Source organism: Salvelinus alpinus, chromosome 25 (assembly GCF_045679555.1).
Source record: "Salvelinus alpinus chromosome 25, SLU_Salpinus.1, whole genome shotgun sequence".
In the NCBI taxonomy this organism is placed as follows: domain Eukaryota; kingdom Metazoa; phylum Chordata; class Actinopteri; order Salmoniformes; family Salmonidae; genus Salvelinus; species Salvelinus alpinus.
Genome location: NC_092110.1, coordinates 31,435,815 through 31,545,335, shown reverse-complemented (window position 1 = coordinate 31,545,335; position 109,521 = coordinate 31,435,815). Strand labels below are relative to the sequence as shown.

The following is a 109,521-nucleotide window of genomic DNA, read 5'->3' as shown; positions in this document are numbered from 1 at the left end:
AAAGGTCACTCACAAATCTCCTCAGCTGCAGAAAGATGCACAGAAAGGCATTATTGTAAAAATACAATTGGTTATTCACTGTGCATTTATTTATTCCTTGTGTCACTATTTCTATTATTATATATATATATTTTTTTTGATCTAATCTTTAACTCCGAATTGTTGGAAAAGGACCTGTAAGTAAACATTTCACTGTTAGTCTACACCTGTTGTCTATGAAGCGTGACAAATAAAATTTGATATCAACACATCCCAATGTCTGGATTCTTGGAATAAGAGTCATTTGCATTATACAATCTACTGAATAATGATAGCTAATGCCGGAGAGAGGACTTGGTGGAAATATTCCAAATATGATCCAGAACTGATATAGCATTCAGAGCCATGTTTACTGACACTGATACGTAAGTATTATTAGCAGTCGTGTGGTCCTGTCCACTGATGGTGGCAGACGGTGGGATCAGACAAATGTGTTGAGTCTTACATGCATTTCCAATACTCCGCATTTTACCATAGACATGACTGTTCAAAACAAATGCTTCCAAGTTTAATAAAAGGGACAAATGTGACAAATACACACACAAATAAAGCAGAGGATTCTTCTTTGTTTTAGGTTGGGAAATGAGAGGGATCTCTTAGAACCAGATTTCAAGCTTTTTAATTTCCACTGTGCTTCTGATTAGGTGCAGGCCAGTGACTTTGTGCTCCTGAACCCGTCTCATTTTCCAAGCGCTCTTTCCAGAGACCTAGAGGGTCAGAGTCAGACACTTTTTATGGTGTATCACAAATAGTCCAAAGTGGCGTAATCTTCTTTCCTCCATCTATACCAATTTAAAATAACTGGATTTGTGAAAGCTTGGCTGGTATCAATGGTCGAGATCTACCATAGTGCTTTCACCGGGCCTATACTTTCAGACTAGTGAGGATGAAGGGAAGGAGACAAGGAATGGAAGCCATGTAGGACTATTGGGATGCACCCTAACACATCCCTATCAAATTATCCCATGAGGATAAAATATTTCTATCCACGCTGTGAATCCCCATCCCTTTTTTTTGCCTTCTTCCCCTTGCATTTCCCTGTCAACTTCCCTGTGTAGCACTCCACACTCACATTCCTATCAAAAGTGCAAAAGAAGGAGAGCGAGAAGACTCTCTGGTTTTAAATCTCTGCATTAGTGTTAAAAAAAGTTTTTTTATTTTATTTGACGACATAAAATCAGTTGTTTTTTTTCATAGGACTTATACAAATCTTTCATTAAGTTCTCTTTCTAGACACAAAAATAACAATATTTTCACATAGGTATATGGGCCGTTTATGACTTGGCACTTTGGACATATGGAGCAGTTTGGATTTATCTGCTGGTTTGGGGTAGCCTGGATAAACCACACAATGTTGCACAAACAATTGTGAGCATAGTGTTCAGTCTAGTTTAACCAGGCTAGATTTGGGTGGCCATGCAGTGCAATTTTCAACTAGTTGGTAAAGGTAGCATCCCTTTCCTTTCATCAGGCATTACGCCTTGGCTACAAATACACTCAGACCACATGAACATCTAAAAATCACATAAATACACAATTTATGGAAGGAGTATGCACATGTTAGAAAAACAAGATGAAGAAAGATTACATTGGAAAACCCAAATCTGCTGCATTGTTACTCATGATCACAAAAGAAAGCCCCCAAAACTGGTTCACTGGCTGCCATTTTGGTTGTACTACAGTACTAATCCAAGTATTACCATCTAATAAATGTTGTATGGTCAAAAAGATGTTAAATGGCTGCCTGCACTGTATGAAATGGAATGTTCCATACCCAGGGGCGGACTGCCAGATGGGCTGGTCCATTTTAAGCCCAGTGGGCCTGTGTAACTTTTTTTTGTTGCACAAAATGGCAATTATCTGGCTAACAATGGGGACTTCAAGGAAAGAAATGGGCCGGTGTGGGGGCCTCGAGGAGTGTTAGAAATGCCATGGACGATTTCTCATCCCAGTACGCCCTTGTCCATACCTCTGCAGAAACAGGGCACTGTGGAACCTTAGCCTACACACGTTCTGGTTATGCTCATGGACTGTCCTCTGCACCACAATTAACACCCCCCCCTCGTAGAAGAGTTGGTTGACCCACCAGATGTATCTCTTACCCCAGTGGTTCCCACATTACAGTAATGATGGAACCTCTTGGGTTGTGGCTTATGTCTGGGGTATGGCTTGGAATATAATTTTGTTTACTAAGAGGGTCACAAAACAGCATACGAGTTATGCTTCATAATTGGAGCATAAGAATTAAGTAAGCAAGTAAGCATTTCATTGGATGGTGTATACCATGTGTATCCTGTACATATGATTAATAAAAACTTGAAACATAATAATAATGTTAATTTTTCCATTATTTCCAAATAATATTACATACAGTAGGTTTCCCAAACGTCAAACACATATTGCCCAAACTTTAGTGTTACTGAAAGGTAATTCAGACACATCCAAGTCAGCTTCATTTGGACTACAGTGTAGCTCTGTAGCTTTAGAAACATACATTTACTTTACAGTTAAGCTTCAGTTAGTGTGATATTAATCATCACATCCTATATCTGATTACTCATACAGTATGGTCACAATACAGTTTGTTGCATTTCATTTAGAGGCTATGGGTTCAAAAACAAAGAGAGATTTTTATTTAAGTAACTTTTCAGAAAGTAAATCTAACAGTCGTAGATTTCAAACCACTTTAACAGTACTGAACTTGTAACGGATGCTACAGAGCAAGACATCTGAACCTAGAGGAAACCTACAGTTTGTAATCAATTACAGTAGGAAATTAAACCCATGTCAAAAAAGCCCTTAAAAACAATTAATCTAAATCAACAGTCACCGTGAATACACTTATTTTGTAATGCACATTTCTATAGAAAGAGTATCATTCCAAAAAAGCAGCAGATATGAAAAAAATAAAAGTGACAGTAATCAAACAATGCTTAGAAGATCCTAAGGCGGCCTGCTTGGAGTTGGCATCAGACAAAAGTTATATTTCTTTCATATATTTCTCTCACTTTTCTACAACGCCTCTTTTTCTAGTAGAGGTTACATCCTTTTCGGACACTGACAAAAACCCTCTAGATACATGTCTGACTAGCCTGTATAGCGCCCTCTACATGGCGGAGGTCCTACTACAACTGCTTCATTTCCCAACGTCACAAGATCTCCCCTCAACACAACCATTCTCACCCTGCAGAATATGCACCTAGCCTGGCCGCTAACCTGCTAGCAGTACATAGAGGGTTTAAGGCAACTTCAGAGTCTTCGGCATTCTGTCGATTAGCATTGCACCGTTAGCATCATCGCTAATGTCATTATTTTCGCTCATTAGATCCTAGCCATTTGGTGGCCCTCAGATACCACTCTCTCTATCCAGTCCTCACATTTCTTCTCATTTCTCCAAAGCATGATTTGCGGTCTTTCCTCGCTACTGGAAGGTTTGACGGGTTGTTGTTGTTGGTTGTTGTTATTTGTGTTTGTTATTGTCGGTTATGCCGGTGTTCTTGTCAATTTTTTTGGTTCTTTGTGGTCTCAAAGAATTGCCGCACTTTGTCTCAGTGTTCGAGCAGAGTTCTGTTCTCTGTGCCGGTTGTTTGAGCACTGAGGTGTGGGGGGGAGGGGCTTCCTCCTAGGTCTCATGTGGCTTTGTGTTTCTGGTTGCAGTTGTTGTCTGTGATGGAGTGGCTGTTGTGGTCTTCGGTCAACCCCCCCTGTAGGCTGTTCTGCTGCTGTTGCTCCTCCTTGATGCGGAGGTGCCGGGGCTTCACTGGAAGGGCTAACACAAGCACCAGGCAGGCTATGTGTATGCAGTAGTACCATGACCTGGAAAGAGAGGATCAATCAATCAGTGAATCAATGAAGATATCATCCGCTCCGTATAGCACTGTTCACAAATGCATGTGTCACATTACCGCCATCCAGGCCTAAGCCCCTGAAAGAACATGCCAAGGAGAGTTTTCTATGTAGCGTAAAGATTCCAGAAGAGTTCACAAAAAGTCACTGTGAATACAAATTACTTGTAATCATTATGGGTGAACTAGTCCTGACAAGTTATTCTAGCTAATCCTATTGGGAAAGAAAATCCTGCCCGCTATGTACCAACAGTCAGTGTATTTGTGACTGTGGGATTATTAAAGTCCACACCGGTCAGCAGCACAGTGAACCATTAAACCCTAAAACAGAAGACCATGTCCTCAAGGCACCTCATGGCTTCGGACTAGGTCTCACTCCCTCCCTCTATTCAAGCTGCCAGCCAGCCACTAAAACTCTGTTTAATGACTGGGGTTTATATGCCTCTCAGCCTGGCAGATTTAACAACCTTCCGCAAAATGACACCGTAGATTTGCTTCTATTTCACTGGAGTGCCCTGATCACATATAGCGCCTGTTTATTTCTCCCCGTCAATCGTCCCGGTCTTCTAGTCGTTAAGCTGTCTCGTTAACAGTTTGACGCTGAGGGAGGCCACAAAGAAAGTGGAACGGAGGTTATTCTCTGTGCCGTGTCCCTGTCTGTGCCTTACTCATTTGCATATCATTGGCCTGCATTGTTAAACTGGCATTTGGAGAGAAAAAAAAATCACTAAGAATGACAGGGGTTTTGAACTTAGTGGTGCTTCCCACATTTCCTAGGACCTAGCCATGAACATTTGTAGTCTACACAAGTATCAATAAAGTTACTGTTTTGAATATACATTGTTACATATAACATAACTTCTTACATATGTATTACATTTCAAAAGAGCTGGTAGAGCATGTGGAATATCAGTAATGCCACTCACCTGTAGAACTTGAGTGACGGCCCAACGGCCAATAGAACGAATGACACCACCGTGTAGCAGATGGCGATCTGAGTCCCCGCCCAGGTGATGACATCGTAGATGCTCCTGTGTGTCGTTGATCCCAGGAAGTAGGGTCTGATGTTGTGTCTTAGCTGGAAGTGAGCCACAGGAAGAAATTGTGAATAAATCACAAAGTCAATGCAACATAATGTTTTAAGATACAGAAAGTAACAATAATTATTGCATAAATCAAAGACGCAATGGAGGTTAGAGAAGATGGGCCCATTAGTGAAGGCACAGTTACATCTCCAGGAACAAGTCAACACAAATCAGCTTTCAGACTTAAATGGCCTCTTGTAGCCATTATAAACTAACTCCTAACAAGAAGTTGACTGACCCAGTTCTGTATACTACATGAACAGAAGCAATCAACTTGGACGGCCATCATTACTGCATAGCTCACCCATGACCAGTGTTTAGAATGCATTTTTAGTATCAATATGAATCTATAGCTTTGTCTTTCTGAAATTCCTTTTCAGGATATCGTGGCTGCGTTGCGATTCGCTACCGTTCTCACCAAGGTTTGCACTCACTTCACTACCGACTTGTGGTTTGTAAAAAAAAATGCACTGGTTTAACACACACGAAAACTCCCATAGGAGCCTGTGCTGACACCAATCCAATGCTTTCGTTAAACCATGAGGGAAAGTGAGCAAGTGCAAAGTGTATACTTCCGGATAGGGAATCGTAACATCTAGTTCCCTATCTAGTTGTTTATCATGACAGCTTATGACTGTGTTATTCCTAGATGTGATGGAGAGTGCAGCTGAGTGTCGAGGAGATGGAGGTTATCTAGGGACACCATCTGTCTACCACGGGCCTCTCTGTCCTCTATGACTCTCCTACGGTCACAATGATGATCCCCTGTCCATCGCCCTGTCTCTATCATACTGCTACACACACCCTGTCCATCACCCTGTCTCTATCATACTGCTTACACACACCCTTGCTCACTATTGCCCATGTGTAACCAGACCCCACACACACACACACACACACAAACCCAGCCACCCACACGCACTCATCCACCCGTGCTAAGGGGTATGTGCTTTAAATCCTAGCGGCCAGTGCCCAAGCCTCCTTTTTAAAAAATTAGAACAGGGTCACATCTAAGTTTCCCTGTGGTCTTCACATAAATATCCTCCCAGTCCACCACTTCACTTCTACTATATCAGAGGTCTACTCCAGGTCTAGTGGTGACTGACACATGCATTGACAAATGAGATGGGGCAACACCAGCTAAAGACATCAACGATGTGCTTTTGTAACCTTGCCTGAAACTTGAGGACTTGTGTTAGCTGCCAGAGTTAACACCTAGGCTTTAGCTCAGAGGGCTTATGCAGATTTTGAGTTGGTTTGATTCCTGGCTGGTAACACCAGCTGTGTTGACTGTGTACTCACTGCCCGTGCTGCCATGGTCATACTGATGCCGGTGAGGAAGGTGAGGTAGTACCCGGGGTACACTCCGTGCCACATGGCCGACAGTAGGAAGGTTGCCGCCGTGGGGTTGATGGGACAGCGCTCATAGCACACCCTGTAGAGAACAGACATGGTACAGGTAAAGTATTAGCATACCAGCTAATGCTAATCACAATACTAGCATCTCAGCCTGAGTGCACATGACACAGATTCGGTATTAGCACACTAGCTTATGCTAACTATAGCATTAGCATCCCAGTTTGTGTAGAGATGTGTTCTGTGCAGAGCTAATGGCAGCGCTAGCAGACCAGTGCACATTTGTTGTATACTATCAGCATGACTACTGATATATAGGCCTACTATCTGTGATAGTATATTGTAGATAAACTGTAGATAGTACAATCCACATGATAGTATATCTACATGACTACTGTAGTAAGAAAGTACAGAGTAATCTGGTTTATGATGCATTTTACCTTTTGAGCCATAGTGCTGTCTGGATATTCCAGTTGTCGAGGAACATCTTGAAACTGGTGGCAAACTGAAAAGAGAGATGGTGCTGTTCTAGTAGTGAATGTAGCCAAACGAGGGAATACTAGCCTACACTACTACTACAGTACTAGTGAAAATGTGAATCATTTAAAAAAAGGCAGAGCCTAACCTCAATGTCCAGTATTCTCAAGTTGGATATCAAGTCCCATCTTGGGGTGCCATCTTTGTTGTAGCCATTGAAGCCAAAGCCTGCAGCGTTGTTGATGGCATCAGCTGTTCAATTGGAAAACACAAAAGGTTACCAGGCAGAATGTCAGTGGCCAAGACAGAATAACAACATCCCTTACCGTCAAGAAGACCATTCTGTTAGATGATAGTAGCCGTACTACTGAATGCACAGAGGCTCTGGAATATAGTGAGTTCTCCACCTTGACACTAGAGGGCAGTGTAACACCACAAGTAGCCCAACTTTTATGTGAGTTTAGAAGGGCCACTGTCAGAGCCAATATCACCCTGATTTGTTATAAGGTGTGGCTAGCACCCACATTATTCTCCCCCAGCAGCCTTCAAATCACAAATTCTTTACATATGCATTTTATTTAACTTCAGATTTAGTCACATGAATAATACTAAAGTGCACTCACACAGGGTCCAAATGAAGTAGTACTTGGGCCGGGTGGCCAACATGGAGAAGTACAGGTAGAGGATCTGGAGGATGAAGGGGGTAGAGGCGATGAACTTGTCGTCGATGGAGCGCTCCACCGGACAGAGCTTAGATACGGACAGGAAGATGGCCAGGGAGATGGCACAGGTACAAAGTTTGGAGATAATGTCATTCTGTTGGGGGAAAACAGATATGAGATGATTATAAGACATTATAAGGAGGTTATACATGTTTATGAGTCTTACGAAGCATTATAACCAGATAACGCATTACACCTGCAGGCTAGGGTTACCAAAAGGTAATTGCCTAATTCCGTTTGTAGTTTAGCAAATTTGTTCAATATGTGAAGATGTGAACTCGAAGTCGATAGAACAAAAAAAGTAAAGCGGTCTAAGGCACTGCATCACAGTGCTAGAGGCGTCACTACAGACCCTGGTTCGATTCCAGGCTTTATCACAACCGGCAGTGATTGGGAGTCCCATATGGCGGCGCACAAGTCGCCCAGCGTCATCCGGGTTAGGCCGTCATTGTAAATAAGAATTTGTTCTTAACTGACTTGTCTAGTTAAATAAAGGTTAACTAACGTCTGAAATATTAGCTTTGTGTTTTGCAAGAAACTTCAGAAACAGGTATAGGCCTATGCCATTGTGTACAACAGCAGGAGCTATTTGACAGCAGTAAATATTAGATGTGTTGTGTTGCAGCTTTTGAAGAGACAAAGAAGAAGCATGGATGCAGCTCTGTTCAGTAGCCTACAAGTTCCTTAAAACACTCTTTAGGCTGACAGACACTCCATATTTGACACGGCTTCACTGAATACCTTCGCCATAACAGTAGCTCACAGGATCAACTCAACACTCAAACTCCGGAATGGGATATCAATTATACAGTACACAAACATATACAGTGCCTTCGGAAAGTATTCAGACCGATTCACTTTTTCCATATTTTGTTACGTTACAGCCTTATTCTAAAAAAAAGATTATTTTTTATTATAATAATCCTCAGCAATCTACACACACACAATACCCCATAATGACAAAGGAAAAACATTTTTTAGAATTTTTTGCAAATGTAGATTATTTTTACAGAAATACCTTATTTACATAAGTATTCTGACCCTTTGCTATGAGACTTGAAATTGAGCTCAGGTGCATCCTGTTTCCATTGATCATTCTTGAGATGTTTCTACAACTTTGAGTCCACCGGTGGTAAATTCAATTATTTGGACATGATTTGGAAAGGCACACACCTGTCTATATAAGGCCCCACATTTGACAGTGCATGTCAGAACAAAAACCAAGCCATGAGGTCAAAGGAATTGTCCAGAGAGTTCAGAAACAGGATTGTATCGAGGCACAGAACTGGGGAAGGGTACCAAAAAATGTCTGCAGGTCTCCAAGAAGACACTGGCCTCATTCTTAAACGGAAGAAGTTTGGAACCACCAAGACTCTTCCTAGAGTTGGCCGCCCGGCCAAACTGAGTAATTGGCGGAGAAGGGCCTTGGTCAGGGAGGTGACCAAGAACCCAATGGTCACTCTGACAGAGCTCCATAGTTCCTCTGTGGAGATGGTTGTCCTTCTGGAAGGTTCTCCCATCTCTGCAGCAGTCCACCAATCAGGCCTTTATGGTAGAATGGCCAGACAGAAGCCACCCCTCGGTAAAAGGCACATGACAGCTTCCTTGGAGTTTGCCAAAAGGTACCCAAATGACTCTAAGACCATGATAAACAAGAATCTCTGGTGAAAACCAAGATTGAACTCAATGGCCTGAATGCCAAGTGTCACGGATCGAGGGAAAGTTGAACAGCGCAAAGTACAGAGAGATCCTTGATGAAAACCTGCTCCAGAGCGCTCAGGACCTCAGACTGGGGCGAAGGTTCATCTTCCAACAGGACAACGACCCTAAGCACACAGCCAAGACAACGCAGGAGTGGCTTCGAGACAAGTCTCAGAATGTAGTTAAGCCCAGACATGAGCCTAATCGAACATCTCTGGAGAGACCTGAAAACAGCTGTGCAGCAACACTCCCCATCCAACCTGACAGAGCTTGAGAGGATCTGCAGAGAAGAATGGGAGAAACTCCCCAAATACAGGTATGCCAAGCTTGTATAGGCACACCCAAGAAGGACACGAGGCTGTAATCGTTTCAAGTTAACAGGTCTGAAAACTTGTGTAAATGTGATATTTCATTTATTTTTCGCAAACAAGTCTAAAAAAACGTTATTGTTTTGTCATTATGCGGCATTGTGTGTAGATTGATAGGTGAAAACAACAATTGAATCCATTTTATAATAAGGCTGTACAATACAATACAATACATACACACACGGTCATGACCCCGCCACGCCCACCCCTAAGTACCATTTTCATCCAGAAAAAAAACCGTGGAATACTAAAATAAAAATTGCTGACACCATTCACACCAGTGAACTTTAAAGCCAATTATCTCCAAATCATCTTTTTGAAGGTAGAACCCTGTAGTTCCAAGCTCTCCACTCATGTTCACAGTCACTCTGTTGGTAAGGCTTATAAATTCTATCATAACACTAAAAGTAGCAGATACCCAAAATCATGGTCTTCTTTGTTCTAGTTTTGTGAGGAATCAGCCAATAATTCTATTCTACCAAGTTACTCCTGACCAGTCTAACAATGAGAGACAGGCAGTGTGGTACCTTGGGCGAGGGCTCTGTGTGCTTGTACTTCCCGTTCTCTTTTCCATTGGTCTCCAGGTGGCGAGGCTGGTAGGCCGTGCCCTCGATGAAGGCCATGTAGTCATTGTAGGAGCAGGTGGGCCCGGCCAGGATGCCCATGAAGTTACAGTTGTAGCTCAGGTACTCCAGCAGATTGGGCATCCTCCTGGGGGAAGAGGACAAGAACAGAAAGAGATGTGAGACAGAGATGCTGCTGTTAGCAACTAGAGGGTCAAGCCGAGGATCGTCTCTATTGAGTCACGCTAAAAAACATGGACGCACTGCATCCCGTTCTCTGAGCACAAAGGAGATTTAACTAAAAACGAACATACCTTACATATAACTTGACCCTTGTCTCATTCCTGTCCATGAGCCTGTTAGCACAGTAAGTAGGGCTACATTACCCCTACACTGCCTTGACTAGGAACACGTAGCCCATGAGTCAGCACTTTTGTTGTAGCATTCTAGCATGGCCACACTAATTTTACTAGTAATTTTGGGCTTCCCGAGTGGCGCAGCAGTCTGAGGCAGTGCATCGCAGCGCTAGAGGCATCACTACAGACCAGGGTCGATCCTGGGCTGTATCACAACCGGCCGTGATCGGGAGTCCCATAGAGCGGCGCACGATTGGCCCAGTGTCGTCCGGGTTAGGGGAGGGTTTGGCCGGGGGGGGGGCGCTTTACAATAATTTGTTCTTAACTGACTTGCCTAGTTAAATAAAAGGTTAAATAAAAATACTGAATGGCCACCCAAGTAGAGCAACAAGAGTAGAGACCTGTGTTCCAAAACGCATACTAACTGTACTATTTGTGACGTAATTTGAGTATGTAGTATGCTTATTGGTCATAGTATGGATATATTTAGTATGCCAAAAATTCCTGGATGTCATACTACTAGTAATTTGTATTGATGACAAGCTAGCAAGAAGTTGCATAGCAACAGCATCAACTTCCAGTAGACAAGCGAAGCGCTAGCACACTCAACTGATAGGATACCATTCGTTTACAGTATACCAAAATGAACTAATAGTATATACTCATTTTGTAGTATACAGGATGGGTATTCGAACTTAACTCTTCCCTCGGAGGACAAATTGTTGTGAATTCAGGCAGATTCAAAAAAAGTTAAGGAAAATGTCTGGAATGGGGGCTTGTGAGGAGCCGATTTGTAAAGAGGCTTTGTTACACTGGCAGCATTTACATCTGTGTTGCACTTTGGAGGGAGTGGGTGCAGCCTTTCCCTGCCAAGTGCAATCTGTTGAGTATGGTGGTGGAGGTACTGCAAGGTCAGGAGAACACACTGATTGCTAATTTCTCGCTTCCCTGGAGTTTCTCTCAAAGTGAGCAGCTAAGTCACAATGAGCAGCTAATGTCACATTTCTGTACTTTGGCCAACGGGTTGGCTAGGTTAAATTGTAGTTGAGCTGTTATGGGTATATCAGCAGATTACAATATAACATATTTGTAACTGTGGCAATTTAACAACAAACAAAAAAAATCTCAAAGTAAAATGTAATTCCTTTCACAAGGTAGGTTGGCGCGCCACTCGGTCACTGCCAGCTTCTTCCTGACTACCCTGGTCACATGACACGGGATATACGTGCGGTTGCCATGCAACCGCTGGGAACCCTTTGGAGAAGGATACAAACTCCTTCACAGCCTCTTTCACAGACTGTGAGAGGAACACTGGGGTGGTTAAGTCATAATAAATCTCTCTAACTGTTGTTGATACCAGGAACATTCTGTTCTCAGTAATTTAATGGGAAGAAAATGGAATAATATAAGATTCCTCCAGAGGCAATCATTTCCATCCTCTCGTCCTCTTTAGAAGCAATTGTCCAGTTGGGGCCTACATTTTACAGGGTACCTACATGATCTTTCTTTGTGTTCATATCGTTATCAAATCGCAGTAGAAGTAGAAAAAAAGATATACATGTTTGACACAATGGGAAAGAAAGACAGGGAAGGAGATTGAGAGAGAACCAAAAAAAGAGGGGAACAGAAGAAATGTCACTGAACAACAGAAACTATACACGTGACATGAGTACTAGCTAGCGGCTACCATGGAGGCTTTCCCAGTGACCACGTCACACAGTAATACCTTTAGTATGGCAGTAGAACTGTCTCTAGTCCAGCTGGGAGAATAAAAACATACCTGGGTCACATACCTTACAGCTAGGCATCTCTGACTGGGGGTCAGCTGCTCCTCCTTCCTCGCCAAACCTATGGGAACACAGAGTCTGGTCACATGACTATATACAACCCATCCCCACCCCCTCCCCTAAATACATTCAACTCCTAATACATTATGCAACGACCTGGGACTGGCATGAATGCATGCAGATATCCAGAGTAAGTAAGAAGTGTGTGCATTTAAATTCTAAGAAAAATGTGCCGGGAAAAAACACCTTCCTAATATTGAGTTGACGCCATCTACCTCAGTCAGAGCTGCTTGCGGTAGTGAGAGGCAAAGGCAGGGGAAGAGATGGGAGTAATACTCTGTTTACCAGACTGTCATTCAGCTGATAACCAGATTCAACTCCTTATCAACCTCCAATGCACCGAACACACAGCCACAGTAAATCATGCCGACCACACAGCTGCACACACCAAAAACACACACGCAACCATTAAGGCCTGTACGAGCACACACTAAGACACTGTCACACAGGCCTACACCGCAGTTGACAACTAGGTCTAGTCTCAGCAGCTATCCTCTTCCATGTCAGTCGGCTCTAGAAGTGAGAGCCTACAGTTTAGTCAACATGTCATAGCATAATGAGGTTACACCATAATAGGCTATGCTTCCAGTACTTGTCCACTTCATAAGATACAGAAAAGCAGCCATAAACTCTTCCTTTTCATATGAATGCTGCAGACCGGAACAAACATACTATTCAACAGCAATAACTGACACTTTCCCAGTGGCCCCAAGGGCTGTGTGGCCTAATGGCCAGTCAAAACAGAGGTCAAAGGCCATCCCTGTGGTGATAGGCAGGGTCAGGGGTCGTGGGTGACCGACCCAGTGATAATGAAGCCCGGAGTCAGCGGAGGACAGGGGGAAGGAGGGGCTTATTACATAACCTCATTACCATGCTAATTAAACACTGTTTACCATCTGTGGGGCAGCATGGGAATTCCAGCAAACATTAAAGGGATATATTTCTCTCCAAAATATAGCAGACGTTTCAAGACCTCAAAAGAGGTCAAATTGGAGATGACTTCACACGACATATGTTGTGTAAGATCTGGCCAATCCCAAATGAATGGGAAAATGGGCACTGTCTAATTTCATCATTTTAAATGTTACTTATATCCTTCCATTTTACTTGGGTGTACACTTTGGTCACATAATACATGACATATTTCCCTCTACAGAAGAACATGTAGCTCTTAATGTGACATCCCAACTAATCCCTTAATTAGTTACTGTGGCCTTTTGACTGCTTCTGGACATCTAACACTGGCGTTCTACTTTACAAGACTTCAAAGGGACAACAGCTATGTAATCCCAATTCACCGCGCACACCCAAACACACACACGTTGTACTGCACTGCTGAGGGAGCTTACAAGTAAGCATTTCGCTGCACCGTTTATACCTGCTATAAACTGTGTATGTGACGAATAAACAGGGATTTGATTTGACACACACAGTATCTGACATTATGGATGATTTGGTGTAGGGGAAAGGAAAAGGCTTAGAGGAACTTGGGCGAGGGAGGGACAGAACATTTCTCGTTACATACACGTGTTTACAATGCCACCCCTGCCCCCTCAACTGACTCCACTGTCAAAATACCTCACCATACAAGCACTGAAGCATCAATTACTGTATTATGCAATCTGTCGACAGAGGTATTTATTGAGACCACTAGTTGAAATGGTATACGTTGCTTGTTTTTCAATTCAAAAGGAATAAAACCAGATGAACCGGATATAAAGGGGGACTATATGTTGTCTGCAAGGTGCCAAACGCATTAATCAAAAGTATGTATAAAGCCCTTTACATCAGCAGATGTCACAAAGTACTTATACAGAAACTCCGCCTAAAACACGTACGGAAACTTGCCTACAAAAAAGGCCTAGCAGCTGAAACCAATAATACAATTTGATGTTCATATCCCCTCTGATGTCGTGTTTCTGTTTTTGCTAAAAAGGGGACCGCAGATCTCTCACTATGCATAGAACATGGCAGAGTTCCTGACTTCCCATGCTAGTTGGAGCTTTAGCTGGCTGGAAAAGAGGAAATTGAGAGCAGTTCATAAAACCACTGTTATTGTCTCCCTCTCTGTTGCTGTTTTCAGGCAACTGTCATGACAGCCTTATTAATGATGTGTTCCATCACCATGATGACTGAGTCCCTTAGCTATAGAGACACACACAGGTGTCTCACCGTCATGTATCTCAAACGCAAGGCTGGTGATCTTCTGAGTGATGACCATCATTGGCCTATAGGAGAGAACACAGGAGAAGAGAGGAGAGTAACCAATCACATCAACTTATATCATCCCTGACTGCTTCTGCTCACCCACACTGTAGCTAACTTCTTCTCATTACATAATATATTAACATCCCATCAGGGATATATTATTCATTACTGGGTGGTTCGAGCCCTGAAAGCTGATTGGCCGACAGCCGTGTTATATCAGTATACCACAGGTATGACAAAACATTTATTTTTACTGCTCTAATTACATTGGTAACCAGTTTATAATAGCAATAAGGTACCACTGGGGTTTGGGGTATATGGCCAATATACCACAGCTAAGGGATGTGTCCAGCCACTCCATGTTGCGTTGTGTATAAGAACAGCCCTTAGCCGTGGTATTGGCCATAAACCACACCCCCTCGGGCCTTGCACTGGGAGCACTACCGTAGCGGACATACATAACCATATCCTGGTAATGGAAGACGTTCTTCCTGCTGCTATCAGCAACATCTGTTAAGTCGGTGTATGCTTTTCTATACGCACTGAAGACAACATGACAGTGTCAGGTACGTAATACCATATGACAGGAGAACTGTGGGTTGAAATCTTAAAGACTATCCTTATTAAATGGGAGTATTCATTAGCTGTAGGTTGAACAGAAATTCAGTTGTTCAAAATGATACAACACCCCAGGTTAAAGCTGGTAGCAGGTTAAAGTAGGTAGCAGGTTAAAGCTGGTAGCAGGTTAAAGTAGGTAGCAGGTTAAAGCTGGTAGCAGGTTAAAGCTGGTAGCAGGTTAAAGCTGGTAGCAGGTTAAAGCTGGTAGCAGGTTAAAGTAGGTAGCAGGTTAAAGCTGGTAGCAGGTTAAAGCAGGTAGCAGGTTAAAGCAGGTAGCAGGTTAAAGCAGGTAGCAGGTTAAAGCAGGTAGCAGGTTAAAGCAGGTAGCCGGTTAAAGCAGGTAGCCGGTTAAAGCTGGTAGCCGGTTAAAGCTGGTAGCCGGTTAAAGCTGGTAGCCGGTTAAAGCTGGTAGCAGGTTAAAGCTGGTAGCAGGTTAAAGCAGGTAGCAGGTTAAAGCAGGTAACAGGTTAAAGCAGGTAACAGGTTAAAGCTGGTAGCAGGTTAAAGTAGGTAGGAGATTACTATATTGCATGGAATAGATTGTGCCCTGACCGTCTAACCAAGGGAGAAAGCACAAAAGAGCCTATTAGGTATGACTTGATGATAATCAAAGAGGCAAAGAGGGAGGTCTGCACTTATGATGCTGTGGCTCTCCTAGTGGGGTTGCTTAGCAACTGGCCACCCCCTGCCCTAGCACACGTGTTTGGTTGTCTGGTTCACCAGCAACCCTGGAGGAGGTGGAACTGAAGTCTTGATCAATGCACCCCAATGTACATTACAGTTAAGTGCATTGTAGTTGCTGGACTTATGTATTTACTCCACAGCTGGTTAATGTGGTACTAACAATATTTGGATAGTCATAGTGCAGGGGCATTTGACTCCAATTCTTGAGGACTGCCATGTCTGCTGGAATTCTCCGCTCCCTTCTCCCCGATTGATTCATACATGCAAATGAATGTCATTGATAGTCAACACAACACCCAGAAGTTACCCGGTGAAGTCTGCAGAGTACATGCCGTAGTCGAACACGTAAACCCGGGTGATCTGGCAGAAACTGAGGTAGCCCAGAGCCACTATGAAGCACAACCTGTAGAGAGAGAGAGAGAGAGAGAGAGAGAGAGAGAGAGAGGAGAGAGACAAGGTCAGTCACTTTCCAATGTCTATACTAGCATATATTCCCAATATATTATTTCATACTAGGTAGTGTGACGACCCTCCCACTCGGTCTGCCAAAGTCTTTCTCTTTGCTCTCGTTTTCCTTAATAGGATGTCGGTGGGCGGAGCCGGGAGGGTCGTCAGCGAAATGGGACACACCTGGGCTCGGTTGTGTCCCAGGATAAATGCACCTCTTCCCCATTCATTGAGGAGACTCTCCATGCAGACACAGATTTTGGTTGTGGAATTTTTGTGGCTGTTTTTAGTTGTTTGCATAGGCACCTTTCAACACCCCTCATTATCACATTTATGCGCAACCACTCACTTACACTACTGATTACCGACTACACACACCATTGTTAGTTATATTTAGTTTACTTTAGTTAAATATATTTTGTTATTCCTCATTCAACGTTGTCTCATTTTTTGTTACGCACTTTGAGCCGGTTTGTGACAGTAGTATGTTAGTGCAGATTTACATCAGAACAGAGTCCGGTAGTCACTGGTCATTTTTTTAATTATCCACACTAGCCATCTATCACGTTGAACGCATCCAAGACATTGGGACACACAAAAAAGTATGCGAACCCTTTGGAATTACCTGGATTTCTGCATAGATGACGATTTGATGACCAGTTTAAGTCACAACAATAGACAGTGTGCTTAAACTAATAACACACAAATTATTGTATTTTTGTCTATCATTTAAACATTCACAGTAAAGGTTGGAAAACGTATGTGAACCCCTAGGCTAAATTACTTTTCCAAAAGCTCATTTGAGTCAGCTAACCTGGAGTCCAATCAATGAGATGAGACTGAAGATGTTGGTTAGAGCTGCCTTGCCCTATTAAAAAAAAACTCACAAAGTCTGAGTTTGCTATTCACAAGAAGCATTGCCTGATGTGAACCATGCCTCGAACAAAAGAGATCTCGGAAGACCTAAGATTAATTGCTGACTTGCATAAAGCTGGAAAGGGTTACAAAAGTATCTCTAAAAGCCTTGATGTTCATCAGTCCACGGTAAGACAAATTGTCTGTAAATGGAGAAAGTTCAGCACTGTTGCTACTCTCCCTAAGAGTGGCCGCCCTGCAAAGATGACTGCAAGAGCACCAGTGCAGAATGCTCAATGAGGTTAAGAAGAATCCTCGTGTCTCAGCTAAAGACTTACAGAAATCTCTGGAACATGCTAACATCTCTGACGAGTCTACAATACATAAAACACTCAACAAGAATGGTGTTCATGGGAGGACACCACGGAAGATGCCACTGCGGTCCAAGAAAAACATTGCTGCACATCTGAAGTTTGCAAAAGTGAACCTGGATGTTCCAAAAAATTCTGTGGACAGATGAAACTACAGTTGAGTTGTTTGGAAGGAACACACAACACTATGTGTGGAGAACAAAAAGGCACAGCACACCAATATCAAAACCTCATCCCAACTGTAAAGTATGGAGCATCATGGTTTGGGGCTGCTTTGCTGCCTCAGGGCCTGGACAGCTTGCTATCATCGACAGAAAAATGAATTCCCAAGTTTATCAAGACATTTTGCAGGATAATGCTTGGCTATCTGTCTGCCAATTGAAGCTCAGAAGTTGGGTGATGCAACAGGACAACGACCAAAGACAGAAGTAAAATCAACAACAGAATGGCTTCAACAGAAGAAAATACGCCGTCTGGAGTGGCCCAGTCAGAGTCCTGACCTCAACCTGATTGAGATGCTGTGGCATGACCTCGAGAGCGGTTCACACCAGACATCCTAAGAATATTGCTGAACTGAAACAGTTTTGTAAAGATGAATGTTCCAATATTCCTCCTAACCGCTGTGCAGGTCTGATCTGCAACTACAGAAAACGTTTGGTTGAGGTTATTGCTGCCAAAGGAGGGTCAACCAGTTATTAAATCCAAGGGTTCCCATTAATTTCCACCCTGCACTGTGAATGTTTACACAGTGTGTTCAATAGACATGAAAATGTATAACTGTGTGTGTGTTAGTTTAAGAAAACTGTGTCTATTGTTGTGACCTAGATGAAAATCAGATCAAATGTTATGCCCAATTGATGCAGAAATCAAGGTATTTCCAAAGGGTTCACATACTCCACATAGTGGCAAGAAAAAGTGAGTGAGTACTGAGAGCTGCTGGTACAAAGCAGACGCTGATTCAGCTAGCTGTAGCATCCATCTTGTTCTCCTCAACGGAAGGGATCATGGACATCAGAAAGGCAGTCAGGCAAATCAACTAGTCTTTGTTGGAGATGAGGAAGAACGCTGGTGGTTTGTTTGCATCTTAGATTCAGTAAGATGGTCATCCATGGTTACATGGCCATGGTGCTATGGAATAGGATCAAGCCTAAGTGTCTATATGAATTGAATGCATTTCATGATGAAGGGCAGTGGTGGCCGAAACGTCAAGCTTTTTTAACTTTGCTTAAATATTACAATGAGTTTTTAAATGTTGAGCGAGCATTACGCCTTTTGCTTCTCCCTTATGAAAACCAGACTGCCATTGTGCTTGAGATAAGCACTAAATCAGGACTAGTTTAAAATCAACCAGCTACGCCAAGTCAAATGCAGTGCTTCCATGCCAAGTATGTAATGTAGATAAGAAATCAGAATATGTGATCTATTAGAGGAACTTTTTATTTATTTATCGCAATGTTTCAGATCGACCAAATGGAAACAATGAGCTGAAAGGGGTTACAAACATTTGCTGAGAAATAGAAACAAATGCCAGTGTTAATCCCACAGGACAGCAAACAGCTGAGTACACGTGTGTGTGTGTGTGTGTGTGTGTGTGTGTGTGTGTGTGTGTGTGTGTGTGTGTGTGTGTGTGTGTGTGTGTGTGTGTGTGCGCCTACAGTCTACCCCAAAGGTTAGCAATATATTGAGATTCCAAACAAGGCTCATGGTTATTGGTATTAGAAGAGGGGGAGGGGCAAGAACAGGCAGTGGGCACAATGGGCATCTCAGTGCTGTGTGCCCACACTTGGCATGGCAGCCTGGTGAGAGGGTGGCAGGCAGCCTGGTCTGAACAGTGGACACTTATGCATTTCCTTGCATGGGAGAGTGAGAAGTTGAGGATACTACCATTGTCCTCACAGAAGTCTGAATCCTCCGAGCTCCCTTAATATCAAAGGCAGTCAGTCGGAAACACCCCCAGATGACGTTAAAGGCATTCTACCGTCACTCCCTAAATAAGCCCTCAGACAGGCAGACATGACTAACACCTGAAACTGATATCACCATTAAGCATCCTTTACGGTCCTATCCAACCATTTCCTGTTCTGACAAAACTATAAATCATATGTCAATTTCTATTTTCAGTAGCCCTACTTTTATAATTCATGGGATGTTATATTATTGACACAGTAGCAGCAGTATTACACTAACAGGAAATGAGCAACATGTAGCAGGGGCGGCAGGTAGCCTAGTTATTAGAGGTGGGCCAGTAACCGAAAGGTTGGTGGATCAAATCCCCGAGCTGACAAGCTAAAAATCAGTCGCTCTGTCCCTGAACAAGGCAGTTAACACATTGTTATTTACAATGACGGTCTAGGAACAGTGGGTTAACGGACTTGCCTAGTTAAATAAAAGGTATAAAAATATGGAGCAGTGTATTTACAGTAGGCCCATACGGGACACTCTCTTCCTGATGTAATTTGCAGTAACTGAAGCGTGGGTCTAAAGTAGACTGCCTCCCCACTGAGGGACGGCCTCAGATGGGGCAACTTGACGACTTAACCCCCTGGGAGGCCCAGATAAGCGGCAAAAGACAAGCAGCAAGATAATGAAATGCACTAGAGGTGAATAAATACAGGAATTCTGACTACACTCACATAAGCACATAGTGGCATTAATGAGTTTGAGTGAGAATCACAAGCTCTCATCTGTCAGACTGCCAACATCTGCCCACATATGTGACTACATGCTACTCTATGCCATATCTGTGACCACTATGCCATATCTGTGACCACATGCTACTCTATGCATTCAACTCTCTCTGCATGAGAGCGTAAACAATATTTGATGCTTGACACTCCTCACACACACACACATAAAACTATACCAACTAAAATGACCCTGAATGACATGAACAAACACGCAGACCAGAGCACACGCGCAGTCACACACATGTAAATTCGTACACGCATCCTGGATAAAAAAAAACAAATCTGCTCAAAAAAGTGGTTCATTAAACAAAACTCTGGTCTGAATCGTCCTACACGGTGACACATAGGACTGGGTACCGGAGACGGTGACTGATTGAATGTGTCAGCTGAGGACGGTGTGACCCCTCCTCCTCACGTCACAACTCAATCATACTGACAGCTAGCCTGGGTGGGACCTTTTAACCATCGACAGTGGAGTTAGAGTTTGTGTTGAGGTATATTGTTTGTTACATATTTGGTGTAAGATTGTATGGCCAGGCGGGGTATTAAGGATGGGTGTTTTGTGGTCAGATTTGGGATAGTGTTAAGGTTATGTCATGGGAACTGTCACTGCATTATCAGTGCTGTGCTCAGGTTTAGTCCGTTTATGGTTAGGCTAATGGAGGATACCATTGCGTGTTTAGGTTTGGTGTATTAAGGGTCAGCGTTATCATATTAGCATTCAGGTTTATTGTTAAGTTTCAGGTCCAAGGGGGAATGCAGGGCTCCTTGCCAGCCCAGCGCAGCATTAAACATCACCGGGTCAGATGGAAGTGGCCCATGGCCCAGAGAGAGCGAGAGGAACAAATCAATGCTGCATCAATGGGCTTACTTCATTTCAGCAGCTCCAAGATGGGGGTTTCTAAAGACTATTGGGCTTATTTAGCATTTACTGTATTAGCCTACGTCTAGGCCCATGTACTTCAAACGATCATCACTGAATACAAAAACTCCACCCTATCTGCGATGACCATTCCACTCCCATTACCCCTGTTTGTGTTGCTCTCCTGAGGAACATTTGCAAGACCAGAGTCATAGTGAAGTTTCCATTCGACGCATCCAACTACAGAACCAGCCAACTGTCCACTCAGTCACGGGGCAGACACGTCTCAGTCACGGGGCAGACACGTCTCAGTCACGGGGCAGACACGTCTCAGTCACGGGGCAGACACGTCTCAGTCACGGGGCAGACACGTCTCAGTCACGGGGCAGACACGTCTCAGTCACGGGGCAGACACGTCTCAGTCACGGGGCAGACACGTCTCAGTCACGGGGCAGACACGTCTCAGTCACGGGGCAGACACGTCTCGGAGGTGACGGTTTTATTAGTGCCATTTCAACCGGCGGGGAACAAAAAGCCAACCCGTTGCTCGTGTTTCCAGCCAATGAGCTGGCAGCGAACCTCGGCACAAAGCACTTAGCATTCCCGAGCAGTGTGGTACCTTGCCTGGACCTCCGCCGCCTCCCGATGCCCCAACCCACGATTAATCACGCCTCATAACCCCTCCAATTATCCTAATATAATAGGACAGAAATCAGGGCAATTTGCTGCAGAGTGCATAATATACCCATGTGTGGGAAAATGTGCCTTTTTCTGTTGCCTGCCAGGCAGCAGGTAGGTTGGTTATGTAATTTCTTTCACAGGCCTTGCCACACAAAGGGATGGTGGTTCAGGCTTCAATAGCAACATGGTATGAATAACACAGCCTTTCATGTGAGCACTCTTTATCACCGTGACCTTCACTCGCTTTGTCACCTCTCCCTCTCGATCACTTATACTCCCTCTATCGTCAGGTTCTCCATTTCAAAGTCTCTGTTATCTGAATGGAGGTTTGAATCAGTAGCTCTCCAGACTTTCTGCATTCTACAATGTTTCGAGTTATAGACTTAAAGCATTATCAGCAAAACAGTTTTTGGGATTCATTAAATACATGTCAATCCTCAGCTAAAAATAAATCCAAAGTACATTCATACAAACGGTATGCCACCTCCCCTTCCACAAGTCAGTGTGTTATAACTGACTGCCTGCTAACTGCGCTAGTACAGTATTTCTCAAGTGTGTTGTGGATAGAAATGATGTCGTCTCATCCATCAAGCAGGTGGCGCTATTTGCACTGCAGGCAGAGAGAGCGGAGGACAACATCTCTAGAACATTCCCCGACCTTTCTCCAGGCACATTCAACAGGTGAATGAACAGACAAGTTGAACATTACCCAAGAGAAAATAGCGCTGCTGTCGCAACAGTAACAGTAACGCAACAGTAACTGAATGACAAGTCTATGTGTGTAGCCTAGCACTAAACAGAGTGTGTGTGAATAACAATACCCACATGCAGTCGACTTCTTCCTTCACCAAAACAGTCAATGAAACCATGGCATTTCTATCAAATTTCATTGGTCACATACTTAGCAGATGTTATTGCGGGTGTAGTGAAATGCTTGTTAAACAATGGCCATAACAATATGTATATGGCAATAGTGTTGCACATTGAGGAGCTAGGCTACTCCACTAACACGGTGGTTTTCAGATGAAGTGCAGTCTGGGGATTGGGGACGGTTGTATATGCATGTTTGTTCTGCTCCATTTGAAGTCTATAGGAGATGGATTTGCTCTCGTGGGGCTTGCTAGTGTTTCTAGCACCAGCCTCCACTGGGTTTAATGCTTCCCAGGAAATTCCATTATAATCTGCCTGGTGAGGTGTCTGGACATAGGCAGCAGGATGGACATGGAGAGGGAGAACAATATGAAGTAGGAAGGGATGAGTAAGCAGAGAGAGATGGAGGGAGGGATGACTGAGGAGAGCGATTGAGAAGGAGTTAGAGGAGAGATTTGATATTGTAAATAATGCAGTCTATTCTCTCTACATACTTTATTAGAAAAACTGTAACCTTGTCTATCCTCCTTGTCTTCTTTCCTCTCACCCCATCTTTAGCTACTTCCAATTTTGCCCACCTCTTTTAGTCAACCAGACTTTGCGTTACCACTCCTTTCAGCCCTGAAGCAAACACTTAAGATGTTGATGAGAAAGATGGAGAGAAATGCCAGCCCTAGGAAGGGTGCATCACTTCTTGCCAGGCTTCGTTCCCTAGACTCGACTTGAGTGGGTTGAGTCACTGACGTTCTCTATTTATGTCTTTTTTATTTATTTAACTAGGCAAGTCAGTTAAGAACAAATTCTTATTTACAATGACGGCCTACAGGGGAACAGTGGGTTAACTACCTTGCCAGCGCGGGGATTCGATCTCGCAACCTTTCGGTTACTGGCCCAACGCTCTAACCACTAGGCTACCTGCCGCCCCTTCATTCATCTTCCTGCCCGGTCTAGCTCCCCCTCAGACTTGTGTGGTTGGGGAGATCTTCATAGGCTATACTCAGGGTAGGGGTACTCAGGGTATACTCAGCCTTGTCTCAGGGTAGTAAGTTGGCCATGTACTCTTGATATCCCTCTGGTGGTGTGGGAGCTGTGCTTTTGCAAAGTGGGTGGGGTTATATCCTGCCTGGTTGGTTGGCCCTATCCCAGGGTATTGTCGGACGGGGCCAATGACCCCCCCCCCCCCTCTCAGCTAAAAATGTTCTCCGGCACGGTGTTCATTTTTGAGAAAAATAATTCACAGAGTGAAAGTGGTTATGGGGAGTAACTGGCTCAGTGGAGACCACCTAAGTAGGGCAGACTTCAAGCTGAAAATGTAGAGCTTGTCTCCGATTTCTGTGTATGACCTCAGCCATAGTAATCAAGCAGTAGTGATAGATGAAACTGTACACATACGGAAAGCTGTTCACGGACCTCTAAAATACCTATTATGGTAATGACGTGCTAAGTCAATTCAAAAGGTTTGTGGGTTCTAATAGACAAAAGCATCTGCAAGCTCAGCACCCACGTGACCAAGTTAAAGCTCAACCCACTCCACAAAAGGTTGAGTAAGGCAAATGCTGAGGCTGAACTTCACAACCAGGCCCTGCTTTGAGGTGTGGTCCAATCAATCTCAGCTCAGCTTGGATGACCGCCACATTCCTCAGCTTCCTAGTACCTCACAGCAACACTGACCTGGAACACCAGGAATTAAAAAGGAAGCAAATGTTTCCATGAAAAACACCTCAGTTGCTGTTAAATTGAGGGCTTTGTTTGTTTTGAAATGTCACCTCTGAATACGATTAAAGTGGACAGTTACCGAGTGCGCAATTACGGAGTGGACACTTACTGAGCATATTACGATTAGGGCCCTCCTCTATTATACTGTTGCGGTCATCGTGATGGATATTGAAGCTGGGGTATTTTTAAAACCTTCCCTTAGGAAAGAGCTTTCACTTCTTTCCACACCTGACCTCACAGCCTTGTCCCTCAGTAAAAATAACCACAGAAGCTGGCTGAATGGCTCAGACTGTTTGGAGGGAGGGGTGGGGGCATGGACACAGATGGGCGCCTGAGGGGTAGTGCCATCACCATCAGGAGTCTAGGCTCTTCAGCGCCAACAGAAGAACGCTCTGCAACATGAACTAAAACAATCATGGTGAACCAAGGCCAGTCTCCTCCTTCATATATATTGATATTACACTTCATCAAAACCCTATGTTAAAGATTAATTGCAACAACTGGGCACAAGGCCAAGTCCTTCCTGTTGCTGGGTAAAACATCCTGGAACACCACTCTAAAAAGGCCAATAACCTTCCAAATGCAGTTCAATTCATCAGCCTTGTGACAAGACGGACTACGTCAGTATAGAGTGTTAATGATTTGTTTTCTGGAAGCAATGCTTTATGCAAAGCCACAACGTCATGTGTTGGCATCACGTGTTCACTGGAGACTTGATTCAGACAATCTTAGACTTGTTACTACAGCATGCAGCCAATGAATGAGTACTTTATTTCACATTAAATAGAAACATGACTCACTTGTGCATGTGCTCCAGCCCAGCGAACATCATGATACTGTAGGTCAGGCCACTCTGGACAAGGAAATGTAAGGCGTACCTGTTGAGAAAAAGAAACGACAAGGGGTCAGAACTTAACATTCACCACCGTCTCTCTCTCCTCCCCACCACCACCACCACTCTCTCCTTTTTCAGACACCACTCTCTCCTTTTTCAGACACCACTCTCTCCTTTTTCAGACACCACTCTCTCCTTTTTCAGACACCACTTCTCCTTTTTCAGACACCACTTCTCCTTTTTCAGACACCACTTCTCCTTTTTCAGACACCACTTCTCCTTTTTCAGACACCACTTCTCCTTTTTCAGACACCACTTCTCCTTTTTCAGACACCACTTCTCCTTTTTCAGACACCACTTCTCCTTTTTCAGACACCACTTCTCCTTTTTCAGACACCACTTCTCCTTTTTCAGACACTACCTCTCTCCCTTCTCTTTTCATTCCATATTGAGGAAAAACACATTTCTGAAGGTGGCAAATACATCTCTAGTGACATGGAGAGGCAACGTACAGAGTGTTGGCATGAATCCAGGCAGAACAGCACTCTGGGACAGTGGGACAGTTTCTCACCAGAACCATACATGAATAAGAAAGTTTAGCGTGACTATGACTATAGATAGTGGACAGTTACTCCTTAGACGGGTTGGTTGTCTAGCAACAAAAGCAATGCATGCGCAACTATGGGGCAAAACCGACGTGGCTTAGATTGTTGACAACATGTAAACTATATTTAGTCTCCAATGTTCATTGAAAACATGAATACATTCGCACAATGAGCACTAGTCTCAAATACATCGTTAGATGTATGTTAGCTAGAAAATTTGAGCCATATTAGCATAGACATGACAGTCAAAACAAGATGCGGTTTCAAGATAAAACTTTCTGAAATTAGCCACCTACGATTCCCCACATGGCAGCTTCTTGCCATTGTATCTATCGCTGCTAGCCATCACAACAGACTTCTGCCCCATTGTATCCATCGCTGCTAGCCATCACAACAGACTTCTGCCCCATTGTATCCATCGCTGCTAGCCATCACAACAGACTTCTGCCCCATTGTATCCATCGCTGCTAGCCATCTGGCCATCACAACAGACTTCTGGCCCATTGTGTACTGCCAAGGTGTACTGCCATTGGATAGCACCAACTACCATATATACACTGAAACAACTTCCGGCGCCGACAGAGATGGCCGCCTCGCTTCGCGTTCCTAGGAAACTATGCAGTATTTAGTTTTTTTATGTGTTATTTCTTACATTGGTACCCCAGGTAATCTTAGGTTTCATTACATACAGTCGGGAGGAACTACTGAATATAAGAGCTCACCATCATCGTCAACTCACCATCATTACGAGCAGGAATATGACTCTCCCGAAGCGGATCCTGTGTTTTGCCTTCCACCCAGGACAATTGATAAGATCCCAGCCGGCGACCCTAAACAACGACGCCGTAAAAGGGGCAAACAAAGCGGTCTTCTGGTCAGGCTTCGGAGACGGGCACATCGCGCTCCACTCCCTAGCATACTACTCGCCAATGTCCAGTCTCTTGACAACAAGGTTGATGAAATCCGAGCAAGGGTAACATTCCAGAGAGACAGACTGTAACGTTCTTTGCTTCATGGAAACATGGCTCACTCGAGAGACGCTAACGGAGTCGGTGCAGCCAGCTGGTTTCTTCACGCATCGCGCCGACAGAAACAAACATCTTACTGGTAAGATGAGGGGCGGGGGTGTATGCCTTATGATTAACGAGACGTGGTGTGATCATAACATACAGGAACTCAAGTCATTCTGTTCACCTGATTTAGAATTCCTCACAATCAAATGTCGACCGCATTATCTACCAAGGGAATTATCTTCAATCATAATCACAGCCGTATATATTCCCCCCCAAGCAGACACATCGATGGCCCTGAACGAACTTTATCTGACTATGTAAACTGGAAACCACACACCCTGAGTCTGCATTCATCGTAGCTGGGGATTTTAACAAGGCTAATCTGAAAACAAAACTCCCTAAATTCTATCAGCATATCGATTGTGGTAAAACCTTGGATCATTGTTATACTAACTTCAACGACGCATATTAGGCCCTCCCCCGCCCTCCATTCGGAAAAGCTGACCACGACTCCATTTTGTTGCTTCCAGCCTACAAACAGAAACTAAAACATGAAGCTCCCGCGCTCAGGTCTGTTCAACGCTGGTCCGACCAATCTGATTCCACGCTTCAAGACTGCTTCGATCACGTGGATTGGGATATCTTCCGCATTGCGTCCAACAACAACATTGACGAATACGCTGATTCGGTGAGCGAGTTCATTAGAAAGTGCATTGACGATGTCGTACCCACAGCAACGATTAAAACATTCCCAAACCAGAAACCGTGGATTGATGGCAGCATTCGCGTGAAACTGAAAGCGCGAACCACTGCTTTTAACCAGGGCAAGGTGACCGGAAACATGACCGAATACAAACAGTGTAGCTATTCTCTCCGCAAGGCAATCAAACAAGCTACGTGCCAGTATAGAGACAAAGTAGAGTCGCAATTCAACAGCTCAGACACAAGAGGTATGTGGCAGGGTCTACAGTCAATCACGGATTACAAAAAGAAAACCAGCCACGTCGCGGACCAGGATGTCTTGCTCCCAGACAGACTAAATAACTTTTTTGCTCGCTTTGAGGACAATACAGTGCCACTGACACGGCCCGCTACCAAAACCTGCGGCCTCTCCTTCACTGCAGCCGAGGTGAGTAAAACATTTAAACGTGTTAACCCTCGCAAGGCTGCAGGCCCAGACGGCATTCCCAGCCACGTCCTCAGAGCATGCCTGCGCAGCTGGCTGGTGTGTTTAAGGACATATTCAATCAATCCTTATCCCAGTCTGCTGTTCCCACATGCTTCAAGAGGGTCACCATTGTTCCTGTTCCCAAGAAAGCTAAGGTAACTGAGCTAAACGACTACCGCCCCGTAGCACTCACTTCCGTCATCATGACTAGTCAAGGACCATATCACCTCCACCCTACCTGACACCCTAGACCCACTCCAATTTGCTTACCGACCCAATAGGTCCACAGACGACGCAATCGCAACTACACTGCACACTGCCCTAACCCATCTGGACAAGAGGAATACCTATGTGAGAATGCTGTTCATCGACTACAGCTCAGCATTTAACACCATAGTACCCTCCAAACTCGTCATCAAGCTCGAGACCCTGGGTCTCGACCCCGCCCTGTGCAACTGGGTCCTGGACTTCCTGACGGGCCGCCCCCAGGTGGTGAGGGTAGGTAACAACATCTCCACCCCGCTGATCCTCAACACTGGGGCCCCACAAGGGTGCGTTCTGAGCCCTCTCCTGTACTCCCTGTTCACCCACGACTGCGTGGCCATGCACGCTTCCAACTCAATCATCAAGTTTGCGGACGACACTACAGTGGTAGGCTTGATTACCAACAACGACGAGACGGCCTACAGGGAGGAGGTGAGGGCCCTCGGAGTGTGGTGCCAAGAAAATAACTCAACGTCAACAAAACAAAGGAGATGATTGTGGACTTCAGGAAACAGCAGAGGGAGCACCCCCCTATCCACAACGACGGGACAGTAGTGGAGAAGGTGGAAAGTTTTAAGTTCCTCGGTGTACACATCACGGACAAACTGAATTGGTCCACCCACACAGACAGCGTTGTGAAGAAGGCGCAGCAGCGCCTCTTCAACCTCAGGAGGCTGAAGAAATTCGGCGTGTCACCAAAAGCACTCAAACTTCTACAGATGCACAATCGAGAGCATCCTGTCGGGCTGTATCACCGTCTGGTACGGCAACTGCTCCGCCCACAACCGTAAGGCTCTCCAGAGGGTAGTGAGGTCTGCACAACGCATCACCGGGGGCAAACTACCTGCCCTCCAGGACACCTACACCACCCGATGTCACAGGAAGGCCATAAAGATCATCAAGGACAACAACCACACTGCCTGTTCACCCCGCTATCATCCAGAAGGCGAGGTCAGTACAGGTGCATCAAAGCAGGGACCGAGAGAAAGAAGCTGTTTTTCAATCTCAAGGCCATTAGACTTAAACAGCCACCACTAACATTTAGTGGCTGCTGCCAACATACTGACTCAACTCCAGCCACTTTAATAATGGGAATTGATGGAAATGTAAAAATGTATCACTAGCCACTTTAAACAATGCCACTTAATATAATGTTTACATACCCTACATTACTCATCTCATATGTATATGTATATACTGTACTCTATATCATCTACTGCATCTTGCCATCTTTATGTAATAGATGTATCACTAGCCACTTTAAACTATGCCACTTTATGTTTATATACCCTACATTACTCATCTCATATGTATATACTGTACTCTATACCATCTACTGCATCTTGCCTATGCCATTCTGTACCATCACTCATTCATATATCTTTATGTACATATTCTTTATCCCTTTACACTTGTGTGTATAAGGTAGTAGTTGTGGAATTGTTAGGTTAGATTACTCGTTGGGTATTACTGCATTGTCGGAACTAGAAGCACAAGCATTTCGCTACACTCGCATTAACATCTGCTAACCATGTGTAATAACAAATAAAATTTGATTTGATTCTTTCGCTGCTAGCCATCTGGCCATCACAACAGACTTCTGCCCCATTGAAGCATTGTTTTCATGACGTTATCAGCTAACCAGTCTATATCCGCAGCCCTGAGATCTCTGTACCATGTTATGTCTCCATCTCTGAGGACTGACTGACTCTGTGGGCTCTCAGACACATCATCATCATCACCACCGACAGACTGTGCACTTTCAAGGGCGTGATGAACCAACACGTTCCCGAAGGTGAGATGACACAATGTGTTAGTGTGTTACCAACACAACAGCAGGGGGCACCTCCAAAACTATCATGGGGACTGTCAATTTATCCAAGGTGTACCGATAGCACCAACTACCATATATACACTGTAGTATGGATGGTCAGGTCACATGAGCATTTAAGAGGGCTGGTAGTCCCAAAGAAAGATGGAGTACATTTTGATCTCCTGTGGTGGTTATCACTATAATACACAGGCCTGTTCATATGATAGTGTTGGCTTCTCTGGTATTCTGTCAACATGTCAGCCAGGAGTGGTGCAGGACAAAGGAAGGCCCTAAGGGCTGAATCTTGGGTCTGATATAGGCCCATGATGAACGCATGATAACCACACAGCTAGAGGACGGGATTCCAAAAGGGCCTTTTTCTCCCCTCTATCTACGGACTGGTGGATGATTTGAGGGCAGATAACTAAGTGAAACCATGCTGTACTCAAGGACATGTCTACTTTGTTTCTGTCTCTAGGCTCCAACTAGCCTACAGCTATCCTCAGTCCCTTCTGCAACACTGGAGATGTACTTCACCTAAGCAACTCCAACTCTCTAGAAAGATATGGAAAAAAAGAGGGTATAATGCGATGGACAAATATATCTACAGTAGGGATGCACGATATAGCGGTAAGAATATCGGAATCGGACGATATTAGCTAAAAATGCCAACATCGACCCGATGTCTAGTTTAACGCCGATGTGCAAAACCTATGTCAAAGCTGACGTGCATACCTGTATAACGTAGGTAGATGACGTAATGACGCCACATGTAACGCTACACGTGCAACACAGCATTCCTAACCTAGACCACAATGTCTGCTGTGTGGATCGAGCAGTCATTTGAAAGAGTAAGACATTTTCAGCGAGACAACTCAAAGGCGCCAAGATAATGAATTCCATTGCCCTTGACCAATCTCTGTTGTGGGTGATGTTGGCTTTCGCCAACTGGTCGAACACCAGTGCGCACACTACCAAGTAGGCGCTATTTTTCAGATGTTGCCCTACTGGAGTTACACAGTAATAGCGTCACTGCTAAAAAAATAAATAATTTAAATTTAAATACTATGTTACTGCTATTAGCTTCACGGCTAATATTTGGACCAGCAATATCAGCCCCATGCGCATGCTGAGTCTGACAGCACAGTGGGTGAACGAGGATTTCATACTGAAGTCGTATTGCATGTTCATGAATGTGCTGGTTGTCATACCGCTGATGCCATTTGAGAACATGAACACACTAGCTAGCTCCATTCAAACATCTGACTGGAGAAATAAGCTCATCAACTGCGCCTGCAGCAGACGTGATACCCTCTGTCATTGCATTAAAACGCCTGCTCAACAAAGCGAGTCGGATGCATTCTCTTTACTGTGTCGCCACCATGCTCGATGCTATGTACAAGGACCTCTACTTCGATGCAGACAAGAAACAGGGTTTAAGTGAAATGTTACAGACACAGCTGGACAAGATGGAAACGGACACAGTGACAGTGCGCACCGACGAAGAGAGGCCACGGACAGCTGAAACTTCACTGCTTGACATGTGTGATGAAATCCTGGTTGAGAATGAAACAGCACAGCAAGTAAGTGAAAGAAATAGGTTTTGATTAAGTTTTCCTGGTAATGGGGACATATGTGAATGCCCCAAACAAATATTTTTGGTCTGTGTGTAACTTTTATTTAACTAGGCAAGTCAGTTAAGAAGAAATTCTTATTTACAATGACGGCCTACCCCGGCCAAACTCGGACGACACTGAGCCAATTGTGCGCAGCCCTATGGGACTCCCAATCACGGCCAGATGTGATACAGCCTGGATTCGAACCAGGGACTGTAATGTCGCCTCTTGAACTGAGATGCAGTGCCTTAAACCACTGCGTCCATGTGTGTTAACTACTTAACTTTTAAGCATTCTAGTACAGTTAACGGTTATCGGTATCGTTTATTCAGTTTGTCTCAGATGTTGAATCCTATGTTCATACAAATATTTACACGTTAAGTTTGCTGAAAATAAACGCAGTTGACAGTGAGAGGATGTTTATTTTTTCGCTGAGTTTATATCTACAGTACACAGTATGACAGTGACAACGATCCAAATACAGTACCAGTCAAAAGTTGACACCTACTCATTCAAGTACATTGTATACTAATAGTGAAGACATCAAAACTATGAAATAACATACAGAATCATGTAGTGACCAAAAGAAAGTGTTGAATCAAAATATATTTTACATTTCAGATTCTTCAAAGTAGCCACCACTCTTGACATTCTCTCAACTAGCTTCACCTGGAATGCTTTTCCAACAGTATGCTGTGGTAGCCATGCTGGTTAAGTGTGCCTTGAATTCTAAATAAATCAGTGTCACCAGCAAAGCACCCCTCCCCCCACCATCACACCTCCCTCCTCCATGCTTCACGGTGGGAACTACACATGGGGAGATCATCCATTCACTTACAGCATCTCAAAGAAACGTAGTTGGACCCAAACATCAACATTTTGGACTCATCAGACCAAAAGACAGATTTCCACCGGTTTAATGTACATTGCTCACGTTTCTTGGTTCAAGCAAGTCTCTTCTTAATATTGGTGTCCTTTAGTAGTGGTTTCTTTGCAGAAATTCAACCATGAAGGCCTGATTCACGCAGTCTCCTGTGAACAGTTGATGTTGAGATGTGTCTGTTACTTGAACTCTGTGAAGCATTTCTTTGGACTGCAATTTTAGGCTGGTAACTGATGAACTTATGCTCTGCAACAGAGGTAACTCTGGGTCTTCATTTCCTGTGGTGGTCCTCATGAGAGCCAGTTTCATCAGAGCTTTATGGTTTTTGCGACTGCACTTGAAGAAACTTTCAAAGTTCTTGAAATTTTCCGCATTGACTGACCATGTATTAAAGGAATGATGGACTGTCGTTCCTCTTCGCTTATTTGAGCTGTTCTTGCCATAATATGGACTTGGTGTTTTACCAAATAGGGCTATCTTCTGTATACCCCCCTACTATTAAGGAAAGAAATTCCACAAATTAACAAGGCACACCTGTTAATTGAAATGCATTCCAGGTGATTACCTCATGAAGTTCGTTGAGAGAATGCCAAGAGTGTGCAAAGCTGTCATCAATGCAAATGGTGGCTATTTGAAGAATCTCAAATATATTGATTTGTTTAACCCTTCATGATTCCAAATGTGTTATTTCATAGTTGAGTCTTCACTATTATTCTACAAGGGTAGAAAATAGTAAAAATAAAGAAAAACCCTGGACTGACTAGGTGTGTCCAAACTTTTGACTCGGACTGTATATCTACAGTACACAGCAGTATGATGGTGGTGATGGACAAAGATCCAAATAGTATAATGTGGCAAGTTCTTGGTAAGTCCCCTAGGGCGTTGTGTGTCCTCAGAGTCTGAAGTACAGTAGAGGAATGGAGTAAGTGTGCGTGCGTCATTCAGAGTCAATATGTCAGACAGAATTGAGTGGTAGCAGAACCGTGGGAAGAGAAGGAGTTATAAAGTAAGTCAGTTCATGCCTTCTGGGAGTGCTATAAAGTCTGGAAGCTATGGGCAGAGTTAGAATGCTGGCTGTCAGAAGTTTTACAATGTATGTTTACTTCTAATCCGTCTATCTGCATATCTCAAGACATGGCATACGAGGGTGCAGTGAGATACCCAATGGGTTGGACAATATTTATTTTCGTCACTTATATTGAAGAAGCTATTACTTAAATACTAGAGGTCAAATGACACTCCCAATGTTAAGAGAATGGAAAAGTCTAATACTTTATTATTTAAATATAGGAATAAATCTGGCTACAGACAGAAACAACACAATGTGAAGTCATATGGGGGCAGAGTCTTAGCATTGGAAACAACATTGGGTGTGGAGACCGTGGGAACATGTGGGTCTGAGCAGGTGGGATGTCATTCATGTTTGTTGAAATGTAAATGTTAAAGTTGTTTTTGTTTATTGAAAAAAATATAAATATATATAAAACCAAAAAGGAAATGGCTCGTCAGTGATTGTCAAACTAAAGTGATAGGAATGAATGCAGTTTATGGTACTACTGTCCTCTACATTCTAAAGGCGTGAAGGTGTGTTTCACAGATGACTAACAAGACATTAATTACACTAAAAGCAACACAAAATTTGATCTGACCACAACAGAATCACCTTACCATCAATATCATGTACCGATGGTGGCAGCACATGATCAAACATGCCATGGAGGAATGACGCAGTTAGCGTTTCACACACACTTAGGGTTCTCTCTCGGTGTGTACGGGAAAATGCTAAGGGGCACACTGCCAAGGGACGGCAGGTTGTTTATAACGGGCCCAACGGCTTCCTAATTGGATATCAATTGCCTCTGCATCGACCAGTTTGCCTTGGCCCGTAAAGGATGGAGGGAGGGCGGCAGGAGAGATGGGTGGAGGGAGGGAGAGACGGATTGACGACAGGGGTGAGGGGGAGGCTCAGAGAGACAGGGGAAGAAAGGCGTGAAGGAGAAAGGGAAGAGAGGGAAGAGTGCGAGAAGCAGGAACGGGTGAGGAAGGGAGAGACGGAGGGAACCAGGGACAAGAGAAAGAATTTCCGGAAGAGGTGAAAAGATGTGACAGGAATAGCACTCACCAGCCGAAGCAGAAGAGAGCCAGGTAGAAGCCCAGTAGCGTGGCCACCACATGTCTGATGAAGGGACTGGTCTTACTGGGGTGGAGATACAGACGGAACCAGAAGGCTGTCAACAGGGCAAACAGCTGACACACCACAAAGTTCACCTGGGAGAGGAGACACAAGGAAATAATCAAAACTTTAGTGAGTTTTGTACAACAAAAACTGCTTCTATTACCAGGTCAGACTGTAAAAACCATCACTAGCCGTGTACCAGGTGATGCACGCACGCACACACCATCCTCAAACCGACACCACTGCTGTCCCATGTCATACAGACATTGAACCACTAAACACTTCGTTTCACACAGAATATTTAAGTACTTTATTCCTGACATACTTTTGAGCACCAGAATGAACTGTTTATTTATTACTGCAAATGACTGTCCTATCATTCTTAATTCTCATCAGGTGTTACCTTAATTAAATAACTATAACGAGGATATATTTATTTTAACTAGGCAAGTCCGTTAAGAACAAATTCATATTTACAATGGAACAGTAGGTTAACTGCCTTGGCCAGGGGCAGAACGACAGATGTTTACCTCGTCTGCTAGGGGATTTGATCCAGCAACCTTTCGTTACTGGCCCAACGCTCTAACCACTAGGCTACCTGCCGCCCCGATACAAGGAGTACCGGTACCGAGTCAATGTGCAGAGGTACAAGGTAGTTGAGATAATATGTACATGTAGGTAGGGGTAACTAGGCAATCAGCATAGATACAGGGCAGCAGCAGCGTATGTGAAGGGTGTGAAGCATCAATATGCATGTGTTTTGTGTGTGTGAGCGTATGTAGTGTGTATCTGTGTGTTGGAATGTCAGTGTAGTATGTGTGAGTGTGTGAGTAGAGTCAAGTGAGTGAGCCAGTGCAAGAGAGTCAGAGCAAATAAAATAAAAAAAGGGGTCAATGAAAAGTCTGAGGGCCATTTGATCAACTGTTCAGCAGTCTTATGGCTTTGGGGTAGAAGATGTTAAGAAGCCTTTTGGGCCCAGACTTGGCGCTCCGGTACCGCTTGTCATGAGGTAGCAGAGGTGACAGTCTATGACTTGGGTGGCTGGAGTCTAACACTTTTTGGGGCCTTCCTCTGACACCGCCTGGTATAGAGGTCCTGGATGGCAGGGAGCTCGGCCCCGTACGCACTACCTTCTGTAGTGCCTTGCAGTCGCATCCCAAGCAGTTGCCATACCAAGCGCGGCGATGCAGCTAGTCAAGATGCTCTCAATGGTGCAGCTGAATAAATTTGAGGATCGGAGGGCCCATGACAAATATTTTCAGGCTCCTGAGGGGGAAGAGGCCATGCAGTTGTGGGTGAACAGGGAGTACAGGAGGGGACTAAGCACGCACCCCTGAGGGGGCCCCGTGTTCAAAGGTCAGCGTGGCGGATGTGTTACCTACCCTCACCACCTGGGGGCAGCCCGTCAGAAAGTCCAGGATCCAGTTGCAGGTGTTCATTCTCCGTGTCCTTAGCTTAGTGATGAGCTTGCAGGGCACTATGAGCTGTAGTCAATGAACAGCATTCTCACGTAAGGATTCGGTGTGGAGTGCAACAGAGATTGCGTCATCTGTGGATCTGTTGGGGCGGTATGCAAATTGGAGCGGGTCCAGGGTGTCTGGGTTGATGGTGTTCATGTGAGCCATCAGCCTTTCATGGCTACAGATAGTTATTTAGACAGGTTACATTGGCGTTCTTGGGTGGTCTGCTTGAATGGTGGTCTGTGGTGGTCTGCTCGAAACATGTAGGTATTACAGACTGGGTCAGGGAGAGGTTGAAAATGTCAGTGAAGACACTTGCCACGTTTACATAGGTAACTAGTTTTGTACAAAGAAATGTAACATACAAAACAGAACACTGATTGTATTGAAAAGTGCAACAGCAAACATATATACGGTAGGTGATTAAAAACAACCTTTATTGTATTTAATAGTAGAACTGCAAACAGTTATCCATTACTGCATTCAGCTAACAGATTATTATTATTCACTATGTAAGGCAACATGGACTATGAACTGATACTTGGCTAATGAAATAAATGTTTAGTCTCCTCTCAACAATTTATTTGATCTCGCTAACAAATCAACTTGCTTTTAGGGTAAGGGTTTAGGGGTAGGAACATCCCAAAAAGACCAGATAGCACTAACCCTCTTCCCGGATAGTGTCCGGGATGGTGTCAATAATATATAGTTAGGGTTGATTTGTAAACCATTCTTTTTCTGGGTGAGTAACATGGTCCTGAATTTGGTAAAAGCCATCTTCTCTTTGACAATGCAGTAAGCGGTGTTACATTTCATCTCTAGCTCAGTTAGCTCTGCCTGTTGACCGGCTTGGGCTGCCTGCCACCTGTTGCCTGTCAAATTTGGCTGCCTGGTGATATAAATATTGCTGTTGCTCCAGCTCCGATGCACTTGTCCTGGCATTTGATGTGCTTTTGGCTTAAGTTATGTTTTAGCAACGACTCGTGTTTTAGGTGGCAAGACCCAAATGAGTCTTCCTGCTGCTTTTACTCCACACGTTGGACAGTACGTTGGGATGACTGTACAATGTGGGAGGTATTTGAGGACAGCAGCTCTGATCTGGATGAACTCAGAGGTTATTTCAGACTATGTAAACTTCTGTGTTGAGCCAGATGTGCCTACTAAGACCTGTAAAATCTTCCCTAACAACAAGCCTTGGGTATCAAAACATCTAAAATCACTACTTGATAGGAAGAAGGCAGTTTATGCTGGGGGTGATAGACAGGCTTTAAGAGATGTACAACGTGAGATAAAAAGACAGATACTGGTGGACAAGGAGGCATACAAGCAAAGGGTGGAGAGGACCCTCTCCTCAGGAAACGCAAGGGTGGCCTGGCAAGGGATTAAATCCATGGCTAGCGCCCCCCATATAGGCAGGGGAAAAACCAGTGTTGACCTTGGGGGATATGAGGGCCAGAACATGGCTAATGAACTGAATGTTTTCTTCTCAAGATTTGAATCAGACAACTTCGTGTCGGAGGTAAAACAAATGGAAGCATCATTACAAATGTTTGAGAGAGTTGTTGTTCAACAGTCTGATGTTCTAAAGTTGTTCAGGGGATGTAACACATACAAAAGCCCAGGCCCAGACAAAATAAGTGGGCATGTGTTAAAGCACTGTGCTGAACAACTGGCTGGTGTTTTTAAAGACATTTTCCAATCCTCACTCAACCAGCAACACGTTCCAGTATTGTGGAAAAAATCAATAATTATACCAATTCCTAAAGTATCGAATCCCTCTGTGCTGAATGACTATCGCCCTGTCGCTTTGACATCCTTAGTTATGAAATGCCTTGAGAAAATTGTGAAAAGTCATATTCTCAGTGTCACCCAGAAGCTCCTCGACCCACTTCAGTTTGCCTATCAGACCAGCAGAGGAGTTGATGATGCCATTCTTACCCTCCTTAACATGGTCTATAGACATCTAGAAGGTACCAAATCCCATGTCAGGGTTCTGTTTGTTGACTTTTCTTCTGCCTTCAACACAATCCAGCCCTACATTCTGGCACAGAGACTCATTCGGGACTTTTCCTTAGATGGGGGGCTGGTTTTGTGGCTGTTGGACTTCCTGAGCCAACGCTCACAGCGAGTCAAAATAGGTCCCCATGTGTCGGATATACGCAATACCAATACAGGCTCTCCTCAGGGATGTGTTTTGTCCCCACTTCTGTACATCTTGTACACTAATAGTTGTACTAGTTCCCATACTGACAGACACCTCGTTAAGTTCGCTGATGACACTGCCTTGATCAGCCTGTTGCATGATGACGAGGAACATCATGGCCCGGTCCTAGATGACTTTGTAGAGTGGTGTGAGGAGTCACACTTGGTCCTCAATACCAACAAGACCAAAGAGATGTGCATAGACTTCAGGAAGCGTACAACACCTACCTCTGCAACATCTATCAGAGGTCAGAACATAGAAATTGTAGAGGAATATAAATATCTGGGTGTCTTTTTGGACAGTAAGCTTCAGTGGAGTAAATGTACAGACCAGATCTACAAAAAGAGCCAACAGAGACTGTACTTTCTAAAAAAGTTGGGTTCTTTTAATATAGACTGTACTATATTGACTCTGTTTTACAAATCCTTTATTGAGAGTATTTTAACTTTTTGTATTGTTTGTTGGTTTGGCAATGCCACTGTCAGTCAGAGAAACATGCTGAGAAGGATTATTACCACCGCAAGCAAGGTACTTGGAGTCAAACAGACAGGCCTGGATGAGATTTAAGGTCAGGGCCCTCCGTAAGGCTCACAAAATCATTTTAGACCCAAGTCACCCCCTGTACCTGGACTTTGAATTACTCCCCTCTGGGCGCAGGTATAGGGCACCCCTCAGCAGGAAAAATAGAACGAGACAATCATTTGTGCCAGGTGTGATATCCCTCTTAAATAGCTCGGGCAAATGTTCCCATTGACCCCGTAAGGTCAGCAGGCTAGTCTTTTCTTCTTTTTTAAATTTTAAATTTTATTTTATTTATTGGTGCGTGACTGTTATTGAAAGTTGTATTGTCAATCTTGTTTTGTATTTAACGCCACTTTAAATGTGTACATGACACTGCAACAAAATTTCCCCATGGGGACAATAAAGTGAGTAAGATGCTGGATGTGCTCCACCTTAGGCACTAGAAGTCGCAAAAGCAACCCCTCTTGAAACACATAGATATTTCTTTTTTTTCTTTGAGGTGGTGGATCAGTAGCAGCATCTCCGACATTGTCATCATCATCATCTTCTTCTGGTTGATCGTTTTTTGTTGAATTCCTGTGCATTTCATTGTTGTTCTTGCTAGCTAGCTTGCTATCGAATGCCATTACTTAAATCAGAAAAAAAACAACAAAAAAACAGGTGGAACAGTTCTGAGGGAACGTTGGCGTGAAAAGGGATTGTTGTCCAGTTGTGTCCCCCGCGCATGATTAATTTAATTAGCTACATTTAAACATTTCTAGCATTATGATTGGTTTGTTAACAATTATCTGTGTTTGAGCAGTGAAAAGAAGTGCGTTGCGGCAAAATATCGTTACCATTGAGTTTATTGGATAATTGTTTTGTTGCACAGTGCTCCCAAAATGAAAGTAGTGGAGACAGACAGCTGCACTGAGTAGACGTGTAAATTCTTCCAGTGTACATATGTATAGATTCCATTTTGATCAACTGTTACAGGTATTAAATCGGATTCATCCTTGATTCCTTGTTTTTATTTTGACTTTAATTATTTGTTTGACATTTGAATGCATTGTTAGAAGCTAGTAACATAAGCATTTCGCTGCGCCCGCTATAACATCTGCTAAACTGTGTATGTGACCAATTAACTTATGTGATTTACCATCCTAAATAAATCATATTTTTTAACTGGAAGAGAGCAGTGCCTTTGTCGATTCTGGAAAGAGACACAGTATTACAGCACTGTGGCAGCTGGCACTACTACACAGGAGAATACACTGTTCAGCTGGCACTACTACACAGGAGAATACACTGTTCAGCTGGCACTACTACACAGGAGAATACACTGTTCATACTACACAGGAGAATACACTGTTCATACTACACAGGAGAATACACTGTTCAGCTGGCACTACTACACAGGAGAATACACTGTTCAGCTGGCACTACTACACAGGCGAATACACTGTTGATAGAACCCAAGCTCTTTGATAAGGCTGTTGGATAAAGCAGGCATAGAGGACACATTTTTGGTTCTTTGTGGAAACTGTTTGGTTTCCTCCTGTTTATTCTATGTTAACAAAGCCTGACATAAAAGCTACCAACATCAATGATCAACTCAACTTAAGACTGGTGATGCTTTGTCACACACACACACACACACACACACACACACACACAGTATAGCCCATCTTATCAATTGTAGTAGGCACAATTCTTTCAGAAGCCGGCATGTTGCTAAAGTCAACAGTAGGACGTCAACTATCGGTTCCACCCAGTCTATCACCTTTGCCTTGCCGTGCATCATGGCACCCTGGAGACAATAACAGTGTGCACAGTAACTGTGGTCACACCCAGGGCTGTGGCAGTCATGACATTTTGGCAGCCGATGATTGTCAAGCAAATAACTGCCGGTCTCACGGTAATTGACCTTAGTTAACGTAAACACATTTAGCATCTCCTGGTTTCCACACACACACTACAAGCCACTGATGCAGACCTTTGGAACATCTACCTTTTAAAAAGTCTAATAAATCCATGTAATATAGCCTACACCTTCACAATAAATCAATTTGTAGACAGGTCTAAAGAAACATGATTTGAAGAAAATGTAGTCTATTTCAGAAGAAGTAGTCCACTTGTCAATCTAATCTCCTTTGCATTAGCGTAGCCTCTTCTGTAGCCTGTCAACTATGTGTCTGTCTATCCCTCTTCTCTCCTCTCTGCACAGACCATACAAACGCTTCACACCGCGTGGCCGCCGCTACTCTAACCTGGTGGTCCCAGCGCGCACGACCCACGTGGAGTTCCAGGTCTCCGGCAGCCTCTGGAACTGCCGATCTGCGGCCAACAAGGCAGAGTTCATCTCAGCCTATGCGTCCCTCCAGTCCCTCGACTTCTTGGCACTGACGGAAACATGGATTACCACTGATAACACTGCTACTCCTACTGCTCTCTCCTCGTCTGCCCACGTGTTCTCGCACACCCCGAGAGCTTCTGGTCAGCGGGGTGGTGGCACTGGGATCCTCATCTCTCCCAAGTGGACATTCTCTCTTTCTCCCCTGACCCATCTGTCTATCGCCTCCTTTGAATTCCATGCTGTCACAGTTACCAGCCCTTTCAAGCTTAACATCCTTATCATTTATCGCCCTCCAGGTTCCCTTGGAGAGTTCATCAATGAGCTTGACGCCCTGATAAGTTCCTTTCCTGAGGATGGCTCACCTCACAGTTCTGGGTGACTTTAACCTCCCCACGTCTACCTTTGACTCATTCCTCTCTGCCTCCTTTCCACTCCTCTCCTCTTTTGACCTCACCATCTCACCTTCCCCCCCTACTCACAAGGCAGGCAATACGCTTGACCTCATCTTTACTAGATGCTGTTCTTCCACTAATCTCATTGCAACTCCCCTCCAAGTCTCCGACCACTACCTTGTATCCTTTTCCCTCTCGCTCTCATCCAACACTTCCCACACTGCCCCTACTCGGATGGTATCGCGCCGTCCCAACCTTCGCTCTCTCTCCCCCGCTACTCTCTCCTCTTCCATCCTATCATCTCTTCCCTCTGCTCAAACCTTCTCCAACCTATCTCCTGATTCTGCCTCCTCAACCCTCCTCTCCTCCCTTTCTGCATCCTTTGACTCCCTCCTCTCTACATTCTCCTCTTCTGTCTCTGCTGCTAAAGCCACTTTCTACCACTCTAGATTCCAAGCATCTGCCTCTAACCCTAGGAAGCTCTTTGCCACCTTCTCCTCCCTCCTGAATCCTCCTCCCCCTCCTCCCCCCTCCTCCCTCTCTGCAGATGACTTCGTCAACCATTTTGAAAAGAAGGTCGACGACATCCGATCCTCGTTTGCTAAGTCAAACGACACCGCTGGTTCTGCTCACACTGCCCTACCCTGTGCTTTGACCTCGTCTTGTGACGGCCGGCCGCCCAACAACCTGCCCGCTTGACCCTATCCCCTCCTCTCTTCTCCAGACCATTTCCGGAGACCTTCTCCCTTACCTCACCTCGCTCATCAACTCATCCTTGACCGCTGGCTACGTCCCTTCCGTCTTCAAGAGAGCGAGAGTTGCACCCCTTCTGAAAAAACCTACACTCGATCCCTCCGATGTCAACAACTACAGACCAGTATCCCTTCTTTCTTTTCTCTCCAAAACTCTTGAACGTGCCGTCCTTGGCCAGCTCTCCTGCTATCTCTCTCAGAATGACCTTCTTGATCCAAATCAGTCAGGTTTCAAGACTAGTCATTCAACTGAGACTGCTCTTCTCTGTGTCACGGAGGCGCTCCGCACTGCTAAAGCTAACTCTCTCTCCTCTGCTCTCATCCTTCTAGACCTATCGGCTGCCTTTGATACTGTGAACCATCAGATCCTCCTCTCCACCCTCTCCGAGCTGGGCATCTCCGGCGCGGCCCACGCTTGGATTGCGTCCTACCTGACAGGTCGCTCCTACCAGGTGGCGTGGCGAGAATCTGTCTCCGCACCACGTGCTCTCACCACTGGTGTCCCCCAGGGCTCTGTTCTAGGCCCTCTCCTATTCTCGCTATACACCAAGTCACTTGGCTCTGTCATATCCTCACATGGTCTCTCCTATCATTGCTATGCAGACGACACACAATTAATCTTCTCCTTTCCCCCCTCTGATAACCAGGTGGCGAATCGCATCTCTGCATGTCTGGCAGACATATCAGTGTGGATGACGGATCACCACCTCAAGCTGAACCTCGGCAAGACGGAGCTGCTCTTCCTCCCGGGGAAGGACTGCCCGTTCCATGATCTCGCCATCACGGTTGACAACTCCATTGTGTCCTCCTCCCAGAGTGCTAAGAACCTTGGCGTGATCCTGGACAACACCCTGTCGTTCTCAACTCACATCAAGGCGGTGACCCGTTCCTGTAGGTTCATGCTCTACAACATTCGCAGAGTACGACCCTGCCTCACACAGGAAGCGGCGCAGGTCCTAATCCAGGCACTTGTCATCTCCCGTCTGGATTACTGCAACTCGCTGTTGGCTGGGCTCCCTGCCTGTGCTATTAAACCCCTACAACTCATCCAGAACGCCGCAGCCCGTCTGGTGTTCAACCTTCCCAAGTTCTCTCACGTCACCCCGCTCCTCCGCTCTCTCCACTGGCTTCCAGTTGAAGCTCGCATCCGCTACAAGACCATGGTGCTTGCCTACGGAGCTGTGAGGGGAACGGCACCTCCGTACCTTCAGGCTCTGATCAGGCCCTACACCCAAACAAGGGCACTGCGTTCATCCACCTCTGGCCTGCTCGCCTCCCTACCTCTGAGGAAGTACAGTTCCCGCTCAGCCCAGTCAAAACTGTTCGCTGCGCTGGCACCCCAATGGTGGAACAAACTCCCTCACGACGCCAGGTCAGCGGAGTCAATCACCACCTTCCGGAGACACCTGAAACCCCACCTCTTTAAGGAATACCTAGGATAGGATAAAGTAATCCTTCTAACCCCCCCCCTCCCCCTTAAAAGTTAGATGCACTATTGTAAAGTGGTTGTTCCACTGGATATCATAAGGTGAATGCACCAATTTGTAAGTCGCTCTGGATAAGAGCGTCTGCTAAATGACTTAAATGTAATGTAAATGTAAGAACAGAATAGCATACTCTGAGTTGTCCTTATGTTAGGCCCTGATCTGGCTATGCCATATTGCTGTGGGCTACACTAGCTCATTTAGCAGACAAGATTTGCTTAGAATTCCATGGGATTATTTTATAGTATGAAGAATACAATTGAACATAACGGAACAAAATCTCCAAACACTTGAGTGCACACATGCGGATATTCTGTGTTGAGCAGTTAACAAAAGAAACAGGTACTCCTTTTGGCTTAATTTAGAGTTATTCATGTAACTTTTGTTGTGATACAAATGTTGGGCTATATGTTTAGATTAATACATTCTAAGGCTGCATCATGCAACTAATGAGGACTTGAAAAATAAGCACATGAAAGGCATGAGTTTTGATTTTTGCGCAGGCTGTACACAGTTAATCAGTCTCTCATTAACAATTTGAAAAGCACTTGATAATGCCTCGAATTTCCAGGTGTCATCCCTTGTGTGGCCGTAATAGACCCTAAAAAAATCCATGCCTGTTGCAGCCAGTAGCCGTTGTGCCCTTGGGAATTATAATAATTATATTCATCCCTTCTCCCGGCTGCTTGATCCAAAGCACTTCTCACTCAAATAGCTCTCCATCACGTGACCGGGTCTCTCACACAGGCTACAAGTGAAGACAGACATCTGGGACGCAACTGTGCGCGTCCTTATCCAATTCCGAGGCGCATATTGTAGATATTGGAAGAGTAGGCCTAACGAACAGCAAAAGCACTAGCCTATGTCAATCTACTATCCACCATAGTACAAAAGTTGACCTATTCCATTGTGTGAGAAATAAATATCCCACACAGTCTGGGACAGTTGTGGGATGAGATAGATCCCAAATTAATACCACCACTAGCATCAAATAACCTTTTTTACTCAATGCGGCTGACGCAACAGGTCAGAACGTTTAGCTTAAAATGTTGCTAAACTTTTAGGCTATTTCTTCACATTATAAAGCACATTAGTGGGAAAACATCATTCAAGTGACCGCAAATGCGATTATACATGTAATGCTTTTATTATAAAAAGGTGCATGTAAAAACTATTTCCCAAACTTTAAACTCACGTGCTGTTTATGTACGCCAGTTAGGCTCTACACCCCTTGTAAAGCAGATTAATGTGCTTAATTTTAAGACGCTATTTGGCCACTTTAGTTGTGATACAAACCTTATCAAAACATATAGGCCTATTGGCTAGGCTACATGAGGTGTCGACTATGATTTGAAAAATCACACGTTTCTCGCCTTAGCTGGGCATCACTCAAGTTATAGGCTAATATTGTCACCCATCGGACTATTCTTGATGTAATCTGGTATTCACATTTACTAAATAATGTGTGATTTTTATTTATTTACAATTACAATGGACAATTATCATACACCTGTCTCGATACAGTGGCAGCGGGGAAAATACATGTCATCTACGCACTTAAATAGGAGGATGCTTTTCCTGTGGTTATTTTTCATGACAGCCAGGTAGGCTATACTCCTGTTGTAAACAGATAAGCAATGTGCTTAATATTAGCAAAGTTGATAAATAAATATAGTAGGCCTAGCCTATAGAAACCCGATGGGATCATCTTTTTAAGAGGCCATCACTGATTTCTCACGCAATTGCATACCCTATAGAAATGTTGTTTGATTAGATTTGCGAATACATTTGTATTGACGTCAGAGTGATTAGAGGGACAATAGAGTGCTGAGTACCAGGCAGTTAGCATGTATGGTAGGCTACTAATGACCATCAGCAGCATCAGAACTTGGAGAAGCCTAATTACCGTGGCTAAATGTGCACGTGGAATTTGACTGCCATTATGACCGGTGTGGCGGTAATATGGTAACCATAACAGCCCTAGTCACACATCCAATCTACAATGACAAATACTAGTTGTATTGTGAGTACCACACCCTTTCTATTCCTAATGGTATTTCACTGTGCTATTCTCCCTCCCTCCCACAGAGTAGAGTATACCAAAAGGGCTGCTACAGTAGAGTACAATCACTCAGAGAAAAAACCACTAGGACTCTGACTAAGCTATTTAAGCTAATGTGGTGGGTGGGGATTGTGTGTGTATGCGTTTATCTTTGCCTCATCCATTGGTTCCTCTCATCCTCCAGTGGTCCCATAGTGAATCTCGTTCATTACGGGAGCAGATTAACACACGCCTCCATTTGGAAGGCAAGGACCAAATTACATTTTGAACGCTTTTCAGATTGACTTCAGCTCAGGTCTGCACTTTCCCATCACCACCTGCTCCCAGGAGCCTGAGCCACTACATTTGATTGTTTGTTCCCCCCTCTAAGTACTGCGCTTCAGTGTGCACAGAGCTCAGGAGGAATTCTGCAAGACGGAGAGAAAAATCGTCTGGAAGTGATACAGAGTACAGGACGACCGATTATGATTTTTCAACGCCGATACCGATTATTGGAGGACCAAAAAAAGCCGATACCGATTACGTCGGCCGTTTTTTATTTATTTATTTGTAATAATGACAATTACAACAATACTGAATGAACACTTATTTGAAATTAATATAATACATCAATAAAAATCTATTTAGCCTCAAATAAATAATGAAACATGTTCAATTTGGTTTAAATAATGCAAAAACAAAGTGTTGGAAAAGAAAGTAAAAGTGCAATATGTGCCATGTAAAAAAAGCTAACGTTTAAGTTCCTTACTCAGAACATGAGAAAGCTGGTGGTTCCTTTAAACATGAGACTTCAATATTCCAAGGTAAGAGGTTTAGGTTGTAGTTAATATAGTATTTATAGGACTCTCTCTATACAATTTGTATTCCATACACCTTTGACTCTTGGATGTTCTTATAGGCACTTTAGTATTGCCAGTGTAACAGTATAGCTTCCGTCCCTCTCCTCGCTCCTACCTGGGCTCGAACCAGGAACACATCGACAACAGCCACCCTCGAAGCAGCGTTACCCATGCAGAGCAAGGGGAACAACTACTCCAAGTCTCAGTGCGCGTGACGTTTGAAACGCAATTAGCGCGCACCCCGCTGAATAGCTAGCCGCCCTAGACTCCGTGGCCGGCCGGGCCAGCCAGTCTGCATAATTTAGTGGCATTAAATTGGAGTGTGCATTTTTGTTAGCCGTCATGCATCTTATTTATCCAACAACTACTCCACGCACACAGAACCTATTTAGAGCGGGATTTCTTCTGCAGCAGGCCAGGTACTTCTATGCATGCTCAGGCAGTGATGACAACAGCTGACCTCTCTGCAAAGAAAGTGAGGTCCCTGATCTGAGAGAACGCAGTTCGCTAAAACAAGTCGCTCACTACCACTTTAGTCTCTCAGGCCGTTAATACACACCCTCTCAAACATCACAGAGAGTGTGTTCCTTAAATCAGGGCCCTCATTGGGGACCCATCTGGCAGATGAAGGGGAGGAGACCGGTTAAAGAAATGTTTTAACTTCTTTGTGACTGGGGGGCAGTATTGAGTAGCTTGGATGAATAAGGTGCCCAGAGTAAACTGCCTGCTACTCAGGCCCAAAAGCTAGAATATGCATATAATTAGTCGATTTGGATAGGAAACACTGAAGTTTCTAAAACTGTTTGAATGATGTGTGTGTATAACAGAACTCATATGGCAGGCAAAAACCTGAGACAAAATCCAACCAGGAAGTGGGAAATCTGAGGTTGTAGTTTAAGTGATTGCCTATCCAATATACAGTATCTATGGGGTCATATTGCACTTCCTAAGGCTTCAACTAGATGTCAGTCTTTAGAACTTTGTTTCGGGCTTCTACTGTGAAGGGGGAGCGAATAAGAGCTGTTTGAACCAAGGGTCTGGCAGAATGCCATGAGCTAAGTCACGCGAGCGGCCGTGAGCTGCGTTCCTTTTCATTTCTAAAGACAAAGGAATTGTCCAGTTGGAATATTATTGAAGATTTATGATAAAAACATCCTAAAGATTGATTCTATACATCGTTTGACATGTTTCTACGAACTGTAATGGAACTGTTTTGACTGTCTGGACCTAGTGCCGGCGCCTTGTGAATTTGTGAAGGTAAGTGAATATTTATAACGCTATTTCTGAGTTTTGTGACACCTCTCCATGGTTGGAAAATGGCTGTATGTTTTTCTGTGGCTAGGCGCTGACTTAACATAATCGAAAGGTGTGCTTTCGCCGTAAAGCCTTTTTGAAATCAGACACTGGCTGGATTAACAAGAAGTTTATCTTTAAAATGGTCTATAATACTTGTATGTTTGAGGAATTTTAATTATGAGATTTGTTGTTTTGAATTTGGTGCCCTGCAATTTCACTGACTGTTGGCGAGGTGGGACGCTACCGTCCCACATATCCCAGAGAAGTTAAGCCTTGAGACATGGATTGTGTATGTGTGCCATTCAGAGGGTGAACGGGCAAGACAAAAGATTTAAGTGCCTTTGAACGGGGTATGGTAGAACAGCAACACTGCTGGGTTTCACACTCAACAGTTTCCCGTGTTTTTCAAGAATGGACCACCACCCCAAGGATATCCAGCCAACTTGACACAATTGTGGGAAGCATTGGAGTCAACATAGGCCAGCATCCTTGTGGCATGCTTTCGACACCTTATAGAATCAATGCCAACGAATTGAGTCGCTTCGGAGGGCAAAAAGCAAGGTGTTCCTAATGTTTTGTACACTCAATGTATGTATGTGTATATATATATATATTTTTTTTTAAATAGCACCCCTTGTGTGCACTTCCAATAATACCGTATACCCCGGTATGGTACAGAAACAGTATGAAAATCTGGAAACCGGCAAAATCTAGAGTGAGCTTCTGTCTGGCTTGCAGATGTAGCGACAGTTGGCGGCTACTGGCGCTAATCACTCTTAGCAGAAAGCCTGTGTATCATATCAGGAGGTATTTACAGTGTATCATATCAGGAGGTATTTACAGTACACAGAGGTCCTTTTGTTTCTCTTCACACCCAAACAGTAGGAAGAGAAAAAAAAATGGTGACTCTGGCATCTTGTGTTCTTCCCACTTCTATTGTCATGAGTATCATTGTTTAGGGAATGAATGCTCCCAGGGGCTAACGAGTTGATAATGAATTAATTTGAGATAGTGAATGTAAGCTTATAAGGCAAAATGAGGGATGCATGGATAGGGTGGAGGGGAGGGATGTAAGGATAGGGGGGAGGTAGGGCTGGGCGATATGGCCCAAAAATATGTAGGCTTTATTTTTAAACAAATATTTCAATTGCGATTTGACTTGTGATTTGTTGGAAAGGTGGCATCCTATGACGGTGCCACAGTGTATATGGAGTTTGCATGTCTGTGTGCTTGATTTTATACACCTGTCAGCAACGTGTGTGGCTAAAATAGCAGAATCCACTCATTTGAAGTGGTGTCCACATACTTTTGTGTATAGTAAATAGTGTATGATAACTTGTCATAATGTGTCAAACTGGCTTACATTTTGTTAGGTATTTTCCACAAGTTAGGCAAAAGCTTTTAGCATGTAGATAATGTTGCCTTGCCTATGGTTTTATTGCTGCCATTTGACAGTTACAGCTCATAACAGTTAAAACATTTTAAAAAAACAGAAGTTGCATGTGTGCTGACTGTTGCTATAATAATAAAAAGTTGACTAGTTTTCCAAAAAGCACATGGATGATCATCAAGACTCTTGGAAGACTGTTCTATGGACAAATGAGTCAAAAGTATAACTTTTTGGATGACGTGTCACATTATACCTGGCGAAAACACTGCAGTCCACAGTACGAACCTCATACCAATCGTCAAACATGGTGGTGGTAGTGTGATCAAGTCTACATGAAAATGTCTCAAATGAAACAAATGTTAGTTTTTGAATGGCCTATTCAAAGTCGAGACCTAATTTAGATGTGGCAGGACTTGAAATTAGCAGTTCATGCTTGAAAACCCACAAATGTCGCTGAGTTATAGCAGTTCTGCATGCAATAGTGGGCCAAAATTCCTCCACGGCGACGTGAGAGACTGATCAACAACTACAGGAAGCTTTTGGTTGGAGTCTTTGCAGCTAAAAGTGGCACGACCAGTTATTGAGTGTAACAGGGCATTTTTCACACAGGGGCATTGGGTGTTGCATAACTTCAATACAAATCTGAAAGGTGGCAAATACTTTAACGGCACTGTATGTAAAAACAACCGTTATGCTTTATGTATGACCTACATAGAAGACGAGTGTTCGCTAATTAACGATTTCACAAAATGAAACCAATACTCGATGCAGGCTATCCTCAATCCCCACTCAATGCCTGCTCATAAGTAACAACAAATCAAAAGTAAATAGAGTAGCAATGGCTTCCCATGCCAGCCAACTTCAAAAAGTGTTTACCTGACTGACGGTTTTAGATGTAATTTCACACTTTGATTACTATAAGCTGTTCTCTTCGTGGAGTGGGTAATGGTGGCTGGCGACATAACATGCTTACATTTATCATTGACTAATCTGTGCCCCGCAGTGGCAAAAATAGCAACCCAGCAATCAGCACGGTCCAGAAAATTGCAGAGATGGAGACCACACAACTGTGAGAGAAAAAGCACTACAAATCTCATCCTATCTAGACTTACATGGGATAGCCTAAATTAAGACACTAATTCCAAAGAATCCCTGATATTAGCCTACACTTCACATTTTGGTGACATTCATTGCTTGTTTAACCACACACACTGGTGTTGTCAGAAAACATCACATTTTTGTCTCAAAAGGTGATCTGAGTTGTGGCTATAGTGTTGAGACTGTTAGCCTGTGTGTTCCCCTGATCTTCTACAATCCATGTTTTCCTCCATTTCCTTCCTCTACTGAGCAGCTTGTTGCTATGGAGCGCTGTTTCATCGTTAATAAGCAGAAAGTAGTTATTGATCGGTGGATTGAATGACGTCCTTTTACAAGTGGTACCTGCTGAACAGACTGCACTTCACTACTGACGCGTGTGTGTTGTCATAGGAACAGTGATCGAACACTCCATCAAGCCAAGAAACAGTCACATTTTCAAGTCATTACCAATAAACATTGCGCTGCACAAACAGTGGTGTACTGGAGGGTAAACAGGTTAGCCCCCTCCCTCATTTTTTTGTATGACAATATATCCACCTTTTGCTAAAAAAAAAAAAAAACTGCAATGAAGGTAGGCTTGACTTTTTTCACAGGGACCGGTGATCATAGTTTATCACTACATCACTGTGTACCACACCACCATATTGCAAGCTAGCATAAACACCACTCCTGACCACTCCTCTGCATCGATTCCTCTCACTACAGGTCAAAGGTGCAGACTGCTCTCCAAAGGCAGTAGTTGACTTAAGTGACCTATATTAGATTACACTACCCTCTAATCATAATAAAACCAATACAATCATACTATTACAAAGCTGCTGAGCAATGACTGCATACAAATGAGGACAGGCTCTTAGCTGCCGGACATAGTGTCCTGACATGATGCTTGGTTCAGAGCTAATGGGGAGATAGGAGCGAGAGACAGGAGGAGAGCCAGGTGTCCAGAGGAGAGCTGACAGCTCTCTGCTCTCCTCCCGCTGCCAGCCCTCCACCACCCACTGCCATCAGGCTCCCTTCTCCCACTACCAGCCCTCCACCCCCCACTGACATCAGGCTCCCTTCTCCCACTACCAGCCCTCCACCACCCACTGCCATCAGGCTCCCTTCTCCCACTACCAGCCCTCCACCCCCCACAGCCATCAGGCTCCCTTCTCCCACTACCAGCCCTCCACCCCCCACAGCCATCAGGCTCCCTTCTCCCACTACCAGCCCTCCACCCCCCACTGACATCAGGCTCCCTTCTCCCACTACCAGCCCTCCACCCCCCACAGCCATCAGGCTCCTTTCACCCACTGCCAGCCCTCCACCCCCCACAGCCATCAGGCTCCCTTCTCCCACCCCTCACTGCCATCAGGCTCCCTTCTCTCCTACATGACAACTCCAGCTGAACTGCTCAATTAAACCTGAGAGAAAAGGGAGTAAAGAGAAAGTAGAAAAAGGGAATTGGGAGAGAAATTCTGTGACAGAGGGAAGCGAAGAAAGAAAAGAGGAGGAAGTTTGAGATGAGTGAGTACAATACAAGAAGGCAGAAACAAGCGGGTCGGAAAAAAGCCTAAGTGTTGATGGAAGCACCAAGCATGCAGACTCATGAAGTGAAACAAAACTTGACAGAAATAAAGTTTGCTGGGTAGCGATAATTAATATTTTTTAAATGACGTAAAAATGGAGTGACAGTGGAACATGCACAGTAGTTCTAGCCCTAAGGGGTTGATAGAGAGACTGAACTGACTGGCTCCACTCCGGTGGTTTCCATAATGAGTTGCAGGAAGGCTGCTTATCTGAGCCTCCCACTCCATCCAGACACTCAGCTCCTCGGTGGCGTTTTACAGCGTCACCCTACTCCAGGATAAACAGAATGCCACAGCAGTTCCTCGGCTTAACGCCAGTCAGTGCTAACTACCACTGAATACTGTAGGCCAACATCTGCATGCCGTAGCCTCCATCTGTTTCCACTGAGAAGGGTTAGCTAGGGCCCTGCTCCTCACAGATGGAACCTTTACTAACAGACACCTAAAGTGAGAGGAGGGTGAACGGAGTCAATCCCCAGTCTGGGTGGATCAGACTGAACCCAGGCGTGAGTGAGGAGTGTGAGGAATGGCGTCAGCTCCTTTAAAATGTACGCAAAAATGCACAGCCTCCCAACCATTTGCTTAGCATGCCAAGACTTGCAAGCGCACATACAAACTGACAAATTATAGATCTACACAAAAACACATAGGCTACACATACACAATATACACACAAAAGTATGTGGACACCCCTTCAAATTAGTGGATTCGGCTATTTCAACCACACCCGTTGCTGACAGGTGTATAAAAAAAATATTTAAAAAAATATATATTAAAAAAAATGGTTTAAAAAAGGCACACAGCCATTCAACTTCCACTGACAAACATCGGCAGTAGAATGTCCTTACTGAAGAGCTCAGTGACTTTCAATGTGGCACCGCCATAGGATGCCACCTTTCTAGGTTCGTCAAATTTCACCAAGATAGTTAGTCAAATGTCTGTCCTGCAAAAGCTGCCCCGGTCAACTGTAAGTGCTGTTATTGGAAAGTGGAAACGTCTAGGAGCAACAATGGCTCAACCGCGAAGGTGGTAGCCACACAAGCTCACAGAACGGGACTGACGAGTGCTGAAGCGTGTAGTGGTCCATGGCCTAGCAGCCATGAGAAATGCCAAGTATCGGCTGGAGTAGATTCTGGAACAGTCCATTACACTCTGCAAAAGTAGAAACGCAGCAAAGGGAGGGACCAACTTCATATTAATGACCATGATTTTGGAACGAGATGTGACGAGCAGGTGTCCACATACTTTTGGTCATGTATTGTAAGCCTAATTATGCCACCAAGTATGGACAGTGCCAACATTGACATGCAGAGCATAGTCCTCCAAAAATATGCCTTGAGTTTTCCCCATTCAGACTAGACTGAGAAAACATAAAGCCATACACATTCTACGCAACAATTTCAAAACATTTTACTGACTTACAGTTCATATAAAAAGGAAATCAATCAATTGAAACTGAAAAATAAACACAGCTCTGGTGGACATTCCTGTAGTCAGCATGCCAATTGCACACTCCCTTCAAATGTGTGCACATCTTAGTGGCCTTTTGTTGTCCGCAGCACAAGGTGCAACTGTGTAATGATCATGCTGTTTAATAAGGGGATTGATATGCCACATCCTGTCAGGTGGATGGATTATCTTGGCAAAGGAGAAATGCTCACTAACATGGATGTAAACACATTTCTGCCCCCCAAAAATTGAGAGAAAGCTTTTTGTGCACATGACAAATTTCTGGGATCATTTATTTAAACTCACTTTACATGTTGCGTTTATATTTTTGTTCAAAATAGATTAAAGGAAAATCCTTGTTGTGTAGGAGAGAGGGTGTCTGTGCAAAGGGAGCATTGTTAACATTGAAGACATGATCGTTTCTCTTCAAACCTGCATCCTCTCTTTTAGGGAATTGAAACTAAGTGGTGGCTGTAGAGAGCCTCTGCTGCACTTCTGTCAGGGAACCAATCATAGCGCAGTGAGAAAGAGAGAAGGACGATGATTGGTTACTAGTGATGTAATGATGACAGCGCCAAGCATCATCAACAGAAGCAATGTCCGTCTAAATAACTGATATGAAAATACGTACTCTGGAATACCATGTAAGTGACCATGTAAAAACACATTCTAAAATTGGCTGTGTTATTCAGAGGGTGAAATCTATAAAGACGGCAACAGTAAAGGAACAGTAAAGGACAAGACACTGAATTATTAAGATGCACCAGTGTGTGTTTGTAAAGGGTCCTTCACTCCTCTGCACTGAAAACCTGGGATAGGTGAAAGCAAGATGGTAGATTGGGGATTTGCGTCACATAAAGGTCATTCCATCAAGAAAGGAGATGCAGAGAAAGCCATTCTAGACAACAGAAATGCACCCATGGACTTCCTGGCTCTGTAATGTCTATACAAGATGGCGGTGGTCTTGGGTATGGCTCCCACACGGACCAATGGATGGACTCCAGTAAAACGTGTGTATAAAAGGGTAAGAGAGTGATATATATTTTAACAATGCATGATACCCTTGGGTGATAATGTAAGAACAGATTAATCTATAATTCAATATACTGGCATCCAAGGTTGTAGCGTATGTTTATACAAAAATCTGAGGTCAAATTTCAATAAAAACACATAGCATTGAGTGTTCCATCACTGGTTGTAAAGTTAGTGATCAGAGCAAAAGTGATACATCCCCTCTGTATTCCTATACGGATTGCTGGTCATTGTACACAATGCTAACCACGTAGAGGAACAATTACCCAACAACCTCTGAGTGACTGCTGAGCTAGGGAAGGAGGGCACGGGGTGTTGCTGTCAACACAAACTGCTCAAGTGGCCTTCTGATGGCCATTTCAATTTAGCATGCAGGCTGTAATAAATCCAATTACACCAAATAAATAATCTGCTCTACCGCCAGCCTTGTTCAGATAGAGGTAGTTAAAGATGCCTATAGAAGCCGTGTGTGTGTGTGTGTGAGAGAGAGTGTATTTATTTTACACAGCTATTTTGGTTCTCAGGAACAGGTGATAACTGCCTCATTTACTGGTGTTCAGATATGTCACATTTCATTAATCACTTGTCATTCTTACTTTCTGGGCAGCCATGATTGAGAATTACCCTGTAATCAACAGGTATAATTACAACACCACTGAAAGGACTTGATTTGGAATTCCGTGCAGAGAGAATCATTTCCATGCATCTCATGAATGGAGAAGAGCTCTTTGAAGAAAGGCTTCGCTAATCTTATGAAACGCTTCAGACTTATTTGAATATTGTTAAGTTTATTTATTTTGGGAGACGGAACAGACAGTCTGCTACGCAAATACAACCGGTCTGTCCTTCTTAGATTTCCCATGAATGTCACTAGCCCTGGTTACTCTGCCCGAAAAGGCATCTGTAACTACTCCGTAACAGTAAAAAGGTCTGGCTGCTTCAACCTTCTGCAAAACAGACGAGATGAATTTGACAAAACATAGATGATTCAGCACCCTTAACTTAATTTCTTATGACAAATAGCGATTGAAGTTGTGTTTTCAAAGCGCACGTTACGCTTAGTGGTGTCTGAAAATGAAATGCACTATAAGGTCAAGATGCACTTAAAGAGAAGCTTATGTGGGGGTGGGACGCATGAGGCCTTTCCCCACAACTAGCCACCTGCTAACATCCTACGCATGAGGCCTTTCCCCACAACTAGCCACCTGCTAACATCCTACGCATGAGGCTAAACAAGAGGCAGGATTATTTAAGCCTGAATAAAAGCCAAAGATAACTATGGCAGCGTTTATTCACTTCAACCTCACCTGGATCTCCTGTATGGCCTTTATCTGATGTTGTAGGCTTAACTGTCAAATTGGCAATCACAGTGCATTAAGAGGAAGCCATTTCATGGTTGTCATGCTAAAGATAACCTTTGGAACCAAGATAATTAGCCTATTCAAGGCTATTTCTCAATTAACCAGCATGCCAGGAAGGCATGGAGATGAGTGACAAATGAAAAGATAGATCTAGCTGGTGTGGACAGCAGAGAAGAAAGATGGCGAGGATAGTCATTGGTCTCACTATAAGGTTCTTATGACAGGTTCTCAGAAGCTCCATTTCTTGGGCACAACAAGCAAGGAGCCAAGCAGCATCTTCAATCACTTGGAGTTCACTGTCAATTCACTTCCTGACAGACATACCCCATCTCTGTTTCTATGCACAACTTTGTCAGTGCTTTCACTTTAGTGTCAAGTGGAAGCATAGTCACAACACTGCTCGATGTTCGGGGAATTCCTTCAAAGAAAAGCTTTGTCAACAGATTAAATAGTTAAATTGTGATGAATGACAAAGCATGGTGTACAAAGGATTTATGCCGGGGGGGGGGGGGGCTGAAGCATTTAACTTTGCATCCTCTGCCATTACGAAACCTCTCGGTTTACTGAACCTTGAACAGTAGTGAGAAGAACACATCTCCCCGATCGCATTACAGTCAGCGAGACGGAATTCTTCTCTATGAGGAAACAATGTGTACTATGCAGGGTGGGCCCCAACAGGCTGCCAGTCAAACACAGAGGCCTGCAATTCTGGAATACAGCCATTCTCAGCCAAGCAGGGTAAAAGTAAATAGTATATTTCTGATTCCAGAATAAATTATCAAAACACAATCTTCTACAAATCTGTTTTGTCTTTATTATGAAGACCACCGTTGTAATTAGCCCTATAAACAGTAATGATCCAGGAAAGACCTGGCGCGGTTGAAATGCCCGAAAGTATAATAGCAAACAATGGCCACCACACAGCCTCACCCACATTCTGCATTCATAAGTCATTCGGTGGCCCAAGCCTCCACCGACGCCTTCTAGGGCATGATCTTATGACTTGGCAGCAGCTGCCCTTCTTGTTTAGGAATAGCAAACAATCCAAGCTTTTCTTTGCCCACCGCTCAGTGTAGGCCTATGTGGAGTTTAATTGTGCAAGGGAGGAGCTCATTTTGGATCTCATGGAGCTCTCATGGCAACTTGCATCTAATCAATCAATAGGGAAAGGAGCAGACACACTAAGAAAGAGATATGGTGGTGCCAAGAGGAGTGCTGAGTGCTCCCTTGGAACCAAAACAAATGTTTAATCGTTTCGTTTTGAACAGAAATTATAGTTGTTTTATTTAACTGTTCCGACCAGCAAAAATAACTTTAAATCATTCCTTTGTTTACTTTAACCTGTGAACAGTTTTTTTTTTTTACATTTAGCTTGACATTAAATTCACCAATGGATAGAGCAGCTTGCTATGGAGCGGTCAAGCAAACTAACGTGTGGGTGCAGAGCGGCACCAGAATCAAAATAAAAACAGTTTGCCTTTTTGTTGATAATAAATCCAATGTGAAATATGATAATAGTATCCTTAGCTAGCACTGAAAAAAGTAAATCATTGTTCTCTAATTAAAAATCTCTTTCCCTAATTTCTGAATGACCCTGTAACGTCAGCTACAGTAGACAATGCATGCTTCAGAGGTAGGGGCAGGTAGCCTACACAGACAGACAAGCAAAGATTTTCAGTTGGCAGGCAGACACTGGAATACGTTTCTGAGTGACAGTGAGGGCTTTGCATAGGCACTTAGTTGGGTGCATTGTGGGATTGGGGGAAAAAATGCCTGGAGTGTAAAATAACGTTACTAACCAGTTCCCATGCTATTAAAAAGCGTTCTCGGTTCTGTTCCTTAAAAAATATTTTGGGGTTTTCGGTTCCTTAACCAGGGGTTGGAACCGGTTCAAGACAATCAGAAAATCAGACATCCCCAAATTGGCTCTTAACTACAATTCCGCACAGCAAGCGAGTTCAGGCGCGTGCGTGTGCTCTCCGTCAACAGTAAGAACAGGCACGTGCTCATCACATGGAGCGCTCCAAACAAAATACAATGAAAACATTTACAAAACTCATAACGGTGTGAAATAAACCACAACTTGTTTCTCACAAGTGTAGCACGTTGTGATCACAAACAGCGTTCCCACTTTGAGAATGGTAAATGATCGTAGGACTAATTATCCCATCTATTAACAGAAATTAATGTAACCAAATGGCGGGATGAACGGTAAATCTATTACTGGTGACATACACGTATAGAAAACATTAACACCTGCTCTTTCCATGACAAACTGACCAGGTGAAAGCTATGATCCTTTGACGCCACTTGTTAAATCAACTTCAAGTCAGTGTAGATGAAGGGGAGGAGACAAGTTAAAGGATTTAAGACAATTGTGACATTGAATGGCACACATACAAATCGGAGTGTGAATGAGCAAGGTAAAAAAAAAAATGGAAGTGCCTTTGAGCAGGGTATGTTAGTAGGTGCCAGGTGCACCGGTTTGTGTCAAGAACTGCAACGCTACTGGGTTTCACACTCAACAGTTTCCCGTGTGTATCAAGAATGGTCCACCACCCAAAGGACATCCAGCCAACTTGACAACTGTAGGAAGCATTGGAGTCAACATGGGCCAGCATCCCTGTGGATGAGGGGGGTGAAACTCAATATTAGGAAGCTGTTCCTAAATGTTTGTTATACTCCGTGTATGTAAATGGAGAATTTATCAAAATAAACCAAAAAGTGTAAACAATTAACACAAAACAATGAATGCGCAAGAATTGGCGGGACACAGCTTAGCGCATTCTGGAGAGAGACAATATCTTCACCGCAAACCCATCCCCTTCTAGTCTCAACATTTCAAGTAATAATCAAGACATTATCTTTTCACTGACAGCCGCATCTCAATAATCAGCTAAGCCTATTGCCACGTGCGCTGCCCAGATTGAAGGGCTTTCCAACTAGGCACAGGCCTCCACACTTGTGATTTGAACCAATCCACAGCTATTGTTTTAAAAGAAACGAATGATCCTCTGTGGCTGAGTCATGCTCTCTGGTTAAGTACTTTGAATAATTAAATGTATTTCTGTATAGACAGGAGTAATTATATAAAACTTTGACAAATGTATTTAACATTTCCTACTGTTACTGAATCTTGTCCTTTGCTTAGGATACTCATCACATTAGGAATTGTATTTTATTGTTAGCCTGCAAATACTTTATTATAAAAAAAGGTGACTTTATACTCGGCACCCCCAAAACATCTTCCCGCAGCTATTGTAACGTGTTCTATCCTGTAAGGACATTGTGGCATTATTCAAGTGTGTTTAATTGAAGCCTGAGAGGGGAGCTGACAATGCAGCCCAGACAGCTCTAGCACCGAATGAGTAACTGGAGCAGGCACTAACTTCCCTCTTTGCGTTATAAACAGGCTGCAGTAAGAAAGACGTGATCCTTTCAATCACGTGAGACACATTTCACAGCACTGAACGTAACAAAACTATAGTACTGAACGCCTTAAAGTATAATTGTATCAAAAAAGTTGAAGTGTCGGTATACCGTGCAACACTAGTGTTTATATACTGTACCATTCCCATGACTGTCTATGTAATGTACCCCCAGTCCATAGCTCTTCAACATCTGACAAACAGCAACACATGACCGACTAGTCTGACTGAATAACGGCAGTCTCCTCACCTAATTATTACATCACCAAAAAAGTAGAATAATTTGTTGTCACACACACACACATTGTATAGGTCCAGTGAAATGTGTTGTTTTAAAATGGGTCAGTATTACACCACCCCTGGAGAAAATTAGGATTACGTGCCTTGCTCAAGGGCACAGACAGATTTGTCACCTTTTCGGCTCGGCTATTCGTCCCAGCAACCTTTCGGTTACTGGCCCAACGCTCTAACCGCCAGGCTACCTGTCGCCCTACTAGCAGTATATCTTTAGAAACACACTCCCATGTGGTTAAATTAAACCTAACCATGACATCACTACACACAGTATATCTTTAGAAACACACTACTATGTTAAATTAAACCTTAAATAGTGCTTCCTTCGCACACAATCCAAGATTAGAAGCCCACAGCCCAGAAATAATCTCTTTGAAGAAGCACTACTTTCATTTTGGCCTAACTCCCTTCAGCGAGAGTCAGGGGATGATAAATATAGCCTCGCCACTCATTAGCATTTTGCAATTTTTCCGTGGAATACCGTTATGACATTTTCCCCAACTCTCATCTTATTTACATCTGCTCCGATACAGGACATTGGCGAACGGCTGCGAAAAAAGCAAAGTTGGCAGATCCATAGATCCAAATGTAGAAGGACCACAGCTGATGAATGGGAGAGTGAATAAATGAAGGTCGTGAGATGGAGGGAGAAGAGGTTTGAATACATGAAGGTCGTGAGATGGAGGGAGAAGAGAGGTTTGAATACTCATACATCTCCTTGTGCATCAGCAAAAAATAATCATAAATAAAGATATTTTATTGTCGCCATGTAGTATAGGATGCATTTTATGACTATATTAAAGTCACTGACATGAACAGGAGACCTGTTTAAATGTAACACTGAGGCCAAGGACGTAGACTACCTCATCACTGAAGCAGAACAAACCTTGACAGTGTAAACATTTAATTAAGCAATAAGGCACGAGGGGGAGTGGTATATGGCCAATATACCATGGCTAAGGGCTGTTCTACACACGACGCAACGCGGAGTGCCTGGATACATCCCTTAGCCATGGAATATTGGCCATATACCACAAAGCCGAGGTGCCTTATTGTTATTATAAACAGCAAATGTGCCTACTCTAGCCGGGTAGGGTAGGTAGGCTAGTCTGCCCGGGTAGGTAGGCTAGTCTGCCCGGGTAGGTAGGCTAGTCTTATTATGGATAAGAGCGAGAATATTTGTAGACACTCAATATTTATTGATAAGGCATACCTAGCTCATTACCGTGCACTTTCTCCACCCTGTGAAGTTCATCATAACCTATTTCAACTGTAGCCTAATAAACAACATGGTTTCCTGAGTTGTAGTGGGAAGACCACACACAATATCTCATTCCTGCTTTTTTTAACCGACAAAAGTATCCCACCATGTCGAACGAACACATCCTGTTATCACAGCTGTCGTGATTATATATTTTTTTTTTTATAAATATATACACAGCATATGGAAACGTGGTTATTGAGGGAGAAAAATCAACCAAAAGACAATGCATAAATATCTCTTTTACTGCAGTTTTTGGACAAAGACAACAAGGCTGTGTTGGAATCAGCAGGAGCCACAGTAGTACTGTTCAGTAGGCCTACAAGATGAGGTACTGGTGCTGTGATGAAGCTGAAAGCCCCAAATTCTTATTTCAGTAATAGAAGACAAGGATAGGCCGCTCTTTCCACATTGTATTGCCCAGTCCAACTCTTAAACCTAATAACAGCAACATTCATGGCCAACACACCCACTGCAAGACAGCATGCTTTCAACGTTCATCCCCCCCCCCCCAAAGCAAAGGACAAAAAAAACTTTTAAAAAGACTGTCACAGAAAAGAGGGGAGGCGGGGGTTGCATGTCTGCTCAGGTTAAACATCAAACAGCATGCCACACACACCTGCAGCGAGACAGGGGCTTGGCCTATGCCATTGCTCTGCTTTGAGTCTGGGTAAGAGCAGAGAGAAGCCAAGTCTGTAGCCTCTATGAGGATTTCATTAGTCTGCCTCCCCAAGACAGCCCCTGACGATCAGGATTTCATCAGCAATGAGAAAGGTACAGCCCCAGTCTGTATTCAAAGCAACAAACATGTATTTTCTGTGAGGGTACAGTCAGGGTTTCCATTAGCCGGTAATAGCAGGATTCTGGCCAATTAAAATAAATGAAAAGCTGATAAATAAAATTGCCGCCTGCAAATTGGCCTGGAGAAAAAGTTCACATTGCGAAATAATGCATTTTTGCCTATTGATTGATTAAAATATTAGTGGATGTAGCCAGAGAGCTGCTGATACAACTCAAACAGCTGTTTGTTGCTACTGGCGTGAAACGTGCTTTAATGAGCCCAATCATTGCCACGATTAAAAATTATTTATATTTCCCAATTGAAGCGCGCTTGCCATTCAAGTGACTATACAACTAGGCAGGCTTCAGTACATCACACACCACTTTGCAATGAGCTGGAGGCAGTATGCATTTTGAAAACATATACTAAATTGTTTGAAACCTGAAAGTTTTACTACATATTATTATGGAGGCAAGTCTTACCTTGCTTCAAAGTAGCCTGGCCAAAACCCAACAAAACTTGCAAGCATTTATTTTCTAAAAGACTTCCATATACCATTGAAACAAGTAACCTTTTTCTCTCATGTTCGATTGGGTTTCAATTCAATTTTCTTTCATTGTCCAGCTGCCAAAGGCACAATCTTATGCAAACTCAGCAAAAAAAGACATGTCCCTTTTTCAGGACCCTGTCTTTCAAAGAATTCGTAAAAATCCAAATAACTTCAGATCTTCATTGTAAAGGGTTACAAAACTGTTTCCCATGCTTGTTCAATGAACCATAAACAATTAATGAACATGCACCTGTGGAACGGTCGTTTAGACACTAACAGCTTACGGACGGTAGGCAATTAAGGTCACAAGGTCACTCATGTGGTACCCTTCCTGCAGCCTCATCCTGACATGACCCTCCAGCATGACATGCCACCAGCCATACAGCTCGTTCTGTGCGTGATTTCCTGCAAGACAGAATGTCAGTGTTCTGCCATGGCCAGCGAAGAGCCCGGATCTGAATCCCATTGAGCACGTCTGGGACCTGTTGGATCGGAGGGTGAGGGCCATTCCGCCCAGAAACTTGCAGGTGCCTTGGTGGAATAGTGGGGTAACGTCGCACAGCAAGAACAGGCACATCTGGTGCAGTCCATGAGGAGGATATGCACTGCAGTAATTTATGCAGCTGGTGGCCACACCAGATACTGACTGTTACTTTTGATTTTGACCTCCCCATTATTCCATTTCTGTTAGTCACATGTCTGTGGAACTTGTTCATTTTATGTCTCAGTTGTTGAATCTTATGTTCATAGAAATATTTACACATGTTAAGTTTGCTGAAAAGAAACGCAGTTGACAGTGAGGGGATGTTTCTTTTTTTGCTGAGTTTATTAGTTAGTTGTTGCATCTTAAGATCTCCTCTTTCTACATTTCTAATGTATATATTAATCTCGGTCACATGAAACTGCTCACAATGGTGTTTTCCTGCTAATTGCATTATGGAATGAAAGTTCGTTCAAAGCCTACCTCCTACTGCTTTGCTTAAAAAAAAGTGAATAAATAGTTTAACATGTTATCTTAAAATGTCCTGATCTGTTGCATGACCCCGATTGCTTAAAAAATTACATTAAAAATAGGGATGTAGCCTAGGCATACTGGTTGTATGAATTTGAGATCATCGTTCCACAACTGTCCCAGAATCTGTTTGAAATAGGCTCTCTTTCTCGCACAGAACAACAATCTGACCAATAGAATAGGTAAATTGTTCTACTATGGGGGAAAGTGGATTGACAAGTTTGGGGAAGCCAATTTTCACCATAAAAAAAAAATGCACCTTCATGTAATGCTTTATTATGCATCCTCACATTTGCAGACTTATGTAAGATAGCCTATTATTCCTAATGTGATGATTAGATTGGCTTAGTGTTAACGATAACAAAATGTTACAAACTATATGATACCAGGCCAAGTATCGCAATACAACTGTGGGAAAAAAATCTATGGCCTCGCATCCTGTTCGCCCCGTCCCCCAGACACTTGCTCACGTTTTCTAAAAGCTCTCCAAAAACCTAGCACTGAAATCCACACTTCTACTCAATACTGCATAGAATGGCTGATTTGCTCATATTTGCAAAGGCCTACCTGTGATTTGGCTGGAGGAAGATATACTGAACAAAAATATAAATGCAACATGTAAAGTGTTGGTCCTATGTTTCATGAGCTGAAATAAAAGTACCCATACATTTCCATATGCACTAAAACCTTATTTCTATCAAATGTTGTGCACAAATTTGTTTACATCCCTGTTAGTGAGCATTTCACATTTGCAAAGATAAATCAATCCATCTGAGAGTTGTGGCATATCAAGAAGCTGATTAAACAGCAAGATCGTTACATAAGTGGACCTTGTGCTGGGGACAATAAAATGTACAGTTGTCACTCAACAATGCCACAGATGTCTCAGGTTGTGTGCAATTGGCATGCTTACTGCAGGAATGTCCACCAGAGCTGTTGCCAGATAATTGAATGTTCATTTCTCTACCATAAGCCACCTCCAATGTTTGTTTTGGAGAATTCGGCAGTACGTCCAACCAGTCTTACAACCGCAAACCATGTGCACGGCATCGTGTGGTCAAATGGTTTGCTGATGTCAATGTTGTTTACAGAGTGCCCCATGGTGGCGGTAGGGTTATGGTATGGGCAGCCATAAGCTACGTACAACTAACAATTGCATTTTAAAGCGATGGAAATTTGAATGTACAGACACCTTGAAAAGATCCTGAAGCCCATTGTCGTGTCATTCATTCACCGCAATTACCTCATGTTTCAGCATGATAATGCACAGACCCATTTCTTGTCCCAGTTCTTCCATGGCCTGCATACTCAGACACATCACCCATTGAGCATGTTTGGAGTGCTCTGGAGCGACAGCGTGTTACAGTTCTCGCCAATATTCAGCAACTTCACACAACCACTTTAGAGGAGTGGGACAACATTCCACAGGCCACAAGCAACAGCCTGATCAACTCTATGAGAAGGAGATGTGTCACGCTGCATGAGGGAAATGGTGGTCACACCAGATACTGACTGGTTCTCTGATCCACACCCCACCCCTTTTTTTTAAGGTATCTGTGACCAATAGATGCATATCTGTATTCCCAGTGAAGTGAAATCCATAGATTAGGGCCTAATGAATTTATTGCAATGGACTGATTTCCTTATATGAACTGTAACTCAATACCTGGTTGTGCCACCTTCAGCTGGAACCAAATACTTCCTGTAGTTGTTGATCAGTCTTGCTGCATGACCCAGCGTGCAGTGTTCGTCAGGCGTAATGGTACCCATGTCATCCAGAAAGTTACACTTTTGAATCATCGGTCCATAGGAAATTCTTTCAAGAGTCTTGATGATCATCCAGGTGCTTTTTAGCAAACTTGAGTCAACCTTTTGGATAACATGGGTCCCATTATGCCAAGCGAAAACCAAACACTGCCTTCCTCAGTAAGAATCTCATACCAACGGTCTAGCATGGTGGTGGTAGTGTGATGGTTTGGGGATTCTTTGCTGCCTCAGGACCTGGACGACTTGCCTTAGAAGGAACCATGAATTCTGCTCTGTATCAGAAAATTCTACAGGAGAATAATCAGGTCATCCGTCTATAAGTTGAAGAGCAGCGGCGTCATTCAATTCAACAAGACAAGGATTTAAAACACACAATCAAGTCTGCATTAAAAATTACGTTTTGAAAAGGCCTAGTCAAAGTACAGAATTAATCCCAGTTGAGACGTTGTGGCAGGACTTGAAACAAGCAATTCATGCTTGAAAACCCCAAAATGTTGTTGAGTTAAAGCAGTTCTGCATGGAAGAGTGGACCAAAATTCCTCCGCAGTAATGTGAGACTGATCAACAACTAGAGGAAGCATTTGGTTGGAGTCATTGCAGCTAAAGGTGGCACAACCTGTTCAGTGTAAGGGGGGACATTACTTTTTCACACAGGGGAATTGGGTGTTGCGTAACTTTGTTAATGAAATAAAATAAGTATATTTGTTTTGTTATTTGTAAACTCAGGTTCCGTTTATCTAATATTAGGTTTAGGTTGAAGAGCTGATAACGTTCAGTATCAATAATATGCCAAAATAGAGAAAAATCAGACAGGGGCAAATACTTTGACGGCACTGTAAACAAAATGCATGTGAATCCCGATAGTAAGAAAAACCTCCGGGAATATGGGTCATATTTTTTAAAACCGTTTAGGCTAGAGACAAGTCGTTTTATTTGCTGTAAAGCTGCAAGCATGCCAGTCACGAAGCATTGCTCCATTTTCCCTCTGACACTCAGAGGCTGCATGACAGTGAACTTGCAGTCTACTCAGACTGTGCTCTCAGTTATAACAGGCCATGAAATGATACAATGTATTAACATTGCTCGCTGCTCCAATTTAACAAAATGTACAAATCTAACAGAAGACTCATGAGGGTCTGGATCCCCGCTCGCCATAACAGCTAAATGATATAAAAATCTGACTGAGGAATAGACGTGCATGAAGAGCAGACGGAGAGAAGCAGGTGAGTGTGGGCTGGTAGGGGATGCTGTGGGAAGCAGGTGAGTGTGGGCTGGTGGGAGATGCTGAGAGCAGCAGGTGAGTGAGGGCTGGTTGATTACAGTTGCCACGTGATGTGCGCATGAAAGTGAAGTGGATATTATTAGACCTGCTCATACAACAGACTAGTGGCTGTTGCTTCAATTCAACGGAATCTATAAACAAGACTTTATAAAACATTTTCTAACAGGCGCCAGCAGATTCTTTAGATCGGTAGGGCAGAATAATAGGCTAACCACACCGCTCGCGTTGCAAAATAAATTTAGAAATCTATGTTATTCAATTATTGCACCCACACAGATCGCGCGCTCCAACGAGCGTCTGCGTTGCCGAGGGCTAAAATAGATGTCATTCCTATTTCTGACGCAGATCATGCTGCAAGTCCTGCCTCTCCCATCTCCTCATTGGTTTATAGAAGCAGGTACCCACATGCCATCTCCTCCTTGGTTATACCCACATGGGTGATTGAAAGACGAAATGTTTTGCCGGTTGTCGTGGTAATACTATGAAAGTGTAGATTCCAATCACCATATAAATTCAAAGATGAAAACGCCTGGAAAGAGGAGAGATGACTAAAAACTATTAGGCTGGCCGTTGTGTGGATTAATTGTCGGAGTAGAGGACCTTGTGCATTTCAGGTAAAACAACAACTCAATGTTTATATTCCAGGACAAAATAGCTAGCAACAGCAAGCTAGCTAAATAGGACAAATTAGCTAGCAAGTGCAAGCTAACTAGCTAAATTGCCATACATGTTTAATGCTTTTCGACCTGTCCCCAAATTAATGTCATTGGTTCAGAGTTTGTTTTGATATTTTAACCTGCGTGTCGTGATCGCGTTTGGTGTAGGGGCACGATGGTTTGTCGGTAGTATCATATGAAACGGTACTACGGTTTTCTAAGATGTTGGTATCATAACGTACTGTGATATAAGCGCGGTACCGGTATACAGTGCAAAACTAGATTGGATAGCCCTAATTTAGACTAATTAGATAACTCAATCACAGTTGGCAAAAAAGACTGTTCAATGCAGTGCGTAGTGGATTAAAGTAGGCCTAGGCTATGTGCTATATCAGATAGCATACAAGCAATTCTACTACACTTTATAGGACTGGAGACATAAGCTAAATTATTTTTAAAACGACAAACGTTTGAGGGTAGCCTACTCTGCTGCCACTGACAAAAGGATCAATAAAAGTGACGTTGTCTGATCCATATAATAGGCCTACTAAAAAAGGAGACAAATAGAATCACGTCCATCTAACCTGGACGAGGAAACGATTGTCCAAAAACAAAACGAGCGGGACTGACCCAATGATAAAGACAGTGAATATGCACACTCAACTCTGGGTACAATATACTCTTATCGAACATAAATCATTTTTCAGTTTAAATGCTAAAAGGTTGCAGAGGCACTGGCCAGACAGATGTAGAAAATGACTGTCAAAATGGAAGGCAAATGTCAGGTGAACAGCCTTAATTTGGATTCATTCAGTTTGCCATGCATGTGCTCCTGAAGAAAGGGATAGCTGGAGGCAGTAAAGCTGAATGGAGTTTAGAAATATGCTGTGTAGCATGATAGCTGGAGGCAGTGTAAAGCTGAATGGAGAATTGTTTTTTGCTTTTGAGAATAGCTCAGAGCTCAATCCTTTCTTTTAACTTCTTACGGCTGAGATCCCGTTACCGGGATCGACTTGACAACAGCCAGTGAAAGTGCAGGGCGCCAAATTCAAACAGAAATCTCATAATTAAAATTCCTCAAATACAAGTATTTTACACCATTTTAAAAGATAAACTTGTTGTTAATCCCACCACAGTGTCCGATTTCAAAAAGGCTTTACGACAAAAGCACACTATCGGATTATGTTAGGTCATTACCTAGTCACAGAAAAACAGCCATTTTTCCAGCCAAAGAGGAGTCACAAAAAGCAGAAATTGATAAAATGATTCACTAACCTTTGATGATCTTCATCAGCTGACACTCATAGGACTTCATGTTACACAATACATGTATGTTTTGTTTGATAAAGTTTGTTCGATAAAGTTCATATTTATATCCAAAAATCTCAGTTAACATTGTTACATTGTCAGTTATGTTCAGTAATGTTTTGCCTCCAAAACATCCGGTGTGCCAATTCATAGCCAGTGTGTGTGTACCTGGAATATTGAAATGGCCTGAGGCCTAATAAAAATTCACATGCAATCTCCCATTAAACCTCTTAGCATAAACTGAAGCCAGCTTCTCTCACCGTATCCTTCCTCTTACCAAAAGGCAACGTTCTATACAAAGCGAACACATTCAAAACAATCTGTTCCCACTAAACACATCTTTTTTTGTGGCAAGCTACCCAAATACAGGCTAACACATTATTTAACCCAGTCCAAACATTATATGGACTTAGATTTCTGACACGCCATATGTGCGTTACAGAGAGCTTCCTGTGTGGAGGTCTGGGATGTGGAAGTGGTTCATTAAGGCTGCTAGGAAATGGTATGATGATTACATTTGGGACTGAAATTTGTTTGACTTGATGTCACAAGCATTTCCATGCAGTAGCTATGTAACCATGTCAACAGAGAGTAAGCATAGCATCTAACAGAAATAGAAAGGAAGGGACAGAGAGGCAGATGGACAGAGAAAGGCAGGAGACAGAACGCCTGTGTGGGTTGTTTCACATTATATTCCACCACAAACGGACAGTGTGTGTGTTTGTGTAGGCTCACTGTACATTGATAAGCATCAAAGAAACACTGTGTAGTGCTGTGGCTTATGTCCTCAGTGAACGTCCCTTTGTTTTTCTCCTGTGAGCCCTCCATACCATTTTCCTTTCTCGACATTGACGCCTCCAAAGTTATGCGCATATCTCAGCTCAACTGGCTTACTTATGTAGGCAATATGACTTATTTGCATCGATGCAGTCCTCGCTCACTGGCTGTCAGCTAACACAGGAGTGAGACTGAGGTGTTCTATTCTGTCAGGAGGCCTGTGACTCAGCCTAATAGGATCATGGATGGCTCTGGCATCAGTCCAAATAGCCAATAGTTTTGTCTGTTGTTCTGTTGCTTGGAGTGTGCTGCAGCAGTCCCAACCCAAGCAGTTCTGAGATGAAACCTAACTACAGTGTGAGTGAGTACATATAAAAATACTACTTACAAATGCTGTGCCAGGAAAATGATGTCATCGTGTTTACATTGCCGTTACAACGTACACAAAGGTTCAATTTACATGTCATGGAACCTCATAGCCAGGAGGTCAGGAAGCAGTTGAAGTGTAGTATCCTCTGGAAATGTACAGTAGTCTAGGTACAGTAGGCTACATGTAACTCTACATCACATTTTGAGTGGTATGCTTCTAGTGGTGACTGCTTGGGTCTTTCCAGGACTGTTCACACACTTGTTAAAATATGTGTTTCCCTCAGAGCTCCATTTATCCTGGGTGAGGACAAGTTTGTCCAGGAATAGTCTAGAATCCACCCCTCTGGCTTTAGGAGAGACCCTGGAGACTGACTCACCTCAGCGGTGCCTGGGTGACAGCCAATGCCTGGGTTTGAGCCTAAGTCACTGCCTACAGTAAAAAAAACTCAATGGGCCCCTTCAGTGAGACCAACCTGGCTTTAGGAAACCAGCTGATTGCAGCATATGGGAGCAATGCCAAAAGGCAAAGGGGTTTGTCTCTCGGAGATTGTAAGTCAGGGGGCCTGGTGTGGAGGAAGTGACTCGGAAAGGCTGGTAAGGCTTCATGCGTTCCCGTGCTAACGCTGGGAGAGTGAGGAATAGGCTGGCCATCTCTCCTTTCCCATTCACACAAAGCTGAGGGGAACATTTTTTAAATTATCACATTACACAGCCTGCACTTCGCTGTTAATGTTTGAAATACGTAACCCAACTTTCACTGTTTCACCGTTCATTCAGACACACGGCCTTGGTCACAATCCTTTAGTAACCATTAAATCAGTACCGAAAGGTCAAAGACGTGCGTTTCGCAACACTAGCTCAGCAGTAGAAAATGGTTTTGAACTCCGTCACCACTGATGGTCTAGTGCAGCGTTTACACCCTACCGCCTTACTTCCTCATTTTCTCTTAAGATACAGAAACCAAAGTCCTTCCTCTCTTCTTTAATTCATGCTCCTTGGTGCTTCTAACAGCTTTCTTTTACTCATTCTGTGACCTTGCAAGCAACCAAGTCAGACCGCTAGCCTGCTTTTGGCTATCGTCATGATGTTAGATATTCTGTTTGTACCTTTGAAACTATTTGCTTGTATCAGGGTATGCAAATATCTATTGTCCAAAGTGGTGTGGGGATTTGAAAATCCCATCTGTGAAGAGGCATTGGTGGGGGAATTTCCATAGGGTGACTTTGTTGTGTTGAAAGAAAGGACTCCGACTAGAAGAGACCTTTTCTGAGCAGCCAGCCACTTGTTTTTCCCTACCTCTACTAGGATAAATGACCCTTTAAAAATCGATGTGCATTGTCTCTGCAGGGGTTTAATTTCGGTTTGTGGTCACAACCAACGAGCGCCATGACAGACATTTTAAGCATCCTAAATGAACAGCTATTAGCCTCTGCCACACACTGGGATCAATTACCCTGGACACCTCTAAAGAGGCCTTGATGTTACTGGTCAGAGTGAACGCGTTCGCCATCTGTCCATTGGGAGTGTGTGTGGACTAGAGGTCTTCATGGATCCACCTGTACCCGAATACAGAGACCGATCCGGGATCCATAATTCTAAATAATGTCTGCTCTAGGATTGTCACGGGTATCAGGCATGTGTCATTTTAACTGACTTGTCCGGAAGAACCCGAACCCCTCTCCCGCTTTGGTTAATTGTAAAGTGGTTGTTCCACTGGATATCATAAGGTGAATGCACCAATTTGTAAGTCGCTCTGGATAAGAGCGTCTGCTAAATGACTTAAATGTAAATGTAATGTAAATGTTAATAAAGTAGCTTTAGAAAATACATTTTCTGCTGCTTCCCTCACTCGGTTTGAACCGGGTCCGATCAGGTCTATACAGAACGGGTCTAGATGTCCTCGGGTCCGTTGGGAATGGCTATATTATTATTTTTTATGAATATCAGGTCTGGGTGGGAAAGCCCCAGATCCTTTTCAGAACAGGTCCAACTTTTAAAACCTGTGAAGACTAGTGTGGACAGAGCAGCACCCCTATGTCAGCTGCTCCCTCAGAGAATGTAAGGTTGGGAAAATCTGCAACATCACTAGCAGTAAACCCACTCAATTAGCATCCACATCACACTAGCCTTCAGATGACGTGTATCCAATGCAACACAATTACAGAAATGGAAGTACACAAGCCAAACAAAACACACATTAGACAGTCATACTTTACAAAGAAAGAGATAATCATGGTATATCTTAATGCAGTGATTTTATTTAACCAGGAAAAGCCCACAGACATTCTCTTTGGCAAAGGAGACCTGGCCAAGAAGGCAATACATTACAAAATGTAAAACATACAATCCCAACACAGTCCACATTCACACTCCTGAAAAGTGTTTTGCACCAAAGTTGGCCACCTTCATCATAGCAAGCACAGCAGAGAAACCACTGACATCATAAACAAGGTGTAGGCCTAGACGGCTATGTGATGGGCAACCATTGAGGTTTGCTGAAGGTTATTCCACCGACAGGGAGTCTATCCCCAGTCAGCTGACAAATTAAACCCTTCAGTGTGTAAAATGAAACCTCAGGAGAAGTGGCAGTGATTGTTTAAGTGTTGTCTTGTTCATCAGTGGAGGAGAGCTCAATCCTACTGAATGGCTGTTTAACACAAAACCGCCTGTCCTTTCAGCTTATAAGTACCTGCTATGGAGCGTTGCCGGACGCCCATTTAGCATACACATCAGATGCATATCAACCCCCAAAAGTGCAGCAAACATAAGCACCAACAGCTTGATAAATAGTGCAGAAATTATAAAGGATTAAGATATACCTCAATAAAAAGAGTTTAGAATCAAGGATATGTTTTGTATAATTCTACAAAGTCCTAGAAAAAGCATAGGCTATTGCCTATTTTAGTTTCCCTTACAATAAAAACATTAGTGTAATCCATTTGATCAACTTCATTTGTAGATTTGATTAGTAATCGAGTTATATTAATTAATAAAGTCCAGTTACAGCTTCTTTCGACAAAGTAGAAACGAAAAAGATAACCAGCCAGGTGCACAGGTGAAATTATTTGCTGTATTCCTAAACAAAAGCACCAGTACATGAACAATTGTAAAGTACGAGTTGCAAAAATAAATAGTATATTTTAAATTAGGAGTTTATTATGCAAGTAGTTTTATGCAAATAACCAGCCTTCCTCTTTTTTTGCCCGAGCAGGGGGCGACCACCCGCAGGACTGGTCATGTGCTGAATGCATGGACAGCACAGATATTCTTGGAAAAAGTGACATTTGGAAATAGAGCTGCACCTCTTGAATTATGAGAGATATTTGACAAAGGGAAAATGTCCTAGAAACACCAGAACATGCTCTTTCTGATACTAGATAGAAATCAACATGTTTTACCTGCATGTGACTCTGAAGGAGGATTTGATAAAGTGATGATCCTTTTCCTGCATCTGTAAAATTACAAGATGCACCCATCTCTTCATGTACAATTTTGACAACTGATAGGCCTAATATTGTCACTCAGACTATTGTCAATGTAATCTTGTCTATAGGCTAACTCATGTGTGAAATTAGTTCCGATAGCCAGGCTGTTCAGGCTGACTGGCATTGTTTGTTTCCCGATCATGAAGTTGGATAGAGTCACAGATATGTATTGCAGTAGGCCTTTAGAATAATGCAAAACATACCATGTTTTTATTTCCCTAACAATACATTTGATTAGTAATAGAGTTACAGTAAATAAAACAGTCCTGTAACAGCTTCTTTTTACAAAGTAAAATGTTAAAGAGAATGATATCAACCCTCAAAGCGCACAGTGAAATGATTTGCTGCTGATAAATAGCGATAACAAACTCATCATTACACTATTGTTGTCTTCCTAATTTAAATCACTCTTCACCCTCTTATAATTCATTTAGGCCTAATTTAAAATTGTGAAGTAAGGTGCACAAATATCACCCATTCCATTAATTTGTCATTCATTCAGTGAGGAGAGAGAGACACATTAGTACCTGGCTGGGTACCAAAGTCATACAGCACATTGCCTTGGCGGGTTAAATTAGTAATGGGTGTGGGGGAATTATTTATTTTAAATAGGTAAAAAGGCTAAATACTTTTGTTTGTGATTTCAAAATTCTGACAAATGAGCAGTGTAAAATACAAACATTTAGGAAAAGTCAGGGAAGGAGCAGAACATAGCTTTTTTAATTTATTTACCAAATCAAACTTCAGTGGCCGTTGGCGGTTAATGGCATGTTTGAGGGGAAAGGTTCCCAGAATGCTGTGCAAGCAAGATGACTTCATTGCTACGGTTAACCCATATTGTTTATAACACTCAAAACATCAACATAGATCTCACTCAATAGCCACAGGCAGAGTGAGATAGTATAAGGTAGAGACAGAGCAAGACCTGTACTCAACACCAACAGGTAGATTTAGGCCCATGTTATTTTAACTGGGCTAAAATAGGCTACTGTAACTCAATAGATTTGAGCTCTTGGCAACATTTGCTTTCAGTTTCCACAGTGGCAACATTCATGAGTCACAGTGGTTTACAGTGGAGTCTGATAACTAGTGTTGGTCATGAGAAGATATGGCCTTTTATAGCTGGGCTGAAAGTTGCAAAAGTATGCTTGGGAGGCAAGTCATACACAGGAGGATATTTTACTGTAAACCATACAGGTCACTACAACCAATGTATGAGTGTTTCACTGGATTCCCTTTAAGTATTAGTGGCCCAATGAGCTCACTATGGATCAGTAAGCAGAACATTTGTATTTCGTAGCGTGCAGGTCGACTGGTCAGGGGTTTGATGGTTTCAACACCACACTACAGTTAACGTACATAACCAACTCACGGGTTTCATGCAGAAAATTGAAATATAAATAGAGGAATAAACATTCTAAAACTGTACAACCTTGGTTGCCCCAGTAACACACCTAATCCAGAAAATAATATAGCTTGTTGCTAGGATACCCCTTGCCACGGGAAAGGGGTGGCTGAAGTGCATAGAAATGGGACAGAACCTTTCAGCACAGAGCCAGGGGCTGTGGAGAACAAACATTAAACCATTCATATCTGAGGCCCATACAACACCCCTTTTCGAGAAGCAGGCTAGTTCCTTTGAAGCCAACAGTGTATTCAAATGAATATCTATCATTTGAACTGGTTTACAATAGTGTTTAAATAACCCTTTTGATAATTGCTTGAAAATGGTAGGCTAGAACATAAAAACGAGGTATAATATAGGCTTAATAGTATTACAGGCTATGCTAATGTTACATAAGCACTTGGGGGCTCCCGAGACGCGCAGCGGTCTAAGACACAGCATCTCAAGTGCTAGAGGCGTCACCACAGACACCCTGGTTCGAATCCAGGCTGAATCACAACCGGACGTGATTGGGAGCCCCATAGGGTGGCGCACAATTGGCCCAGCGTCGTCCGGGTTGGGTCGGTGTACGCCGTCATAGTAAATAATAATTTGTTCTTAACCGACCTGCCTAGTTAAAATTTTTAAAGCCTGTTAAGTAACTGATATTTGCTCTATGATTAGTGCTTTATGGTTTATCCAAAGATCTGCCGTCACTTCAGAGTCCCCATGTCTTCTCCTGGGCCATAACATTTAGTTCTGGCATTTTATTTCTCCATCGCCTTAAGCAACGAGAATGTTCCCCTTTACTACGGCAGTGATCATATTGAATGGAATCAATAAAAACTGAGGTAGAAGCACCTCGGATTAATTCTATAGCGCAAGCAAAAAGATCTAAAGTATTTTGATGCAAGTCGTAGGCTACTACTCAAGGTTGAGGCCATGATGCATCAAATCAAAGATTTCCTTATTAATTGGTGCATAGAGGGAAATCCAAAGCCAGGAAGAGATGGAAGACACCCTCACTGTGCCTGTCTTAAGCTTAACAATGACTAAATCTGCTAAATCTTAAACCATAGTTGTCGCCTATTTACCCCGATGGAAGTGTTGATGACAACACCAATAATATTTATACGGATTTAGCATAGTTTGCAGTTCCTTAAAATGCCAAAATTGTGGCAGGTGTCTCTCAATAAATAACACAGAAGATGATGTAATATCATTTTTTCCATATCAACTGTCTCTTGGAGAATCTGACAGTGGCTTGCTTGAGAAATGAAGGCTATTCCATGGGAGAAATTGCCAAGAAACTGAAGATCTCGTACAACGCTGTGTACTACTCCCTTCACAGAACAGCGCAAACTAGCTCTAACCAAAGTAGAAAGAGTGGGAGGCCCGGGTGCACAACTGAGCAAGAGGACAAGTACATTACAGTGTCTAGTTTGAGAAACAGACGCCTCACAAGTCCTCAACTATTACACACGTAATAATCCTGTTTACATGGACACATCTGAAATCAGGCTACTGATTGGCAATTTTCTGCATTTATCAAAAGGCCCATCAAAATAAACATTCTACCACGGTGACCATGTTATTTCTGTGAAGACTTTTTGATTGTGAGTTCGGACATATAAAGTTTGTATGTGAAAACTATAAGATGCATACTTATAGTCTTTCCGAACTCACTTCACTCGCGCATAAGAGGGAGGCTTGCGCTACCTGGTGCTGGCACATACGCAGCTCATGTAAACAGCTTAATAGGCATTTCAGCGGTGTATATGTCCTAATCATTGGAAAGATTGTTCAGAAAACTAGGTATTTTAAATCGGTGTATGCTTACTTCAATTATGACTTCCATTTTAAGATCAGCAGAGCAAGGTGTTGACATGACTAATGCCTTACTTGGCCTTCTGCCATAATCAGTTTATCAAATTATTAGTGTGCATTTCTGAACGGTAGTGTATATATATATTTTTATTTTTATTTTTTCCCCATACGTAATAAGGCCAAATCTGATCAATACAGGTTATTTAACTTAATTCCCAATTGATTGCTCTGAGAGTGATTGGCCTTTGGAGTAATGACGAGTAAAACTAGGGGGGGGTCCCGGTCCTTTTTGTAGTTTTATAAAAGTGTGCGTCAACTTACTGGGAATTCAAAAACAGTTGATAGTGTTCTGGTCAGTACTAATCCAATATGAGAACTGTAGCCAAATGAATGCAGGTCCTAGTGCAATAGTTACACCATGTTAAATTTGGGGCTATTAGTTTGCTCGTCAAGCTCCTTAGGACTCTGTAAAGCTCTTATATTATGACCAACACTAACCATATCCCTGGAGAAATCACACTGGCTCATCATCGTTCTTCAGTGCATCTGTAGCACTTCACATAAGTAAACAGCAAAAAAAAATCGATTGGAACAAATATACTCCTCTGAGGTGCACCAATTAGAGAGCAGGGAAGGGAATGAGCCTCCCTTGAGAAATCAGGGATTAGACTTTTAGTCCCGGAGCTATTACAACGGGGCTAGGGACTAGCAACCACAACAAGCATTCCTCCATTACTGAGCTATCACTAGGGGGCTAGCAACCAGCCTACCTCCATTACTGAGCCATCACTAGGGGGCTAGGGACTAGCAACCAGCCTTCCTCCATTACTGAGCCATCACTAGGGGGCTAGGGACCAGCCTACCTCCATTACTGAGCCATCACTAGGGGGCTAGGGACTAGCAACCAGCCTTCCTCCATTACTGAGCCATCACTAGGGGGCTAGGGACCAGCCTTCCTCCATTACTGAGCCATCACTACAGGGCTAGCAACCAGCCTCCCTCCATTACTGAGCCATCACTAGGGGGGCTAGGAACTTCAACCAGGCTTCCTCCATTACTGAGCCATCTCTAGGGGGCTAGGGACTAGCAACTAGCCTTACTCCATTACTGAGCCACCACTAGGGGGCTAGCAACCAGCCTTCCTCCATTACTGAGCCATCAATAGGGGTCTAGGGACCAGCCTCCCTCCATTACTAAGCCATCACTAGGGGGCTAGGGACTAGCAACCAGGCTTCCTCCATTACTGAGCTATCACTAGGGGGCTTTGGACTAGCAACTAGCCTTCTTCCATTACTGAGCCATCACTAGGGAGCTAGAAACCAGCCTACCTCCATTACTGAGCTATCACTAGGGAGCTAGAAACCAGCCTTCCTCCATTACTGAGCTATCACTAGGCGGCTAGGGACCAGCAACAAGCCTTCCTCCATTACAGAGCCATCACAAGGGGGCTAGCAACCAGCCTTCCTCCATTATAAACCACAGAGGGAGGTGACAACACAGCAGGCCCATAGAAAGCGCAGCAGCAACAAGAGAAGGCTTGTCTTACAGACATGGAGAAATAAAACCACATACTGACAACTTTTACATGCACACTAATAATTTGATAAACGGATTATGGCAGAAGGCCAAGTAAGGCATTAGTCATGTCAACACCTTGCTCTGCTGATCTTAAAATGGAAGTCATAATTGAAGTAAGCATACACCGATTAAAATACCTAGTTTTCTGAACAATCTTTCCAATGATTAGGACATGTAAACAGCTGAATAGGCATTTCAGCGGTGTATATGAGCTGCGTATGTGCCAGCACCAGGTAGCGCAAGCCTCCCTCTTATGCGCGAGTGAAGTGAGTTCGGAAAAACTATAAGTATGCATCTTATAGTTTTCACATATAAAGTTTGTATGTCCGAACTCAGAATCAAAAAGTCTTCACAGAAATAACATGGTCACCGTGGTAGAATGTTTATTTTGATTGGCAATTTTCTGCATTTATCAAAAGGCCCATCAGTAGCCTGATTTCAGATGTGTCCATGTAAACAGGATTATTACGGAAATCGTACTTCTTGCAAAGCATGAAAATGGTTTAAACAAACTATTATATTACCCTGACTATCCACAACAATCACATTATGTGCATGTAACAAACTGTATTCCAATCAAATCAGAGCAGAGTAGTTCTTCATTAGTGAATGTTTTAAACATACAACGTAAAGCATCATTGGTACATAGTATGCTTTTCTCCAGAGGAAAAGTCCCAGCACTGCAACAAGTTCAGGCTGAGCAGTGAGATATGAAGCGCTCTGAGTAAACCACTGCGTTAGAGCATTGGCGTTCTGCTGAGGCTTACAACCTCATTGTAACAGGCTGATCAGCGTCATATGAGAGTTGACAAAAGCCTTTAAGTCTGGCATTGTAGTGTGGTTAAGGGCCTCCGTGTCCACTACTTTCTCCTATCATGTTAACTTTCTCAAGGAGGGACATGGAAGGGTTAATAAATAGGAAAAATAGAATTTCGTATTTTTACTATTACCATAATTTATTATAAGAAATGCTGTTGAGTTACCAAATATAGTGTTCTTTGCTGTATGACATTGACACATTCAGTTCAGCTGTTGCTTAGAAAAGTGTCACGACACCAATGATTTTCACACGAAAAACAAAATATTACTCTGGGAGTGTTTCCTTCTCTGCCTCTCTAATTGGAACGTAGCCATGCTGATGTTTGACAACGATGAAGAGCGAGAGGCCCGACTCAGCCAAGCAGTTTACTTTAACGTCATTCTAAAGAGAGTGCATTCACGACCAATCAGACACAGCTTTCTTTTATTTTATTTTTTAAAGATTTTAAACAATTCCACACTAATGCTATTTGCACCAGTTATTACAGCAGATGAACTAATATGGAAAAAGATGAAACCACAACAATAATGACCCTATTAAGGAATGCAGGGTGTGGATTATAAACGCTATTTAAGTCACAGCAAGGGATTAGGCATGTGGTCAAATGACAGTGTTGCCAGAACATGTCATTATAGAGCAGCAATACCTGGTTGCAAATCTGGAATTCTAGTGACACTCACGGGCCACAGGCAATGGTCCCCAGGCAATGGTCAATGATATGTTACACAGGATGAACACTTGTGCAGTGACTCATACTAATGCCAATGGGCCTACGAGAAACCCCTAGGCTATTAGTTTGACTAACCATAGAACTAGGGTAATTATGTTGAACAACCTATCCTAATAAGAACTTCTCAGCATGACAAGCTAGACCAAAGACTTCCTTTAAAGCCAGACAGGTGATCACATTACCAAGAGTATGTCAACCTGCAGGCATGCTATAACAAGTCCCACCCACACAAGCTTGCCTCAGTGTGGGTGAAAGGGGTGTGGTACAGAAGTATAGAAGGGGCCAAAGCACTTCATGTGGAGAGCCAATTTCACAGTAGGCCTACACCAAGAAAGCAGGGAGGGGAGCTGGCTAGGGCCTGCTCAGATTACACTGCCCCCATTACAGAACTAAGACATTGGTAGTGAAGTTAGGGGTAGTGGGTGTGGCCAATGGCGCGGTTGTAGAGTTTGCCGTTTTAAAGTAAATTTCCTACAATGCTACACATTTTTCCATTGCTTATGCCTTGTTCTTGTGCTATCGGAGTTACTCAAACATAAAATCAATGGGGGCCCACACGCAATGACAATTTGGAATTTTCGATTCTCCCTGACTATCACCTTTTTATTTAGGTGATTGTCAATTATCAAAGATCAAAGATGATATTTTTTAAATATATATAGCACCATTATCTTTTGTATACACTGAAAACGTTTTACCATCCAGAAAATGAACACTTATTCATCACGATAAGTAGCCTATACTAGAGAAATGTTACATTTGAAATGAAAATAAGTTTGCTAATATGAGTAATTGTTAAAGTTCAGTTGGCAAAGCAAAAGGCACTCGTAACCTTCAAACAACCGACCCCTTCATGTTTTCATGCACACATAAAAAGAGTAAAGCGCATCTAACCTAAGTCTAATTTCCTGTACTTCCTGTATAGGGCGTTCTGAAACACGCCATCAATGAATGGCAGAAACTCATGCAAGTGAAGTAGAACCCATAGGACTGATAGTGCCTCCAGAAAGTACTCACACCCCTTGACTTATTCCACATTGTTGTGTTACAGCCTGAATTCTAAATGGATTAGCCTAGATAGATTTCCCCCACCCATCACAATACATAATGAGAAAGTGGAATGTTTCTCTCCAGAAATGTCACATTTATTTTAAATTAAAATACATAAATATCTAATTTACATAAGTACTCATACCCCTCGCCATGACACTCCAAATGGAGCTCAGGTACATTCAATGTCCTTGAGATGACACTACAACTTGATTGGAGTACACCTGTGGCCAATTCAATTGTTTGGACATGATTTAGAAAAACACACCAGTCTATATAAAAAAGTTCCCACAGTTGATAGTCCATGTCAGAAACTATACTACACTCAGGACTCCAGAGTGGCGCAGTGGTCTAAGGCACTGCATCGCAGGCATCACCGGACGTGCTACCTGTCCCAGACTTGCTGTTTTCAACACTCTAGAGACAGCAGGAGTGGTAGAGGTGCTGACCTGTTGCACCCTCAACTACTGTGATTATTATTTGACCATGCTGGTCATTTATGAACATTTTAACATCTTGGCCATGTTCTGATATAATCTCCACCCGGCACAGCCAGAAGAGGACTGGCCACCCCTCATAGCCTGGTTCCTCCCTAGGTTTTGGCCTTTCTAGGGAGTTTTTCCTAGCCACCGTGCTTCTACACCTGCATTGCTTGCTGTTTGGGGTTTTAGGCTGGGTTTCTGTACAGCACTTTGAGATATCAGCTGATCTAAGAAGGCCTATATAAATCAACTTGATTTGATCACTACAGACCCTGATTTGATCCTGGGCTGTATCACAACCGGCCGTGATCATGAGTCCCATAGGGCAGCGCACAATTGGCCCAGCGTCGTCCGGGTTAGGGGAGGGTTTGGCCGGGGTAGGCAGTCAATGGAAATAAGAATTTATTCTTAACTGACTTGCCTAGTTAAATAAAAAAATACCATTAAGTCCAAGGAACTGTCCATAGATCTCCAAGACAGAACTGTAATGAATTTAAAACAATTTCATGATTGTTTAAAGTTTCCAAGAGCAGTGGTCTCCATCATTGGGAAATATGGAACTACCCAGACTGCCTAGAGCTGGCCATCCAACCAAACTGAGCAACCAGGCAAGCAGGACCTTGGTCAGGGAGGTGACCAAGAACCCAATGCCCACTATGAAAGAATGAGAGTTCATTGGCTGAGCTGGGAGAACCTGCCAGAAGGACAGTCTACAGCACTTCACCAATCTGGGCTTTATGGGAGAGTGGCCACTCCTGAGATGAAGAAAAAAGAAAAAAAAAAGCACATGACAGCACGCCTGGAGTTTGCAAAATGCACGTGAAAGACTCAGAGCACAAGGCAAAAGATTCTGTGGTCTGATGAGATAAACATTTTACTCTTTGGCCTGAATGCAAAGCGCTCTGTCGTGAGAAAGCCAGGCACAGCTCATCACCCGTCTAACACCATCCCTACCGTGAAGCATCATGCTATGGGGATGCTTTTCAGCAGCAGAGACTAGTCACACACACCAGTGGTGGGTTTGTCGTCAAAAGATGGATACATGTGCAGAAAATAACCTCATACCTACTGTAAAATATGGTGGGTGATATTTTATATTATGGGGTTGTTTTGCTTCCACTGGTCCTAGTGTTGTTAAGGACAACAGAGTCATGAACTCTACCAAGTACCATGACATTTTAGCCAAAAACCTGTGTGCCTCTGCCAGGAGGCTGAAACTTGGCCACAAGTGGATTTTCCAGCAAAACAATGACCCCAAGCACACATCAAATCCACAAAGAAATGGTTAAATGACCACAATATCAACATTTTGCAATGGACATCTCAGTCTCTGGACTTGAACCCCATTGAAAACATGTGGTTTGAATTGAAGAGGGCAGTCCATAAGCACAGACCGAAGTATATGAAGGATCTGGAAAGATTCTGTATGGAGGAATGGTCTAAGAAAATGTCTTCCTCTGAGTAATTGTATCAGTATAAAATGTTTTGCTCATCTTTATTAAAAGGGACAATTTTGGAGGTGACTGCATTTAATTTAGAGCTACTTGAGCCATAGACCGCTGAGGTAATATAGACCACCAGCCATTGGTTATGTAAAGAGTGAACAAGATGTATGTCCGGAAAAGTGCAGTATTATAAGGAGACGTATTTTTTATTTTATCTTTATTTAACTAGGCAAGTCAGTGAAGAACAAATTCTTATTTTCAATGACGGCCTAGGAACAGGGCCTTGTTCAGGGGCAGAATGACAGATTTGTACCTTGTCAGGTCAGGGATTCGAACTTGCAACCTTTCGGTTACTAGCCCAACGCTCTAACCACTAGGCTACCCTGCTGTATACTTGGAATACAGTGGAGGAATGGCGGGAAAAAGACAGAGGCCGAGGAGTTCGAAGAGAGAGGGGGAGTAAGAGGGTGAACTTGAAATGGGTAAAAATGGGGGAGACAGGAGATCGTTTGTTAAAGAAGAATGGTAGAAAGTGTAAGCAGAGTGAGCTGTATGCCTGATCAAAGACAGGTGAATTGTGTGTAGATTGATAAGGGGGGGAACAAATCAATTTTAGAATAAGGATACAAAATGTGGAAAAAGTCAGGGGGTATGAATACTTTCCGAATGCACTGTATATAAGTTATCCTGTATGAGCTTTTGTGCCAAATACATTACGTTGTTACAGGTGTCAAGCATATGGGCATTAGGCAGCAGTGTGTATGAGGTAGGTTCCTAGGTGTGAGAAGTGTGCAGAAGGGCATGAGACAAAGGAATGTGTAGCATTGGGAAAAGTAATGGTATGTGTTAATTGTAGGGGTGCCGATGGGACTAGGGTTCAGAAATGTCCGGTGTGAGAAAAGCAGGTTGAGGTTTCCAGGGTTAGAGTAGTGCAGAAGTTGTCAGCGTTTATAGTAATGGTTATCAACTGTACTGCAGGGATGGAACCTAAATTCCAGAAAATATAGGTTGCAGGGTGTGTTGAGTGGTGGTGTCCCATCCTTTCGGGTGGTTGGCCTGAGGTAGAGTGGAGTAGGGTGGTGGGTTTTTAGTGAGTGTAGGGTTAGATGTAAGGGTATTTGTTTTGTTTTTTTAAGTATAAGGGAGTTATACTCCAGTCTAGTAGGTGGCGGTAAAACATTTATTTATTTTAAATGTAACCCTTAACTAGGCAAGTCAGTTAAGAACAAATTATTATTTACAATGACGGACTACTTATTGGATACCAACCACCGTTAAACCTCATCGAAGTAGTAACATATTCATGATTCACCCATTCCTCTCTTATTTAAGATAGGCATGTTTGTGCAATGGTAGGCTATCTAGGCCTACACCAGGCTGTTTTAGCCATCTACGTTTGCTCCGACTCTTATAACATTTAGAAAGCTAGCTAGCGATTAGCATTAGCGGCTAACAATATGCATTTTAGCCCCAACTTGTTAAGAAAAGCCAAACTAGCAGACAGCAAGATACACAAACTAATAGTAATTATTGAACGCTTGTGGAAAGCAGCATCGTTGTCACCAACACAGTACTGCATCTGTCTGACCGTGGAGACTGCAGAGTGAACGGTAAGGAAGTGTTCGTGACTCCGTGGTCGAGCAACTGCTCGCTCCTTGAGGGACAGGGCAGGGTTTGGTGTGAGTATAGGCATGCAGCAGTTGGGAGAAATACGACTCAAGTAGCAAACGAGTTAACTATAAAAACGGACATTACACGCGCAGTAGTTGCGTATCCCATTTAAGAAACCAAACATATAAATACCATTATAGAAGGTAAAGTAAAAATCCAATCCTATCCATGCATCAATACTGGTATATAGTAAAATACGATATACCGCCCAGCCCTACTCTGTTGTAGGGGACAATTCAGTGATAACCTCGAGACCCGTTGCTGAGTGTTCATATTGTGGTTACTGTCCCCATCACATATTTGGAGGGACCAACTGTTTTTTCATATGCTGCTGTACACAACCCCTGGGGATCTCTGGAAGATACAATTTGATATGATTGCAGAGGGCTCACGGTGACACAGCAGAGGATTAACAAAGACCGCTGTGTGTGTGATAAACGGAAATGTGATTAGAATGCAAGCATTAGTAGGCTAACGTCAAAACGACCCCTCACGATATGCAATAGTTATCAATGGACCACACCTTGTTACACAACTGGTGGGCTACGTCACACACAGCAGGACACTGATTGTGGTAGGCTAGTCTAATCGCATTAAATAATAAGCGATTAGCTAGGAGAGACACTGGTATCAATTTAATTGATTAAAGGGATGACGAATTACTCGCTTGAGAAGATGTCAATGTAGACCGCTTTGTCTGTGTGGGAAAAAAAACGATTGGTGGTAGTATAGGCCTATAAGTTTAGCAACAGTGGCGCAGCCTAAGTGGAAATAGTGTTGAATGAATGGAACTTTCAATAAGCAAGTGTTAGGCCTAATACATTCTACAGTTGACAATCCAAACAATTCAGTAATGCACGAGAAACTGAAGTTAACAAATTCTACAACCGTTTCGAAAATGTAAAAATATTAGTATCTAGTAGGCCTAAAACATTTTTTACAATAATGCAACAATCTAGCGAATGACGTCTCTGACTTTCTGATTAAGACGGCATTCAATCAGGTTATTTTAGCCTGCACGCTACAATCTCTGCATCACTAATGAAACCAGTTAACCTACCGTAGTAAACCAAAGCCAAGGAGAAAATCAATTCAAAAATAAAATGTTTACCTGGTCTAGAGGAAGATTGATAATCTCGCTTATCGGCTGCAGTAAATTGGAGCCAGTACAGGACGATGTGGTTTCCGTAGCCATTATTGAGGCCGTGAATCCTTGCTCCCCTTCGCCGTCGCAGATACACTCTCCTCCGTTGAAAAACTGCTGTTGCCGCTGCGACGGGTTACCAGGCTAGATGGTTGTCATCCGTGTTACAGCGCCACCAAAATCTACAGCACATATCAAACAGCACCAACGACAACAAAGACAGTGTGGGCGGAGGGATATATTCCGAGCCCCCCCTCCATGATATTTCTCAGCCTATCGTATGGAGAAAGTGATTTCAATTGACCAATCAGATGTATGTGGATGACACAGAAAATATTATGTACATTTTCCCAAACGAATCAAATTTGAAGTCGACTCTGTCTCACGTGGACTCCTCCCATGTACATATGTGGCATTCCACTTGGAGAAGAAAAATGTCGCATTCAAAACAACTCGGAACTCGGAAATCTCCGAATTTAGTGCGTTCAAGACAACTGGGAACTTGGGGGGAAAAATCATTTTGAACAGTCATCCAACCTGAAGGTCGCTGACCTGAAGATCACTGTCATGATTTGACCTCGTTCTTTTCGGAGTTCACGGTTGTCTTGAAAGCACAAATCACAAATCAACTAGGAACTCGGAAACAGGAACTCGGAAATCTCAGAATTCCCACTTCAATGTGTTCAAAACAACTGGGAACTCGGGAAAAATTTGCTCAGATTGGGAAATGTTTATTTGAATAGTCATCCAACTCAGAATTCCAACTCGGGAACTCTGGCCTTTTTCTAGAGCTCCAACTTTCCGACCTGAAGATCACTAAGGTCATGATTTGACCTTGTCATGATATGACCTCCCTGTTGTTTTGAACACGGCATGTTTTGAATGTGTTGCCAACCCGGGGCACCAGGCCATGCAAAATGTTGCTTAACGTTCACCCTTACGTCAGAACATGGGCTTATGTCATGTTCAAAACAACTGGGAACTGGCAAATCTCTGACTTCCAAGCATTCAAGACAACTGGGAACTCGAAAAATACTAACTCTGACAGGAAAAATTGTTTTGAACGGTCAACCAACTTGGAATTCCAAGTCAGTAACTCTGGCATCTTTCTAGAGTTCTGACTTTCCAACCTAAAGATCACTGACGTCATAATTTGACCTAGTTTTTTACCGAGGTCCCTTGCCGCGTTCTAAACAACTGGGAACTCGAAAAAAGGTCAAATCATGACATTAGTGATCTTCAGGTCGGAAAGTCGGGGCTCTAGAAAAAAAACAGCGTTTACGACTTGGAATTTCGAGTTGAATGAACGTTCAAAACTATTTTTCCCACTCTGAGTTAGTTTTTTACAGAGTTCCCAGTTATCTTGAACGCTCGGAAATCAGAGATTTACAAGTTCCCAATTGATTTGAATGCGACATAAGCCCATGTTCTGACATAAGGATGAACGTTCAGCAACGTTTTGCATGGCATGGGGCCCAGGGTGGGTGGAGATTTTACTTAAAGCTACAATATTTAACTTTTTGGGCAACCCGATCAAATTCATAAACAAATGTGTGTTATAGATCTGTCATTCTCACTGAAAGCAAGTCTAAAAAGCGGTAGATCTGTTCTCTATAAGCTATTTCTATGCTTCCCGTTCTTAAGTTTTGTTTTTGCATCTTTCACTTTGATTTTGTACAAATACACAATTTTTGGCTATGGAAAATATATTTCACAGCAGTTTAGATGGTACAAGGATTCTCTACACAATGACTTAATTTTACATAAACTGAATTTGGGGCGAACTTTGAGAATTTTAGCAACCAGGAAATGCACACTAGGAAATGTCTCAAATGTGCAAACTCCACCCACCCGGGGCACCGGGCAGTGGTGGAAAAAGTACTCAATTCTCATACTTGAGTAAAAATAAAGATAACTTAATAGAAAATGACTCCAGTAAAATACTACTTGATTAAAAGTCTAAAAGTATTTGGTTTTAAATATACTTAAGTATCAAAAGTAAATGTAGTTGCTAAAATATACTTAAGTATCAAAAGTAAAAGTGCAAAGAATTTTAAATTCCATATATTAAGCAAACCAGACGACACAATTTTATTTTTATTTTATTTACGGACAGCCAGGCTCACACTCCAACATTCAGACATAATTTAAAAACAAAGCATTTGTGTTTAGTGATTCCGCCAGATGAGAGACAGTAGGGATGACCAGGGATGTTCTCTTGATAAATCTGCGAATTGGACCATTTTCTGTCCTGCTAAGCAGTCAAAATGTAATGAGTTCTTTTGGGTGTCAGGGAAAATGTATGGAGTAAAATGTACATACCTTTCATTGGGAATGTAGTGAAGTAAAAGTAAAAGTTGTCAAAAGTATAAATAGTAAAGTAAAGTACAGATACCCCCAAAAACTACTTAAGTAGTACTTCAAAGTATTTTTACTTAAGTACTTTACAACACTTGCACCGGGTCATGCAAAACGATCTGGCACAGTGTTACAAAAACTATTACAATGTTACAGTGTGCATTATATTTTACAATGTATACAGTGTTACAGTATGAGGGAAATATTGTTACAGTGTATCAGAAGTTGAAGCATTTGTAGTCCCATTGGGTTTGGTTGAACGAATTTGGATTACCATATGAAACTATTACCTGCCAAAACTGATTAAGAAAATGCTTTCATTTATCTCTTCGCAATCTGTTTTGGCTTTGGCATGCTTGCTGCGAGGTAAAGCATACATTTGTATTTCTGTGAGGTAAGGATATAATGAAACTAAATTGACCATTCACATTCATTGGCTAGGTCTCTGCCTATGTTCAGTGCAGTGTATTTGAGTGTCAGCTACAGACTAAGTGTGTGATTTGCATATAGTGGCCTAAAACACAGTGAAAAGAAGGAAGCTTGTACATAATAAAATATATTCCAAAACATGCATCCTGTTTGCAATAAGACACTAAAGAAAAACTGCAAAATATGTGGGAAAGGAATTAACTTTATGCCCTGAATACAAAGTGTTATGTTTGGGGCAAATCAAGCACAACACATCATTGAGTACCACATATTTTCAAGCATGGTGGTGGCTGCATCTAATGGGTATGCTTGTCATTGGAAAGGGAGTTTTTAGGATATAAATAAACGGAATAGAGTTAAGCACAGGCAAAGTCCTAGAGGAAAACCTGTTTCAGTCTGCTTTCCAACAGACACTGGGAGACCAATTTACCTTTCAGCAGGACAATAACCTAAAACACAAGGCCAAATATACACTAGAGTTTCTTACCAAGATGACATTGAATGTTCCTGAGTGGCCTAGTTACAGTTTTGACTTAAATTGTCTTGAAAATCTATGGCAAGACTTGAAAATGGCTGTCTAGCAATGATCAACAACCAGCTTGACAGAGCTTGAAGAATTAAAAAATAATATATTATACATAAAATAATATATATTGTACAATCCAGGTGTGCAAAGCTCTTAGAGACATACCCCAAAATACTCACAGCTGTAATTGCTGTGAATACTTTCAGTACCAGTTAAAAGTTTGGACACACCTACTCATTCAAGGATTTTTCTTTATTTTTAGTATTTTCTACATTGTAGAATAATAGTGAAGACATCAAAACTATGAAATAACATACATGCAATCATGTAGTAACCAAAAAAGTGTTAAACAAGTCTAAATATATTTTATATTTGAGATTCTTCAAAGTAGCCACCGCTTGCCTTGATGACAGCTCTGCACACTCTTTGCGTTCTCTCCAGCAGCTTCACTTGGAATGCTTTTCCAATAGTCTTGAAGGAGTTCCCACATATGCTGAGCACTTGTTGGCTGCTTTTCCTTGACTCTGCAGTCTAACTCATCCCAAACCATCTCAATTGGGTTGAGGTCGGGTGATTGTGGAGGCCAGGTCATCTGATGCAGCATTCCATCGCTCTCCTTGGTCAAATAGCCCTTACACAGCCTGGAGGTATGTTTTGGGTCGTTATCCTGTTGAAGAACAAATGTTAGTCCCACTAAGCGCAAACCAGATGGGATGGCTTATTGCTGCAGAATGCTGTGGTAGCCATGCTGGTTAAGTGTGCCTTGAATTCTAAAAAAAATCACAGACAGTGTCACCAGCAAATCACCACCACACCTCCTCCTCCATGCTTCACGGTGGGAACCACACATACGGAGATCATCCGTTTTCCTACTCTGTGTCTCACAAAGACAGAGCGGTTGGAACCAAAAATCTCAAATTTGGAGTCATCAGAACAAAGGACAGATTTACACCAGTCTAATGTCCATTGCTCGTGTTTCTTGGCCCAAGCAAGTCTCTTCTTATTATTGGTGTCCTTTTGTTGTGGTTTCTTCGCAGCAATTCGACCATGAAGGCCTGATTCAGGCAGTCTCCTCTGAACAGTTGATGTTGAGATGTGTCTGTTACTTGAACTCTGTGAGGCATTTATTTGGGCTGTAATCCGAGGCTGCTAACTCTGAATGTATCCTCTGCAGCAGAGGTAACTCTGGGTCTTCCTTTCCTGTGGTGGTCCTCATGAGAGTCAGTTTCATCATAGCGCTTTATGGTTTTTGCGACGGCACTTGAAGAAACTTTCAAAGTTCTTGACATTTTCCGTATCGACTGAACTTCATGTCTTAAAGAACGATGGACTGTCGTTTCTCATTGTTTATTTGAGCTGTTCTTGCCATAATATGGACTTGGTCTTTTACCAAATAGGGCTATCTTCTGTATACCACCCCTACCTTGTCACAACACAAATGATTGGCTCAAACGCATTCAAAAGGAAAGAAATTCCACAAATTAACTTTTAACAAGGCACACCTGTTAATTGACATGCATTCCAGGTGACTACCTCATGAAGCTGATTGGGAGATTGCCAAGAGTGTGCAAAGCTGTCATCAAGGCAAAGGGTGGCAACTTTAAAGAATCTCAAATGTAAAATATTTTTTGATTTGTTTAACACTTTTTTTGTTTACTTCATGATTCCATATGTGTTATTTCATAGTTCTGATGTCTTCACTATTATTCTACAATGTAGAAATGGGTAAAAATAAAGGTGTGTCCAGACTTTTGACTGGTACTGTATGTATAATATATATATATATATATATATATATACATATACAGTATATTGTCCCTTGACTGTGGATTTCTGACATGCATGACTGAAGTTGCATGCTGACTTTTTCCTAAATATCTTAACACATTTCAACTGAAATCTGTTTTGTTGAGAGATCGTCAGGTAGTATACAGGGATTTTCATTAAACATGTGCAGTTCCTTAACAATAATGCATATATTACTGTAGGTGGATGGAAATTATCCAACCATTATGTAGAAGTGTGGAAATTATGTTGAATATAATAATAAACGACATTTATCAATCTGACTCCAATATCTGCGTCTATAGGATCTAGTCAAGGTAGCGAGCCTTGCGTCACCACTTAGTAGGCTATGACTTTAATGAACATTGCACCGTTATGCAATTATTTAGATGCCAGATAATTGGGGCAGATAGCCTAGTGGTTAGAACGTTGGGCAAGTAACCGAAAGGTTGCTAAATGGAATCCCCGAGCTGACAAGGTAAAAATCTGTCGTTCTGTCCCTGACAAGGCAGTTAACCACTAGACCGTCATTGTAAATAAGAATGTATTCTTAACTGACTTGCCTAGGTAAATAAATTAGATAATCCTGGCCACCAACGTTTGGAAGAGCTACCATAAAAACGAAATGCGATTTCTCAATTCAACTAATAGTATTACATGATACATTACATACTACTCAGAGAAAGACAACATGTCTTCAATTCAGAATAATATATAAGATAAAAAACAGTGAGATTTTGCAAACAAATTCTCAAAGAATGAACAAAAATGTATCGTCCTTTTAACCAAATTCAAGCAGAAACTCACGCCCAACCCGAATTAACATTTCTTTGCACTTTGCTAGTTAATAAAAGACAGGAAAACACACCCAGATTCTAATCAACTAAATGTAAATGATAGAAGCGCACCCTGTGTCGCTCCTCTTTGAACAATCTGCAGTCTGACGAACAAAATAAAAGTTCCCCTGTAACTAAATCCATAGCACTTACAGTACAATTAAAACGTTTAAAATGCGTAGCTCTTTATGAACTCATGAAACAATCCAAACATGACAATTTAATTCACACAGTAACAGATTTCACGATTTCCACTATATCTTGGGAGCTAAACAAATTCACAAAAAACTTCTCATATCTCCAAAGGGCCAGTTTGACGAGAATGTTCACTCTGACAGTGACGGGCGACTTGTGCCCTCTGCTGGCCAGAACTGGTAGCTAAATTTGAGTTCACAAACAGAATCAGGAAGCCACCGTTGACAGAACACAAGCCACTCCTACTCCTTTGAAGAAACATTTGAAGGAAAACGAAACTTAAAGCTATCTGGTACTCTTGCTGTTTGTTGGTGTGTGTTTGAAAATGACAGAGGCTATGGACTCGATCAGTTGTTCTATCTGTCTGGATCTACTGAAGAATCCAGCGACTATTGCTTGTGGACACAGCTACTGTATGGGTTGTATTAACGGCTGCTTCGATCAGGATGATTCGAAGGTGGTCTACAGCTGCCCCCAGTGTAAGGAAAGCTTAATCTCCAGGCCCGTTCTGTGGAAAAACACTCTTCTGGCTGAATTGGTGGAGAAACTAAAGAAGACAGAATAACCCCAAGCTTCTCCTCCTGCTCACTATTATGTTGGACCTGGAGATGTGGAGTGTGATTTCTGCACTAGGAGAGTGTGTCTGGCCTCTTACTGTGAGACTCACCTCCAGCCTCACTATGAAGTAGCTCCCTTAAAGAAACACAAGCTGGTCAAAGCCTCCACACAACTACAGGAGAGGATCTGTTCTCATCACGACAAAATACTGGAGGTTTACTGCCGTACAGATCAGCAGTGTATTTGTTGTTTTTGTATGATGGATAAACATAAAGGCCATGATACAGTGTCAGCTGCAGCAGAGGACTGAGAAACAGGTAAGAATGGAGATATTCTGTTAGATATTACATATTTGTATTTAAACATAGTCTAATAATAGTTAATCTTGTTACCCTTGCCTCCTAATAACTATAAGGAAATGTTTTGTCTACTACTGTGACACAACTGAAATGTCAAAGTACATACAGTAGATAAACATTCAATCACTGTTGCTAGGACTAAATTTATCTTTGAGGAATACATTGCATCTCATTAAGTCCATGCAGGGCATAACATGTTTCAAACATGACATGCTTGAATACAAATAGTTGGAAAATTTAATTTTCAAGTTTTTTGTAGAAATACAGAGTAGAATGTAATAAATAGCTAAATGAATTTCATAGGATTTATTTTTCTGCAGAAACAGTTCGGGGAGAACATCAGGAATCCCAGAAGAAAATCCAGGATAGAGAGAAGGAGATACAGGAGCTGAGACAGGTTGTGGACTCTCTGAAGGTGAGTGTTGGAAGGTGTGTTGGGGTCATCTATATTTACATTATATATACATACATACAGTACATGCATGCATACATACATTTCCAGTCTGTCTGGGGTCCTGGTGAGAGCTAAGTGAATGGGCTGGTTGACATGGACCCCTCTACTCTCTTTTTGTGTGTCCAAACAGCGCTCTGCACTGGCAGCAGTGGAGGACAGTGAGAGGAGCTTTACTGAGCTGATCCGCTCCATTGAGAGAAGACGCTCTGAGGTAAAGGAGTTGATCAGAGCCCAGGAGAAGGCTGAAGTGAGTCGGGCTGAAGGACACCTGGAGCAGGAGGTCGCTGAGCTGAGGAGGAGCGATGCTGAGCTGAGGAGGAGCGATGCTGAGCTGAGGAGGAGCGATGCTGAGCTGCTGAGGAGGAGAAATGCTGAGCTGCTGAGGAGGAGAGATGCTGAGCTGCTGAGGAGGAGAGATGCTGAGCTGCTGAGGAGGAGAGATGCTGAGCTGCTGAGGAGGAGAGATGCTGAGCTGCTGAGGAGGAGAGATGCTGAGCTGCTGAGGAGGAGAGATGCTGAGCTGAAGTAGCTCTCACACACAGAGGATCACATCCATTTCCTCTAGGTGACGTCACTAACTTAGATATACCTCACAAAATCATTTCCAAATGTCTATTTAGATTAATTTACCAATTAAATGTACTTGAATTAAATTAAGATCTAACTTTCTCAATACTTTTCCTTCTCTCTGTAGAGTTTCCAGTCTCTCTGTGTCTCTCCTGGATCTCAGGCCGTATCTCCTTTAAGCATTTGAAGACATCAGTCTCTGAACTGAAAGATCCACAACAAGACAACAAGGAGGAAATGGACAAGATATCTGGGGACGGTTGGTAATATGCATTTCAAGATTTTGCATAGAATAATACCTCAAACTAACTGCATTACATACTACTAGACATAAAAGAACTGCATGACATGTATTTGTGATAGGACCAAATGAATGTATAGATATGGGTAAAGTTTATCTAATGGAATGGCTGGTCATTTCATCAACCAATCCCCATATCTTCTAATAGCCCATCTCCCCTCTAGTTACCTGTATAACGTTTGATAGTGGACATGAATAACGTGGACCTGTGATAGAGCATTTACTAGCCTATCTGTCTCCATGGTGATTCAAGTTCAGATTGACCACCCTGCTGAGCCCAAGACTAGAATGTGAGTAAACACGGACTTGCGTGAGCACACACACACACACACACACACACACACACACACACACACACAGACTTTTAATCAAGTGATTTTAATCACTTTATTTTTCATCTTCTCAGACTCCTGCCAGCTGACGTTGGATCCCAATACAGCACAACAGTACCTGTGTCTGTCTGAGGAAAATAGAAAGGTGACCATTAGTTCTAAGGTCCAGTTATATCCTGATCATTCAGACAGATTTACCTTCTTCAAGCAGGTGCTGTGTAGAGAGGCTCTGTCTGGAGCCTGCTACTGGGAGGTAGAGTGGAGCGGGAATTGGGTTCGTATAGCTGTCTCATATAAAGGAATCAGCAGGAAAGGAGATGGTAATGAGTGTTTGTTTGGGGGTAGTGATCAGTCTTGGAGGTTTGACTGCACTCCATCCAGCTGCTGTTTCATCCACAATGATCACAGTACTGATATCCCTGTCCCATGCTCTTCCAGAGTAGGAGTGCACCTAGACCACAATGCAGGAACTCTGTCCTTCTACAGCGCCTATGACAAAATGACCCTCCACAGAGTCCAGGCCACATTCACTCAGCCATTCTATCTTGGGTTCATTTGCTGGATCATCTGAAGATACTGACACCTATTCAGTGACAAAGCTATTAGTCTGCTGGCCTTGTTGATACATGTACAGTAGGACAAAGATTGACTGACTGTGGCCGAAGTTTGATGTAAGATTGCAGATATCATTGAGTACAGAGAGCATAGTTGCTTAATTTGCATGTACAGAGGGGTGAACAAAACCAAGTGTATATGAACGCATAATGAGACATTCATGCACTGGAAGGAGTTCTTGACAGGTGAAAGAGTCCAATCATCATTGAGTTCAGTTTATTCAGTGTCTGGTGGCACAACACTGCTGAACTATTTCAGGGGAAGAAACATGTGTACTTGATCGGGATGAGGTCATTTGACTTGGTTGCTACGCAATAAATGAGAAGTTAATTGGCTAATTTCATGAAGTGGAGCTTTGGTTCATGTTCACTGTACATCTGTTAGTTATTATTATTAGCAAAAATGTGTAGCTACACTGTACTTGCCTATGTAACTGCTGTACCATGTTAATACATTGGTAATAGGGACACATTGTAAAGTGAGACCGTTGTTTTTGTTCTAGTCCAATAAAACTGAGCCGATGATTTGTTGTGTTTTCTGTGTTACTATCCTCAGTGCAGCCTCTTGTTTGGAGTGGTTCAAGACCGCACAGATAACAAACAACAGAGGAGAGAAACATAACATAAAAATGTCAAAGATAAAGGCAAATGTATGCAAAAAGTAAAGAATTGAATAAAGTAGCCAATTAGTGAAGCTGTGAAGAGTTGAGTTCTAGTACAACGCTTGAAGTACAACACTTAAAGCTGCTTCTTCATCACTCCTTTCCATCAGTGCAGACACAGCAGCACACTGGCTTGAACAGTCTTTTGAGAACCCAACGGACTGATCCTTTTTTGGGTCGGATGGCAACAACCTCTGTAAATACCAAGAAGGTGAAAGCCTTTGGTTTCAAACACTGACCAGTTAATGGGCTCTACTACACCAAGCTTTTAAGACTAAAGGCTTCGTTCTCTGTCAGTGTAACTCATCTGCTTTCACGTCCTCTCTGTCCTTCTCTTCCCCCCGAGGTTGTCATTGGTAACCTCTACTGCTAAAAGTTGAACCCAACACGCTTCAGCTTGCTCCTCAATTCATGCACCTTGGTAGGAAAGAGAGGTAGCAGCAGTGATCCCTTCCCTTTGCATTGGTTACCTCTACAACAATCTGCAGACAGAGAACACACGTGACCCTCTCTACAAAAAACTGCGCACCTTTATATGTTTAGGGTCAAAGGCCATTTGTGACGAAGTTATGGTGTGATTGTGCTGCATAGCACATTGGTCCTTGGAGCTGGAATGAATGTGCAGGTGTCCCTGCTGTCTACCTCTTCCTGTTTCTCTGCTCTGTTGTAGCCCAGAGGAGGTGTGGCCTGGTGCATTGGGGTGGAGACTGGCATCACAGTAAACTCTGCGTAGGAGATGGGGCAAGTTTCTGCCACAGGGATGAGGATGGCCTCTGCGTTGGGGATGACACAAGCTTCTTTATTGAGAATGACGTGAGCCTCTGCATGAAGTGCAAGACTCACTGAGTGTGTGCGAGCGGAGGGGGCAATGCGGGTCAGGTGGAGCCGATGGGCTGTGAAACCTACCAAAAGCTTGCCCAGAAGGTTTTCCACAGGGAGGGGCTTGGCGACGTGGGCATCGAAATTCTCTGCACCTCGTCCGTCCGTCAAAGAAGTATACAAATTGTGTAGGACAACACTAAATACTACATAAAAACAACCCACAAATTAAAAGTGGCAGAGTTGCCTTTTAATACTGAACATTCTTTCTTTGACTGTGATGTTAGGTGGCTTCTTGTGTAAATATTTTCCGTCTGGATTTTAATGATTTGTATGTCAGCAGATTAATTCTGCACTTTGCATCTCCAGCAGTTCCTTCTCCCCAGAAGCGACTGGATGGCAGTGACGGCCGCAGCCCGGGAGAAGGGAGCCAAAAGGGGAGGGGCCTTGAGACCGGCACCAGAGAGCTTCTGTCCTCGGGCCACCACCATGCCCATGGCTAGGTCTCTCAGCATGATGAAATGTGCCTATGAGCAACCTTCCTCCGGCTGGGGCCACAGGGCCAGGAGCAGTCTGGGCTCCATGCCACCTGGGATTGACTAATCCAACTGGGGGACTATAGTGATGTGCAGTTAGCAAACAACTTGTTATTTTTTAACAACTCTTTTTACGGACTCGAGAGTCTGTTTAAAAAAATTCTGAGTGACTCGTTCATTTTAGTCATTCGTTTGACCTGCTAGTGCTGGCCGCAATGAGTCCAACGGCAGGATTATAGACGCTCCTCCGACTCAGATGTGCTCCGACGACCAACTGTCTATCATATGCACTCAGGGAAATGGATCATGAGCATAGAGAAGAACTGATATTTGATCGCATGGTGCAAGAATGACTGCAATTAATTGATTGTTGAATGTTATGATGGACACAACAGCTTTGTAGAACCAAAACATACACAGCCTCTGTTCAACAAACTCGAAATCGAGAACAAATCGTTTGGGGGGGGCTGCAGTTTGCAAACAACTTGGTGCTTATGTATTTTATAAGAGGCTGTGACCAAAACCTGAACACTCGTAGTTGTACTAGCACCCCAGGGCTGTCAACCTCACACATCTCCACACATGTCTTTTGTCAGCAGCAAAGATAAATTACACATCATGTTATTTTGTCCACACCACAGTGCTACAGAACACCTGTTGTAGCCTCAGGCTAACAAACCAGACAGATTCACGCACACAGTCATCCTCACTGTCTGTGATTCTAATCTGTAGACCAATGAGCTGAGAAACACACGGGGGTCAGTGATTTTGTGGTTTTGTCATGGTCATGGAGGGAACTGTGAGCCTACAAACACTTTGGATACAAACCACAACAGCTGTCTTCAAGATGACCAAGAATACGTCAAAGATGACTTCAAGAGGCAAGAAGTCAAGAGGCATACTTCTTCCTTTAAGCAGATGACTGAGTAATTCTGTAGTCAAATGCAGCATATGTATTGTGATGTTATAATGGTCTGGAGCCCCCAATACAAGCCCCATTTGGACAAACACACTTTTTCACCCATTGAAAGCTACTAAACTAGTGTATGTCTTCCTCAATGGAAGCAGAATACGGAATATTAAACACCCTGTAATCCACAGTATCATCTCCACAAGCTCAGCTCAAACAGCTTTGAACATCATTCCATACTGTATATTCTCATCGTTATACAGGTGAGCCAGACTGGCACAGCATGATTGGAATCCCTATGCCCATATTACTGTAATCATACCACATTGCATCTGGATGTGTTCCTGATGTATTCCACCCAGGACGGTACAAACTGATTTTTCAGTCATCCATGACATCAAGGAAGTTGTTATTCTAAGTAAATATAGGACTTGGTTGCTAGGGCCTACCACTGAATGAACACCTGCTTTGCACATGTACAGCACCACATAGGCAAACGCCTCTATAGCGCCTTGCGGTCAGATGACCGACCAGTTGCCATACCAAGCGCTGATGCAGCCAGTCAAGACACTCTCAATGGTGCAGCTGTAGATCTTTTTGAGGATCTGAGGGCCTATGCCAAATCTTTTCAGCCTGCTGAGGGGAATAGGCGTTGTCATGCCCTCAGATCGCCATGATAGGTCCTTAGTAATGTGGGCATCAAGGAATTGAAGCTCTCAACCCGCTCCATTACAGGCCCGTCGATGTGAATGGGGGAGTTCGGCCCTCCGTTTCCTGTAGTACACGATGAACTCCTTTGTCTTGCCCACGTTGAGGGAGAGGTTGTTGATCAGGGTCTATCTAGGAGTTTCACTGCAGGTCTGAGAGAAGTATATACAGTATGCAGTCAGAATGCAGTCAGGTCTATTATTCCTAATCCTAGCCTATATCTAACCTCATGTCTGAACCAAGTAGGACCAGTGTGGGCATATGAATGTTGTATTTTGACTTATGAAACATGATGTATTGTAATAGTTTTGAGGTGTCAACAGGAAGAGATCAGACCACTGTCTAGCAAACAGAGATATGGCTGACTATCTACTCTTTTTACCACAGCCCTTTCAACAATATTCCTGATTCAAGTCAGAGTCCTTGTGTTCTGAATATAAATTGTTAATTTGTACACAGAGATAATTTTTTCAACACTCAATTTTCACATTCTCATTTGAATCCTCTGGGAACATCTGGGTGTAAATGATTTCCTACTCATTTTAGTGTAATTTTAGTGTCTTGATTATTTATTGATACAGAGAGTCCTGCTGGACTCCATCTTGTTTCTTCTCCCAGATGCCCACATCCCCTTCTGAATACTGTTTATGTACTACAGGCCTTACATAATCACTATTAAACATTTACTAAGAGATGTTTTCATGAAATACCCACCTTACACACTGAGGGAGAGAGAGCGAGAGAGAGAGAGAGCGAGCGAGAGAGAGAACACATTTCATTGCGTTCATTATTACTGCCCATTTTTGTTGTAATTTTGTCTGGTTCTATCTTGAGACCACTGGCTGCCAGTTATATCCTCCAACACAAATAGACACACAGAGTTGGCATCACCATGGCAACTTCCCCCAAGCTCCAGAACATAAACTTCCATCAATGCAGCAAAGTGTTACAGACTCCACGAGGGGTCTATAGTTTGAGTGTGTGGTGAGAGAGGAGAGTCCAATGAGAGCTTTAAAGGCCAGAGAAGTACATGTCAGAGTGATGCATGGCATTTAGGAGGGCCCCACTCAGATGCCCATACAATAGAGAGAGACACTGACGCACCGCCTGGGATCAACAGCCCTGACAATGACTGTGTGAGTGTGTGTTTGTGTGTGGTAGGGGTGGTGCTGTGTGTTTATGTTTGTGTGTGTGTGTGTGTGTGTGTGTGTGTTAGTTTCCGAACTTGCCAAATAATCCAACAATAGACCTTATCCTAATTCTACTATAGTGCAATAATGCCCCCAACACATTCCTTCATTCACTGTGAATTACATCTGTCAGGCAGCTAAAACTGCATTGACCCTGAAATGAAGGACAGGGTCATTCGGCTGGCATCCTTATATAGTAACTACAGAGTGAATAAGAGGCGAGAGATGAGGATGAGACAGGAAGTGTCTTTTTGTTGGACACAAATGTCAGCCAGAGGTCACTCAATGTATCGGGTTTCAGAATAGAACAGCACCCCACCCCAGAGATGTGTTTATTTTGCATCTGTCTGCAACTTTTCGTGTCTGAAAATCATGTTATGACTCTTTGGCCAATTTGCTCTTTCTCCATCCCTCATCCCCCATCCCTCATCCTCCATCCCTCATCCCCCATCCCCTATACCTCATCCCCCATACCTCATCCCCCATCCCCATCCCCCATCCTCCAATCCCCTTCCCTCATCCTCCATCCCTCATCCCCATCCTCCATCCCTCATCCCCCATCCTCCCATTTCCCACTAACGATGTCTATGTACAGTGCATTCAGAAAGTATTCAGACCACTTGACTTTTTAAACATTTTGTTACGTTACAGCCTTATTCTAAAATGGATGAAATAGTTTCCCCCCCTCATCAATCTACACACAATACGCCATAATGATAAAGCAAAAACAGTTTTTCATCAATTTTAGCAAATGTATAAAAAAGAAAAAAAACGGAACTATATTTACATAAGTATTCAGACCCTTTACTCAGTATTTTGTTGAAGCACCTTTGGCGGCGATGACAGCCTTGAGTCTTTTTCGGTATGACGCTACAAGCTTGGGGAGTTTCCTATTCTTCTCTGCATATTCTCTCAAGCTCTGTCAGTTTGGATGGGGAGCATCAGCTATTTTCAGGTCTCTCCAGAGATGTTCAATTGGGTTCAAGTCCGGCCTCTGGCTTGGTCACTCAAGGACATTCAGAGACTTATCCCAAAGCCACTCCTGCTTGGCTGTGTGCTTAGGGTCATTGTCCGGTTGGAAGGTGAATATTCACCACGGTCTGAGGTCCTGAGTGCTCTGGAGCAGGTTTTCATTGGTCCTGACTAGTCTCACAGTCCCTGCCGCTGAAAAAAATCCCCACAGCATGATGCTGCCACCACCATGCTTCACCATAAGGATGGTATTGGCCAGGTGATAAGCGGTGTCTGGTTTCCTCTAGACGTGATGCTTGACATTCAGGCCAAAGAGTTCAATCTTGGTTTCATCAGAACAGAGAATCTTGTTTATCACGGTCTGACCATCGTTTAGGTGTGTTTTGGCAAACTCCAAGCTGGTTGTCATGTGCCTTTTACTGAGGAGTGGCTTCTGTCTGGCCACTCTACCATAAAGGCCTGATTCGTGGAGTGCTGCAGAGATGGTTGTCCTTCTGGAAGGTTCTCCCATCTCCACAGAGGAACTCTGAAGCTCTGTCAGAGTGACCATCGGGTTCTTGGTCACCTCCCTGACCAAGGCCCTTCTCCCCCGATTGCTCAGTTTTGCCGGAAGAGTCTTGGTGGTTATAGGAAGAGTCTTGGTCGTTCCAAACTTCTTATATTTAAGAATGACGGAGGCCACTGTGTTCTTGGGTACCTTCAATGCTGCAGACATTTGTTGGTACCCTTCTCCATATCTGTGCCTAGACACAATCCTGTCTCGTAGCTCTATGGGAAATTCCTCTGACCTCATGGCTTGGTTTTTGCTCTGACATGCACTGTCAACTGTGGGCCCTTAAATAGACAGGTGTGTGCCTTTCCAAATCATGTCCAATCAATTGAATTATACCACAGGTGGACTCCAATCAAGTTGTAGAAACTTCTCAAGGATAATCAATGGAAACAGGATGCACCTGAGCTCAATTTGGAGTCTCATAGCAAAGAGTCTGAATACTTAGGTAAATAAGGTATTTCATTTTTAAAAATATTTAATACATTTGCAAAAATGTCTATAAAACCTGTTTTCGCATTGTCATTATTGGGTATTGTGTGTAGATTGATGAGTAAATTATTTTAAATAATCCATTTTAGAATACGGTTGTAATGTAACAAAATGTGAAAAAAGTGAAGGGGATACTTTCCGAATGCTCTGTATATCTACCGAGTGAACTGATCCTTCTAATAGTCCTTACATCTCCAGGAGGATCACTTTAATACAATCATTGGTTAGGCTATTTTGTGCGACCTGCTGGAGCCAATTAAGTGTCTCATCAGGCCGACATCGTCCAATCAACGAGGTCTTGTTCTCCGAAAGTCCTAGATTACATTGTCTGTTTTTTTAAGAGATTGGAACACGCTGCATGTTCAAATATCGATTCCAACATAACTCTATGAAATAGATGCAAATATAGTTTGCAAGCCTAGTAATATAGTGTAATATCAACTTTAATCTCCACTACATCAGGATAAGGTAAGACCCAGATGCAGACCGTGTCGAAGTAACAATGTTTATTACAACAACAGAGGCAAGGTACAGGAGGGCAGGCAGGCTCAGGGTCAGGGGCAGGCAGAGTGGTCAGGCGGGCGGGTTCAGGATCAGGACAGGCAACGGTCAATAACCAGGGAGAGAAAAAGAGGCTGGGAAAAAACAGGAGCTGACATGACAAACAAGACGAACTGGCAACAGACAAACAGAGAACACAGGTATAAGTACACAGGAGATAATGGGGAAGATGGGCGACACCTGGAGAGGGGTGGAGACAAGCAAAGACAGGTGAAACAGACCCCCCCCCCCCCTCTAGCCTCTAGGGGCGCCACCTGGCATCCTACCTGGAAGCATACCTGGTTGACCGGGGTGCCGGCAGTGGAAGTCGGCGATGAGGGCTGGGTCCAGGATGTCTCTAGCGGGGACCCAGCACCTCTCCTCCGGGCCATAACCCTCCCAGTCAACCAGGTAATGGAAACCCCTGCCCCGTGGTCGAACACTCAGGAGGCGTCTCACCGTGTACGCCAGATGGCCATCGACGACAGGGGGAGGAGGGGCAGGCCTGGAAATGGAAGACAAAAAACTGTGAGACACGGGCTTAATATGGGACACATGAAAGGTGGGGTGTATATGAAGGGCACGGGGCAACAGAAGACGAACAGCAGAGGGGCTAATGATCTTGGAGATGGGGAAAGGGCCGATGAACCAGGGGGACAGTTTGCGTGACTCCACCCGGAGGGGCAGATCCCAGGTGGAGAGCAATACCTTCTGCCCGAGATGATACCGAGGAGCCGGGGTCTGATGGCGATCCGCTTGTCATCAATACCTGGAGGTGGTCTTGAGGAGGGCCGACCATGACAAAGTCCAGGGAGATGTGAGACTAGGGACGGTGGGGGACAAGCAGAGGTTGGAGGAGACCAGCCGGAGCTTGCCAAAGAGTCTTGTTCTGTGCACAAACGGTGACGAATGTGGACACGTCCGGGACCACGGTAGGCCACCAAAAGCGCTGTCGCACAAAGGCCAGGGTCCGATGGGCACCCGGGTGGCAGGCCAGCCTGGAGGAGTGCGCCCACTCCAGGACTGCGGAGTGGACAGTGTCGAGAACGAACATCCGGTTATCAGGCCCCTCCCCCCCGCGGTTTTGCTGGGAATGCTGCGCCTCACGGACCTGCTTCCATATTCCCCAGCTGAGTGCCGTCGCCAGGCATGAGGTGGGAAGGATGGTCTCGGGTTCCGGGGTAGTAGTCATGGGGTTATAGCGGCTGGACAGTGCATCCGGCTTGACCTTCTTAGATCCCGGCCGGGACTAGAGGGAGAAGTTTAACCTTGTAAACAGCAGGGCCCATCTAGCTTCCCTGGAGTTGAGGCGCTTGGCAGTGCGGAGATACTCCAGGTTCTTGTGGTCAGTCCACACGATGAACTGATGTTCCGCCACCTCCAGTTAGTGCCTCCATTCCTAACACCATCTTCACCTAACGCCATCTATGACGTGATTCCCCACGTCATAGTTCCTTTCCGTGGTGTTGAGGCAATGGGAGAAGAAGGAGCAGGGATGTAGCTTGATGTCAAGGGCAGAACTCTTCGGACGTCGGAGTGGACAGCCCCCACTCTGATGTATCGGCCTCCATCACGAACTGATAGGATGTATCCGGATGAACCAGGATGGTAGCTGTGGTGAAGCGATGTTTGAGGTCCAGGAACACCCGGTCAGCAGCGTGAATGGTCCCCGGCGTGAATGGTCCCCGGCGATAGAAATTGGCGAACCCCAGGAAACATTGCAGCTGCACCCTGGACATAGGCTGAGGCCAATCCATCACTGCTCTCACCTTCCCAGGATCCATCTGGACACTCCCAGCAGAGATGATGTAACCCAGAAAGGGGATGGTGGAGCGATGTAACTCACTCTTCTCCGCCTTCACAAACAGCTGATTCTCCAGAAGGTGTTGAAGGACCTGCCGGACGTGGAGCACGGGTTCTTGAGGGGAGTGGGAGAAGACCAAGATGTCATCAATGTAGACGAAGACGAAACGGTTCAACATGTTGCGGAAAACATTCACCAGAGCCTGGAACACAGCAGGGGCGTTGGTGAGGCCAAAGGGCATGACCAGATACTCGTAGTGGCACCTGCCGTGTTGAAGGCGGTTTCCACTCGTCCCCCTCTCGTATCCGCACCAGGTGGTAGGCGTTCCGTAGATCCAGCTTGGAAAACACAGTGGCCCCCTGGAGTGGTAGCGGGTAATGGTTCTTAACCGTAATGTCTTTGAGTCCCCGGTGGTCAATGCATGGGCGCAGGGTCTTGTCCTTTTTCTACACGAAGAAGAAGCCTGTGCGGGCGGGAGAGGGATGGATAAATCCATGAGCTAGGGAGTCGGTATCCATAGCCTTGGTCTCCGGTGTGGTGCTAGGGAGAAGGTCAATCCCGCAGTCATAGGGTCGGTGGGGTGGAAGCGACGTGGCCCTGGCCTTGCTGAACACCCCCCGGAGGTCCTGGTACTGGCGGAGAGGTCTGGGGCACCTTCCGAGCCCCCAGGAAGACGTCCCGGGGCAGGTTGTGCTGACTTCAGTCAATGGGGGTGGCAGAACGGGCTCCAGCCCATGATGGCACCAGTAGACCAGTTAATGAGGGGATTGTGTCGTTGGAGCCAGGAGAATCCCAATACCACGGGAATCAGAGGGGACTTGATGAGCAGGAACTGGATAGCCTCGCTGTGGTTCCCAGACACCCGTAGGTGGATGGGAGTGGTGTTGTGGCTGTCCAGCACTCTAGGTCCATGGAAATGGAGAGGGGATGTTCAGCTCAGATGCCAGGGTAGCGTCCAAAAACTCTCATCGGCCCCAGAGTCAAAGAGAACCCGAAGAGATTTGGACTGGTCTCCCCACAGAAGAATGGCATGAAAAGGGGTGCAAGCAGGGGAAGCAGGAACGTTCTCCATATGGCCCACCAGAGTCCTTGCCCCTACCGGTGAGCCTGGCTTCTTTAGAGGACAAGAGGACACAAAATTACGAAGTGTCCCGCAATATTGACAACTCTTTGTGTCGATGCTGTATTGCCATTCTGCTGGCGACAGCCCAGCTAGGCCAAGTGGCATATGCTCAGGAAGCGGTGACTCGGCCGTCTACGGCATCCCTCAGGGCAAGTCGGGAAGCCTCGGGTCCTCTCGGCAATGAGACCGTCGGGAGCTTCCGGGTTGACTCAGAGGCAAGGAGGGATCCCTGGGCGTGCGAGCAAAATCTAATTCTCTCACTCCGTTGTTCCCGTTGTCACCCATCGATTCGGATGGTCAAAGCGATGACGGAATCAAGATCCGATGGTAACTCCCGAGCAGCAAGCTCGTCCTTGACCTCCACCGAGACGCCGTGCAGGAACATATCAAACAGTGCTTCCTGGTTCCTAGCACTCTCTCCGCTGCTAATGTGTGGAATCCACCACATAGTCAGCCACACTGCAGGAGCCCTGCCGAAGCTGGATTAGCCTCCTGGCAGCTTCTCTCCCGAAGAACGGGGCGTAAAAAACCTTCACCTCTGCCACGAATCCCTCCAGACTAACGCATATGGTCGGCTGCTGTTCCCATACAGCAGTAGCCCAGGTGAGAGCCCTCCCGGACATCAGTGTGATGAGATAGGCTATCTTGGAGCAATCTGAGGGGAAGGAGGAGGGCTGAAGCTCGAAAATGAAGACACGCTGAGCTAGAAACGCCCGACAGGTGCTTGACTCTCTATTGAAGCATTCGGGGGGGTGGGGGGGGTAAACGGGGCTCCCGAGAAGGTGGAGTGGCTGATAAGACGCCGCTGCTAGCAGCTGGGTTACTGAGGGGCTGTGGGGTTACCACTGTGGTAGGCTGCCTTCCAGACAGCCCGTGGAATTGCTCCAGCAAACCGTCCAATGCCCAGTCATGGCGTTCAGCCAACATTTGGACCCCCTCCAATAAGGCCACAAAGCAGTTCCTCGTGGCTCCTTGGGAGGAGATGGCATCGCGCAGCTGGCCCGGGTCTGCTGGGTCAGTCATGGCTAGTTTGTACTATCAGGATAAGGTAAGACCCAGATACAGACCGTGTCAAAGTAACAATGTTTATTACAGCAACAGAGGCAAGGTACAGGATGGCAGACAGGCTCAGGTCAGGCAGAGGCCGGAAATACAGATAGGGGCAAAGGTACAGGATGGCAGGTAGGCTCTGGGTCAGGCAGAGTGGTCAGGCGGGCGGGTTCAGGACAGGCAAGGGTCAAAAACCAGGAGGGCGAGAAAAATAGAGGCTGGGAAAAAATGGAACTGACAGGACAAACGCTGGCAACAGACAAACAGAACACAGGTATAAGTACACAGGGGATAATGGGCAAGATGGGTGACACCTGGAGGGGTGTGGAGACAAGCACAAAGACAGGTGAAACAGATCAGAGCGTGACACACTATTCATTATGCTAGTATTGGTATTGGGACTCAGGAAGGCTTGTGAACTTTGCACTGTTTTATGCATTCATTGTGGTTTGATAAACCACAAGATACCACACACCACATGTTTTATTTTATTTCACCTTTATTTAACCAGGTAGGCCAGTTGAGAACAAGTTCTCATTTACAACTGCGACCTGGCCAAGATAAAGCAAAGCAGTGCCGACAAAAAAAACAACACAGAGTTACACATGGAATAAACAAACATACAGTCAATAACGCAATAGAAAATTATATTACAATGTGTGCAAATGTAGAAGATTAGGGAGGTAAGGCAATAAATAGGCCAAAGAGGCAAAATAAATACAATTTAGCATTAACACTGGAGTGATAGATGTGCAGATGATGATGTGCAAGTAGTGATACTGGGGTGCAAAAGAGCAAAAAGATAAATAACAATATGGAGATGAGGTAGTTGGGTGTGCTATTTACAGATTGGCTGTGTACAGGTACAGTGATCGGTAAGCTGCTCTGACAGATGATGCTTAAAGTTAGAGAGGGATATAAGTCTCCAGCTTCAGTGATTTTTGCAATTCATTCCAGTCATTGGCAGCAGAGAACTGGAAGGAAAGACAGCCAAAGGAGTTGTTGGCTTTGGGGGATGACCAGTGATATAAACCTGCTGGAGCGCGTGCTACAGGTCGGTTTTTCTATGGTGACCAGTGAGCTGAGATAAGGCGGGTGTAACGCTCGTCGTCGGTGGAAGGAAGAGTGGACCAAAGCGCAGCGTGGAAAGTGTTCATGATATTTATTTACAAGAAACACTCAAACAAAAATAACAAATCCAAAAACGAAAGCTAACAGTTCCGTCAGGCACAGACACTAAACAGAAAATAACACCCCACAAAACTCAAACTTATATATGATCCCCAATCAGAGACAACGATAGACAGCTGCCTCTGATTGGGAACCACACTCTGCAAAACAACAAAGAAATAGAAAGCATAGATTTTCCCACCCGAGTCACACCCTGACCCAACCAAACAGAGTATAAATAAGGATCTCTAAGGTCAGGATGTGACAGCGGGGCTTTACCTAGCAAAGACTTATAGATGACCTGGAGCCAGTGGGTTTGGCGACGAATATGTATCGAGGGCCAGCCAACGAGAGCATACAGGTCGCAGTGGTGGGTAGTATATGGGGCTTTGGTGACAAAACGGATGGCACTGTGATAGACTACATCCAGTTTGCTGAGCAGAGTGTTGGAGGCTATTTTGTAAATGACATCGCCGAAGTCAAGGATCGGTAGGATAGTCAGTTTTAGTATGGTATGTTTGGCAGCATGAGTGAAGGAGGCTTTGTTGTGAAAGAGGAAGCCGATTCTGGATTTAATTTTGGATTGGAGATGCTTAATGTGAGTCTGGAAGGAGAGTTTACAGTCTAACCAGAAACTTAGATTTCTGTCGTTGTCCACATATTCTAAATCAGAACCATCCAGAGTAGTGATGCTAGTCAGGCGGGCGGGTGCGGCAAGCAATCGGTTGAAGAGCATGCATTTAGTTTTACTAGCATTTAAGAGCAGTTGGAGGCCATGGAAGGAGTGTTATATGGCATTGAAGCTCATTTGGAGGTTTGTTAACACAGTGTCCAAAGAAGGGCCAGATGTGTACAGAATGGTGTCATCTGCGTAGAGGTGGATCAGAGAAAAGAGACAGCCCAAGAATTTAATCCTGTGGCACCCCCATAGAGACTGCCAGAGGTTCGGACAACAGGCCCTCCGATTTGACACACTGAACTGTCTGAGAAGTAGTTGGTGAACCAGGCGAGGCAGTCGTTTGAGAAGCCAAGGCTGTTGAGTCTGCCGATAAGAATGTGGTGATTGACAGAGTCGAAAGCCTTGGACAGGTCGATGAAGACGGCTGTCTTTTATCAATGGCGGTTATGATATCGTTTAGGACCTTGAGCGTGGCTGAGCTCGGAAACCAGATTGCATAGTGGAGAAGGTACGGTGGGATTCGAAATGGTTGCTGATCTGTTTGTTAACTTGGCTTTCAAAGATTTTAGAAAGGCAGGGCAGGATGGATATAGATCTATAACAGTTTGGGTCTAGAGTGTCACCCCCTTTGAAGAGGGGGATGACCGCGGCAGCTTTCCAACCTTTGGGGATCTCAGACGATACGAAAGAGAGGTTAAATAGGCTAGTTATAGGGGTTGCAACAATTTCGGCTGATAATTTTAGAAAGAGAGGGTCCAGATTGTCTAGCCCAGCTGATTTGTAGGGATCCAGATTTTGCAGCTCTTTCAGAACATCAGCTGTCTGGATTTGGGTTAAGCAGAGGGCTTGGGAAAGTTGCTGCAGGGGGTGCAGAGCTGTTGGCCGGGTTAGGGGTAGCCAGGTGGAAAGCATAGCCAGCCGTAAAAAAATGCTTATTGAAATGATCGATTATCGTAGATTTATCGGCGGTGACAGTGTTTCCTAGCCTCAGTGCAGTGGGCAGCTGGGTGGAGGTGCTCTTATTCTCCATGGGCTTTACAGTGTCCCAGAACTTTTTAGAATTAGTGCTACAGGATACAAATTGATGTTTGAAAAAGCTAGCCTTAGCTAATGCAGAATGCCACAGGATGTTTTTGTGCTGGTTAAGGGCAGTCAAGTCTGGGGTGAACCAAGGGCTATATCTGTTCTAAGTTCTACATTTTTTGAATGGGGCATTCTTATTTAAGATGGTGAGGGAAGCACTTTTAAAGAGCAACCAGGCATCCTCTACTAACGGGATGAGGTTAATATCCTTTGTGGCAAACCTCTTCAAGGTTATGAGCGTTTGTCACAAATTAAGTGGGAAACTGTCACCAAATCACCCCAGAATGAGAGTTCTTTCGAACAGGACAGTACTTGTGTGTTTGTTTCTCCGTCCTGGTCCACCCAGGTCGTAGGCAAGGTCAAGGATAGCAGGGTTCGGTACACGAATCGGATTCTCGGTATGTCCAGGTCCAAACGCCAACAGGTAAGTCCAAAACAGTCCAGCTCATACACGGTAAATCCAGCCAATATCTATTGTCTGTTTCTCTACGGTTCATAGATCCTTCCACCCCTCTCTTCTTCTTCCTGGTTTTTCTTGACCCTTTATCTGTGTGTCGGCTCCATCTTCTGAGGTTTCCCCTTGCTTCTGGGACTTGTACTTTTGGCAGTCGGCCATTTTGTGATCTGTAGTTCTGATCGGGGTGGCCATTTTAGTGATCGGGCAGAGCCCGTTTATTAGTTCTGCTCTCACATATCTGCCATTTATCACTCGACCCCCTTCTTTGCCACACCTTCCAGGATACCCGGGCCAGGTCTATTAGAAAGGCCTGCTCACTGAAGTGTTTTAGGGAGCGTTTGACAGTGATGAGGGGTGGTCGTTTGACCGCGGACCCATTACGGATGC

The 109,521-nt window shown here is 43.6% G+C and overlaps 1 protein-coding gene and 1 pseudogene across 1 annotated transcript; one reads left to right on the top strand and one right to left on the bottom strand.

The window, feature by feature from the left end:
- Positions 1 to 2,649: 2,649 nt before the first annotated feature.
- On the bottom strand, positions 2,650 to 85,350 carry LOC139553811 (lysophospholipid acyltransferase 2-like). The gene is made up of 13 exons (XM_071366507.1): positions 85,043 to 85,350; positions 34,678 to 34,823; positions 25,159 to 25,236; positions 16,177 to 16,272; positions 14,532 to 14,587; positions 12,306 to 12,360; positions 10,121 to 10,304; positions 7,426 to 7,618; positions 6,951 to 7,054; positions 6,766 to 6,830; positions 6,272 to 6,404; positions 4,811 to 4,962; positions 2,650 to 3,855 (listed from the first exon to the last, which is right to left on the bottom strand). Exons 1-13 carry the CDS (start codon positions 85,124 to 85,126, stop codon positions 3,669 to 3,671), a joined length of 1,533 nt encoding a protein of 510 aa, XP_071222608.1. The 5' UTR covers positions 85,127 to 85,350; the 3' UTR covers positions 2,650 to 3,668.
- Positions 85,351 to 90,393: 5,043 nt separating this feature from the next.
- Positions 90,394 to 94,914, top strand: LOC139553810 (E3 ubiquitin/ISG15 ligase TRIM25-like; annotated as a pseudogene).
- The last annotated feature ends 14,607 nt before the right edge of the window (positions 94,915 to 109,521 follow it).

Coding starts and splice junctions, on each gene's coding strand:
- LOC139553811 (XM_071366507.1), bottom strand. CDS start 85,126: ATGGCTACGGAAACCACATCGTCCTGTACTGGCTCCAATTTACTGCAG. Junction 16,273..25,158: donor GGGCTGGAGCACATGCACAA/GTGAGTCATGTT, acceptor CTCTCTCTACAG/GTTGTGCTTCATAGTGGCTC. Junction 7,055..7,425: donor CTACTTCATTTGGACCCTGT/GTGAGTGCACTT, acceptor CCAATTGAACAG/CTGATGCCATCAACAACGCT.